We start from the raw sequence: 144179 nt of genomic DNA, 5'->3' as shown, positions 1-144179 counted from the left end.
TGACCATAGAAGTTAAGTCCCATATTGCTCAGAGCCATTTGAACCATTTTTTTTGTAATTATCATTATTGAACCGTGAATTTACTTTCAAAACTTTTCTTAAGAATTTACTTTATTTACTAGGGATTCATCAAGAACATTAACACATTTAATCACGCTATGTGAGCGTGGAAGTAGTTGCCAGGGAGTAGCTGATGAAATCAAAATGAAATTGCTTTTAACAAATGGGAATTTTATTCCTAAAAGCTTTTTTTTAAACAGATTTAAAATTATAAGCAGAAAGCACCCTCTAAATATCAAGTTACAATTTTATTCAGAGGCAGAAAGAAATAACACAATACTAACACCACACGGACCCGACTGTTGCTGGCTGCCAACTCTTCCCAACTGATACTTGTGTCAGTGCTCAGCAGACCACATGTCACCATCCGACGACCAGCCGACCGATCGACCAATGGCGTTCCGTCTGCGTCGACCACGGTCCCGGCGCGTACTTGCACCGTGCGGACCTGCCTGCTGCTGACTGCCAACTCGTCCAACAGCGGGGTAACGACGAACCCGACTCAGCCCACAACCCAATAGCGACTGAGACTTAGAGCCGACTGATTAACATGCGAGTGTCTGCATTCCAACTGACTCTGTCGACTCACTGCACCGACTGCCAGACTGACTCCGACTGACCGACTGACGAGCTCATAGCGCCCCTTAAATGCACGTGAACAGGCAACCTTTCCCCTTTTCCACCAGAGAGAGACACCAAAGCTGCGGCTGCCACAGCGGCGCCACCGCCAGAAACGGAGGGCGACTGCTTCACAGTGCGCGCTGCGGCGCGCTCTTCAAAACAGCAATTGTTACCACGGCTCAATTATGTCCAATAAAGAATTGTTGATGAAAAAATGCGGTGCATTACTTTCTCGACAGCCTTCGTATTTTGTTTAATTATGCTATACTTGACGATTTAGGCCTAAGATACTAAATTTGGAAATCATTTGTATGTACACCGAGGTGACAAAAGTCATGGGATACCTCCTAATATCGTGTCAGACGTCCTTTTCCCAGGTTTAGTGCAGCAACTCAACGTGGCATGGACTCAACATGTCGTTGGAAGACCCCTGAAGGAGTATTGATGTATTCGATGGGACTGATGTCGGGAAATCTGAGTGGCCAAATCATTCACTCGAATTGTCCAGAATGTTCTTAAAACCAATCGTGGACTGTTCTGACCCGGTGACATGGCGCATTGTCATCCTTAAAAATTCCAGCGTTGTCTTGGAATATGAAATCCTTGTATGGTTACAATGGAGTCACCGCCGGCCGCGGTGGTCTAGCGGTTCAGGCGCTCAGTCCGGAACCGCGCGACTGCTACGGTCGCAGGTTCGAATCCTGCCTCGGGCATGGATGTGTGTGATGTCTTTAGGTTAGTTAGGTTTAAGTAGTTCTAAGTTCTAGGGGACTGATGACCACAGATGTTAAGTCCCATAGTGCTCAGAGCCATTTGAACCAATGGAGTCACCATCGGCTTGCACAGTGCCACAGTGCCCTTTTGACAACTTGGACCCATACGTTCGTGGGGTCTGCCCCCTACTCGAACCTTGCCACCAGCTCTTACCAACTGAAATCGTGACTCATCTGACCGGGCCACGGTTTTCCAGTCGTCTAACGTCCGACCGATACGCTCACGAGCCCAGGAGAGGAGCTGCAGCCGATGTCGTGCTGTTAGCAACGGCAGTCGCGTCGCTCGTCTGCTGCCGTAGCCGATTAACGCCAAATTTCGCCGCACTTTCCTAACGGATACGTTCGTCTTACGCCCCACATTGATTTGTGCGGTTATTTTACACGGTGCTGATTGTCTGTTTGCAATGACAACTCTACGCAAACGCCGCTGCTCTTGGTCATTAAATGAAAGCCGTCGGCCACTACGTTGTCCGTGGTGAGAGGTAGTGGCTAAAATCGGGTATTCTCGTATTCTCGAAACACTATTCACACTGTGATCTCGGAATACTGAGTTTCTTCACGATTTCGGAAATGGAATGTCTCCTGGTTCTAGGTCCAACAACCATTCCGCGTTCAATGTAAGTTAATCCCGTTGTCCGGCTATAATCACGTTGAACGCATTTTCACATGAATCACCTTAATACAAATGACAGCTTCCCCAGCGCACTGACCTTTTATACCTTCTGTACGCTATACTACAGTCATCTGTAAGTGTGCACATCGCTGTCCCATGACTTTCGTCACCTCCGTATATATTACTTCACATCACATTCACTAAGGCCGCGCGGAGTGGCCGCGCGGTTTGAGGCGCTGTGTCACGGATTGTGCGCCCCTTCCCACTGGAGGTTCGAGCCCTCCCTCGGGCATGGGTGTGTGTGCTGTTCTTAGCATAAGTTAATTTAAGTTAGTTTAACTAGTGTGTAAGTCTAGGGATCGATGGCCTCAGCAGTTTGGTCCCTTAGAAATTCACACACATTTTTTTGAATATTTGCTAAGTAGTTGTGTACGCTGGTAGCTTTATGTCTACCACACATTCTACCGTTTGTCATGTGCAAACAGAAAACCGTTTTTTGCTCAGTTCAGACTAAGAGTCGCTGTATATCATGCTATTGTACATCATGGTCTTGCTTCCTTTGTTTCTAACGTGGAAAGGACTATTTATTTTGCAGTTGTTGTCATTTGTTGCTGTTGCATACGCATTTTATATAATTTATCAGCAAAACATAAGGTTTTTGTCGCTATTTGATGCGTTATTATAGCTTTGTGATGTTCATTGATTTCGTTTCGCCTTTCTCTGGGGATTGGCTCAATTGCAAAGTATTGTTGTCGTTTGAGATGGTTTGTTTGTGTGTGTGTGTGTGTGTGTGTGTGTGTGTGTGTGTGTGTGTAACAGTGAAACAGAAGAAGCACGAGATACAAATATGACATAATTGAATGCAAAAATTGTGACTGTGCATCAAATATCAAACAGACTTGTGAACACCAATAGGTGATTTTAAGATAATAAATAAAGTTCACTTGAGATGCAGAAACTTCTGCGAAACATGTATGGGATAGTAAAACAAACGAAATTGTGTTTTCTCAAGGCGGAACTACATATTTTTGAGACACATTAGAAAGCAAACCCAACCAAGGAAAGAGCTTCGATCACAAACTGTTTAGACAAAGAAAGTTCGTTTACTGATTTGTGAAACGTCCCCTTTGAACAATTTATACACGACTGACCTTAACCTGACATACAATATTTTTAGCGCAACGCAATCTGACTTTCAAAATTCCCTACAAAAGAATGGCCCTGACTAACATTAAACTATACCTTTCACAAATCACTTACCTCACAAAAATCTTCGCTGCTCAAGCTACTGCAATACAGCGAGCGCCACTACTGCCAGCTAAATAAAAGATTCAAACTATGGAAGGCACTAACTACCGATAGGGATAGTTAGCAAATGAAAGATATTAATAGAGAACGAACAATGTATTTACCTTGATATCATCACAAGTCATAATATATATATCAGTTCATGACAAATTACAAACCTCCGCCATCTCTCTCCCCACATCCACCACTGCTGGCGGCTCACCTCCAACTGCGCAACGCTACGCGCTGTTCACAGCCAGCTGCCGCTGCCCAACACTACAATGGCAGACAACAATGCAAACTAGCCACAGACTGCACACAGCACAGCCAGTGATTTTCATATTGAGCGCTACGTAACGTTGCCAATAAGAAAACATAAACAGCCTACTTACATAGAGAAAACATAAACAGCCTACTTACATAGCCCCCATGCTCCCCACAAAAATTTTTACAAATTGGTTTGGGCAGTGCCCAATACAGATTTGAAAAAAATTTTTCATAATTACAATAACAAAGATATCAAATGCACACACTTATTGATACAACGTTGGTCAAAAGCTAAAATTTTGTCACAGTCCATAAAGACAGTCCTGATTCATCACAGTAAAATAGCAGTGTTTTTCTCAAAGTCTAAGCAGTAAAAGAAAATGCACACAGAAGTAGTGGATTTCCATGCAGTCTTGAAGAAGTAGTGTTGTCCTTCCAACGGAAAGACAGTGCTGGCTCTTGACATGCTGACAGGTAATGGGCCACAATGGAGCAAACCCACAGCAGAGTCATTCGAAGTTTTGAAGAGTATTGGTAGGTAAGTCATCACAGAGCGGACCCACTGTAGTCCTGGTAGGGAGTATGGTATTGGTGGGCCACCAGAGGTGCAGACCCACTGCAGTCCTTGTAGAAATAATGGTATTGATGGATCATCAAAGATGTAGACCCACTGTAGTCCTTGAAGAGATGGCCAGCAGCCATCTGTTGTGACTGTGCAGGTGCACAATTACCATTGAAGAGTCTTGCGGATAATATAGCAAGTCCATAAACCACCACTTGTGCACTCACAAAGTTTTTGAAATTGTCCTTAGAACCAGCAATGCTGTTATCCAGTCCCTTGCTGAGTTATTAACACATGTGCAAACACTAACAGTCCCTACTTCTCATATATTGTCCACATACTATGACCAACAGAAACGTGTGCAGTGAAATGTAACTAACAAGTTAATAATGTCATGAACTGGTGACAATTACAATTTTATAACATAAGAATACAATTACAAAGGTACAAAATACATCATTAAAAACATAATAATACAGATAACATTTGTAGTACAGGCTTTACAAAAGAATAGAAATAAACATATACATGAGTGTTACAAAAATAGTGACATAAGTACATACATAAAATAATGAGAATAGTTTTCGAAACATTAATTTCACACATGAACATTGAAACAGAACAGAATTGTAAACAACTTTACAAAGAAAATAACATATTATTAATGCAACTTATATTTGAGGATAACAGTATTCCTCCTCATAGTGAATATAGCTTAGTATTAGAAGAGAAAAAAATTCTATGAAACAGTACACAGAGACAGGAAGAAAACAAATACTCAAGGGTACACAAACACATAGTGGGATAACACCAATAGGAAAGGACAGGGTTCGTTTTCAGTGTAACATTTGGTACTGCAGTCCAACCCAAAACTTCATATATCTTTCCTCTTATTTCATCCTTTGTTTCCACCAAAAAAAATTCTATCTAAGCATGCTTTCTGTATTTATATGTTCACACATTTCTTACCTCAACATTTATTTCCAAGAAAATCCTACCTAAACCTGTTTTCTCAATGCATTTCTTCCAATTCATCGCAACTCATTCTCTTAGAGGCTACCCCCTCTTAAGCTAACTTAAATCTACTGAGCTCAGATGCTAAACTAAGGGACGAGGCAATGCAGCATCACATAACAATTAATATAAACAGCAATTACCAAAAAATTGGAAAATTGCAAAGCAAGCTACCGTAAATCTAAATTAACAGACAAAATGCAAAATTACAACTAATATGAGCCAATGTGCAGCAACATGAAAAATCAATGAGTAGTAAAATTGGCTTAGCAGAGTAACACAAATTAAAGTTCCGTAGCACTATGCCTGGCAAACAGCAGCTTATATCTAAACATGACATAGCTCAAGAAGAAAAAATATTACAGTAAAAACAACAATGCAGATAAGGGAAATGTATATTCACATCTTAATGTCTATGTAATTAAAGTGGTGCACCACAAGAAGTTATTCTACCAAAAAGTTACCAATTACTTGAAAAGAAAATTATGAATGCAGTTACTAGTTCCTTCTTATTGTTCTTTCCTTTCCAAGTGCTCCTTTTTTAAAGAATGTGGATCATAAAATAATTATTTAATAGATCTGTTGACAGAAAGTGTTCACATTAGCAAATGCATTTCATTTTATAAAAGCAATGCTGCAACACAGCTGGAAACCAGATATCAAGTGAAATAAGCAATTACGCAAACCAAAGCATAAAAACATCATTCAATAGTCATGTGGCATTTCGTAAGTCAGTAGCTCTCAACTCTCATAGAAAGACACTTGTCATTATCAGGTTTGCAGATGCACGAATATTTCCCATCAATTCATAAGCATTTCAGCAATTAGCACAAAGTGCGAGTAATCATATGTTTTCAAGTAACGAGGGTGTCGCATTAGCGATGAAAGGCACACCCTAATGGCTTGTTCTCCAGGTGTTTTCCTGTGCTCTGAAAGGCACGCGCTAATGGCTTTTTCTCCAGGCGTCTGACACAGCTGGGTGCCCATGACGCATTATGTGTAGGTGGTCCGTTAACTTTCTTACGGAAATATTTACGACAGCAGTTTCCGCTACAGAGACAGTCGCATATAAAGATATTTCACAGGTCAAGAGTTTGCGTTACAAATCTGTAGAAACAAAATGCTATTGATATAACAGTGTCCAAAAAAAATTTTCGTCTGCATTGTAATACATTCACGCATTTACGCACATTTCATAACTCTTAAAGTACGATTCTTGGTTTCCAACAACCTTTTCCACAAATCAGAGTCCCTAAACACTACTCATTATTCCTTACCTCATTATACATAAACATATTCGTCGACACTTCTTCAATATTTCATCATGAGAAATACGTAGCATAATAAACATTCCTCAACAACATAATACACATCGTCGTCGTAATAATAACATCATAACACCTCAGTCAAATCTCAAAATCGTCGTAACTTCCTCCAATAATTTCCAAGCCTAAAAAAATTCTCTGCTCATGTCAAAAGTGTCAGCTGCCTCAAACGTACTTTAAAAATCATGAATCCATACCAAATACATCATTCAAAGCTCTCATAGTATCACAATGGTTCCAAAAAAATATGAACAGTTTACAAAGTACAGACAAAATACAGTTTCATAAGTGTGAAGTTATCCAACTGTGTAATTACGTAAACATCTGTCACTGATATAGTAAAATAAATGTTTGTCTCTCTCAGTTAAATGATCAGATAGCTGTGTAATTTGTGTGTTAGAGAAATATGATACCGATGTGTAAAGTTGTATAAGCAAATACCATATTAGCTAGGGTTCCTTGTGGTTGCCACACACATGGTACACAAAGTAGGCATGTACCCCCCTGAGGATAAATGTAATTATACCCTCAGGTGTTACAAATTACAGCAATGGAATGAAATGTATCACGGAAAACTTTCTTTGTAATTAAAAAATCTTTGAAAATAAGTGTTTTAAGTATAAGATTAATCACTCAAATGCGTGTCCTGTAGCGCTAAATGCGCGTCTTGCTGTAAGATAATTCTGTGGAACTGTCGTAGTTATCGTCCTCTGTAAGCAAAGTTCTGCTAAAGTCAATGTACTTACCTCATGATACACAAAAGTGAAATGCTTTACGTATAGATATCTTAGGTATTACGCTTATTGCCGTGATGAGGAAAGTACTGTACAGTAACGTATTGTTATGCCACGAAAAAGGCTGTCTCATTGTTGCTATACCACAAAAGTTACTACTAAAACATGTTTTTCTTCCTAGAAGAATTCAGAAAACTGTGCAGATATAAAACAGATACACTGCAAAAGCAACATTGTAAATTGTCACTCATTAGTAGCGTCGTGATAAAAATCGTGTAGCTGTCACATAAACTAACCTCTGTGTCATCTGGTATCTCTCAGAAAGTACTTTAAATCCGGAATGTATTTTCAAGTAAATCAAAATGTTGCATTAAAATCTCATTAGAAGTACTGGTAAATGTTCTAATCGTACAACTAACAAGCAAGAATGTACACACACAATTACACTGTGTCGTCTGTTCGCAATAACAATGCATTCGTAATTTCTGTTTAAATAATTTCTCTTGGTTCTTGGCTGGATATTGAACTTCAAAGATTGTTGCATGGTAACAGTTTCTAAAGCATACTAGTAACGTGAAGTGAAACTTTTATGGCAAAGACAAAGTTAAAAGGCAGATTATCTGTCAATAAACGGTTTTACATGTGAAATGTGGTGTAAACCTTTACTCTTCCTAGTACGCAGAGTTTCAACTTCAACGCAATTATCATGTGGTATACGTCGGATTCTGTAAGGTCCATTGTAAACTAGAAAGAATTTGTGACTCAAGTGTTCCTTCTTATGTGACAATGAATGAGCTTTAATGAGAACTTTCTGACCAATATACAACTTCTTTGCATTTGCTTTACCGTGTAGTTTTCTCCTTTTGTCTGCTGCAGATTTTATATTTTTAAGAGCCAAATCAATTATGTCTTTGTGTCGAAGTTTACGTGTATTCGGGAAAGGTACAAGCTCTCTGATTCTGTTCGGTGGTTCTTCATTCTTCAGTACAAGAGTAGGTGGTAAAGCAGTGGAGTCGTGAGGCATTTCATTCAGCACGTTTTGAAATAAGTGTAAATATCTGTCCCAATGCTGATGCTTTCTGTGACAGTAAAGTCTACAAAGCTTATTGATTTCTTTCATAATCCGTTCGGAGGGTGTAACGAGAATTATACGTAGAAGAATTTTTTTTTATGAATTTAGATAAATTAATAATAGCAATGTGTTGAATTTCTTTTTCGATTCTTTTAGTGTCATGTTAAAGAAACTGTGAGCAACTTTTGAAACGAATATTATTATTTATGTTAGATTTCAAATAATGTGGTAATCAAAGGAAAGTGTATTTTATGTTAAAACTATTGTAAGATGTGAAAATTGTAATTTATACACTTGGTCCATACGTAGGTCAGGCATTAGGATATGTGCAGTAGAAAACCTGTGGTGAATACCCTACCTGTAGGGGAGCGGGAAAAGGTGGAGGCAGGCGAGGCGGGAAAACGCACACTAGCGCGGTTCTGCACAACGGGCTCAGTAACACAGTCGGAGGCGAGCAACAGTCGGAAGTACACGTACTGTACCGAGGAGGCTACCCAGGAAAAGTGGATTCCATTGAGCCTCGGATGGACCGATTCCGACGACTACTTGGCATGGCTATATTCTGAGGCACAAAATTGGAAAAATTACGACGCTAAGAAGATGGAAAGTGCCGATGTTGTGTGAGCTTTAGCCGTGCTTGCATGTGTGCCGTGCTGCCCGCTATCTCGCTGCCCGCCTTCCGCCGCACCGACTTGCACAGGTCAAACATTTATTTCATCTTTAGAAGTGTATCTGTGTGGACCAGTGTCGAGACTGTTTCTAATGGTTCAATAATAATGTGACTTTTACCAAAATTGCTTTAGCCATGACTTATCCTGATCACTGACCTAGACAGGATCCTTACCTCGTATTGTGCAATCCGAGTATCCTAAACTGAAACTTTAATGTTAAAGTTAATGAGAATTATCAGCAGATTAATCTATACCATAAAGGTATATAAAGTTCTGTGTGTTGTTGCAAATGTTGGTAAAGAACAAAAGAGTTATTTTTTTTAATTGAGTTAGCGATGTTATTTAATTAATTTGAGACAGAAATAATGACAGTTAAATTATTCAGAAGTAAGACAAAAGAGTAGTTATCCAGAGATTGATAAAATTTGTGTATTAATTTGCCTTCAGTACTTAACAGTTTCAGTATAACCACTATAACAGTTTCAGGGCCCCCCCCCCTCTTTCTCTTATCCATCCGTTCAAACCTTGATGTGTACTGCTCAGATTTGACCAGTAAAGCTAAATTCTATATTATACCTAAGTGTATTAGTTTTTTTTCATCTTTAATAGTAACATTGTATATGTGCTTTCAAAATTGCTAATTATAGGGTAATCTTTGCCCGATGTCAGTCTGCTCAACATACAAACATGTAGTTAGTAGTAATCATTACTGTGTGGTGTTGTGTAAATGTAGCTCGTCCAAATTAGTACCAAAAAAGAGAAAACTTTAGTTCAGTGGATTTTTCGGGTTCCAAACTTTGCCATATAACGCATCATTACTACGTGTTACTATGCTTGTACATGCACTCACTTGTACAAGGAAAAACTCACTAATTGCCTGAGTAGGCTGGCGACCGAATTGTTAGTTATAGGTAGCATCTACTGTGTGTACTTCTTGTCCATGCGAAAGAATAATTATACTGTACATTTGCTTGATGCATCACTGTAGTTATTGACTGAGTATAAGTCCGATCTTGCTTCTATTAGGTACACGCGGTCAACTTTTGTACTAAAATCCTTGTTCATAAGGTGAAGCCCGTGAACTTATTACAGTACAGGCTTTATATAGCTAACCTACGTCCGAGTAGGGCGGTAGTGTTACAAGGGGTTACAATGTGGTGAGTACAATGAAATAAAAACAGGTTTGATTTTATGGTTGCGAAGCATACGTGACCAAACAGCAGATCTGAATTGCGGTCCGTTATCTGAAATGACTTTGCTAACGTGTCCAACTTCACGTAAGAAATTTTTAACAAAGGCGTTGGATACAGACCGTCCAGTGGCTTTACGTAACGGTATGAAAGAAACAAATTTTGAAGTAAGTTCAACAGCGACTAGAACGTACGAAAATCCATTAGATGTTCTGACAAGCGGTCCCAAGAGATCAACAGCCGCAAATTCTTTTAATTTAGAAGGAATAATAGGAAACAACGGAGCACGATGTGAGACAGTAGATGGTTTCGCCTTTTGACAAAGTTTACAAATAGACAAGACTCTTCGAATTCTTTTTTCCATATTGTTAAAATAACAAGTCGTTCGAAGAATATGATAACATTTTCGTGGGCCAAAATGTGCGTAGCTGAAATGAATGTACCAAATGAGCTTATTAACAAAATCGTCTGGAATGCAAAGTACCCATAGCTTGTCATCAACAGTGTAGCGTTTGAAGAGTATGTTGTTTCTAACCAGGTAATAATGCCGAATCTATGTGTGTGTGTCTTTTCATGCCATTTGCTCTTGATGTCCTTCCAAATCGGATCTTTATCTTGTTCATGAGCAATGTCCTTTAAAGATGTGGTGATGAAGTTTTCAAAGGCGACTTTCTGAATGTAAAGAATACTGAAATTTTTCTGGAGGTTGCCTTCTGCGGTACTTTTCTCAAGCCCAGCCGGTGCGCGTGACAGTGCGTCCGCAACAATGTTCTCCTTGCCGGGAATGTAGACTATTGTGAAGCGGAATTCTTGCAGAAACAATGCCCAACGTTTTAACCTGTCATGATTTAATTTTGAAGACATAAGAAATTGTAATGCATGATGATCACTGTATACTTTTACGTGCTTACCAGAAAGAAAGAAACGGAATTTGTTAAATGCCCAAACGATAGCTAAAGCTTCTAATTCAGTAACGGAATAATTTTTTTCAGATTTTGTTAGCACTCGGCTAGCAAAAGCAATGGTTTTCTGAATGGTAGTGTCATTTTCTATGGCTTCTTGAAATAAATGGGCACCAAGACCGACTTTAGAAGAATCCGTGCTAAGGCAGAAATCTTGTGACAGATCTGGATGAGCTAAGATTGGCGCGTGAAGTAACGCTTCTTTCAAAGAATTGAATTCCAACTGTGCTTGTTCGTCCCAGTTCCAAATAGTATTTTTTCCAGTGAGAGAACAAAGTTTTGGTGTAGCTAGAATTTGCATATTCAGAAAACGACGGTAAAAATTTACGAGACCTAGAAAACTGCGGACTTGTCTTTTTGTGGATGGCACTGGAATGGCTCTGATTGCTTCTAACTTTTCAGGATCCGGCTGAATGCCTTCAGAAGAAATAATATGTCCCAAAAACCTCACCTTTGACCTACCGAATTCAGACTTTTCCAAGTTAACTGTAATTCCAGATTCTGCAAAAATATGTAACACGCTGTTGAGGATGCGATTGTGTTGTTCCCATGAGGCTTCTGCTATCAGAATATCGTCTACATATAAGGTGATGTGACGTTTTAAGAACTCAGGTAATATGGAATTTAGCCCGCGAATGAATGCTGCCGAAGAAATGTTCAAACCAAAGGGAAGTTTCCGAAACTGATAACAAACGCCGAAACAAAGGAAAGCTGTGTATTTTCTACATTCTGGATGAAGTTCGATCTGATAAAAGCTGGATCTGAGATCAATGGAAGACAACACTTTTACACCATTAAAATTTTGAAGAAGTTCTTCTAACGTTTGCGGCCTGTCTGTTTCAGGAATAATGATCGTATTGATTTGTCTCGAATCTAAGACAAGCCTGATCGATCCATTTTTCTTCTCAACAACATGTAATGGATTGTTGTATGAGCTTACTGCAGGCTCAATAATGCCCTCATTAAGCATAGATTGTATTTCTGTTCTAACACGGTCCCTATAATGCGCCGGAATTACGTATGGTCTAACACAAAATTTAGTATGCTCACGAACACGAAATTGGTATTGAAATCCCTTGATTGTTCCTGTTTTGTGAGTAAAAACTGTGGAATGTGCTTGTAAAATCTCAAAAAGGTCTTGCCTATCATTGTCATTACAATTCTCAATTGTTTGAATTTTATTCTGAATTAACTTATTAGTGTCAAATGCGCCGTCGATATCATCCCTGTCAGTACTTGCAGAGTGATTGTTAGTGTCTAGTTCCGTAGAAAAGTCCGAACTGTTGTCTAACAGAAGGTAAAGCCGATTAATTTCCTCGTCATGGTTTGAGAGCCAATCTTCAAATTTCAAAGCTATTGACTTACCTTCTTTTTCTAAACTTATTTCAGCATCGTGAAAGTTTAAGATTGCTTTGTATTCATTCAAAAAGTCTACTCCCAATATAATTTCCGTCGACAATAATGGAACAATGAGAAAGTTCATAGAGAAGCTGTGGCTTTGACAAAAGAATTCTAAATTGGTTTGTTGGCGTACATCTACACTTTTTCCAAAGATTGCACCTTGTAATTTAATCTTACGTAACGGAAGTGTGGGGCAATCGTTCGATTTGTTGCATTTGCTAAAGGCTGTTTCACTGATTACTGAAATGGGACTGCCAGAGTCAAGTACTGCCGTAAATTTTACGTCATTTACTGTAATGTGAATCACAGGATATGCAATGTTGTTATGTTTTACGTCGTGTTCTTGTAGTAAAATGTCCCTAATGTCTTCCATTTTTACGTAATTACTAGCTACGGCAGCTGCGTCGTTAGTTTCATACGTGCGTTTTGTGGCTGCCTGCGGTATGAGTCATTGCCTATTGTCTCTTTGTTGGCGCGCGTCGTTATTGGGATTTGGAGACCTAACTTCTACAAATTCACCGTGACGAGAGGGCCCTGCTCTGTTTGAATCCCGCCAGTTCTGATGCAATTCAGGTCTGTCGTTACGATCATATCGTCTGTCGTCATGTCGGTAGATTCCATAGTTTCTTTCTTGTCGGTCACATGGTGGAGAATTTCTCCCTGAATCGTAACTGCGCGCTGGTCCGTTGCGTCTAAAGTTATTCTGTCTCCCTTGATAGTATTTATTTTGGTTCCCGTATTGTCTGTTTATCTTATTGTCTCTGTGATAGTCATTACCACGGAGAGGTGATCTTTCCCTGTAGTTATTACTACTCTGCCAACGGTTGTCATACGGGTGGTGTCTGTTTTGGTCACGATTTGTGTTGTGAGAATAGCCTTGTCGTGTAAAGTTATTACTTCTTTCATCGCGGAATTGCGACGGATGTGACCTGTAATTGCTGTGTTCCTGGTTTCGCGTTCCGCGATTGTCAGCGTCAATTTCTAATTCTTGTAAGAGTCCCTGAAATGCTTCAATGTCGTCTTTGCAACGTCCTGCCAAAATAATATGTCGTAAATGTTCAGGCAGTTTGATTAAGCAAATGCGGATGAGTTCTGAGGGGCTGTATGGGTTTGAAAGATACTGATTCTTATGCAACATGTCTTCAAAATATTTCATAAAACTGGAAAATTCAGATTGTTCGAAACGTTTCATCATTATGATGCTATGTTTTACACGGTCTTGTGTGGCTTGAGACCAATATGCTGAGAGGAAGGCATGGTAAAACTCTCCTTCACTGTGGCAATCGTGAATTACCGATCGCATTCTTACAGCTGGTTCATTCTCTAAGTAGCCACACATAAATTCTAATCTGTGTTCCAACGACCAGTTGGGAGGAAAACAATGAGAGAATTGATGGAGCCATGCTTGTGGATGAATGTCGTTGGCAGAATTCTTAAACGTTTTGAATTTACGTGTAGTAATGAACAGCTTATAGTCAAAATCATCGTGTCGGCGAGTAGCATCTCTGTCATAGTTACGTCGTTTCGGCGGTTCCATCTCAAAATTCGGCGTACCTTGCCAACTTCTTTCACAATTTCCGAAGTGCCCTGTGTTGTTATTTTGTGTCTGTTCCGTATTTGTATGTCCCTCTTCCCGTATTGGGGCGCGAGTGTCCTCTGAAATACGTAATTCTTGTACTACTTGTGCCAACTGATCTTGCACTTCCCGGATTTCTCTTTTGTACTGTGTATTGATTTGATTTTGATTTTGTTTGAATTTTCTAATTTGTTCATACTCTTCTGTGTCAGTGAAGGCTACAGGTGTTGTGTCATTCAGATCATCATCTACCTTTGTAGATAAGTTAGTGAACTGATCTGAAAGTTCGGCTACTTTATCCGATAGTGAAATCATTTCCTCTGTATGTTTTTCTGAACCAAGTTTCAGAGTGTCCATTTGTGTTGCAATCGTGTCTACTGTGACCTTTAAGTTTTCCTGAGTTTTTGCAAGTTGCGTAACCGAATCGGTAGATGCAACTGAGTCAATTTTAGCTTGCAAGGTGTTGTGATTTTCATGAAAAATAGTTTGCAGTTCTTTTATGGCTGCTTCATGATTCTGTAATGCATTTTCATGCCGCGAAAAAATAGGTTGGAAATGCTCACAAATTTGTGATTTTACGTCATTACAGACTTTTTGACATTTCGATTCAATGTTATGTAACTCACTAGTTAAATCTTCACGTGTTTGTTCAAGTGTGGTGTCTAACTTTTGAAGATTTTGTTCCATTGTGTCTAACTTTTTGAGATTTTGTTCCACTGTGTCTAACTGTTGCTGTGTTTGTCTCTGATTTTGTTCCATTTGTTGCATTAATTGCAATAATAATGTATTAGTGTCTGGAATCTGTTTCTCTACGCTTTTCGGCAGTGCATTTGCACCGACAACATTCACATTTTGACAAGCAGAAAATGTGTCTTGACTTATTTGAGAAAACGGTGATGACCCAAAACCTGAATCTACAGTATTTGCGAAATTGTGTCCTGTCATTTCGGATTCCTGAGGCGAGCTGTTGCCGACCGATCGATCGATAATGCTTCCCTCTTCACTAATTGTTTCACTGTCCACGCCATTGTTTGCCGCCCGCTCCATTTCCCTATGCACAATTACCAAATTACTACTTTGAACATCAGTTAATTCATTACTCGGTGGCGCTAACACACTGCTCTCATTTTCACTGTCATTTCTCAGTTTACTTTGGAGCCTAGTATTACGTTTTTCACACGCCATTATTGTCACAATATTTCACACGACAACACAGAAAAACACAATTTGAAGAGCAAAAATAAGAGAACACATTAACATAACACTGAAAATAATATCTAGTTAATTACAGCTGCGAAATACTTGGTGCAAATCTATATGCATGCCACAACTGTTTTACTGTACAACAATGAAAGGCTACAACTACAAAGGAGATTCTCTCTACAATTACGCGCTAGCAATAAACAAAAGCTACACTAAATACACAAACTACAAGAAAAATCAGAAGATTCCAGTGAGGTATCCTAGGCTAAGGATCGACATATGAAACGTCCCCTTTGAACAATTTATACACGACTGATCTTAACCTGACATACAATATTTTTAGCGCAACGCAATCTGACTTTCAAAATTCCCTACAAAAGAATGGCCCTGACTAACATTAAACTATACCTTTCACAAATCACTTACCTCACAAAAATCTTCGCTGCTCAAGCTACTGCAATACAGCGAGCGCCACTACTGCCAGCTAAATAAAAGATTCAAACTATGGAAGGCACTAACTACCGATAGGGATAGTTAGCAAATGAAAGATATTAATAGAGAACGAACAATGTATTTACCTTGATATCATCACAAGTCATAATATATATATCAGTTCATGACAAATTACAAACCTCCGCCATCTCTCTCCCCACATCCACCACTGCTGGCGGCTCACCTCCAACTGCGCAACGCTACGCGCTGTTCACAGCCAGCTGCCGCTGCCCAACACTACAATGGCAGACAACAATGCAAACTAGCCACAGACTGCACACAGCACAGCCAGTGATTTTCATATTGAGCGCTACGTAACGTTGCCAATAAGAAAACATAAACAGCCTACTTACATAGAGAAAACATAAACAGCCTACTTACATTTGTTTCTCTCTAAAAACACCATGGCTTTGTGCCGTGAAATAGAAATTTCACAGCACTTTTGAATTTCCGCCTGCCGAGCTGGTAGCGGTACGCCGAACATGGCATTCCTGTGGGGTACGACATGTACACAAGAACATCCTGAAGCCAGCACTGAGTTCTGTGGGTAGTGGCACTGGATAAGTCATTGCGTGCTATGCTGGGCCATACAGAGAATGCCGACGCGTCCTGTTTACCTGCCAGCGTCGATGATTCTGACAGTTAGCCGCCGAGCAGTGGAGTCTCGGACGCCGGCTGGCTGCAGCGGTCAGCATAGGGTGTGGCCAGTTGCCAAGCAGATATAATTTGACTGAAGCAGCAGACACTATTCCCCCCTTACTGCCACAAGCTATGGGGGCTGGGATCCATAAACGAACTACAGACGTTAGTTTTTCGTTATGACGAATCTGAAGCAGAACATAAAAGTGACCTGTGAAACTGAGTGTGCCCACAACTGCATGCATTCTGGCCTTAGAATGTGACAAACAACACGGTGGGGCCGTGTTTTGCCAATATCGGTAGAACTATGCTTACGTAGTTGGTACGAGATTTGAAAAGGCATGGCAAGAGTGCTGTAGTAATGGGGCTTGACTGTCCTGGGACAGATAAACTATTCAAAATCCGACTGGGTTTCCGCCGCCCCTTTCCCAACTCATGATATCACACCATCCAGTCCCTCCAACTCTTCCCTACCCCTGTGACATCAACCCCCTCCCCCCCCTACAACACCACCTAGATCCTGGAAATGGCGGGAAACGGTCAATCTGTACTCAACTACTGGAGAGGACGGTTAAATTAGTGTACTTTATTTATTCTCTATGTACGCTACCGCCCCGCTCTTGCACTTTCCACCGCCTCCTGTTTCAGCTGATTGTTTGGAGGCACTGTCAGAGAGAAAAAAATTTCAGAGCCCCTCACTTTTCTTAAACGCTCAGGGGACTGATGTTATTTTCACTGCTGGATTCAGGGGTGTTAAGGTACTTATTTTTTATTTTCGTCACTTTTCGAAGCACAGTTCTACAAAGGGAATCCCACATTGCTGTCTAATCAAAGACGTAAAAATCAGAACAATTACAAATCTGAAAGGTCGTGACATATTTCGACTCGTGAGGTGTAGCGGTAATTTTGTTTATGGGCACAGCATACATTTGTAATTAAGAATCAGAGGACAACGTTCATTTGCCGACAGGACGGTCGCATCAGTCCATCGCGATTATCAGAATCCCTACAGTAGTTCCTGAGGGGAGCACACACATACGGACAGAAAAAGCGGAGGGGACTGTAATTTATCATATTTCAGCTAATATGCACCATTATTTATAAATTATTTACACGAACCTTCCTCGTGAATCAATGCATCTGTTAGTGAAAAACTTCATCAAGACCCATACAGTAGTTCCTGGGATTAGCCTTCATATATAGCCAGAAAAAGACGGCGGTGGACTTCATATGTATAGAAGGAGAATGTATGGATATATGTATATAATAATTTCGTATGGCTCAATATCCTGGTGCAGATCTTTCAATTGGGGTCTTGCGTGTCCCTAGCCAGTTATCCAACCAGGAAAAGGGGGCCCACAGTTTAACATGGAATCCGATACATGTTTCGTTTCTGGAGAATTTCTACATAACTGAGATATGACTGCTAGATTAAAAAACAGATATAAAGATTCGTGGCTCGATAGGGATCCGATCCCGCTAACTTTCGTTAACCAAACTCGTACTTTGTAAATTTTATTTAGTTTTTGTTTTAAATCAAGTTTGTTGCTTCAGAATTGTGTTACTTCAACATTACAGACGATAATCTCATAGTGAAATACATGTTATTAAAGTCTTATAAATAGTCATCAACTTAACCTCCATTTACTACCAAGCATAGAAATTGTTTACCGCTTCACCATTGAATGATTTGAAGGATTATATCATCAGTTAACAAAGTTTCTTCGAGTTTACTCTTGGAGCCATCAACACAGTAGAGAGTTGTTCTCTGTAACACATCATCGCCTTCGTCAGCATGGCTTCTATGCCAACGAATATGTTCCTGGTGTTGGTCACTTAGCCAGTTTGTAACCTCCCCCTCACTTATCGACCTTAATGACAGTGAAAAATTAAACTGCGTGTACCTAATGGAAATTTGGGAAAAGCAATTGTCACCGAAGTTAATCTGTTGGTAAAGAGGGAGGAAAGGGTTACATCGAAATGAAAGGAAAAATGCAAATGAAATTGGTGGAAATTAAATTTGAAAAAGGGTAAAGTTAATAAAGAAAGTAAATGTGCGGCCGTTACGTTAACAATTAACTAGCGGTAATTAGATATTTGAGATTTGGGGAAAATTACGGTCGCCAGTCCTATGGACAATTACTATAGTAACTTAAAAAGAAAGGTTATTGCACATATAATAAGCACTAGAAGCGTAACAACTGTAGGTTGACACGTGCAGTGTGAAAACTGAAAGTTTGTCAGAAGTAATAAACTTCGCTACACTCTGACTTAATTTAGCAAAAGAATTAATAAAACCGGAAAATTGAAAGTTAATTTAGTGACTGAAATTAATAGTGAGCTTTGTTTCTGAAGCACTACGAAATTCAAAAAAATAATCATTTCAAAAGCTACTTGAATCTATGCAATTTAGAAATAAGAGATTTAACTTTGAACTTGACTTAAATTATTCTGAACAATTAACAATAGTACAATTTAGTACATACCAAGCTGAGCTGCAGTCACAGGTAAGCTAAAATACGGTAACAAAACTCGCACTCTTAATTTGTGCTTGGGTAATCTAAATATTGTAGCCAGCTATCAATACCTTAACTGAACTTTGAAATTAAAGCAGTGAAATCGAATGATATTACTTTAATGCTGGCGTCTGAATTTCAACGACACTCGGGTTCATTTCGGAAAAGGAAGGAACCCTGCTTGGTAATGCAATTGGGACAATGAGCAACAAAGGTTCGTGCTACGTTGCTGTAATTTAAAGAGACAAATTCAACAGTTGAAAAGCTGAGGTCTGCCATACAGTTCTAAAACTTCACGTGCTTCCAGTCTTCCTTGTTGGTTGATTGAAGGTTTGAAGTCGTCGGTCGAGGAGGTGACGGCAGTCACTCATTGTCGGCCGTCGCTTTTGCAGAAGCTGGATGTTGGCGCGCCTTCTTCTCGACACGGTCACCAGGCGAAACGGGCTCTTGATGTGTGCCAGCTAACGCTTCCCGTCCGCGACACCGTGTCAGAAACTATCATAGCAAGTCGAGCGCAATTAGATGCTGCCAAACCGCGAAAGCGCGGCAACTCGCGGGAGCGTCACACAACACACCTGCTCCACTGCCCTCCTCCAGCCAGACTCTCTCTGCTCTGCCCGCGCTCCACGCGGCAGAGTTAACCCTACCAAAGATCCTAAACACTTTGGTTCTCCACACGACCTATCGATGTATTCGTTCGATAGCATAGTTTTCCCTAGACAAGACCCAGCGTAAAAATACAAATAATATTTACAAAACAAACCAATTATACATCGACATAAATGCATATATATACAAACAGTAAAACAATTACAATATATAAACAATTACAATATATAAAGAGACAGAAATGTCATATCTTCAGGTGACAAAATAAGGAAAAAAAATTACAGTACAATAGATGGAAATAGGAGGATATGCATTTCCGGCGTTACACGTGCCCCACATTGTCTGAGGATGTTCGTGTAACCTAAACAGACTCAGAAAATGTCCCAAAAAAGAAACAGTGGAAATGCATATGCTCAAAACATCAACAAAATTTAGCATTCGTCTAATTAACCATAAATCAATTTTTAGACCATAATAATTGAGTGGAGACACTCCTAATCTTATTCCACTCTGTCATCTTGCACAAAATAAAACAGGTTGACAACATGTTAAATTTCATAGAAAACATAGAAAATGGTTTAGCTATTCCAAAATCATTAAAATTCGTAACACTATCAAGAAATGGAATACTATTTACAAAATTATTCAGAGTACATGGTCATAAAAAAACAGATATATCAAAATATGCAAATTAATAATTAATTACATAGAATACCCATTTTATATAACCTTTTCATAATTAATATTCTCGTCATGAGAGTCCACTTAAAGCTAAACAAGAAAATAATATACAGCAGATCGACAAAAACATAAATATTGACAGCAGAATTCTTTCACATCAGCTGTCCGGAAGAAAAACAACTCCGCCTTCCGTACTCGCAAGTACAAAGAATACCGATAGCGGCACAAGAGCCGACAGCGGCTCCGCCTCGCCAGTATTGTTGCTCCCGCCTGTGCGGCACGCTTGATCTCACTCTCCTGTGTAACGGCATTTCCAGAACGTCCGTTTCACTGAATTCTTTCGGAAAAACTCACTCCGAGTAATCTCAAGGAGTCCATTAATACTATTACAGTGGATAACTCAACACTGTCCATCATCACACGCATGTACTAGCCTGAAACTTAAAACAGCGTCTAAGTACATCGGCAATGACTAGTAAATCACATATTTATGAAATCTTACAGCTAGTTACAAAATCATATTTACATTCCTTAATCTACTGTGACTCAGCTGAAAACTTAAACTAGCAGCTTGGATTTTTCAATTGATAAATAATCACTCTCTCTTAAATCATTTAGTAAAAATTAATTACTTATTAATTACAACTTCTTAATGTCCTCTTGGTCAGGCAAAAGCATGGCAATCTAGCAAATCGTTTAAATCTTACACTCTATATTTACATACTGTGCAAATTACCCATTCTGTGGTATTAATCAGTGCTAGGTTGGTACAATTTCAAGTCTACAATGTTCCGTATACCCAGTAGTTTTCCAGAGCTTGGATACTCTAAGTAATAAGCATTAGTGTGAGGTATACCAATGACTTTATATGGTCCATTATAAACAAACTTAAATTTAGAGATTTCATTGTCTATCTCACTCGATTTCTCATGATCTTTTACAAGTACTAAGTCTCCGATTGCAAACTTAGCAAAACGCGCTTTAGCGTCATGACGACGTATGCGAGCATCGGCTTCTAGCTTCATTATTTCTCGCAAATGATCTTTTTTCACACCTGTACTAATGTCAATCCGTGGAGGGAATTTGATTACCTTTTCCACTAAACTTTTACTTCCGTCATCTAACAGGATTTCCTCTGGAGAAAATCCCGTAGACTCATGTCTCAAGGTGTATCATAATTCTCTTAAATTGTACTACATAATTGCCCCATGCCCTATGGTTGTGATGCAATAGGTACGGGAAGGTCGGCCTCGTCTTTGTTCGAGTGTTACGTTTGACGCACCGTCTACAATACTTTCCAATTCACTTTCTACACTATTGTCAATGCCGAGATTCCTCACGTTACAGTAGTTCAAATTCATACCTACGTCAATGGCATCCGGCCAGTTAACAATGTGTATAGGCTGGTATTGCCTATGCACACCATCTCCTGCCTCGTCAAAACTAACTACTATTGTTTTATCTTGTGACGTACATGTCAAAGTTTTGCTTTCGCAATTAATCACTGCACGGTACTTTAATAGCCAATCTAACCCGATAATTACTTCCGTAGTTAAGTCTGGCACGACGACAAACTCTTGTTCAAATCGTGCCCCACATATCTCGAAGTTGACAAAAATCTGTTTTGTGACCGGTTTACTGGCCTTCCCAGTAGCACCGATAATTTTCACTCCTGTTACTGGCATAACTACGATACCAGGTCTGTCTTTCAGTAACTCAAATATTTTCCCAGATACAGCGCTCAATTCTGCACCGGTGTCAATCAACACTTCTAGTTGTAGGTCGTGCATGTTAACAGACACTACTATCTGTCTACCTTGTCCTCGACTGTTTCTTTATTTTCCCACAATAAATCCTCGTCTATATCCAGGTCATTCCAGAAAAAAACATCCGGCTTTGATCCTAAATCCGGCTTACCTGGTGGATTTTTCAGCCTCTGTCCCACATACAGTTTTAATTACAACACGTTTGTCCTGAGGCCTAGTCTGTAGCTTCGCCTCCAATACCGAAACCTTTTCCTGTAACTCGTCAACTAGTGAGTGTTGCTTTGCTATCACTTCACTAATTGTCACCTTCGTTGAATCCTCTTTGGTCAGATTGATCTCATCTGCCAATCTACCTGGAGGAATGTGCCCAGTAGTATCTGCAATTACTTCCTCTGGATCTGCGCAACCCACACTGCTACCGTCTGACCGTATAACGTCAGCTCTAACCTCATATACGCTCTAATCTACGTGCTTTTCTACCAATCGTGTCCGGCTATCACTAAAATTTTCGTAATCTTTCTCCTCAATACTTTCGCAATGTTTAAACTGGAGTTTTGCGTCGGATGGGTCGGCCACTTCAAACACTATAACTTTCGGTAAAGTCTGCCGGTCAGGGCCAGAAATTTTCGTTACTACTTCAACATCCAACTCTTGCGGTATGAAACACGACGAATCTTGCTCGTGCTCCCCATTAACATCAACTATTTCTGGTAAAGTCTGCCGGTTAGGGCCAGAACTTACTATTATTTCACAAACACTATCTTTCTGTGGGACGAGACACGGCAAATCCTGCTCGCGCTCCCCATAAACACTTCTCCCGTACAGGCCCCTATAATCTCTTAGTTCGCCGTATAAGCGACCGAACTGCCTTAACCAGACCTCATCCCACTCTGCATCCCCTCGCTCGATGACGGACTTGTTATCCGACATCTGATCTTCTCTCAACAGTTGCGAATCATTCTTAAACTCAATCTCCAGTTCCGCTGTGGGCATTACAGTTGCCACTTTATAATCGATTTCCGGAACACTACTTAAATTGTTCTCGGGGGGGGGGGGGGGGGTGTTATGGGCGCTCAACATCGAGGTCATCAGCGTTAAATTGTTCTCACTGACAGCTTTTGCAGAAGCTGGACGTTGGCGCGCCTTCTTCTAGACACGGTCACCAGGCGAAACGGGCTCTTGATGTGTGCCAGCTAACGCTTCCCGTCCACGACACCGTGTCAGAAACTATCATAGCAAGTCGAGCGCAATTAGATGCTGCCAAACCGCGAAAGCGCGGCAACTCGCGGGAGCGTCACACAACACACCTGCTCCACTGCCCTCCTCCAGCCAGACTCTCTCTGCTCTGCCCGCGCTCCACGCGGCAGAGTTAACCCTACCAAAGATCCTAAACACTTTGGTTCTCCACACGACCTATCGATGTATTCGTTCGATAGCATAGTTTTCCCTAGGCAAGACCCATCGTAAAAATACAAATAATATTTACAAAACAAACCAATTGTACATCGACATAAATGCATAACAATTACAATATATAAAGAGACAGAAATGTCGTATCTTCAGGTGACAAAATAAGGAAAGAAATTTACAGTACAATAGATGGAAATAGGAGGATATGCATTTCCGGCGTTACAAGTTAACTTCTTCTCGCCTTTACCGCTAGACCAAAAAACCCAACATGGATTTTGCTCTCGGAAAATGAACCTACATTTCAAACATGGAATCCGAACAACTTTTTGTTTCTTGCGGATATCCACATCATTGAGAGGTGAATGCTAGCTTAAAAGACAGTGAAAAATATGTGGTCCAACTGGGATTCGATTCCGTCACCTTTCGGTTTTTAGTCACGTGTTAGACCACTACGCTTGTATCGAATTATCCACAATATTTGCTACTGTCTGGAGTTTCGGCGATTGTTCCGCTAGATGGCAATGCCATTGTTTTCACGGTGTAGGTGGGCATGAACTCCTCATAGTTCAGGCAATTTCCACGAAATATTTATAAATATGAATCAGCCTGTTAGAACCGGATCAAAATCCCTAGAGTAGTACCAAAATAAGCCCATACATACAGACAGAAGCGAGGAGGGAACATCAGTTAACCTTTGTATATAGAGAAGAGATTATTAATGTTGAAAGAAAAGTGTAATATATCTCTCATTAGATTCAAATCCTGGGAATGCGACGCAAAAAAGGAAAATAGGAAAGATGAAACTACTATTCAGCTGTTTAAATCGCGAGGCGCCTGTGAGTCACCATTTTCACAGTGTGCCTACATCTTGAAGGTAACATCTTGTTGTGTCGGTAGCTGGGCCGACACCGTGAAGTTGAGATTGCTGAAAATGAACTCTAGACTAACGCTGTAGCCGATAGTGCATGCACGGCATAAAGCAGACGGGCGTGAAGTCTGGAACATGAGAACTTATAAATGAATAAGAAGAAAAGTATGTAGATGCTTATTACTTATCTTTTTATTAGTCCTTGGAATACATCTCTCTTGAATACTCGTAAGCTATAGGCACTGATACAAATGGCGCCTTGCTAGTTAGTAGCCATTTACTTAGCTGATGGCTATTCTGTCTCTTGGCTAATGAGAGAAAAGGCTTCGTACAACTGGGCGGTAGCTAGGTTCTCGTACAACTGGGCGGTAGCTAGGTTCTCGTACAACTGGGCGGTAGCTAGGTTCTCGTACAACTGGGGCGGTCCACTCTCGTATCACGAGACCTGCCTTGGTGGTGGCGCTAGGTCTGCGATCACAGTGGCGACACGCGGGTCCGACATGTACTAAATGGACCGCGGCCGATTTAAGCTACCACCTAGCAAGTGTGGTGTCTGGCGGTGACACCACATTCCTCCCCCGCAAATCGGCGAACGGTTGTGTGATAAGGCTTCCGCCCGCCGTGGGGAGGACCACATGTTGACGTATGCGATGAGGTGGGGAGCCTAACAACAGGCGAGGCTGTGCCACCCGCACCCGGCCATTCGGTCCGAGGGGAGCTAGGAAACGCCTGAAAAACTAGTCCAGGGTGCACGGCAACATGCGGTGTAGGCGCCCGTAAAGAGACAGGAGTGACCGAAGGATCAATCTCCATTGCGTCGGGGTAGCCGACGCGCGATGACGTCATGTGGTCCGGAGCGGGCGGGAGTTCCATGGCGGAGGACAGCTGGTCACGGGAAGCGATCGGCGGCGCGTGACCCTGGGAGGCGCTTGGCGGCTGCAACGAAGCGTCGAATGCGGGCGGCGCCGGCGGGAGAACACGCGGCGGCGGCGGCGGCTGCTGCTGCTGCAGCGGCGGCGGCGCGTCGCCATGGGGCAAAATGGAAGGCATCGTCGGTAACACCTGGGGATGAGGCGAGCCAGTAGATGGGTCCCCAGGGCACTGACCGGACGGCACCGTCGCTGAAAGCAGACGGGGAGCGGCAGAACCCGTGCGACGACAGAGGCGCAGCTGATTGAGATGCCGACGCACCTCACCAGAGGCCCCCAAAACCAAATACATCGCGCGGCCGAGGCAGCGAAGAATGCGCCCTGCGAGCCAACGCCGTGAACCTCGATAGTTGCGATAAAATACAACGTCGCCTGGAGCAAAAGCAGGAGTCTGCCGCTGCACAGGAACCTGATGCGGCGGATGCAGCAAAGACATCAAGGTGCGATGAGGACGACCGTGGAGCAACTCAGCCGGCGAGCGACCATCTCGGGGCTGAGAGCGATACGAAGACAAAAAGAGCAACAATGCGTCCTCCCGAGAATGCGACTCTTTCAATTTCAACATCTGTGACTTGAAAGTCCGGACCAATCGTTCAGCGGCACCGTTGGACTGAGGCGAAAACGGCGCGGATGTCAGATGTTGAATACCATTGGCCTGGCAGAATGACTGAAATTCTGCGGACATGAATTGTGGGCCATTGTCGGAAACAATAGTCTGCGGAAGACCTTCAATGCAAAAGATAGCAGACAACGCTTGGATGGTGGCGGAGGACGTCGTGGAAGACATCCGGACAACAAAAGGAAAATTACGGAAGGCGTCGACCAGAACCAACCATCGAGCATTCCAGAATGGACCAGCAAAATCAATGTGCAAGCGTTGCCAAGGGGAAGTGGCTTTTGGCCATGCAAAGACTTTCCGCGGCGGTGCGGATTGTTGTTCGGCACACGCCGGGCACGAAGAACACATATTCGTAATCGCAGCATCGATTCCGAACCAAGTACAGTGCTGACGAGCAAGTTGTTTCGTTCGCACTATACCCCAATGTCCTTGGTGAAGAAGCCGTAAAACAGAGGACTGTAACGAACGTGGGACCACGACTCTGGACTGATCATTATCAGAACGCAACAACAAAACACCACGTCGAACAAAAAGTCTCTCCTTGTGAGCAAAAAATCGGCGAACCAACGGATCCTCGATCCGAGACTTTGACAAAGGCCATTGCGTAGCAACAAAACGTAAAACAGTAGCAAGGACAGGGTCAGCAGCTGTGGCTGTAGCGACACGACGAAAATCAATCGGAAACGATTCGACCACTTCATCGGTTTCCGAATCAATGAACATGCAAGCAAGTTCGGAAGAATCGAATGCTTTATCCTCAGCAACAGGCAAACGGGACAACGCATCGGCGTTTCCGTGCTTAGCAGTGGACCGATACAAGATATCGTAGCGGTACTGCGAGAGGAAAATAGACCAGCGAATGAATTTCTGCGCTGTACGTGGAGGTACAGGCTTGGCCGGATGAAAAAGCGATGTCAAAGGTTTGTGGTCGGTGATGATGGTAAAGTGACGACCATACAAGAAATCATGGAACTTAGTAACACCAAACACGAGAGCCAACGCTTCTTTCTCTATCTGTGAATAATTTCTTTGCGCAGACGAGAGCAATTTGGACGCAAAGGCAATAGGGCGATCATGGGAGCCAACTTTGTGCGCAAGCACAGCACCGATCCCGAAATCCGATGCATCTACCATCAACAAAAGGGGTTTCTGGGGATCGAATGGCGTAAGGCAAGTATTAGAAAGCAACGCCGATTTCAACTGGCGAAAGGCGCGTTCACAGTCCGTCGTCCAGACGAACGGAACACCTTTACGGCGTAAGCGATGAAGCGGAGCTGAAATGGAAGAGGCATTGCGCACATATTTATTGTAATAATTAATTTTACCCAACACACTCTGTAGCTGTTTCACATTTTGAGGGGAAGGCAATTCTTGTATGGCACGAAGGTGCTCTGGACTCGGATGTATGCCTTGGGCATTAATGACATGTCCCAGGTATGGTAAGTCACGAGCAAAAAACACACATTTGTCCTTCCTCAAGCGAAGACCATTTTGCCGCAAGACCTGAAATAATGTTCGTAAATTCGCAAGATGATCTTCTTCTGTCCGTCCGGAGATCACTATATCGTCCAGATAGTTTGCTGCAGTAGGGACCGACGCACAAATAGTTTGTAAATATTGCTGAAACAAGGCAGGGGCGGATGCACACCCGAATGGCAGTCTTTTGAAGCGGTACAATCCAAGATGCGTGTTAACCACCAATACGCGCTGGGATTCGTCGTCCACCGGTATTTGCAAGTACGCATCGGCTAGGTCCAACTTTGAAAAATATTTTCCCGGGCACAGTTTAGCAAAAAGATCTTCCGGGCGGGGCAAAGGAAAAGTAGCAGTCACTAGCTGTGGATTCACTGTGGCCTTGAAGTCCACGCAAAGTCTCAATTTTCCGGAAGGTTTTGGCAGAATTACTAAGGGTGAGGCCCAGAGAGAAGCTTGCACACGTTCAATTACACCCTGTGATTCGAGATCGTGTAACGTTCTTGCGACCTCATCACGCAATGCGTGGGGAACATTGCGCGCCCTGAAAAATTTCGGTTGCGCGTTTACCTTCAGTTCTAAATGTGCTTCATAGTTTTTAGCGCAACCTAAGCCCGGTGCAAAAATGTCTGCAAATTCGTCACACAGCCGAGAAACACTGTCTGTAGGCACAGTCTGATTCACTGATAGGACCTGATTTACAATAGACATGTTAAACAACTGAAATAAATCTAGACCAAACAAGTTCACTGCAGAAGAAGAACGAAGAACGTAAAATGACACAAGTTTTGTTTGTCCCTTGTATGTTGCAAGAAGGCTGCACTGTCCTAACACAGGAATTTTCTGTCCGGAATATGTAGTTAGCTTAACATTTGCGGAACGCAACGGAGGTTTGCCCAGTTGTTTGTACGTGTCGTGATTGAGCAATGAAACTGCAGCTCCGGTATCGAGCTGGAATGGTATCACTTTGCCTTCAAAGTCTAAGTCCACAAAAAGTTTATTGTTCTGCTGACGACAAGAGCGACTGTTTTGTGCAATTGGAACAGACACTGGTACAGAATCACTTGCTAATTGACGTGATTTCCGGCGACGTCGACGCACAGTTTTTGTGGGACGATCACAGTTACTGTTAGAGAAAGTGGCACTGGACGAAGTGGAATTAACGACATGAATGTCCATAGGCGAAGGTCCACGAGCCTGAGTGTCCTTGGTTCGATTCCGGCGCGAAGCAAAGGGCCTGGAATGATTGTGATTGTCTGATCTGAGCTTTTTCTGGCAAACACTTTGAACATGTCCTTTCTTATTGCAGAAAAAGCAAATAGCTTGGCGTGACGGGCAATGTTCACGCGAATGTCTAGTAGCACACCGCGGGCACGATTTCACTACATGTGTGTGCTGGCGCGGCACACCTGGCTTAGCGCGCGGCGGCAGCTGTGCGGACGGCCGCGAGGGCAGTTGACCGGGCCGCGTTGCGCGAGCGCGCCCGGCGGGCCGGTTAATGTTACACACAGCTGGCGAAGTTGCAAAAGATTCCTGAGCACAGTCAAGTGTGTCCTGTCTATCCAATATGTCTATCACTTGTTGAAGGGAGGGATTAACTAGTTTCAAAATTTGCTCCCGTATGCGAACATCAGAAACGTTCTGTGCAATTGCATCACGCACCATTGTATCTGAATAAGAAAGACCACAGTCACATTCAAAGGCACAGTCCCTAGTAAGTCCTTGCAATGTTGCTACCCACTCCCTATTAGTTTGACCGGCCGTACGTTTTGTACGAAAGAACGTATACCGTTTTGCAACCACATTAACTGTTTCTTTGAAATAGGCATCTAATGCAGACAAAATTTCCTCGTAGGACAGAGTTGCTACGTCGCGTCGTGGAAACAATTTCACTATCACACGGTATGTGGACACACCGACACAAGAAAGCAAAAACGGCTGCCGCTCTTTACCTTGAATTCTGTAGGCCGCTAGATGAAAGTTGAACTGGCGAGACCACTCGTGCCAGGTCTCATCGGCTGCCACGTATGGTCGAAAGGGAGGTGCAACAGCGTTTAGTGGCAGCGGTAGCGAAGAAGCGGCGGCGGCCGCATCGGTGTGAATGGTACGTTGACCCTGGACGAGCTGTCCAAGGGCATCCAGTAACGCCTGCGTCTGCTGATTCTGCAAGCGATAAAATTCGGACAGTACATCTGGAGAATGTGGCGAAGCCATGACACAATTAAATGTAAGCAATCAGAAAGAACACTTTAAATCGTCGCCAATGTTGTAAACAAATTAATACAAACTCTTTTGCTCGTCGCCAATAAATGTTGTGTCGGTAGCTGGGCCGACACCGTGAAGTTGAGATTGCTGAAAATGAACTCTAGACTAACGCTGTAGCCGATAGTGCATGCACGGCATAAAGCAGACGGGCGTGAAGTCTGGAACATGAGAACTTATAAATGAATAAGAAGAAAAGTATGTAGATGCTTATTACTTATCTTTTTATTAGTCCTTGGAATACATCTCTCTTGAATACTCGTAAGCTATAGGCACTGATACAAATGGCGCCTTGCTAGTTAGTAGCCATTTACTTAGCTGATGGCTATTCTGTCTCTTGGCTAATGAGAGAAAAGGCTTCGTACAACTGGGCGGTAGCTAGGTTCTCGTACAACTGGGCGGTAGCTAGGTTCTCGTACAACTGGGCGGTAGCTAGGTTCTCGTACAACTGGGGCGGTCCACTCTCGTATCACGAGACCTGCCTTGGTGGTGGCGCTAGGTCTGCGATCACAGTGGCGACACGCGGGTCCGACATGTACTAAATGGACCGCGGCCGATTTAAGCTACCACCTAGCAAGTGTGGTGTCTGGCGGTGACACCACACATCTGCTGTTCGCTATCTTACTCTACCGCTATCTTTGAATATTCCTTCACGGAAAATTCAAGTCGGACCTTCTTCTCCATCTGAAAGTTGGAGCAGCCAAGAAAACAAGCGATCCGTCAGTGTCATGTCCAGTCGGGCTAGAATTTTCTTTTTGCTTTAAGGTCCTCACTGCCAAGGCTCCTAGGAGCAAATTAAGAAGTTGAGGCTTATGGGCTTAGAGTTGGAGATCCATCTCTCTCAAGGTATCTGTCTCTGGCCACATCTCAGTGGACAAAAGTCCCTAACTCAGCGAATAAGTCAAGGCATCGTAGTTTGTTATTTTTAAAGTCAGACACCGTAGCAGAGAAGCTGTGTTGACATTTGGTCCATATCAATCAATTTCATGTTATCAAGAACATAATTCTGAAAGTCTAAGTTGTCCCAAAATTGTCATACGAATCAAATAAAGTCAGGCAACTATATGTCACTGCCGAATTTCAAAACAGGAAGAATAAATCCAGACCTCTGTTGCTATACAGTATAAATTAGATTATAAGCTCATTTCAGATTGCTTGAAAGTTTTTACAAGTGAGGAAATCTTTCGCTTGGAGGTTTCATTAGAGTTACAAAAATCACATAAACTAGGAGCAGGTATGTATTTCCCAGCGGGGCATCCTAAAGGGAAGATTGATATCGAAGTTTTAATGAGTTCCGTAAGCGCCAAGAAAATAAGGCCATAAATCAGCAATATATTCGATAAACCTGTACATTGCCACAATATGGACTTAATTTATTTTGTTCGTATTACCGGTTTGGATACATGCAATCCCATTTTAAAATTTCACGTACTCCATTATGTCAAACAGCCACAAATTATACAATGTGTTTCTGTGATGCGGAATAAGTTTTTTTGTAAGTTCTCACCTTCAACATTGTTATAATGAACAGTGCCCAAACTTAAAGTGTACATGTGAAACACTCTAGTTGTTTAAACTAGAAAACAAACATTTAAACTTGTTGCAGCAGTACAAAGAATAGAAATTAGTTGGTGTTTCTGATTACAAAGAATCGTCGATATATATATATATATATATATATATATAAATCACAAACTATGTATGAGAACTGACCGCTTCTGAAGTGGTGGAATTTGTATGTGAATTACAGGAAGGGTTGTGACTAAAAATAGAAGTATTATGGTATTTGGAAAGTTAAGTGTTACGAAACAATGAATGCCGTTATAAAGCGCAATTAATTCCAACGAAGTTTATTTGATGTATATTCTCCTATTTATACAGCTGGTGTACTTTATTTTTATAATAACGATATACTGACGTTCATAACACCTCAGATGACCTCTTAGGTGTATACAATAATAAAGTTTAAATGTTCAAAAACATTCGAATCAATTCGTCACATGACATGGATTACTGAGCAAAATGTACCACTAAGACAGAAAGAAATGAAGAGAAGGAACTGTCCTTTTCCTGCCATTTGAATTTTCCGCTTTTCGCTCGTATATCTTTCCATTAAAAATAGTAATTTCTTTAACATTTGTATAAGAATAACTGGTAACGTTACCAACTATAGAGCAAATTACTCTCAGCGCAGTCGAAAAATCTGGTCTGTCCACGTTATTTAGGACACGCTGTAAACATACAGAGTGTAACATAATTAATAGCGAAAACTGACGTATGTGAAAGTATACGACAGTAGAAGCAGTAAATTTCACGTCAACATGGTCCGCAAATTATCGTTCGCGAACCTCCTCTGACTTCATTAAGAAATATTTACCTAGTAACTACAAATGTATCTGAAATGCACACATTTCGATTAAGTCCCCGTCTAATCAAGCTTCCCGGATTGCTTGAGGATGTTCCACTTGTGTAATACTGAATAATAAATTACACGTGTGATGGGTGAGATTATGCTGCTGGTCAACGTCTAACACACCAGTGTGATCTGGAAGGGTGTAAGTAGGCTGTTCATGTTTTCTTATTGGCAATGTTACATAGCGCTCTGTATGAAAATCACTGGCTGTGCTGTGTGCAGTCTGCGGCTAGTTTGCATTGTTGTCTGCCATTGTAGTGTTGGGCAGCGGCAGCTGGATGTGAACAGTGCGTAGCGTCGCGCAGTTGGAGGTGAGCCGCCAGCAGTGGTGGATGTTGGGAGAGAAATGGTGGAGATTTGGAATTTGTAAGACTAGATGGCATGAACTGCTATATATATTATGATTATTAAGGTAAATACATTGTTTGTTCTCTATTAAAATCTTTCATTTGCTAACTATGCCTATCAGTAGTTAGTGCCTTCCGTAGTTTGAATCTTTTATTTAGCTGGCAGTAGTGGCGCTCGCTGTATTGCAGTAGTTCGGGGAACGAAGATTTTTGGTGAGGTAAGTGATTTGTGAAAGGTATAGGTTAATGTTAGTCAGGGCCATTCTTTTGTAGGGATTTTTGAATGTCAGATTGCGTTGCGCTAAAAATATTGTGTGTCAGTATAAGCACAGTCATTTGTAATTTTTCTAAGGGGACGTTCCAAGGGATAGGACGAGCAGGGCTCTTTTCTAAGCCTCCAAGAGACAGCTGACCGCAACCCTTTAGATTTTTCTAACTGGGATTATCTCAAAAGTGAAATGTTCATCACTCCAGTTGATCATTCTTAAGAACTGGAAGAGCGAACTGTACTGTCTTGTCGAGATTTGCGAAAAGATCCAGAGTATTTAAAAGCATTCGTAATTCCCCTCAGAGAGGAGTGCAGTATTGCATCCAATTGACAAGGACGACTCGTGGAAAGCGTCCTTTGAAAGGCATGGGAGTACACTAAGTTGTAACGTGTGACCTGCTGCAGTAGCGTTGTATTTATCATTACGGTAGAACATGGGAGAAACTTCAGGTACCTTCGTTTGGAGACTGTTTTCCGCTGGAATGTTTTAGCTTCTCGAGGTAGCCGGATGTAAACGTAATTTCGGGAATACCTCAAGGAAATCTTATAGAGCTGTTACTGTTTGCAATTTTTGTTAGTGACTGAAACTCTCCTACACATATTTACGTCGTAATTAATTTAAAAACTGAATTTACACATTGCGTTACATTCAGTAATTGTAAGAATAAGAGAGAGGTTTCAAAATGGTTCAAATGGCTCTGAGCACTATGGGACTTAACATCTATGGTCATCAGTCCCCTAGAACTTAGAACTACTTAAACCTAACCAACCTAAGGACGTCACACAACACCCAGTCATCACGAGGCAGAGAAAATCCCTAACCCCGCCGGGAATCGAACCCGGGAACCCGGGCGCGGGAAGCGAGAACGCTACCGCACGACCACAAGCTGCGGACGGGGAGGTTTCCGGAGCACGAAACATTTCGTTCAAGAATTTATAATTTTCTCGAATTCAAGGTGTCCATAATTGTAGGTAAGAGTTAACATATAATTCTTGCTCACTTCATAAACACTAAGGCGTTTTTCTTTTTGGCTGTAGTTTATTCTTACGTAATTCTCATATTTTCAGTATCTTTTAATTTAGAGCATTTATTCATAAAAAAAACTGTGGCAAACAAATATTGCCCTAATACTGCCAACACTGAGGCAAGATTTAACCAGAGACTGAGTAACATTGACAAGAGTGAGAATTCAGTCGTAGTTGCGGTTTTCACATAAGTTTTTGGCAACCGAAATTCTGTTTACGTCTTTATTGTAAAGTACAGCATAATCAAAATTTTACTATCCAAATTAGTTCATTACAAGATTCACATTAAAATTTGCTTGATTATTTTGCATAATGTAATAATACTATTTTCATCAAAATTAATCATCTTTCGAGAAAATACAACTCTTCAGAATATGAAAATTACATGAATTATGTCACGATATCAATACAATGTTTTATATATTTTTATTACTGTGTTTTCGTAGGCTTTCCGCCCTTAAGTATTGATAGTCTCCTCCGGTTTGCTGCTGGATTCTGAAACCAACGTGACTGCGTGTTTCGGCGGTCCGTCTGTCCGCCGTGTTCAGGAGAACGCTACTGCTCCTGCTGCTGCTGAGTCCCGCTGAAAACTGATGCCAAGGCGGCACATCGTCGTCCTATGTACGCCTCCGAACCGTACGCAGCGCATTCGCCGACCACCACGGTTGCTGTCCTCCGAGTCTGGGCGGAAGGTGCCGCCCTTAGTGAAACATCGGTGGCAACGACATTCACACTCAAACACTTTTTTTTTCAAGCACTTGGGCTGGAGTTTTGATGAAGGGAAAGTGCAGGTTCGCGATTTTGCGAAGACGAAAACTCTTGTCTCTATTAATCACATAGTCTGCCAAGCTACACTACCGGCCAATAAAATTGCAACAACACGATGACGTGCTACAGACGCGAAATTTAACCGACAGGAAGAAGATGCTGTGATATCCAAATGATTAGCTTTTCTGAGCATTCACACAAGGTTGGCGCCGGTGGCAACACCTACAACGTGCTGACATGAGGAAAATTTCCAACCGATTTCTCATACACAAACAGCAGTTGACTGGAGTTGCCTGGTGAAACGTTGTTGTGATGCCTCGTGTAAGGAGGAGAAATGCGTACCATCACGTTTTCGACTTTGATAAAGGTCGGATTGTAGCCTATCTCGATTGCGGTTTATCGTATCGCGACATTGCTGCTCGCGTTGGTCGAGATCCAATGACTGTTAGCATAATATGGAATCAGTGGGTTCAGGATGGTAATACGGAAAGCCGAGCTGGATCTCAACGGCCTCGTATCACTAGCAGTCGAGATGACAGGCATCTTATCCGCATGGCTGTAATGGATAGTGCAGCCACGTCTCGATCCCTGAGTCAACAGATGGGGACGTTTGTAAGACAACAACCATCTGCACGAACAGTCCGACAACGTTTGCAGCAGCATGGACTATCAGCTCGCAGACTATGGCTGCGGTTACCCTTCACGCAGCGTCACATACAGGAGCGCTTGCGATGTTGTACTCAGCGACGAACCTGGGTTCACGAACGGCAAAACGTCATTTTTTCGGATGAATCCAGGTTCTGTTTACAGCATCATGATGGTAGAGGCAATTGAATTGGGATGGCAGACAATTTGATTAATAGAGACAAGAGTTTTCCTTTGAGCAGGACGTGGAACACTGTACTATCCCTCATCAAAAGACTACTTTCTTAGTTACGGCCTGCCAGAGTGTTTGAAAATAGTCTCTGAGTGCGCTGTAGCGTTGCCGCCGTTGTTCTACTAAAGTCGGTGCCTCCGGCCGAGTCTTAGGGGGCAGCAACTGTGGTGGGCGGTGCATGCGCCGTTCACGGTACGGAGACCTAATTACGACAACGATTTGCAATCTTGGTATCTGATTTCAGCGGGTCTCTGCAGCCGCAGCGTTCACGTGAAGGTGGTGGACAGATTGAGTGCCGAAATATCGAGTCATGTTGAGCTTAGAACCCAGCAGCAAACCCGAGGAGACTATATTATTATTTGAATTACTAAACTATTTCATTTATAGAAGAAAAAGCGTAAATAAAAGAAAAATTACGGAGAAACGAACGCAGTACTATTAAGCAATATAATAACTGAAATAATACTACGAAAAAGATGTATATCAATATATTGTGTGCTATTTTTGCTATGTGTATCGTATTATATGATACGTGAATTTCGGTTTTTTACTTGATATGATCTAATGGATGACACAGGAGGTTCCGTGTGACTATTCGCTGGCGAACCTGTTGTCTATACGAAGGTTACAACAGCAGTAGACTGTAGCTTCATGCAGGAAGACCTGAAAAGAATCAACGATAAAGGTAGCGTCCGGCTGTTGACGCTGAACGTAAACAACTGTCTATAAATGGGCGATGAGATCCGCTATTCTACGATAGATTACACACGTAACACCCCGATTACTCACTGAGATATGATGGAAAATTATTGCGTCGTGTTACCTTTCTTTTAATTATCTTTCAAATATTCTTTAACCTGCCTTGGAGAGATCGTAGGCACCATTACTTAGAACAGACGCATTCTTCTATGACCTGGTAGCTTCATGCAATTTCAGGAAAAAAAACAGGTACACGGTATAAATACAGAAATCTACAACCGATTGTATTTAATAGTTGTATCGAAAGTTACTGACTGACATTTTAAATACGCAACTGATAGCGCAGACGTATAGTGGGGTCGTCAGGGAAAGGGACGTGATAATCTAATTGAAATGATGCTTGGCATTTTGCCTTGGAGAGCACTCAGATAGTGCCCATGCTTATCTCTATTCTTTGGATTGTTTCAATGGTTATTCAAAGATTTTCTTTGAAGCATATTGCGGCTGGAACGACTACACAGGACAAGGGAATCTTATTTTAAATAACAACATAACTCGCTTAACTTGGAAATGAATAAGTAAAAGTTTCGGGTGGCTTACGGTAAGCACGCGTATTTTACCCTCGAGCAGGCGCGCTGTCGTAAAAAGTACAACAGCAGCAGTTTTTATGCCTGATCGATGTCTTAACCTTGAGCTATTACGCCACTGCTGCCATGTATTCCATCCATTGTCGACGTTTTCTCGACATTGTTAAAGTGGCTTCAATTCATTTGGTTAGCTTTCTCAGTTTGTTTTCCGAATTGTAAGCAACGACGTGTCGAATGTTGCAAAAAGTACAACGTGCGCTTGCTGGTGGGACAGTTGGAAGCTCTGTTCCAGCTGTCAATGTCTAGAGGAAAGTGTGCTGAAAAGTTAACTACACTTGCACGACGATTTTTTTAGTTTTTATAGATGCATGTTAAACGTTACTTTGGTTACACCGACATCTGAATGTATTTATTCATTTCAGTTTGATGTTTTGTTCCAATTCAAAGAGCGTATAGACGAAGAAACTCTCAAACTGCTCGAAGAAGGTGATGATAAAGTGTATCCAGACTTTTCAGACATGGACGAAAGTAAAGTAGATTTGGGTGATGAAAACACTGAATATGACCACGGCAGTGAATCTGAATTTGAAGGTGAGGATGGTGATGATCCCGAAGAGACAGCAGATGTACGAAGGTTCTTAATTGAAAAGACAAATTTTCACGTTGGTGTAAAAGCGAGTGTGCTAAAACACCAAAAACCAACAGAAAAAACATTATGCAAATTACACTAGATCCGAAGAGAAATGTGATGGGTATAACTGATGAAGCTAGTGCTTTTTTGAAAGTAAGTGACCTTGACTTTATTGATGAAATCGCAAACTATACAAATACCTATACAAATAAACAACAAGACACACATAAATTCTCGTGCAAAAGAGGTAATAAAGTGACGAAATAATGGCTGTGTTCGGGTTTTTTTGAAGAAGAAAATGCCATCATGCTAATGTACTGGAACTCTTGGCAGCAGACGGAACAGGAATGCTACTGCTTAGGACTGCAGTGAGTTACAATAGGTTCCTGTTTTTATAAGCTGTATGCGGTTTGTTGATATGGGAAAGAGGAATGACAGGGGAAAAACTGATAAGTTGCAATTCGTACAGTAGTGGATCTTTCTCCTGCTAAATGTCAATGTTCTTACAGCCTGGTGAATTCACCATGATAGAAGAAGTGCTTCACCCCTACGGAGACCGCTGTAGATGGATTCAGTACATACCCAGCCGACTGGCTAAATATGGGACAAAAATGTTTTTTCTGTGTGATGCAAAAACATTTTATTGCAGTAATCTGCAGGTTTATTGCGGCATGCAATCAAAGTGTTCCTGAGGTAATAGTGAAATGATATGTGGTGCCTATAGAAAATTCTAACAGGAACAGTTGGTACAATAGCTACCTCCTTTCTGAATATTTGCTGCAGAAGACTATCACTTGCATTGGTACAATGACGAAGAACAGACGTGAAATTCTTCCAGAATTTCTCCCAAACAAAACAAAAGAAACTGGAAGTGCAATGTTTGGATTCCAGTAGAATAAGACCTTAGTTTCATATGTTCCTTGTAAAAACTGTGCTGTCACACGTTTGTCTGCTGTGCATGACATGGCGACAGTGGATGAATAAACACACATACCTGAAAACATAATTGAGTACAATATGACAAAAGGTGGAGTTGACGCTGTAGCTAAAATGTGTGCCTGATACTCCATTTTAAGAATTACCAAGAGATGGCCACTGGCAACTTTTTCATTTTTCTGAATATTGCCATAATGTCTTCGCAAACAAATTGTCTGTGAACGGTGTTATGAAAGTGAACATATGTCAGAAAAACTGGCTAAATTATTATTTAAAGAACTAAAAGAGCAAAAGCTTTTGTAATAAATGTTGAAGATAGTGAATATGAAGTGCTTTCTTCAGTAAATATAATAGTTTGTTTAAGACAAGTTTGTTTTTACTGTCAAATGACCATGATGTAAATTTCACAACGCGCGCCTGCTCGTGTGACAACAGTAGGCGCGCCTGCCAGAGGTTTTATACTGTTACAATTCACGGTATTGAAACACCTTTTTTTTATGGTTTCCATTTTCGTGTTCTGTCACACACGAGGAAGTTAAAGCACTGCAAACTGTTAACAGTTGGAACTACTGAGAGATGATATACGTGTGTCTGAAGTCCAAGCTACATACGCACATCGACCGAAACGAAGATTCATGAAAATATTCAGTAAACACATTTCATGCCCATTAAATTGGTTAGACACTGCAAAAATTTAATAAAGGATATTGGCGGTAACCCTGTATTGAACTCAAAAGGAGAAGCATTGCCCGTTACGCGTCCGATTACCGCCGTGTGGACCGGATCCGGCACCAAATGTCACCCGCAATGAATGGCACCAAACTTTTGGACGGAGATTTACCGTGAGGCGGCTTAAATCAAGCTACCGAATTTATTGAGCATCTGCAGACTATGATCAAGTTGGATGCAAGTCCCAGAAGCGCAAGTACACTCACCATAACGTAAAAAACAGAGTCATGTTCTACATAAAGAAAATCTCATAAAATCTGCACAGATAGGTTTCGAAATTCGGCACACGATAACTACCATGAATTAAAAGCGATATAATGGAAGAAAGGCACAAAAAATGGCTCTGAGCACTATGGGACTTAACTGCTGTGGTCATCAGTCCCCTAGAACTTAGAACTACTTAAACCTAACTAACTTAAGGACATCACACACATCTATGCCCGAGGCAGGATTCGAACCTGCGACCGTAGCGGTCGCGCGGTTCCAGACTGTAGCGCCTAGAACCGCTCGGCCACCCCGGCTGGCAAGAAAGGCACAACCGGATCAATTTACAGAACAGAAACTACCACAAATGCACACCACACTGTCTCGCATAACGGAAGCCGCATTACTTCCGTTGAAAAATCCTTAATTCAAAAACCTGATAAATTTGTGAATCCTGTCCTACTTCATCAGTAAAAATAAATCTGCAAAGGGAAGAAATAATTAAACCTAGCCACTAAGTAAACTGTTCTAATACCTTTTCACCGATCATTCGACAAAGGCGTTCTGAGGGAACGTCCGGTCTCTTATCCGTCTTCAAGAATAAGTCCCAATATGGCATCCCAGAGCACCTATCCATGTCCAGCACGAGTGGTTGGGAAAACCGAATCAGTGCCCATAACCAACCTCTGCACACCAAACCGTCAGCTTTTAGCTCATCTTTGACTTGTCCGTGCTGTTACTGTTCTTAGCCTTGCCCAGACCGAAGTTAAGCTGGTACCAGACTGAAATTTCCTCTACACCTTTGGTATGTCTGCTACTACATTTAAAACCATTCGTGTTTGGTCACATGTAGGAAAAGGTAGGAGGAGGAAGAAAGGACACAGGACGTGCATAGCAGGAAATAAAAGAAAACTGTCGAAACATATTTTTTACACAGTCATGTTGCTGTACTTCCCATAGTGATCCGAAAGGGTTGAAATGCCAAAGCACAAGCAGGTCAACATCCACAAAAATTGAATTTAGTGCTGCAGCACAAGGAAATCTGTGTGTACAGTGTAAACAGGAACTAAAGTGCCGTTATCAGTTATGGAATCTCTCCGTTTGTGCCGTTCCGCACTACTGGCGAGGTGCCGGGGCTAGCAGTGTATTTAACACTAAATTCTTCTAGAATCTTCATATGGAAATGATGCTCTAAGCCCCCTCCCCTTTCTAACTCCGACTTTTGCTATTGCACATGGATTAAGAAGAAACGCGAACTGACTCTAAGCGACCCTGAAAGTGGAGTAGAAAAGAGTTTGGCCCATACAATAATTTAATTTGATACAAATTAATTTGATAAAAAGTTTCATTAACGTGGTGAGAAATGAAAGGGTCGCTCTACCGATCAACAGAATGAAAGTTGTGTCCAAAATAACAATTTGATTTATTATGGCTAAACTCAAAATAATAAACAAAACACATGAAACATTTACAATACGTCAAATTGGATACTCAAATAAATGCTGTGAAAGTGAAGTTGTCCACAAACTCGCTTGTGATATTTATGTCCAAGTGGTATGTGGAGCCAATTCCTTGCTTAAGAGAAACACACAGCAACCGAACATTAATTGCTGCTATAGTAGTGAGAACTCAAACAATGAACACCCAAGACAGAACCATGTTACAAAAGACGGGAACAGGCGTGCTCTGCTGAGCTCCGATTATCACATAGCAAAATTCCCTAATCTGCCGGTGCTGCGGACATACATTACCAAGCTGTCTTCTTAACTGCAAGGACACGATGTGGCGTACCGGAGGCGATGGCTGGTTGCTTCGACGTCCCATCGTGGTGATGATAATGTCGCAAGTATAGCCCGAAACAAATTATCCTGGTCTGGTTGTTCCAGATTCAAGACTTCCTAGTAATACAAATGCGCCTCTGAGGGAGATGTGGAAGGCTCGCCACACAATCACTGATGGTACTGTGATTGATTTTAACAAGTGAAGTCACATAGTAACTCTGATACAGTCAACTTTAGCCAAAACTGCTCAAGATAGACAACATAGGCCGCTTGTACGCAGAATGCTCAATTGCTAACTGTACTCGGAAAGTTACATTGAAGTCGAAACTTCAGCAACTTCGTCAAACAGTTACAATTTAATGAAATTATATTAGACAGCCAACGGAAGGCAGGCTGTCCAGAGCAGCGAGAGCTCAGTCTTGTAACCTACTCCGATCGAAAGGCGAGAGCCCACCCTACCAAGAGCACACGTACAAGCCGAACACAGGACATTACCGCCCCCACCACAGTGGCTGTGGTTAAACGAGTCAATCAGAAACTCGAAAACTGGTGGAAAATTTCACTCTATTGCTGAAGCACTACTATTCCACCAATGGAGATACTTGGCGTCAATTTCTGCGCCGATTTTGCTATGTCACGGAGCTATCCCCTGGGCAAGCCAATCACAGTTCTGATTTTGCAGAAAACGCGGGAATTTGCCCTCCAAGACTGCCTGGGAACACAAGTCATTCCCACGCCTCGCTGGTAGGCCGTGAGAAAGTGTTTTCACTAAGTTTCTGCGAGGTAACGGAATCTCTAACCCCAGCCGCTCCTTCAGGCCCCTGTGGGCGTGTCGCCCCCGCTCTTATGACAATGTCGGTGTCTGGACAGCATCCACTCGACTCCCTCATAACCCTGTCAAGATCAGCAGAACCTGCCTGTCACCGGACCACCCAGGTAACGAGAGACGCTGCGTGGGAAGTCCGCATGTGAAGGAATAGCAACTTTTCACCGCATGCAGTTAGAGAGGAAAATATTCATATCTTCTGAGTTCTCAATACTAGCCTCGTAATGACCATACTCGGCTATACTTCCCAAAATCGAATTACTCAGAGTAAGATATAAATATGAGAGGGGGCAGGTCACTGTGTGCATTGTGAAGGCATGCCACCTCTCACGTTAACTAGCATAAAATACGTAAGAGTAACCATGAGGCTCGACCTAAACTGGACTGGCGGCATAAAACTATCCTTAGGAATAGCAGATGCCAGGCAGAGATTCACTGGAAAAATATGAGGGAAATGAAACTGCTCCAGGAAATAAGTGGCTTAGAAAACATTTGTCGAGCGGATTTTTCAGTACGGCTCACCAGTCTGGAAACCTTACTATGTTGGTTTAATAGAGGAAATAGGGAAGATCCTGAAGAGCTGCCGTTTCGACGTAACTTCGCCTAGTCGGCGACGCTCAACGCCAGTAGGAGGGGCTACAAGAGAAATGTTGTGCGTCAAAAAGGTGCCTTAAATTGAATTCCGAGAGATTACGTTCATGGAAGTTGGGCAACATATTACTTTCTTCAACATCCGTCTCGTGCAGTGATCACAATGATAAAATCAGAGGTGGTATTCGGGAATTAAATAGCGAAGGGGGTAAAAGAAAGCTATACCAGAAGAGCCCTCCGTCAGAAACTGTAAGGTGGCTTGTGTAGTATAGCTATAGATCCTATACTCTCATTCTGCCAGGTTTCGATATTAATTATGATACACCTTGTATTTGGTACTGAGAGGAGGGTACATTTCCGAAAGGTGCCTGCTCTGATTAGCACATTTCATTTACATAGCAAATGAGCAACAAAGTCAAAAGATCTAAGAAAGTATCAACTGCGTCTTTACCGCAACTCTTCTACCCTTGTCAATACCAGCGCGACTTATTAGAGAGACGCGTTTCCCCACCGCCGAGTCCCTTCTTCCAGCACACTGGGTCAGCGGCCACGGTGAGGCGTCCAACTCGGCCCTCTGATCGGTCGGTCGCCTCTCCAGAGCGCCGCTCCAGCCTGGCCTGGAGAACCCTCCAGACGCCGCCCTCGGCGCCGCTGTTTTCATTCATTACTCTTCTGCGCCGCCAAAGGGGAACGCCTTTCCAAGGCGCGCCTCACTCTCCGCCTCTCCTCCCCTCCTTTCTCTCTCCCTCCATCTCTCTCTTCGTCCTACCCTCCCTCTTTTTTCCTCTCTCTACCAGCCTCGCCACATAGGCGCTTTGCGACAGCACGCCGCGCTGGCTCAAAGCTAAAGCTTTGGTGATGCGCAGTAGAAGCTGGCCGATTAGCGACAAGACTCTTCGTACCCTCACGCCAGGGATTACTTGCTCCCGTCTTTCTAGCGCATCTCAGAGCCGAAATTATCAAGGGCTAAATTATAGAGTGAATGCCAGATTTACAAGTGGTATTAAGAACTCGAGAGAGTGATTGCGAGTCTGAGTTTCAGTTATGCCTGCTTCTATCAAATATTCTCCGTATTCCTTAGAGCATGCGAGGTAGACACGCAGAAAAACGTGTCTGTGTGAAATTCCGGCACTTCACTCATTTTCGTGTAACTTACTACGTGATACAAATTCTAGCTTGCCGTCTTCAAATGGAAATTACCATAACATCATTAAAAATATTACGACCATATTTTCCTTCACGGCCACCAGGAGATACGGAAATTAAAGTTTATCAACTTGAATTACGATGGCATGAACTGTAGAGATTTATACAACTGCAACTTAAGGGCTTTTATTATTATTATTTTTTCACTTGTTGGTTTTCTGTACGTGCAAAGCAATGCCCCTTCTTAGAGAATCTCAGTTTAGATAAAATGCCGCGTGTGGAGGACTGATTGGTGTTACGTTTCATCTATTGCAATAGGAAAGAATCATTCACACTGCGAAATAAAAACGTCTTTTCGATACTGTTCACAACATTGAAATCTTTTGTTTGGGTAGTGCAGCTAATTATTTTCTTTCTGACACATTTTCATTTATTATTAAATCGGATGTAGTAATAAATCATGAGAAATGTCTACCATTCCATTACTGGTGTATTTACCGCTTTTCCATCTAACGCGAGTCGTTTCCATACATTCCGGATATATCACACTCAGTATAAAAAACAAAGAAGAGTAAAAAATCATTCAGTTTCAGCATAAATCATGACAGTTGGAATTTTAATTGTGTGTTAGACAGAAAATCGTTTAGTTTGAAAACAATAGTTAATGTTGTTACTTCATGGAACAATAGAGCTATGCAGTGGTATTCGTTTAGTTAGTTTCATGTTCCATGGATCATTTGCACGATAAAATTTAGTGATCTGGAACAAGTCATTTTAAATTCAAATAGCAAATTAATTTGTAAACGTCACTACATGCTGACAATGTTTTTTTATATAGAGATACTAGTTGATAATTCCTGCTCACAACGTTTTACAATTACAAAAATAGAAATTCCGCTAAGGAATAGGATTTATCAAGGAGAAACTTCTTCAGTTTCTTTTCAAATTTTACTTTGCTGTCCGTCAAACATTTTGCATCCACAAGTATATGATAAAATTTTTAGTTACAGCATTGTGCACCCACTTCTGTGATAAAGATAACCTTAATGTGGGATAATGAATGTCATTTTTGCTTCTGGTATTGTAAGTATGTAGGACTTTCTTCCTATTGAATTTCAGTGGATTAATTACAACAAATTTCTTGGGGGGAGGGGGAATAAATGTACTGTGAAACAGTAGTCAAAATGCCTAACTCATTAAAAAGGTATATGCAAGATGATAGTCGGCGTGCACTACATATTTTCATATAGCAAGTTTTTGAGCAACGTAGATTTTCTTTTAAAAGAGTAGCTATCCCAGAAAATTATTCCATATGACATTATTGAATTAAAATATGCAAAATATGTCAATTTAGTTTCTCTTTGCCCAAGATTTGTAACGATTCTGCATCTACATCTACATCTACATCTACATCTATACTCCGCGAGCCACCTTACGGTGTGTGGCGGAGGGTACTTATTGTACCACTATCTGATCCCCCCTTCCCTGTTCCATTCACGAATTGTGCGTGGGAAGAACGACTGCTTGTAAGTCTCCGTATTTGCTCTAATTTCTCGGATCTTTTCGTTGTGATCATTACGCGAGATATATGTGGGCGGTAGTAATATGTTGCCCATCTCTTCCCGGAATGTGCTCTCTCGTAATTTCGATAATAAACCTCTCCGTATTGTGTAACGCCTTTCTTGAAGTGTCCGCCACTGGAGCTTGTTCAGCATCTCCGTAACGCTCTCGCGCTGACCAAATGTCCCCATGACGAATCGCGCTGCTTTTCGCTGGATCATGTCTATCTCTTCTATTAATCCAACCTGGTAAGGGTCCCATACTGATGAGCAATACTCAAGAATCGGACGAACAAGCGTTTTGTAAGCTACTTCTTTCGTCGATGAGTCACATTTTCTTAGAATTCTTCCTATGAATCTCAACCTGGCGCCTGCTTTTCCCACTATTTGTTTTATGTGATCATTCCACTTCAGATCGCTCCGGATAGTAACTCCTAAGTATTTTACGGTCGTTACCGCTTCCAATGATTTACCACCTATGGCATAATCGTACTGGAATGGATTTCTGCCCCTATGTATGCGCATTATATTACATTTATCTACGTTTAGGGAAAGCTGCCAGCTGTCGCACCATGCATTAATCCTCTGCAGGTCCTCCTGGAGTACGTACGAGTCTTCTGATGTTGCTACTTTCTTGTAGACAACCGTGTCATCTGCAAATAGCCTCACGGAGCTACCGATGTTGTCAACTAAGTCATTTATGTATATTGTAAACAATAAAGGTCCTATCACGCTTCCCTGCGGTACTCCCGAAATTACCTCTACATCTGCAGATTTTGAACCGTTAAGAATGACATGTTGTGTTCTTTCTTCTAGGAAATCCTGAATCCAATCACAAACCTGGTCCGATATTCCGTAAGCTCGTATTTTTTTCACTAAACGTTAGTGCGGAACCGTATCAAATGCCTTCCTGAAGTCCAGGAATACGGCATCAATCTGCTCGCCAGTGTCTACGGCACTGTGAATTTCTTGGGCAAATAGGGCGAGCTGAGTTTCACATGATCTCTGTTTGCGGAATCCATGTTGGTTATGATGAAGGAGATTTGTATTATCTAAGAACGTCATAATACGAGAACACAAAACATGTTCCATTATTCTACAACAGATTGACGTAAGCGAAATAGGCCTATAATTATTCGCATCTGATTTATGACCCTTCTTGAAAATGGGAACGACCTGCGCTTTCTTCCAGTCGCTAGGTACTTTACGTTCTTCCAGCGATCTACGATAAATTGCTGATAGAAAGGGGGCAAGTTCTTTAGCATAATCACTGTAGAATCTTAAGGGTATCTCGTCTGGTCCGGATGCTTTTCCGCTACTAAGTGATAGCAGTTGTTTTTCAATTCCGATATCGTTTATTTCAATATTTTCCATTTTGGCGTCCGTGCGACGGCTGAAGTCAGGGACCGTGTTACGATTTTCCGCAGTGAAACAGTTTCGGAACACTGAATTCAGTATTTCTGCCTTTCTTCGGTCGTCCTCTGTTTCGGTGCCATCGTGGTCAACGAGTGACTGAATAGGGGATTTAGATCCGCTTACCGATTTTTACATATGACCAAAACTTTTTAGGGTTCTTGTTTAGATTGTTTGCCAATGTTTTATGTTCGAATTCGTTGAATGCTTCTCTCATTGCTCTCTTTACGCTCTTTTTCGCTTCGTTCAGCTTTTCCTTATCAGCTATGATTCGACTACTCTTAAACCTATGATGAGGCTTTCTTTGTTTCCGTAGTACCTTTCGTACATGATTGTTATACCACGGTGGATCTTTCCCCTCGCTTTGGACCTTAGTCGGTACGAACTTATCTAAGGCGTACTGGACGATGTTTCTGAATTTTTTCCATTTTTGTTCCACATCCTCTTCCTCAGAAATGAACGTTTGATGGTGGTCACTCAGATATTCTGCGATTTGTGCCCTATCACTCTTGTTAAGCAAATATATTTTCCTTCCTTTCTTGGCATTTCTTATTACACTTGTAGTCATTGATGCAACCACTGACTTATGATCACTGATACCCTCTTCTACATTCACGGAGTCGAAAAGTTCCGGTCTATTTGTTGCTATGAGGTCTAAAACGTTAGCTTCACGAGTTGGTTCTCTAACTATCTGCTCGAAGTAATTCTCGGACAAGGCAGTCAGGATAATGTCACAAGAGTCTCTGTCCCTGGCTCCAGTTCTGATTGTGTGACTATCCCATTCTATACCTGGTAGATTGAAGTCTCCCCCTATTACAATAGTATGATCACGAAACTTCTTCACGACGTTCTGCAGGTTCTCTCTGAGGCGCTCAACTACTACGATTGCTGATGCAGGTGGTCTATAGAAGCATCCGACTATCATATCTGACCCACCTTTGATACTTAACTTAACCCAGATTATTTCACATTCGCATTCGCTAATAACTTCACTGGATATTATTGAATTCTTTACTGCTACAAATACTCCTCCACCATTGGCGTTTATCCTATCCTTGCGGTATATATTCCATTCTGTGTCTAGGATTTCGTTACTGTTCACTTCCGGTTTTAACCAACTTTCCGTTCCTAATACTATATGCGCACTATTTCCTTCAATAAGAGATACTAATTCAGGAACCTTGCCCTGGATACTCCTGCAGTTTACCAATATTACGTTAACTTTTCCTGTTTTTGGTCTCTGAGGACGGACGTTCTTTATCAACGATGATAATGTCCTCTCTGGTAAGCCGTCAGGTATTTTATCGTTTCGCCCAAGGGGGGGGTCCCTCTAACCTAAAAAACCCCCGTGTGCACGCCACACGTACTCTGCTACCCTAGTAGCTGCTTCCGGTGTGTAGTGCACGCCTGACCTGTCTAGGGGGGCCCTACAGTTCTCCACCCAATAACGGAGGTCGATGAATTTGCAACCATTATTGTCGCAGAGTCGTCTGAGCCTCTGGTTTAGACCCTCCACACGGCTCCAAACCAGAGGACCGCGATCGACTCTGGGCACTATGCTGCAGATATTAAGCTCAGCTTGCACTCCGCGTGCGATGCTGGTTGTCTTCACCAAATCAGCCAGCCGCCGGAAGGAACCAAGGATGGCCTCAGAACCCAAGCGGCAGGCGTCATTCGTTCCGACATGTGCTACTATCTGCAGCCGGTCACACCCAGTGCGTTCAATAGCTGCCGGAAGGGCCTCCTCCACATTACGGACGAGACCCCCCGGAAAGCACACCGAGTGCACACTGGCATTCTTCCCCGACCTACCCGCTATTTTCCTGAGGGGCTCCATAACCCGCCTAACGTTGGAGCTCCCTATAACTAATAGGCCCGCCCTCTGTGACTGTCGGGACCTTGCCGGAGAATCGGCCACTGGCGCAACAGGCGAGGCATCCTGTGGTGGCTCGGAAACGATGTCATCACCACTAGGAAGCACCCCGTACCTGTTGGAAAGGGGTAAGGCAGCTGCCACGCGGCCAGATCCCACCTTCGCCTTTCGGCCAGGCACGCGCGAGCCCACCACTGTCCGCCATTCACCCTGGAGTGATGGCTGACCGGTAAGATGCTCACTGCCGGAAGACGCAGCGACATCAGGGGTTCCATGTGATTCCAAGGCCACCGAAGTAGGCATAGGTCTCACCACAGTTGCCCCAACGCCACTACGAGCCGACGCCTGCGCCTCGAGCTCGATGAGCCTAACAGACAAAGCCTCCACCTGCCCCCGAAGAGTGGCCAATTCTCCTTGCGTCCGCTCACAACAACCACAGTCCCTACACATGACTATGTTTACCCTACTCTATACGGTGACAAATTCCCAAGATAATCTTCTGATGAGCTACTCTGATAATCAAGAAACACTCACTGAAATACGAGACGCGAAAACTACGCTAGGTTTTCCCAGAAAAACTATTTAAAAGCTAAGCGCAGCAAATAAGTACAAAAACGCTTTATACAAACAGTACTCGCTGCTGCTGGTGCTCTCGCTCTGGCTGTCACAAGACAACTGCTGATTCAAGTGACTAGTGGCTAACGGCCGCGAAACAAACAAAAGACGGTTTTAGGGCGCTTTCTGTTCTAAACGATCAAGAAAACACTAAGAAATCTAACACGAAAACTACGTAAAGTTTTATCAAGAACTGTTAGTTACTATGCAGAGCAGATAAACACAAATAGAATCCCTTCCTTAGTGGAAGGTCGTAAACAAAATGCAAAATAAACGCTTTATACAAACAGTACTCGCTGCTGCTGGTGCTCTCGCTCTGGCTGTCACAAGACAACTGCTGATTCAAGTGACTAGTGGCTAACGGCCGCGAAACAAACAAAAGACGGTTTTAGGGCGCTTTCTGTTCTAAACGATCAAGAAAACACTAAGTGCAGATGAGGCTGTACTAAGTTGTTTTAGAAGTTTAAATTCACATCAGTATCGACACCTGAACATTTTGAAGTTTCCACCATAGTTATTATTTCTTCACCATGTGTTACAGTGATCATTGACGTAGTACCTCTGCATGTACACAACTGAATATATCATGTCTTTTTGAAATTGAGATTGAGACCATCCACAGAAAAACAGTGACTGATACTTTTAAGAACACTGTTTATATTTTCTTCTGTTGCTGTCTGTATGTCTGCAATCATTACAATAGTAATGTCATCTGAAAAGGGAACTACTTCTGCTTGTTGTATATTGGGCAGAAGATAGTTTAAATGTATGAGAAACAGCAGCAAACCTAAGGCTGCTTTCTCCCCAATTAAAAGACCCTACCCTGATTACATTGGTTGAGTTACTAAGTACAACATACTGCATTCTTTTGATTACACATGACATCCTTCACTGTTTGGCTGTACCATCAACTGCGTTTAAACTCAGTTATTGAGGACAATATTGTGATTCACACCGTCAAATGCTTGGAATGAAACTATTCGGATGAAACAAGAAGAAACGTCTAAACGTACAAGGTTATGCAATGAATGAGATACTATACAAGTCTTCGGGAGCAGCAGGATTCGTATCCACAAACTATCAGTCAGTTTGAGGTGCCTATGATGGTTTCCCTAAATCAGTTTAGGCTAACGTCGGTATCATTGCTTCAAGAGCCCCAGAGCCAATGTTCTGCCTATCTCGTCAATGTGACTTAGTACAGTACATTATCTTTACTAACATAGATTTTAATCTCTTCATCTACAGAGCTACAGAACCTGAAGTAAATTTAAATAACTATCCCTTTTGTATGATAATAGTACTAATAGGCCAGACAAATTAGGCCAAATTTGGTCGTTTAGGAGAAAGTGTTAGTAACAAGCTGGAGTTTTGCAGAGACCTCCCATATACCTTTCTAAACAACATACTAAAAGCTACCACTGATCGGGCTGGAGCTTCGTCTACCACACAGGAAAATTTGAATTTACGAGCAAAATACTTCAGCACAAAATTGAAGAACATAAAATTATTTACAGAAAAGGTCGTTATGTACTGTTTTCATAGGATTATCGCTTTGAGGAGAAATGCCTTGTACTTTACATCTTACTTTTAAGTTCACAAACCAGAATAACTCGAAAAAATAGGCTCCACACGAAAAACTGTGTAGAATCAAAAGTTCATTATTTTCGAGGGAGACATCTGCTGGTGCTAAAATTAGCCCGCCACCCCAGACCCCTGGGGTTGGGGCGGGAGGTAACTTTAAAATTTCAAATGGGAACCCCATTTTTTTATTGTAAAATCAGATTGTATATAAAAAAACTACGTACATTTTGTCTTAAGCATTTGTAGTTGGCGCTGTAATTCAAGAAAATCCATGTTATCATTTCTGCGTGGAAAGTGTTTACAGATAAATAAAAAAATACTTATTTACTCCGTAAATTTTGATTCTCTAAAACTAAAACTCTCCCTCCTCCCCGTAGGGTGGGGTTTGAGAGAGAGGAATTAGAGTTTAACAAATGTTGACCCAAATATTTCATCTTTAGTTACCGAGTGGGTTAGTCTTTTCTCAGTGAGCCTTTATTTTGTTTACTCTGTGAGTTAATGAGTTTACTCGTTAGTAAGTAGGATGTTTGGTTAGTTAATTAGCTAGTCAGATGACTTGGCCTCATGACCACGAATCAAACAAAACTTATCCGAATCTGCGGAAAAATTAATATTAGGGTTAACATTTGTAAAACCCTAATTCCCGTTTCTCAAACCCCGCCCTATGGGGAGAGAAGGAGAGCTTTAGTATTATCGAATCAAAATTTAAGATGTAAATAACTATTTTTATTTATCCGTAACCATTTTCCAAGCAAAAATGAGAACATGGATTTTCTTGACTTACAGCGCCAACAACCAAGAATCAAAACAAATGTTTAAGACAAAATTTAGGTGGTTTTTTGTGTAGAATCTGATTCTGCAATAAAAAATGGGTGTTCCCTTTTGAAATTTTAACGTTGCCTCCCGCCCCACCTCCAGGGGGATGCGGTGGCGGACTAATTTTATCACCAGACGATGTCCCCCTCGAAAATAATCGACTTTGCATTCTACAAATTTTTTCGCGTGAAGCTCATTTTTCGAGTTATTCTGGTTTGTCAAATTAAAATTTACACCCTGTATAATAACAGTTTTACAGTAAGAAAATAAAGTAACCCACTGAGGATAGGACACAAAGTACTGAAACATGTCTGGGTAAAACGAAACTGAAAATGTGTCTTGCATAAGGCGTAATTCCTCGTACAATTTTCATAGCAAACACGGACTTAAGAAGAACTGCAGCACCATAAGATGAATAGATCAAAACGGTGTCTGTTCCTTTGGACACGTCAGAAAGAACAGACACTACATACATAACTAGGGCAAAGACGACCAATTGATCACTTCAGTGTGGATGCACATCATGCATGAACTCTTGCAGGAATCGGCGAAACGCTGCGAGTAACGAGGACAACGCGCAAGGTGCACTACACCAGTAGTAAGCGGATATGTTAAGAATTTGGGTCGGGAGGTGTGCTATGGTAGTCCGTGCAGTTACTACGACCACTGTGTCCGGATGCCGCAGTGGTCAGCGCATCTGCCCTGTAAGCAGGAGACATGGCTTCAAATCCCGGTCCGGCACAAATTTTCAACTTCTCCCACTGATTTAAATCAATGCCCTCTGGCAGCTAATGTCGTAGATTCCTTTGTGTCTCTTTCCACTTCATGTTCAATCCACAGAGTGTGTACACCAAATTATTGATTCCACTCAACAGCTCTAGCCTCTATTCCTTACTTTCATTAAAGATAGTAGTGTTATTAGCGTATCTTATCACTGGTATTTTTACCCTGGATTTTAATTCTACTTCTATACCTACTGTTACATCCATCATCGCTTCTTCCATGTATAGACTGTACGGAAGGGATCAAAGATTACATTCCTGTCGTATTAAATGAAACCACAAGTTAACCGTTAGATATACGTTTATTTTTTGTCGAAAAAAATCTAAAACCATGTTCTGAAATAGTGTTTCGGTTTCTCCAGTACACAGTGTCACAAGTTCCTCCAAACAATCGTAACACACACACAAATGTCATAACAACAAATGTAAATCCACTTGATGATGGAGGTTTAAACCTTTGAAACGCGTTGTGGAGTTAAATAAACAGTGACTGCTAACAGTAAACTTCTTGTTTCATTTAATGTCAATAACAGGCACGGTAAAGCCTAACCCTAAATATTCGCATTTAAAGTTCCAGTCTTATAATCTTTCTAATCGGAGCACGTCGATCTTGTTCTTCCAGTCTTACTTTTCCATCTTAGTTCCGGCTCTTTCCCTACTGCTTCTATATACACATCAAAAAAGCTTTGCATCACCTCGTTTCCGAGAGTTCCGGAAACTGTACAGAAAATTGCAGTAGAGATCACCATAAATATCATTTCCGCTCTTTTTATTGCTCATGAAAACCACACATTGCATGTTGTACCACCATGCAGCGGGACCTTCACAGGTGGTGGTCCAGAATGCTGTACACACCGGTACCTCTAATACCCAGTAACAGGTCCTCTTGCATTGATGCATGCCTGTATTCGTCGTGGCATACTATCCACAAGCTCATCAAGACACTGTTGATCCATATTGTCGATGGGGGCGCGAATTGTCATCCATGAAGACGATTGCCTCGCCAATATGCTGCCGATATGGTTGCCCTATCGGTCGGAGGATGCCATTCACGTATCGTACAGCCGTTACGGCGCCTTCCATGACCACCAGCGGCGTACCTCGGCCACACTTAATGCCACCCCAAAACAGCAGGGAACCTCCGCCTTGCTGCACTCGCTGGACAGTGCGTCTCAGGTTCTCACCCTGACCGGGTTGCCTCCAAACACGACTCCGACGATTGTCTAGTTGAAGGCATATGCGACACTCATAGGGGAAGAGAACGTGATGCCAATCCTGAGCGGTCCATTCGGCATATTTTTGGGCCCATCTGTACCTCGGTGCATGGTATCGTGATACCAAAGATGGACCTTGCGATGGACGTCGGGAGTGAAGTTGCGCATCATGCAGCCTATTGCGCACAGTTTGAGTCGTAACACGACGTCCTGTGGCTGCAGAAAAGCATTATTCAATATGGTGGTGTTGCTGTCAGGGTTCTCCGAACCCTAATCCGAAGGTAGCGGTCATCCATTGCAGTAGTAGCCCTTTGACGGCCTGAGCGAGGCATGTCACTGGCAGTTCCTGTCACTCTGTTTCTCCTTCATGTCCGAACAACATAGCTTTGGATCACTCCGAGACTTCTGGACACTTCCCTTGTTGAGAGCCCTTCCTGGCGCAAAGTAACAATGCGGACGCGATCGGACCGCAGTATTGACCGTGTAGGCACTACAGACAACACGAGCTGTGTACCTCCTTCCTGGTGGAATCACTGGAACTGATCAGTTGTCTGACCCCTCCGTCTACTAGGCGCTATTCATGCATGGTTGTTTTCATCTTTGGGCGGGTTTAGTGACATCTCTGAACAGTCAAAGGGAATGTGTCTGTCATACAATATCCACAGTTAACGTCTACGTTCAGGAGGTCTGGGAAGCGGGGTGATGCAAAACTTTTTTTGATGTGTGTATTTCCCTGAGAATTTCAAACATCTTGTACAATTATATATTTTTGAGTGGTTTTGTGTAGTTTTACAGGGCCTATGGACGATTTTTGTTTTTTTTTTACATTATGCAGCACAACGTCAGATCTGCCTATTTGATGCCTTTACCTTTCCTAAAGTCAAAATGATCGCCACTTCATAGATTCTCAACTCTCTTTTCTTGTGTATGTTATTCTAATAGTGCAACATGTGTAGTGTTTTAATTAGGCTAGATGTCTAAGCCGCTGGACGGAACATTGTTGAAAGTGACGATGCGTCTTTGTCCGACTGTCGGGGTGAAGGTGATCCTGCATATTAGCTGTGTGTGGTCTCTTCTTTGTAAGTTCTCGTAATATCCTATTGGTCCAACATGACACAGATTTCGACGAAATACATCCTCACACGCAGAAAAATTTTCGGTTTTCCAGCATCTTACCCGTAAATTGAAGACTTTTATGTTTAACCTCTAGTTAAACGTACAAGGTCGCATTGTTATTAACAGGACTTGGTTATAATCATGTCACATATTTCGCCCAATGAAATGCACAACTTTACATTCCTTGGCATTAAGAACTAGTTGGCAGTCCTGGTACGAAACTAATATTTCGACAAGAGCTGACTGGCTAACGCTGTAGTTCCCGTCATATACACAAATGTATCAACCACGAAATGTATGAGACTGCAAATAATACTGTCCATTAAGTTACAAAGGTATAGCACGGAAAAACTTCTCTGGAGCAAAGACACGCAACTTGCATAGATACATGCTTTACTCTGTAAGTAAATTTTATAACGGTTTCCAACATTACACTAGTAGGTGTCAGTGAAGTGCTGAAAAAAAGGTATTTTCAAAATTCTGGAAACATTCAAAGCACCTGTTTACCTCCATCCACGGCTCTTAGTACAGGCTGTGTGATGAGCATGGGTTAGGGTTCACACGAACCGTATTATCTGAATCTATAGATATTAACACCGAGTTATTTTGTTCGAAACTGGTCCTTATGTTTCAACCCAGCATGTCACAGAATGCAGACAGAGGTAAACTACATAGAACGATAAGATTGTGCTCAGTTCTGATTACTTCAAATTTTTAGTTTGTGTGTGTGTTTCGTATAATTAGAAAAAGTTTCCTCCTGAGCGACTCCATTCTAAATTACAGTTAAAACTCAAACTACCTCGCTTGTAAATTCTGTAGACGATGGTGAACTGGTAAGTTTAAGAATAAAATATTTTGAAAATATGATCATTTATTTCTCAGCTCTTTTCGATGTATTTGCTATACCGACACATTTTCTTTATTTTTTATTTTGATTTCGAGCCCTAATTAAATTTCCCGGTTCTCGTTTGCAGCACGTAAAATGTGGTTGTTATGTGTTTGAACGTGTGACTAGGGCCTCCTGTCGGGTAGACCGTTCGCTTTGATCTGAAAAATTTGCTTTCTTACAAAACATTTACGAGTTTAGGAAGCAGAATCAAACAGATCAAAGCCAAGAAATGTAATGGTAGGAAATCATTTAGAAGACCAGTTCGAGAACTATCCTCGTGGGCAGTAGTGGCTTCTCTCTAAATTCTGACTGTAAATGTTCCAGCAAGTTTGCACAGTGAGAGGCAGTCTCTGTTTTACGTTATTTTAAATAGCCGATCATGATGATAACACGTGATCCAATAAAACAGTCACCATTTAATCTAAATATCTCACCATGAACAATGTCAGCGTATTTCTTCTACGCGCATTTTTACTTCATAATCGATTATGGCGCCTTTAGTTTTGTTTGCAAGGTCTAATTATAGATCAACATTTTGTCCAGAGTCGTGCAACGACGGCAGAAATTCTCCCTATTACACTTCAACTTCAACTTCAACATTGTTGGTATTGAACTAACTAATGCGACCGCTTTGTTCACTGAATCTATATGTAGCGAACTATAGTGAGGATGTTATCTACCACTTCATACGAGGTACTTACCATCTCGTGTCAGAAGTATTAATGATATGACATTCTGTCAAATTATCATGCGTTTTATCATCGTTCCTTCACTTCTGGTCGTCCAGAAGAGACAAATCTGCAATGCTTGTGCACTTTGTGCCGATAGAGAGATCCTAAATTTAGTTTTTATCTGGGTCATATTTTAAGTAACGGCATTTCGCCACTGCACAACAGTCGCTTTTTAATCTCTTTCTAAGAAAAGTGCAACACCAAATTCTAAAGGCAGCAGGCAATTAATATTCCTGCATAGTTTCTGTTTAAAACTGAACAAAAACATCAAAGCAATTAAGTTTGCTGACAGGCATTACGCCAAACAGAGCTTCGCTCTTTTTCTGAAAAGTTTACTTTACCTATCTTTCCACCATCGTAGAATGGCAAAATGAGGCCTTGAGGCTTCATTGAGGTTTAATGATTTCACGTATCTTTCTGTACCACAGCGACACTTCTTGATTTTCTTTTGTAAGGGTACAGTTGAAGAAATAACTTAACTATTGTTTTCATTTTGCTTTTGTCTATACCAGTGACTATTGCCTGGGTTATTATTGTTTGTGAAACACTGGCTTTGTCTATGACCAGCATTTATTTGAATATCAGATGTGTTTCTGCCACAGCATTTTGAAGCTGTAGTCATTGAAAGCGTCATATGCCGTCATTATAGTAGTCAATTGTGTTGAGATTACCACCTGCTGCCATGGTATAATGCTTGGGCATCAAAGATTTAAAATGCTGCTGTTGTATTATGCTTCCGCTTGTGGATTCCGTAACCTGTTGAATCCAGCAAACCGAGATCTGCCTTGTTCTGCTCTAACACAATAGGCCTCCCATTAATGTAGTGTGAGACCGACTCTCTTTGCCTGGAAGACTTAAATTTGGGAAGCAATTTAACTGCAGGAGAATGGTCCGTTGGGTCTGTTTGTGACGCTGTGTAGCACTGTTTGAGCTGCGGAAAGCTGTTTTGATCGTTGATTCCCACTCCATGGCGATTAAAAGTTTTGCGTGCTGCCGCCCCACCGGCTAAATCCGTCAGAGCGTATTCCACCGCTTATTCAACCACAAAGAGCTATTGTTTCGCTTGCAACAGTTGGCTAGCCTGCATGACCGACTTTCCGCTCTTGCATTTGCTCTTACGACATTTTTGAGCGTAATCACAGTACCTGACATTAAAGTTGTATCCTTAGGTATGCGCTCCAGTCTATTAAACCGACTCTCCGCAGTTACTTAGAAGAAGGAAAGGAACGGAACAACATAAGGAAGATAATAACGAAGATTGCTGGTGAAGCACTAGGTAAGAAGAAAAATCTGCGACGAGAAGGAGGTATCAGAATCTGGATATCAAAGCACAAACTTAAAGCTTATCGGGATTCTCTTAACTCCCGACCAGCAGAAAATTATTAGATTTACCAACAGAACAGGAACATTTCTATAAATGTGGTAAATTATGTTCACCAAGATGTTTGGGAACGGTTTGTATGTATACTCGAAGATTAGGTTCACGAAAAGCAAGAAATAACCTATAAGACAACAAAGTAGACAGAGAAACAAGGATATCGGGTCGAACGCTACAAATCCTGGCGTTGTGCAACGATGGACCCATGGTCGAGAGGTAGCGCCTTTGACTAATAATCAAAACACCCTGGATTCCAGCTTCGAACCTAGCCACTACTTAAATTATGAATAGAAATCATCAACAGTAGTGGCAGTAGACTTCCAGTATAAGAAGTCAGTCTCGTCCAGTATTGTCAAAGAGGGCAGAAGAGCAGTCAGGGGATCAGAGCACTTTTGTGACCTTGGTGTGTCAAACTGTCCCTAAGAGCCGGACGAATTAGCGATGATCAAAGGCTTAAAGGTGCAGAAGGCGATAGAAACCATTGCGTTAGAGACACATGTCGTGTATAGACAGGACATGTGGCCTGTAATTGAAAAAGTTTAATGATGATCTCTCCATTGGCAAAAGATTACGGAATAATCCCAAATTCGGATCTCTGGGAGAGGACTCCCGTCAGAATTTTGAACATGGTAGATAAGCTAGAAAGTCTGAAAAGGCAAATACAAAGGATCAGTGTAGATATAGCGGGGGGCATTGAAGTGAAACGTTAAGAACATAAGGATATGTGGTCAGACGAATATAGTGTCGTATCAGCAGCAGCAGAAAATTCTGTAACGGGAGTAAGATTAGTTATGAATACGAAGGTATGACAGAGAGTGACTTACTGTGAATGATACAGTGATAGGCTTGTTCTGATCAGAATTGACAGCAAACCAATGGCGATAATAGTAGTTCAGGTATACATGCCGATGTCGCAAGCCGAAGATGAAGCGATAGAGAAAGTTTATGAGGAGATTGAGCTGGAAGTTCAGGACGTAAAGGGAGATGAAAATCTAATAATCATTGGGGAATGGTATGTGGTTGTAGGGGGAAGACGTAGAAGAAAAGATTCTGGAAGCATATGGGCTTGTTAGTAGGAATGGGAGAGGAGAAACACTAACTGAGTGCTGCAAACAATTTCAGCTTGTAATAGCGAATACTCTGTTCAAGAATCAAAAGGGAAGAGGATTTACACGGAAACGTTCTGGAGACGCCGGAAGACTCCAGCTGGATCACACCATGGGCAGAAAGAATTCTGAGATGAGGTATTGGATTGTAAGGCCTACACAGAAGAAAATGCAGCGTCAGATAACGATTTAAAACGATGAACAGTAGACTGAAGTTCAAGAGAATCGTACTGAAGAGTCAGTTTAGGAGAAAGCGGGATACAAAAGTGCTGAGTAAGGAGGAGACGCGTTTGAAGTTCTCTAAGGATACGTAAATGCGATAAAGACTAATACAGCAGGCAATTGAGATGAAGAGGAATGTATATCTTTAAAAAGAATAATCACAGATGTCGGAAAAACAAATTTCGTTATTAGGAAGGTAATGACAAGGAATCATGGGTAACATACGAAATACTTCAATTGAGTAAAAAATGTTCAGAGAAAGACAGGAATAAATCAATATAAATCACTTAGGAATGAAAAATTACACTGAAGAGCCAAAGAAACTGGTACACCTGCCTAATAACCTGTAGGGCCCCTGCGAGCACGCAGAATTGCCGCAATACGACGTGCCGAAGACGCGACTAATATCTGAAGTAGTACTGGAGGGAACTGACACCATGAATCCTACAGGGCTCTCCGTAAATCCGAAAGAGTGCGAGGGGTGGAGATCTCTTCTGGACAGCACATTGCAAGGCTGCTCAATAATATTCATGTCTGCGGATTTTGGTGGCCAACGGAAGCGTTTAAACTCAGAAGAGTGTTCCTGGAGCCACTCTGTAGCAATTCTGGACGTGTGGGGTGTCGCATTGTTCTGCTGGAATTGCCCAAGTCCGAAAGAATGCACAAAGGACATGAATGGATGTAGGTGATCAGACACGATGCTTACGTACGTGTCACCTGTCAGAGTCGTATCTAGACGTATTAGGGATCCCACATCACTCCAACTGCACACGCCTCATACCATTACAGAGCCTCCAAAAACGGTTCAAATGGCTCTGAGCACTATGGAACTTATCAGCTGAGGTCATCAGTCCCCTAGAACTTAGAACTACTTAAACCTAACTAATCTAAGGACATCACACACATCCATGCCCGAGGCAAGATTCGAACCTGTGACCGTAGCGGTCCAGACTGAACCGCTCGGCCGCCCCGGCCGGCCCAGAGCCTCTACCAGCTAGAACATTCCACTGCTGACATCCAGGGTCCATGGATTTAAGAGGTTGTCTCCATGCCCGTACACGTCCACCCGCTCCATATAATATGAAAAGGGAGTCTTCTGACCAGGCAACATGTTTCCAGTCATCAATAGTCCAATGGCAATGTTGACGGGCCCAGGTGATGCGTAAAGCTTTGTGTCCTGCAGTTATCATGGGTACACGAGTGGGCCTTCGGCTCCGAAAGTCCATATCGACGATGTTGATGGCGCGGCATTGAAATCTGCAGCACTTTGCGGAAGAGTTGCACTTCCGCCACGTCGAACGATTCTTTTCAGTCGTCGTTGGTCCCTTTCTTGCAGGATCTTTTTCCGACCACAGCTATGCCGGAGGTTTGATGTTTTATCAGATTCCTGATATTCACGATACACTCGTGAAATGGTCGTACGGGAAAATCCCCACTTCATCGCTACCTCGGAGATGTTGTGTCCCATCGCTCGTGCGCCGACTATAAAACCACGTTCAAACAGACTTAATCTTGATAACCTGCCACTGTAGCATCAGTAACCGATCTAACAACTGCGCCAGACTCTTGTTGTCTTATATAGGCGTTGCCGACCGCAGCGCCGATTTCTGCCTGTGTACATATCTCTGTACTTGAATACTCGTGCGTATACTATTTTCTTTGGTGCTTCAGTGTAGGAAGGGCAGAGAACAGAGAAGCCAAGGTGAAATAGTTGCACCAAAAATTCGAATAAATAGAAAAAGAAATGCACTTTGGAAGGATTCACTCAAAATAAACTTCGACGGAATTAATAACGAGGCCGTCAGCTTTAAGACTGCAATGAGAATTGCACTGTTAAGCGCAGAGGAGAGAGGGTACAGTTGGAAAAAATACACTGGAGGCCTCTATTAGGGGGAGGACTTGTCTGATAACGTAAGAGAAGAAGAAAAACGTGTGGAGAAGAAAGAGATAGGGGATCCAGAATTAGAGTCAGAATTTAAAAGAGCTTTGGACGACCTAAGATCGAATACGGTAAAAGGGACAGATAGAACTCCATCGGAATTTCTGAAATCGTTGGGAGAAATGACAACAAAACAACAGTTCACGTTGTTGTGTAGAATGCATGAGTTTGACAATGTACTATCAGACTTCCGGAAAACATCATCCATTCGATTCCGAAGATAACAAGAGCCGAAAAGTGTGAGAACCATCTCCCAATCAGCTTACCAGTTCACGTATCCAAGTGGTGACAAGACTAACATACAAATGAATGGAAAACAAAATTGAGGATCAATTAGATGACGATTAGTTTAGCTTTATAGAAGCTAAAGGAATCAGAGAGACAGTTCTGACGTTGTGCTTGATAGTGGAAGAAAAATTGAACAAAAATCAAGATACGTTCGTATGATTTTTTTAACCTGGAATAATCATTTGATTTCATAAAATGGGGCAAAATGTTAGAAATACAGAGAAAAATAGGAGCAAGCTGTATGGAGAGATGGGTAATATACAAAAACCAAGAGGGAACAACGAGAATGGAAGACCAAGAACGAAGTACTCGGATTAATGTGTGCGTAAGACAGGAATGCAATCTTTCGCCTCTACTGTACATCGAAGAAGAATTGACAGAAATAAAGGAGAGGTTCATAAATTGGATTAAAATTCACTGTGAAATGATATCAGTGCTAAGATTAGCTGATGGCACTGCTATCCTCAGAGGAGGTGAAGAAGGATTACAGAACCTGTTGAATGGAATGATCAGTCTAATGAGTACAGAATATGAATTGAGAGTAAACAGAGGCAAGTAATGAAAAGTGGCAGAAACGAGAATAGCGAGACTCTCAACATAAAAATCGGTGATCAAAAAGTAGACGAAGTTAAGTAATGCTGCTACATTGGAAGCAAAATAACTCACGACAGACGCAGCAAGAAGGCCATAAAAAACAGACTAGCAGAAGCAAAGAGTATATTCCTGAACACAAGAACTCTACTAGTACCAAAAATTGGGCTAAATTTAAGGAAGAATGCACGTTTGGAGAACAGGAATGTATGGTAATGAATCATGGACTGTGGGAAAATAGGAACAGCAGAGAATCAAAGCATTTGAGATGTGGTGCTACGTAAGAATGTTGGAAACCAGGTAGACTGATAACGTAAGAAATATGGAGGTTCTTCACAGAATCGGTGAAGAAAGAAACGTATGGAAAAAATCAACAAGAAGAAGAAACAGGATGATAGGACATCTCTTAAGATATCAAGGAATAGCTTCCATGGTACCAGAGGGAACTTTAGAGGGTAGAAACTGTAGAAGAAGAGAGACACTGAAATATGTACAACAAATAATTGTGATATAGATTGTAAATGCTACTCTAAGATGGAGAATTTGGCGAAGGAAGGAATTCTTGGCGGGCCACATCAAACCTATCAGGAGACTGATGACACAGAGGGAAAATAAATAAAATGAAATGCGGCCAGGAAGACAGAAAATGGGGAAATGGAATATACACACAGGGTGATTCAAAAGTAACTGTACACAATTCACGGGTGTAATGTAAGCATCAAAATGAGAATGGAATGCTAACTAAAGTTTTTTTTGAAACTGATTTACACTTTGCATTAAACCTTGGTTGCTATTCTGTGTTTAGTCTCCCGCAGTTATCGCGATTATGCTGTTATCCTCTCTCTCCGCGACTGGCAGCAGCAGCGTGTATCGATATTCGCACTCTTGTACTATCTTTCACCTTTCGCTTATACTTTCCGGCTGTACCGTGTGCGGGCAGTTGGTCGGTTGGCGTAGAGCAGCGAGGAAGTCTCCGTGGCGCGTTGTTTGACCGGGCCCACTGGCGGCGTTTGGAGTGTGAGTTGGTGTTCCAATTGCTACGAGGTCCGTGGCTCACCAATCCCGGACACGAAAGTTGAGTCTTTACTTAATCTACCAGCCAGCCCCAACTGTTCAGATTGTGTCGTTTGAATTTCCTTTGTGGGCTGTTGGGACATTCCCGTGAGCAACAATGTGTGTTTTCAAGTTGGCGAAATTATAGCCACCCTCCTGTGAAGTTTAACTTAACTTGATTATTTTTGAATTGAAGTTCACCAGCGGAATCTTCTGCCTTGTGGCCGTTAACGTTCCGGTTACCTGCCCTGGCCGTTGACATACGTTCAGGAAGTGTATTTTCCTCGTCGAGTTGTGGCTGTCCAGCATGGCGTGCAGTTTGACAGCTGAATGTGTAATTCGTTGTGGGCGCCGATACCTTCTGCACGTTCCATTGAACTCCCTATTGTGTGCTGGTCGGGTGGAGTGGAAGTTATCCTGTCGCTTGGTCCGTTGACTGTCTGTCGGTTGGGTTGCCATCAGATTGAGAACTGTTGGGCTGACTGCCTGTCTCACGTAAGCGAGCGTTAGTGTTTGAATTCCAGGCCGATTCTTGGAAACTTCTGACAAGGGAACCTCCCCATCGCACCCCCCTCACATTTAGTTATAAGATGGCACAGTGGATAGGCCTTGAAGAACTGAACACAGATCAATCAAGAAAACAGGAAGAAGTTGTGTGGAACTATGAAAAAATAAGCAAAATATACAAACTGAATAGCCCATGCGCAAGATAGGCAACATCAAGGACAATGTAAACTCAGGAGCGCCGTGGTCCCGTGGGTAGCGTGAGCAGCTGCGAAACGAAAGGTCATGGGTTCAAGTCTACTCTCGAGTGAAAATTTTACTTTCTTTATTTTCGCAAAGTTATGATCTCTCCGTTCGTTCATTGACGTCTCTGTTCACTTTAATAAGTTTAGTGTCTGTGTTTTCCGACCGCACCGCAGCACTGTGCGATTAGTAGACGAAAGGACGTGCCTCTCCAATGGGAACCGAAAACATTTGATCCAGGAAAACACGTCTGATACATTCTATACGACACTGGTGACGGCATGTGCGTCACACGACAGGAATACGTTGTCGACCCACCTAACTTATACACTTCGCGAATGGGTAAAAAGATTCTTCTACCTTGCCGATTTAGGTTTTCTTGTGGATGTGATAGTCACTCCCAAAAAAGTGATAAAAACGTAAGAGTTTGTCATGTAAACCGAAAATAAAAAATTGAAATATGCAGTTGAGGGAAGGCTTGAACCAACGACCTTTCGTTCCGCAGCTGTTCACGCAAACCACGGGACCACGGCGCTCCTGTGGTCACATTTGCCTAGATATTGCCTATGTTGCGCATGGACTACTCGGTTTCTATATTTTGCTTATTTTTTCATAGTTCCACACAACTTCTTCCTGTTTTCTCGATCGATCTGTGTTCAGTTTTTCAAGGCCTATCCACTGTGCCAACTTATAACTAAATCTGAAGGGGGTGCGATGGGGAGGTTCCCTTGTGAGAGCCTTTTGATGTACTGCCTTTCTTACTTGTCCTTGTTGTTTATTTATGTATGGCTTCTAGCCGATTTTAAATTAAAGTTGTTTGCCCTTAGGGCATGTTATTGTTTGGGCCTTCAGCCTGATTTTAAGAAATGTTTTAAGATAAGGCCTTCTGCCTTTTAAATTCAAATTCTTTTTTTGGAGTCTTAAGTTACTGGCCTTCAGCCGATTTTAAATTAAAGTTGTTTTGCCGTTAAGGCGTGAGATTGTTTGGGCCTTCAGCTTGATTTAAAGAAATTTTTAGGATGAGGCCTTCTGCCTTTTAAAATTCAAATTCCTGCTTTGAGCCTTAAGTTATTGGCCTTCAGCCGATTTTAAGTTAAAGTTGTTTTGCCGTTAGGGTGTGAGATTGTTTGGGCCTTCAACCTGATTTTAAGAAATGTTTTAAGGTAAAGCCTTCTGCCTTTTAAATTCAAATTCCTGTTTTTGAGTCTTAAGTTATTGGCCTTCAGCTGATTTTAAATTAAAGTTGTTTTGCTCTTAAGGCGTGAAATTGCTTGGGCCTTCAGCCTAATTTAGAGAAATGTTTTAAGATAAGGCCTTCTGCCTTTTAAAATTCAAATCCTTGTTTTGGAGTCTTAAGTGATTGGCCTTCAACCGGCTTCAAATTAAAGTTGTTTTGCCCTTAATGTGTGAGACTGAATGGCGCATTTAGCAGGAATTGAGTTCTAAAAATTAATGTTTGCCTTGCTCTGTTTTTAATGTTTCCTTTACTCTTGTAATATTTGTCGAATGAATAAAGTAATATGTCCGAGTACAACTGACAACCGCTTATTTTGGCCCCTTTCCACAAATTGAACTATCTGTCCCGTCTTGCGGGTATAGCAAGGGAAGACCCCTTGTCTCTGTGCATTTACCCACGAATACGTTTAAAGTGTGTGTTGTCCCCCTTACCACACCTAATGTTCACTGCAAAACGATGTTGATATCCTCGTACTATAGTTACACGAAGATTCTCATATGCCCCCAGGTGTGTGTTATACGGGTTCACGACACCCTCACGGATAAAGAGGCTCTCATCCGTAAAGAGTGCCCAGCGACCGAACACTACATCAGCATGGCGCTCGAGTAACCGAAGACAAAAATTTTGACATCTAAGGTAGTCTACAGGCGTCAGATCCTGTATCTTCTGCTTGTGAAATGGTTGGAATTTCTTTCTCCGAAGCAGGTGCTGTACAGTTGACTGAGGTACCCCTACAGCGGCACTTATACGGCGCATACTAATGGTCGAATATTCATCTACCACTTCCGGGTTATTCTCAACATCTACTCCATACAGTTGACGCCGACCTAACTGTGGCGCACCACGAATGCCATATACCCTTAAATGCATGTCCAAAGCTATGGAAGTCTTAAGGTTTTGTACTCTTCTGTTATGGAAACATTTCCATATACTGTCTTCTTGCTGCTCGTCCATTTCGTTCCGCTGCACCGTAAAGGAAGCGCATATCAGGGTATTCAGCGTTTGAATACGCCATCTTATTGTACACAACAACTGCAGTCAATGAACTGCCGACAGAATAAATGTATTTAACACCGTTCGTCTAGTATCGCTACACTACAAGAGAGTCGTAGAGTACAACGGACCACCCAGAAGTCAAATAAAAAAATGCGTTCCGTGCCAGAATCAACCGAGTAGTATAGAGAGGTGAACAAACAATATCAGTCGATATGCAGGCGAACATGACAGGCTAAAAGCCTGTACTGACCCATTATGTTCTGCCTACCACAACTGATATTATACATCATAGCTTGGAAACATAGCAGTTTCAGATAAAACTTTAATTAGCATTTTACTCTTATTTTGATGCATTAATTACACCCACGAAGTGTCTACAGAGGCTGTGATGTCCTTAAAAAGCAGAAAAGCTTGAGGCAAGGAGAGCATCAATATCGAATTCTTAAAATGAGGTGGAACCTCTCTCCACCCGAGACTTTCAAGTTAACTGTACAGTATTAAAGTATCGACTGCGCACCGACCAACACGGCATCGCGAAACGATATCAAAAAGGCGCTGACCTGTGCGTCAGTGAAAGAGCGGGCAGCGCCACATCTCCAGAGAGACAGAGTCCAGAGCCCCTGTCAACGCTGACTTAACCAGCCGTGCATCGCTGGTCGGGCCCAGTTTGGTCGCAGACTTCGAAAGCATCGGTACTCAGTAATAGGGAGTCGATATTTGGCCTGCGTTCTGCCGGTAGTAATATTGTGCCATTGTAATCGCATGCAGGAGTCACAGTAAGCACCGGAAGCCACTTCATATTGAGAAGAGATTCTGGACGTATGTGAAGTACGTTAGCGGAAAGAAAAAATCAATGCCTTCTTTGCGCGATAGCAATGGAGATACCATTGAAGACAGTGCTGCCAAAGCAGACTTACTAAACACAGCCTTCCGAAATGCCTTCACAAAGAAGACGAAGTAAATGTTCCAGAATTCGAATCGAGAACAGCTGCCAACATGAGTAACGTAGAAATAAATATCCTCGGAGTAGCGAAGCAACATAAATCACTTTATAAAAGCAAGTCTTCTGGTCCAGACTGTATACCAATTAGGTTCCTTTCGGAGTATGCTGATGCATTAGCTCCATATTTAACAATCATATACAACCGTCCACTCGACGAAAGATCCGTACCCAAAGACTGGAAAGTTGCACAGGTCACACCAATATTCAAGAAAGGTAGTAGGAGAAATCAACTAAATTACAGGCCCATATCGTTAATGTCGATACGCAACAGGATTTTAGAACATATATTGTGTTCGAACATTATGAATTACCTCGAAGAAAACGGTCTATTGACACACAGTCAACATGGATTTAGAAAACATCGTTCCTGTGAAACACAACTAGCTCTTTATTCACTAGAAGCGTTGAGTGCCATTGACAAGGGATTTCAGATCTATTCCGTATTTCTGGATTTCAGCAAGGCTTTTGACATTGTACCACACAAGCGGCTCGTAGTGAAATTGCGTGCTTATGGACATCGTCTCAGTTATGTGACTGGATTTGTGATTTTCTGTCAGACAGATCAGAGTTCGTAGTAACTGACGGAAAGTCATCGAGTAAAACAGAAGTGATTTCTGGCGTTCCCCAAGGTAGTGTTATAGGCCCTTTGCTGTTCCTTATATATATAAACGATTTTGGAGACAATCTGAGCAGCCGTCTTCGGTTGTTTGCAGATGACGCTGTCGTTTATCGACTAATAAAGTCATCAGAAGATCAAAACAAACTGCAAAACGATTTAGAAAAGATATCCGAATGATGCGAAAAGTGGCGGTTGACCCTAAATAACGAAAAGTGTGAGGTCATCCACATGAGTGCTAAAAGGAACTCGGTAAACTTCGGTTACACGATAAATCAGTCTAATCTAAAAGCCGTAAATTCAACTAAATACCTAGGTATTACAATTACGAACAACTTAAATTGGAAGGAACACGTAGAACATATTGTGGGGAAGGCTAACCGAAGACTGCATTTTATTGGCAGGACACTTAGAAAATGTAACCGATCTACTAAGGAGACTGACTACACTAAGCTTGTCCGTCGTCTTTTAGAATACGGCTGCGCGGTGTGGTATCCTTACCAGATAGGACTGACCGAGTACATCGAAAAAGTTCAAAGAAAGGCAGCACGTTTTGTATTATCGGGAAATATGGGAGAGAGTGTCACAGAAATGATACTAGATTTTGGCTGGCAATCATTAAAAGAAAGGCGTTTTTCGTTGCGACGGAATCTTCTCACGAAATTCCAATCACCAACTTTCTCCTCCGAATGCGAAAATATTTTGTTGACGCCGACGTACATAGGGAGGAACGATCACCACGATAAAATAAGGGAAATCAGAGCTCGTACGGAAAGGTATAGGTGTTCATTCTTTCCGCGCGCTATACGAGATTGGAATAATAGATAACTGTGAAGGTTGTTCGATGAACTCGTTTCCAGGCACTTGAATGTGATTTGCGGAGTATCCATATAGATATGTAGATTAATGTTTCTTTCCTTTTCAGAAGTAAAATATTCTATTAATTTAAATGGTTTTGTATAGATCATTTTGGATTTCTGCCACCGGCCATTACAATTTCTCTCCATCCTTATTTGTGCCGGTGCTGACACCCACAATAGCCGACACAATATCTGGCGCCACGGACTCCAGAAACAACGCTGCCTGTGCTCTTCATATTTCTCTCTTTCCTTTCAGAGAAGCATTGCTACAAATCACATTCTTTCTTACCGACTAGCCTGAACACTTCCGTTATTTGTGTATTTGCATTACTTATACTTTGTTGCAGCGCTCCTCTCATTAGAATGGCCTCTAATCCGCCTCTTAGTTCTGCGCCTCTGGCTGCTGCTGGCTTTCATCTAATGCAGTTTATTCAGTTTCAGAACTCCCAAATGTCGCAGTTGATGGTGGCAGTAAAGCATCTTATTAATGCACAAGCTGCAGCTGCGTCGACTCTACAACAACAGCCAGTCAGAGCCACGGAACTGCCTCTGTGCATTGCACCATTCTGAACTTCCAGTAAACAACATGAGAATTGAAACGAGTGGTACGCTCAGTTCAACCTTTATTGTGCTACATATCAAGTGCAAAGTGCTGTGAAACTTTCTTATTTCTTGTCAATGGTTGACACAGGAGTTATTTCCCACTACTAGCCGGAGTTTCTACTTTTTGAAGATTTAGTTTCTGCCTTTACTAAGTATTACGAGGATCAGATACAGATTGCTGCAGCTTGTTACAAGTTCTTTCGATTGCGGATAAAGCCAGAACAGACGTAGCATCAGTGGGTCACTGTACTTCAGGCTTTGACACGACAATGTCATTTTCATTATAGCTATGGACAGTACTATAGTGACGCAATGATTCGTGATGTAATTACGTACAATGTGCCAGACAGCAGGATTCGTGAACAAATTCTCAAACATTTTGAGCCTACTTTGAAATGGCTCTGAGCACTATGGGACTTAACATCTGAGGTCATCAGTCCCCTAGATCTTAGAACTACTTAAACCTAACTAACCTAAGGACATGACACACATCCATGCCCGAGGCAGGATTCGAACCTGCGACCGTAGCAGTCGCGCGGTTCCGGACTGAAGCTCCTAAAACCACTCGGCAACCGCGGCAGGCGATCCTACTTTGAAAGAAGTGTTACAAATATTGAACATTAGGACTCGTATGATAGTGCCGTTTAAATTTTTGAGTTAGCTTCCATCCGCAGTGTAATGCAAAGTGACGAACAGGTATGGGCTTGCGACCAACCGCTGTGTGCAAACAGGCCACCATGCCTTGGTCAGAATGAACAAGTGTCATGGAGTGTGTCTGTTGTGGAATCACATCCGCACTGCTTTTCCACACGTAAGAGACAACATTGAACTTTGAGGAAAGTGTCTTGTTTTCCTTGTGGAAATCCTGGTCATGTACAATCTGTGAGCTTGGGACAGACAGAGAACTCTACCCACGTTTGCTCTCGTAAGTGCGGAGCACCTTCTCACTCAGTAAAAGTAGTTTTTTCTAAACCGGCTACCGACATTAGTAATGACCAAATTCAGGACTTGCCTTCACCCTACCCAAGTACTGTGCAACGACAGCATTTGCCGGATACTGTGTGCGACTTCAGTTACACATTGGTGCTGCCGTTACATTGCTTTGAACCGTTCTGCTCACCACAGTTGACGAAAGATTGCGTATAATGCTCAGGACATTCCGTTGCTTGGTACATTTAGTTCACCTGCCACATTCCAGTCGCGCACCTGAACAGTGACATTTACGATTCTACGTTCACAACGCTGTGAAATTATTTTTGGGTTAGACTCAATTGATTTGTTCGGTCTTTGTATTCAGGACAAGGTACTCTCCGTTTCTGCTTTCAACCCAAAAGACAGCGTTACGCAATTGATTGCAGAGATCCCTGATTTATATTATGAAAGATTTGGCAGAGCAAATAATTATGTGGCAATCTATGTTTTTTTCGGTTATGTCCCGTCCTTCATGCGCTCAGGAACAAAGCTGCATGTGAACTTAAAGAATAGGAGGAAAATGGTGGGTTATTGCTCCTACCAGACCTGTCAGTGGGCTTCTCCCTCAGTAATTTTATCAAAGCCTTCTGCAAGGCTTCGTCTTTGCGTTGACTTTAAATCCACCGTGAATCCACAAACAATAATTGATACTTATCCATTGCATCACCCTGACGAATTAATGGACGAGCGTGGTGCAGGCCGCTATTTTTCAAAAATTGACTTACGCAATGCGTATTTGCAAACTCCGCTAGATGAGGAGTCTTAGAATGTGTTTGTCGTCAACACACATTTAAGGTTGTTCAAATATTTGAGCTTGCCCTTTGGTAGCGCTTCCGTGTCTGCCATATTTAAACGCTACTTAGAACAGTTTAACGCAAAAGCAACTGCCGTCTGCTTCACGTCTGCTGTGCAGCGAGCTACGTTAGTTAACTGTATTTTTCTTACTTGTCACTTCTTCTTCCGTGTGTTTTTGCTTTAAGGAAGCTTTAATTGTCGAGTACTAGTAATAATGTCCCATAGATTTCGTGTATGTTTTGAATACAGTCAGAGAGAGTCCCATTAGTCAGCCATTGTGCCAGTAGTGTCAGTGTCGTCGTAACTGCCGTCTGCTTCACGTCTGCTGTGCAGCGAGCTACGTTAATTTTAGTATTAACTGTATTTTTCTTACTTGTCACTTCTTCTTCCGTGTGTTTTTGCTTTTAGGAAGCTTTAATTGTCGAGTGCTAGTAATAGTGTTCCATAGATTTCGTGTTTGTTTTGAATACAGTCAGAGAGAGTCCCTTTAGTCAACCATAGTGCCAGTAGTGCTAGTGTTTGTTTTCAATACGGTCCAGAGACCGGTAGTGCTATTTTCATTGTTTACTACAAGAAGTGTCTAGCAACCACAGTTTAGTCAACTATCAGCCGCCTTTAGTGAATTATCAGTCTAGTTAAAAGTTGATTAACTCTCTACAGTAAGTTGATTTCTTAGGATGGATAGGATGTGTGACTACTGTGTACGGACGCAGGAGGAGCTGGCCACTGTTCGCGAACAGCTGAACGTGTTGATGGCCGCGGTTAGCCGTCTTCAGGCTGCTGCCTCGGAGTGTAGCGGCAGTGGGGAGTCTGGTGCGTCGCATGGTACACCCCAGATGTTACATGCTTCACCTACTGTCCCTGCTGTCGAGACATCTTCGCGGGTACCGGGCGCGGTTGTGCCACCCTCTCCCCAAGGGCAGTGGCGGGTTCAGCGGCGTTCGCGGCGCACGAGGTGGAGGGTCAATGTGGAAGCTGGCCGTGTGGCATCACCCGCCCTGCCTGTGAGTGGACATGTGGCCGCTCCTTCAGCAAGGTCCGAGCAGGCACACGGGGAGAGGGGTTTATTAGTTATTGGGAGCTCCAAAGTTAGGCGGGTGATGGAGCCCCTTGGGGAAATGGCGGAAAGGTCGGGGAAGAAGGCTCTGAGCGCTATGGGACTTAACATCTATGGTCATCAGTCCCCTAGAACTTAGAACTACTTAAACCTAACTAACCTAAGGACATCACACAACACCCAGTCATCACGAGGCAGAGAAAATCCATGACCCCGCCGGGAATCGAACCCGGGAACCCGGGCGCGGGAAGCGAGAACGCTACCGCACGACCACAAGCTGCGGACCGGCGAAGAAGGCCAGTGTTCACTCTGCTTGCCAGGGGGTTTCATCCGAGATGAGGAGGAGGCAGCGATAGAGAGCACTGGGTGCACCCGACTGCAAATTGTTGCTCATGTCGGCACCAATGACTCCTGCCGTCTGGGTTCAGAGGTCATCCTCAGTTCGTACAGGCGGTTGGCGGAATTGGTGAAGGCGGAAAGCCTCGCTTGCGGGGTGGAATCAGAGCTAACTATTTGTAGTATCGTTCCCAGAACCGATCGCGGTCCTCTGGTTGGAGCCGAGTAGAAGGCTTAAACCAGAGGCTCAGACGATTCTGCGGAGATCTGGGGGTGCAAATTTCTCGACCTCCGCTATCGGGTGGAGAAATGTAGGGTCCCCCTGAATAGGTCAGGTGTGCACTACACGCCGGAAGCGGCTACAACGGTAGCGGAGTACGTGTGGAGTGCACATGTGGGTTTTTTAGGTTAGAGAATTCCCTCCCTAGGCCCGACAAGCGCCTCCTGAGACGCAACAAGGTAGGAGTAGGCAAAATGCAACAGGGAATAACAATATTAATGTGCTAATAGTAAACTGCAGGACAGGAGCGTCTATAGAAAGGTCCCAGAACTGATGTCATTAATAAGCGGTCACAACGCCCTTCTGGTGACAGAAAGTTGGCTGAAACCAGACGTAAACAGTAATGAAATCCTAAACTCAGATTGGAATGTATACCGCAGAGACAGGCTGGACAGTGAAGGGGGAGGCGAATTTATAGCGATAAGAAGTGCAATAGTATCGAAGGAAATTGACGGAGATCCGAAATGTGAAATAATTTGGGTGAAGGTCACGGTTAAAGCAGGCTCAGACATGGTAATTGGATGTCTCTATAGGCCCCCTGGCTCAGCAGCTGTTGTATCTGAGCACCTGAAGGATAATTTGGAAAATATTTCGAGTAGATTTCCCCACCATGTTATAGTTCTGGGTGGAGATTTTAATTTGCCGGATATAGACTGGGAGACTCAAACGTTCATAACGGGTGGCATGGACAAAGAATCTAGTGAAATTTTTTTAAATGCTTCACCTGAAAACTACCTTGAGCAGTTAAAAAGAGAACCGACTCGTGGCGATAACATATTAGACCTTCTGGTGACAAACAGACCAGAACTATTTGAAATAGTTGACGCAGAACAGGGAATCAGCGATCATAAAGCGGTTACCGCATCGATGATTTCAGCCGTAAATAGAAATATTAAAAAAGGTAGGAAGCTTTTTCTGTTTAGCAGAAGTGACAAAAAGCAGATTACAGATTACCTGACGGCTCAACACGAAAGTTTTGTCTCAAGTACAGATAGTGTTGAGGATCAGTGGACAAAGTTCAAAACCATCGTACAATATGCGTTTGATGAGTATGTGCCAAGCAAGATCGTAAACGATGGAAAAGAGCCACCGTGGCACAACAACCGAGGTGGAAAACTGCTGCGGAAGCAAAGGGAACCTCACAACAAACATAAACATATCCAAAGCCTTGCAGACAAACAAAAATTACGCGAAGCGAAATGTAGTGTGAGGAGGGCTATGCGAGAGGCGTTCAATGAATCCGAAAGTAAAGTTCTATGTACAGACTTGTCAGAAAATCCTAAGAAATTTTGGTCTTATGTCAAAGCGGTAGGTGGATCAAAACAAAATGTTCAGACACTCTGTGCCCAAAATGGCACTGAAACAGAGGATGACAGACTAAAGGCCGAAACACTAAATGTCTTTTTCCAAAGCTGTTCCACAGAGGAAGACTGCACTGTAGTTGAAACTTCCTGCCAGATTAAAACTGGGTGCCCGACCGAGACTCGAACTCGGGACCTTTGCCTTACGCGAGCAAGCGGTCTACCATCTGAGCTACCGAAGCACGACTCACGCCCGGTACTCACAGCTTTACTTCTGGCAGTATCTCGTCTCCTACCTTCCAAACTTTACAGAAGCTCTCCCACGAAACTTACAGAACTAGCACTCCTGGCAGAAGTAATAGCTGTGAGTACCGGGCGTGAGTCGTGCTTCGGTAGCTCAGATGGTAGAGCAATTGCCCGCGAAAGGCAAGGGTCCCGAGTTCGAGTCTCGGTCGGGCACACAGTTTTAATCTGCCAGGAAGTTTCATATCAGCGCACACTCCGCTGCAGAGTGAAAATCTCTTTCTGGAAACATCCCCCAGGCTGTGGCTAAGCCATTTCTCCGCTATATCCTTTCTTTCAGGAGTGCTAGTTCTGTAAGTTTCGCAGGAGAGCTTCTGTAAAGTTTGGAAGGTAGGAGACGAGATACTGCAGAAGTAAAGCTGTGAGTACCGGGCGTGAGTCGTGCTTCGGTAGCTCAGATGGTTGAGCACTTGCCCGCGAAAGGCAAAGGTCCCGAGTTCGAGTCTCGGTCGGGCACACAGTTTTAATCTGCCAGGAAGTTCCATATCAGCGCACACTCCGCTGCAGAGTGAAAATCTCATTCTGGAAACATCCACCCGGCTGTGGCTAAGCCATGTCTCCGCTATATCCTTTCTTTCAGGAGTGCTAGTTCTGCAAGTTTCGCAGGAGAGCTTCTGTAAAGTTTGGAAGGTAGGAGACGAGATACTGCAGAAGTAAAGCTGTGAGTACCGGGCGTGAGTCGTGCTTCGGTAGCTCAGATGGAAGTCCGCCTTTCGCCGCGGAGCAGCTCGGACTTGTTTACGTCTCAGCTGCGAACGGTCGCGGAAGAAGCGGTGTTTACACCGTCGTCACTCGCGTGTGTTACTGTTTGAGTAGAACGCAATGGCACACAATTTCCGAAAAAGCACGATACAGTTCACGTTCTGTAACGAGTATGCAAGACCGAAGGCTTTCGAAATCGAACGTTTCTTGAGGGACGAAGTGCATCTTAATTACTCGGAGATTATTGGAATTCATTTATCAATCGTGAGCAGCACTCTTTACGTAAAGATGATTGACGACGCAGCATGTGATAGGATCATTGAAGCCGCCAAACGAGGATTCCAGTTCCGACACTCCGATGGTCATATTGACGAAGTTTTAGTCGCTCATTCGGGCCTGGGCGTGCGTACGATTCGAATCTTCGAGCTGCCTTTCGAGGTACCCGAATCATTGGTCACTGAATCACTCCAGCCATATGGCAGAGTTATTAGTCATACGGCCGAACGCTGGACAAGTTTTAGCACGTATCCAGTGCTCAATGGAGTCCGACAGGTGCGAATTGCCCTTACGAAACATGTGCCATCGTACATAAACATCGGCGGCTGTAGAGCTATTGTCATCTATGATGGACAGCCCCGGACATGCTCCGGGTGTGGTGGTGAAGGACATCTTCGATCAGCGTGTATGCAGAGGAGACTCGTGCAACTCCCCAGCGGAGACTTCCAGAATCCGACTACACCAACGTCATTGCCGATGTCTTACGTGACGGCACTTCGCGGGGAGGTGACGCCGAGGTCGGAGCGCACCACCGAACCGACGCCGCAGTTGATTGAGGCGCCTTCGGACGCCACTGAAGAAGGAATGGCTCCGACCAACCTCCAATCTCAGACACTACAGGTGGCGCAGAAAGAGGATGAGAGCATCACAATAGGCATGGAAGCTGAAGTGGAACGGCCCCAGGGCATTGTGGCGGCGGCGGGAACACAGGAGATGCAAGATGCGCCAACACCACAGGCCGAGGTTAGGGCCCGCCAACAACGCTCGCCAAAGCGCCGCAAGAAGCGCCGACTAAACTCTGCGGAGACGCTCCCTTCTCTTCTAGGGAGCCCAGACGAGTCTAACACTATGGACCTGTCTGACATGGAACCACAAGTCTCGGATGTCGCAGATCATATGAATTCGGACAGTGAAATGATGTCATATCGTTCAGACGACGCCTCCGCTCAGGGGCCTGCTACCCCTTCGGCGGTGGAGTCTACAGCTGCGAAAGAACAACAGATGTCACACATCAATGCCGCACAGGAAAATTTGGAGCACACCAATAGTATCAGCTGGTATGAGCAGGACGACGACATCACCGATGCGGACCATTCTATTGGTGGGCCTTGCATCCGTCCGCATCTCAAGAAACCTAATGCAGCAGGGACACGTTCCTCGGGCGACCCTCGGCGGATGTGCAAAGGGACTATCGACACGGTGAAACTTCGTCATTTTAACATCATGTGGAGATGACAGCTACTCGACCCCAGGCATACAGAATAGGGACAGTGAATGTAAATACCATTAGATCGCCCGTGAAACAGCAGTTGTTTAGGGACATGATATACGCGTCGGATGTGGATATACTGATGGTGCAGGAAATTTACATTTCTGAGTTCCAGGAAGTACATGGATACATCTCCTACACCTCGCCGCACTCGAACAACGGCAGTGGAACGGCGATATTGGTCCGGAACGGGATTCCGGTCCGAGACCTGGCTTATCTACCTTCGGCACGAGGACTGGCGATAACTGTTAATGGAATTCGCATTCTCAATGTTTATGCCCCTTCCGGCACAGACAACAGACGGGCGCTTGCGAGATATTATTCGGAAGAGATTGTGCCCTTATTTACCGGCAGATTCGATCATTTCATTATAGGTGGTGACTTCAATTGTGTTTTAGCCCAAAAAGACCAGACACCACATTACAATACCTGTCGTGAATTGCATGTGCTATGCCGGGATCTGGAGTTAAGCGACACCTGGGACATGATTCATAGGAACCGTGAGGGATATACTTTTTTTACCAGTCACTCGGCGAGCAGACTCGATCGAATATATGTTTCGGTTGGCCTACAGGATAAGGTGGTCGACGCGGAACGATGGCCTGCGGCATTTACTGATCATCTGGCTTACATTTGTACCATGTCACTCCCTAGGCAAAGTGTATGGAGAAGCCGCGGGACATGGAAGCTCAATTCGTCCCTTTTGGCGGACCCCGAATGTCGTCAGAGAGTCGAGGAGGTATGGGCCACATGTCAACACCGTCTACCAACGTATACCTCCGTGCTTCAATGGTGGCTCTAATGTACCAAGCCGGCAATAAGAAGAACTCTCATACAGTATGGTCGGGATAAGACGAGATGGCAAAGAGACACTCTTGATTATTATTACACCATGCTTCGTGAGCTGTCCTTACAGGTGCCGTCTGCAGAACATCATGCGGAAGTTCATCGTGTCAAGGCACAAATCCTATCGATCACGCGACGACGACTAGGTGGCATCCCAATACGGGCAAGATGTCTTGACACCATCACTGGGGAACGTACCTCGATGCACCATGTGTCGCGGGAACATAAGCGTTACCGCCGGGCATTGGTAACATTGCTCCACGGTTTAGATGGCCGTCAACTGACAACACAACAGGACATTGCAAATGAATTTTTAGAGCATTTCCGCCATCTCTATGCCGGTACACCGACGGACCGTCTGGTGGGGGAAGAGATACTGCAACATCTGCAAACGACACTGACAGAGACGGATAAGGCAGCGCTTATGGAGCCACTCACAGAAGACGATATAAAGGTGGCACTCACAAAAGGAGCGGCCCATAAATCACCGGGGCCAGATGGGATTACGCTAGAGTTTTATCGAGAATTCGTGGACATGATGATGCCACAGTTGGTGTCGATGTACAATGAGGCGATGAGTCCGAACATGCGCCTACCGTCGGATTTTGTGACGGGCTTTCTTCTTCCCATCCCAAAGACGGCGGGGAGTCGCAGTGTTAATCAATATCGGCCTCTCACTATGCTTAACACCGATTATAAAATTTTTGCACGGCTACTAGCGTCTCGTCTCAAGCTGGCGATATCCAGGACAGTATCCCCTGATCAGGCTTGCCTAGGGGTGCGAAGCAACATCTCCTCGGCGTTAAGTGAATACCGTGACGTTATCGCCCTTGCGGAAACTTGTAAAATGCGAGCAGCGATGATATCTGTGGACTTCGATCGTGCGTTCGACAGGATAAACCATGACTTCTTGGCGTCAGTCATGACCCGAATGGAGATTCCACCTGTTTTCATCTCCATCATTATGAGGCTAATACGAGGGGCTACATCGAAGGTGATTGTAAACGGTCGGGAAGCGGGCTCGGTTCCTATTAACAGCTCCGTCCGACAAGGGTGCCCACTCTCCATGATGCTGTTTGCGATAGCGCTTGAGCCGCTGATGTGTGTTATGAGGCACTCACTTACTGGGATAGCGCTTAATGAGAACTCTTTCGTTTGTCGCGCATATGCGGACGACCTGATCCTTCTTGTCAGATCAGGTCATGAAGTGCATCAGGCTGTTGAATATCTAGACTCTTACGGGACGGCAGCAGGCAGTGTCATTAACATGACGAAATCCAAAATTATGCACATTGGACGGGGTCTGGAAGACATACCGGGACCGTTTCAGACGGTGGAATCGCTGAGATGTCTGGGGATCACATTTACCCGTTCACTACGGTGGTCAGCGGCGGCGAGTTCTCGGCGGCTTCTGCAAAATGTTCGTCTGGCGATACGGAACAACTCACTGAGAGCCTTTGACATGATCCAGCGTGTGGCATACACTAACGTTCACATAGCGTCACGACTGCCCCATTTAGCGCAGATCCTACCAATACCGAAGGGTTTTGCAGACCGCCTCATGGCTGCCTTTGGTTACTATGTTAGTACTGGGATGTTGTTTAAGATCACATACGACACGTTAACGCTACAATTCCAGAACGGTGGCCTCAACCTCACAAACGTGCGTAACAAAGCTCTGGCGCTTTACATGCGAGCAATGATACGGAATTGGCAACAACGAAAGCACACCATAACGTCAGCTCTGATAGAAGTACTTGTTCCGCCTTCGTACGAACCCCCTATTGCGGTGGGCAATATTTCGCCTTCTCTTGCACACATTGCCTCATTTCTTGTTGATTACAGTTATGTTCGTCTGAAAGTACCTTCGACGAGAATACCCACGACTCGGGAAATCTATAGGTGCTTGATGGATCACCATGCCCGCAACGTAATGGAATTCAAATACCCGTCGAGGAAGTGGAACCACATTTGGTGTGCAGTGCATACTCCATTACTGTCAACAGCAGCGAGATCGATGTGGTACATTCTTAGAAACCGTAAACTTGTCACCAGGAGTCGATTACATACAATTCATATGGTCGATTCTCCTCTTTGCACAAACTGTGGCCTGTTAGCAACGGAAGAACATGGTTTAGTGTGTGGCGCAGCGAGGGACGTCTGGATGCTGACGCGTCGAATATTGGCCTTCCTTCGGCGCACTAACTACACAGAAATCACATCGGATGTACTTTTTCTACCGGACAAGACCTTTTTTCCCAAACAAAAGACGTATGCAGTCAATTGGATCGCTGGACATGCGACGAAATATTTGTATTCGTACGATATTAAGTCCGTGATGGATTATTGGATGTATTTACAAGAACAACACGAGCTCATACGGAGTCATACGAAATACAGGACTTACTTTTCCAATTTTTAGGAAGTGTTTTTCACAATCCGCCCGACAGCTGGGGTGTCCCAGAACTGAGAAGACTCCTGCAGCAGAACGACTAGAGACAGTACTGCGCGGTTCAGTTATATTGGCATACAGCACACTGAGAAGAAAACTGGCCCCTACATGGTCGACGCAGGAGAAATACATAAATACATGCCGCCCACAAAGGCAGAAATGGTCAAGATTATATGGCTGTCTGCCAGATTTATGATGCGACACCGTGTGCTGCAGGGATTGTGATGCAGATGATAACTTCATTTTCACTCCCGCCCGTGACTAGGATTGTCATTTACTTTATTCATGTTACACAAAAAAGAGGGCGGCCTTTACGTTGATTTTCTGGTTTCCAAATTGTTTTTGCTTTGTTTTTGCTGCCTCGATCCTTTTCTTATCCCTAAGATAGTACAATTGTACGAATAAAGATTGTTTGTTTACCCTGCCTTCCTGCTCCCAACAAAAAGATAAAAAATCCGCTTGGAATACGAATTTTTATTTTTTATTTTCACTTTCATTTAACTTGTATGTAAATCTTATTTATGTATTTGTATAGATGTATGACATTTAAGTAAAAAAAAGGGGGTAGCGCCTAAAAAAAAAACTCCGCTGCAGAGTGAAAATCTCATTCTGGAAACATCCTCCAGGCTGTGGCTAAGCCATGTCTCCGCTATATCCTTTCTTTCAGGAGTGCTAGTTCGGTAAGTTTCGCAGGAGAGCTTCTGTAAAGTTTGGAAGGTAGGAGACGAGATACTGGCGGAAGTAAAGCTGTGAGTACCGGGTCTGAGTCGTGCTTCTGTAGCTCAGATGGTTGAGCACTTGCCCGCGAAAAGCAAAGGTCCCGAGTTCGAGTCTCGGTCGGGCACACAGTTTTAATCTGCCAGGAAGTTTCAAATCAGCGCACACTCCGCTGCAGAGTGAAAATCTCATTCTGGAAACATCCCCCAGGCTGTGGCTAAGCCATTTCTCCGCTATATCCTTTCTTTCAGGAGTGCTAGTTCTGTAAGTTTCGCAGGAGAGCTTCTATAAAGTTTGGAAGGTAGGAGACGAGATACTGCAGAAGTAAAGCTGTGAGTACCGGGCGTGAGTCGTACTTCGGTAGCTCAGATGGTAGAGCACTTGCCCGCGAAAGGCAAAGGTCCCGAGTCCGAGTCTCGGTCGGGCACACAGTTTTAATCTGCCAGGAAGTTTCATATCAGCGCACACTCCGCTGCAGTGTGAAAATCACATTCTGCACTGTAGTTCCTTCTCTAGATTGTCGCACGGATGACAAAATGGTAGATATCGAAATAGACGACAAAGGGATAGAGAAACAATTAAAATCTCTCAAAAGAGGAAAGGCCGCTGGACCTGATGGGATGCCAGTTCGATTTTACACAGAGTACGCGAAGGAACTTGCCCCCCTTCTTGCAGCGGTGTACCGTAGGTCTCTAGAGGAGCGTAGCGTTTCAAAGGATTGGAAAAGGGCATAGGTCATCCCCGTTTTCAAGAAGGGACGTCGAACAGATATGCAGAACTATAGACCTATATCTCTAACGTCGATCAGTTGTAGAATTTTGGAACACGTATTATGTTCGAGTATAATGACTTTTCTGGAGACTAGAAATCTACTCTGTGGGTATCAGCATGGGTTTCGAAAAAGACGGTCGTGTGAAACCCAACTTGCGCTATTCGTCCACGAGACTCAGAGGGCCATAGAGACGGGTTCACGGTAGATACCGTGTTTCTTGACTTCTGCAAGGCGTTCGATACAGTTCCCCACAGTCGTTTAATGAGCAAAGTAAGAGCATATGGACTATTAGACCAATTGTGTGATTGGATTGAAGAGTTCCTAGATAACAGGACGCAGCATGTCATTCTCAATGGAGACAAGTCTTCCGAAGTAAGAGTGATTTCAGGTGTGCCGCAGGGGAGTGTCACAGGACCGTTGCTATTCACAATATACATAAATGACCTTGTGGATGACATCGGAAGTTCACTGAGGCTTTTTGCGGATGATACTGTGGTATATCGAGAGGTTGTAACAATGGATAATTGTACTGAAATGCAGGAGGATCTGCAGCGAATTGACACATGGTGCAGGGAATGGCAATTGAACCTCAATGAAGACAAGTGTAATGTGCTGCGAGTACATAGAAACATAGATCCCTTATCATTTAGCTACAAAATAGCAGGTCAGCAACTGGAAGCAGTTAATTCCATAAATTATCTGGGAGTACGCATTAGGAGTGATTTAAAATGGAATGATCATATAAAGTTGATCGTTGGTAAAGCAGATGCCAGACTGAGATTCATTGGAAGAATCCTAAGGAAATGCAATCCGAAAACAAAGGAAGTAGGTTACAGTACGCTTGTTCGCCCACTGTTTGAATACTGCTCAGCAGTGTGGGATCCGTACCAGATGGGGTTGATAGATGAGATAGAGAAGATCAAACAGAGAGCAGCGCGCTTCGTTACAGGATCATTTAGTAATCGCGAAGGCGTTACTGAGATGATAGATAAACTCCAGTGGAAGACTCTGCAGGAGAGACGCTCAGTAGGTACGGGCTTTTGTTGAAGTTTCGAGAACATACCTTCACCGAAGAGTCAAGCAGTATATTGCTCCCTCCTATGTATATCTCGCGAAGAGACCATGAGGATAAAATCAGAGAGATTAGAGCCCACACAGAAGCATACCGACAATCCTTCTTTCCACGAACAATACGAGACTGGAATAGAGGGGAGAACCGATAGAAGTACTCAAGGTACCCTCCGCCACACACCGTCATGTGGCTTGCGGAGTATGGATGTAGATGTAGAAAAGTTCCATTCTGTTCAAATTACTTGGGCGATATTGTGGTGTCAGGACGTACACCAGAAGAACATATCAGTAAGCTTTGTATGCTTTTTCAAGTACTTTCAGCTGCATATTCGAAGTATCGTCTGGACACAAGTGCCTTTTTTCAGACTGAAATTCAATACTTCGGCCACGTTCTTAACAGCCAGGGTGTTCATCCCCTTCACTCTGATATTCTGGCCATCTGGGACTTCCCTGCCCCACGGAACGTGACTGAATTGCTGTCAGTTCTGGGAAAGATGACATGTTATATCTGGTTTATACCCAACGCAGCCCTGGTCGTGGTTCCGTTGCATCACTTGCGCTGGAAGAATGTGCCTTTTTTGGGACCAAACAGTGTGAGGATGCATTCCTGAAACTTAAAAGAAATGTCTTCTTGAGTGACAGGTGCCTTGTTCATTTCGATCCCGCTGAGCCTGTGGTTTTGGCAGTGGACACTTCTTCGTATGGTATCGTAGCTGTGCTCTCACACAGATTTGGTTCACAGGATAGGCCATTTGCTTTCGCTTCCAAGTTATTGACCAAGACTCAAGGCAACTATTCCCAAACCGAGAAGGAAGCGCTCGTTATCATCTATGGCGTTACAAAGTTTCACCGTTATCTGTTTGGTCGGAAGTTATAGCTAGCGACACACCACAAGTCACTCCAGTCTTTGTTTCATCCATCCAAACCCGTTCCATCAGGTAGAGCTCAGAAGCTGCAACTTTGGGGTTTGTTACTGTCACAGTATCAGTACGAAATATCGTACTGGCCCATGTCGAAGCATGCAAATGCTGACGCCCTTTCACGCCTTCTTGTAGGTCCTGATTCCGAATTCGATGGTATAGCCGCATCTTATTGTCAGATCGATGCGCAGGACTCTGTACTTTTATAAACTTTTCCACTGCACGATACGAAATTGCACAGGCCACAGAAGCAGATTCTGACTTGAACATTTTGTTGCACTACATCCGTTGTGCTGGCCTCGTTCAGTGAGAAACATTCAGAATTCTTTCGTACGCCGTTAATTCGCTCGTCGGCATAGCCTCTCCATCTAGCATGTGTTATTTAATTGCAAAATGACAGGACAGTCGCGTGTGCTTATTCCTAAAGTGTTGAAAAAAGATATGTTGCAATTGCTCCACCAAGAACATTGGGGAATTACACGCACAAAACAGTTAGCGTATCGGCACTGTACTTTTCCGGGCACGGACGCCCGTATTGAACAGATGACGTCACAGTGTCGTGCTTGTCCTGAAACTCTATCGGCCACGCCACAAACGTTTTCAACTTGGCCAAAGTCTCAGTCACCGTGGTAACGATTGGATACTGATTTTGCTGGTACATTTTGGAACAATCGTTGGCTTACTGTTGTGGACCCTTTTTAGCAAACACCTGTTTGCAGGGCCCATGAACTGCATTACGCCGCGTAGTACAATTGACGCTTTGTCATCTATTTTTTGCTTGGAACGTTGCCTGAAGTATTGGTTACAGACAACGGATCACAGTTTACGGCTCAGGACTTTGAACAGTTTCGTGCAGTCAATGGTATCACTCACCTCACTAGTGTTCCGTTTCATCCTGAGTCGAATGGAGAAGCTGAACGACTTGTGCATACGTTTATGCAACAGAAGAACAAACTACATATCACACACGGTAGCAAGAGCTGCTGCTCTTCCTCGCCGTGTATCACTCCCAGCCTCGCGCCAGTCCGTCGCCGGCGGAGCTTCTACACGACCAGCGCCACCGCACGCTGCTCCAGTTGCTGCACAGACCGCAGCACACGGCGCCTCCCAAGCTCCGCAAGCATGGCTTTGCGTCTAATGATTCCATTCTTTTCACAGTTTTCGGTCGCACCAGGCTCTGGGAGAGACGAAAGGTTCTTCGAAATTTGGGGCTTGCATGTGTTTAACTCAAGGTCCTGCTGGGTTGCTGCTCCGCCATCAGAACCAGATTCGTGCTCGTCGATTGCGAGATTCTTCCGCAGATTTTCTGTCCCGCCTATGGGACCGATGGAGCTGGACCCATCGCATTCGCCGCCGCAGCACCGCAGGAAGGACTTCGAGGCGCGGCCGGCGGCTCGGCAATGCTCCCAGTTGCAGCTCCTGGCTCCTCACGCCACCCAGCTACTTGTCTCTATTACCTCCCCCCCCCCCCAACCCTTCAGCGCTTTATCGTAAAACGCGAAAGAACGGTGCGGCGTTTTGAGGGGGAGGAATGTGCTATCATAAAGCATCGAGCATCGTCTTCATACATACCAGCACAGCGCCGTGAAATGGTATCAAGAAGGCGCTGACCTGTGCGTCAGTAAAAGAGCGGGCAGCGCCACATCTCCAGAAAGACAAGAGTTCAGAGCACCCTGACAACGCTGACTTAACCAGCCGCCCATTGCTGGCCGGGCCCAGTTCGGGTGCAGACTTTGAGGGCGTCAATACTGGGTAATAGGAAGACGATACTTAGCCTGCGTTTTATGAGTAGTGATGGTGTTGATGGTGTGGCAATGTAATCTGATGTAGGAGGCACAGAAAGCCACTTTTATAACGAGACGTTAAGGTGTGTTTCTTTCCTTTTTAGAAATAAAGTGTTCTATTAATTTAAAAGTGGTTTGTTCAGATCATTTTATATTCTTGCCACCAGCCACCGTAACTTCTCTCCAACCTTGTTTGTGTAGGTGCTGACCAAAACAGTGGCATACACAACAGTAACTGAGGACGTACACAGGACCATTCGTTTTTAAACATGCCCACCTGGTAATAGGAGAGGTCAGTCCGGCCTAGGGGCGAAGCTTGAGCGTGGCTACTGCCTCCCAGGCTAACGGCAAGGCACGAAGATACTGAAAACACGGTGGATATACCTGCTGCCAAAATAAGTCACATCCGCACGTAAGGACGGAAGAGGTGAGATGGCGAGAATATTTGAAACGCCTCTGGTTGTAGCCAGCTTGACGTATCATTCTTAATAAGCATACATATTAATTCGGTAAATAATACGCAGATTTTTTATGGTGTAATGTGTGCATAACGTGGGGCGTGATTCATATGGGGCAGAGATGATGATTGCTGCGGTTACGCATTCATGTTTTGTAATGTAGCTTTCGGCAGTGAAATAGTATGTATTTAGCCGGCATAAGAACCGAACTGAGGTCAAGGATGCACGAGGGGAGGGCGGGAGAGGGCTCTGGAAACAAGCAGGGCTTTTGTGCGGGGCCGTGGCGGAGTGCCGTTTCGTTCCGTTCATTTATGTGAGCAGTCGGCTTACATCGTTTCACGGGATTAACGTTTCCGCGAACTGAGGGCGCCTGGACGGCGTTGCCCCACTTGCAGCTTATTACACTGAAGTCACGGAAGTCATGAGATAGTTATAAGGACATGTACAGATGGTAGTAGTATCGCGTACGCAAGGTATAAAAGGGCAGTGCATTGATGGAGCTCTCATTTTGACTCAGATGATTCATTTGAAAAGGTTTCCGAAGTGATTATGGCCACACGACGAGGATTAACAGACTTGCGGGATAGTAGTCTTAGGTAGACGGACGCATGGGACATTCCATTGGGGGAATCGTTGGGAGATCTACAGTGTCAAGAGTATCCCGAGAATACCAAATTTCAGGCATTGCTTCACAGCATGGACAATGCAGTGGCTGACGGCGTTCACTTAACGACCAAGAGCAGCAACGTTTGCGTAGAGCTGTCAGTGCTAAACGTCGGTCGCGGTGGCCGAGCGGTTCTAGGCACTTCAGTCCGGAACCGCGCGACTGCTACGGTCGCAGGTTCGAATTCTGCCTCGGGCATGGATGTGTTTGATGTCCTTAGGTTAGTTAGGTTTAAGTAGTTCTAAATTCAAGGGGACCGATGACATCAGATGTTAAGTCCCATAGTGCACAGAGCCATTTGAAGCATCAGTATTAAACAGTTACTTGTTGAGTCCATGCCACATCGAGTTGCTGCATTGTGTTGGGCTAAAGGAGGCCCGACACGATATTAGGAGGTATCTCATGATTTTTGTCATCTCAGTGTAGTACATTCGCGAGCCAGTACCATTTATCTATAGCGCGTCTTCTGACTGGCGGTGACCACACGCAAAGTGGATAGGGGGCGGCTGGACACAGGCTCTAAACAGCGAGTGAATCTCGGTGACCCAGTGTGTTACGACCGGTTCATAACGTGGGAAGTGCATTACACCACCGTTAACCAACTTCGTAGTATGCTGTCGCTTTTCTGGCACCGCTATTAAAAGACAGTTCTCGCAGAATTTTAGGGAGAAGGGCTGGCTGAGTTCCGATTGGTCGGAGTTCGCTAACTATAGGAACAGTGTCTTACTATTTGTGGGAACTCACAAGTTTCCGAAAGCGATTGTGTGGTTCTGCATAACGAGCACTCCATTTTTGAGACAAAGCTTCGCATTGGCTGACCTAAAGACAACCTCTACAATCTTTCAAATTGGCATATACGTAATTTTGGGGGACTCGCAAATGCACAAGCGGCAGAGTGCAAATTTTAGAGTCATTTGATTCAGGATTCGTATTCGGGAGGAGGCTTCATTGCATTCAGAGTTCGTGGTCTGATTCTGATGCTACTTGCATTCGGAGTTTGGTTTCGTTTTGACTTTGATGGTTATTTTCTTCGGACTCTCACTCTGGGAGAGGTATTGGAGACGTCTGCAAGTTTAGATTCGGCTAGGGAGAGGCTATCGTTGGAGATTGGAGAGTTACGAGACGGTACTTGGTAGTCCATCAACTGCTACATCGCCAGCTCACAGCCCAGCTCTGCTTTCCAAGAGTAAGTTCATGCAGCAAAGAGGCGAGTCAGTAGTTCTCACGAGGGTACAGGGGCGTCGTGGTGTTTTAGTTAATTTTGATCAATCGTCACGTTTTGTACAGTGATCTCTTGCCCATTAGTTTCTTGAAGAGTTTTCACGCATGCTTATCCCCCTTACTGAATCGAAGCAGTCAACAGGACCGATGCGATTCCGGTTTCAATTTATTTAGCAGAGCAATCTTGATCCTTTTTGAGCTACCCATCCCGACCTAACAATATAAACGTTACTATTTCTTCAAATTCAACTTCCACCTAGCAGTCATCTCCAGTATGAAAGAGCACTTGATTAGCTTCTTCATGCCTTGTGTTGGTTTGCATTCAGTTCCCTTCGTCAATCAATCACACTGCTTATCAATTCCCGATTAATTTCAGTAGGCAACACTCCTCTCTGCTACATTCGTTATTATTAATTTTATACAAGACCCACAGCTACTGTTTTTTTTTTTATCAGGGCGACCGATTTATTCCGTTTCCTTGCACACATCTCATTTCCATGCATGTGAATCGTAGAGGGGCGATCTCATATCGAGAGAGGAAATCGATGCAGTTCAGTGGCTTGCTCCAAGAAGGCTTAGCCTTAACCACAGTTTGCGTCTTGGGTATTCACTAAAATTAAATACGCGCATCAAAAAATGTTTTGTATCACCCCGGTTCCCAGAACTCCTGAAGACAGACGTTGACTATGGATATTGTATCACAGACAAAGTCCCTTTGACTGTTCAGAGATGTCACTAAACCCGCCCAAAGATGTAAACAACCATGCATGAGCAGCGCCTATTAGACGGAGGGGGTCCGACATCCGATCAGTTCCAGTCGTTGTACCAGGAAGGAGGTACATGGCTTGTAGTGTCTGTAGTTAAACCATACCTAGATGGTCAATAGCGAGGTTCGATCGCGTCCGCATTGTTACTTTGTGCCAGGAAGAGCTCTCACCAAGGGAAGTGTCATGGCGTCTCGGAGTGAACCAAAGCTATGTTGTTCGGACATGTAGGAGAAACAGAGTGACAGGAACTGCCAATGACATACCTCGCTCAGGCCGCCCAAGGGCTACTACTGCAGTGGGTCACCGCTACCTACGGATTATGGCTCGGAGAAACTCTGAAAGCAGCGCCACCATGTTGAATAATGCTTTTCTGCAGCCACAGGACGTCTGTTACGACTCAAACTGCGTGCAATAGGCTGCATGATGCGCAACTTCACTCCCGACGTCCATGGCGTGGTCCATCTTTGCAACCACGACACCATGCGGGGCGGTACAGATAGGCCCAACAACATGCCGAATGGACCGTTCAGGATTGGCATCACGTTCCCTTCACCGATGAGTGTCGCATATGCCTTCAACCAGACAATCGTCGGAGACGTCCTTGGAGGCAACTTGGTCAGACCGAACGTCTTAGCCACACTGTCCAGCGAGTGCAGCAAGCTGGAGTTTCCATGCTGCTTTGGGATGGCATTATGCATGAAAGGCGCCGTAATGGCTTTACGATGCGTGAACGCCATCCTCCGACCGACAGTGGAACCATATCGGCAGCATATTGGCGAGGCATTTGTCTTCGGACGACAATTTTCGCGCCTCCATCGTGCACATCTTGTGAATGAATTCATTCAGGATAACGACATCGCTCGACTAGAGTAGCCAGCATGTTCTCCAGACATGAAGCCTATCGAACATGCCAGGGATAGACTAAATAGGGCTGTTTATGGACGACGTGACCCACCATCCACTCTGAGGGATCTACGCCGAATCGACGTTGAGGAGTGGGACAATCTGGACCAAAAGTGCCTTGATGAACTTGTGGATACTATGCCACGAAGAATACAGGCATGGATCAATGTAAGAGGACGTACTACTGCGTATTAGAGGTGTACAGCAATCTGGACCACCACCTCTGACGGTAAAACTGTATGGTGGTACAACATGCAATGTGTGGGTTTCATGAGCAATAAAACTGGCGGAAATGATGTTTATGTTGATCTCTATTCCAATTTTCTGTAGAGGTACCGTAACTCTCGGAACCGAGGTGATACAAAACTCTTTTTATGTGTGTATGTGTGTGCCCTACAAGTCTTGGATGTTTAATGTCACACGATCCAGTAACGCCACATCAATTCCAAAGCTACCAATCTGAGCACGCCAATAAGACTAGTATATCGCCACTTAGAATGCTTTTGTACACAAAAAACTATGACAGTAACACCAATACTAATAATTGTCATTTACGCAATCATTTTCTTAGCAAATTAATTATATGAGAATCGGAGGCGCTACGAACTCAAAATAGATGGCAAATGAAATATACCTATTTACATTACAACCTGGGACTGTCATGCTATGATACACGAACTAGTTTTATCGTTACAAGTAATAAACAATTTTACAGTATTCTACATTGTAGAACGTATTATGAAGTTGACACAGTGTAGGCACATCCATTACTTGTTCCTTGTCTTATTTATTTAACAGTATTCACTGTTTTTAGTAGCTCTATTAAATTTCATTTAAATCAGCTATTAATAAAGGCTATTGTCATGTGTGTATGGTGCTTGTAATTTTCGTTGTAAGGAACAGAGCTGAGCCCGTGACGTCAGAAACGCTGGGTAAGAGAGACGCGCCTGTGGTGGCTGCCGTCGGAGTGATCAGTTCGGAGTAGGCAGTTCTGTGAGAGACTAAGTTTTACGCTGTTTGTTGAACCCCGAACTTAATTCATCATTTGAGGGTGATCGTTGTTGGCAGACTGTGAAATTAACTTTCGTTGCGGGTTAGACACTGAAGTGAACTGAAACATAACTTTCTGGAGTGTCGCAATGTGCTGCAGTGAACTGAACTCTGTTGGAATAAATTTTCTTGATAACTGGTAATGATAAAGAGAAACTAAATGGTTGTTCTTAGACAGCTGTATTATCGCTTTTCAGTCACTGCAATATTAAATAAAGATCTTTAATTTCCGATTTTCCTGAAATTAAGGCGTTTCCGACCTTTGAAACTAAGTGCCCACGTGTGACGTCTGTTTGGACTGGAGTTCACTTTGTTCAGGTTAACCGTAATACTGGTTTTACTGCACACATGTATGAACCTTCCTTAAAGTATTACTGTTAAAGTAAACGAAAACTGTCTCGTCTTAGAAGAAACAGGCATCTTAATGGTACATCTTAGTGTAGAAAACATATTTACGTAAACATTTTTATGGAATCACATTAGTGTTCAGTTTCTTTGTTATATATCAATTAAAAGTTGTATCAATCTGTTTAAATGCTGTTTAAATACGGAGAGAGAAATGACTGCCAGAATCATGGAGTGATTACCTATCTTGATGCAACGCACAAGGCTTACGTAAGGATACTCAACAGCAGATTAAAAGTAATATCCGAGTGGTTATTAAGTGAAGAACAAATGGGGTTCCATAGGGCAACATCGGCAACAGATTCGGTACTTACGGTGAAACAAATTATTGAAAAACACGCAGAATTTAGTCAAGTGACTTAATTAGTAGTTATTAATCTGGAAAAGGCGTTCGATAAAGTTAACAGAGAGAAACTGTGAAACATAATGAAGAAAAGAAGGTACCCACTTCACTTAATAAACACCTTACGAAGCCCATACGAAATGCGATATCACATTATATATATTTGGACGTTAGATATAAATGGTGAGCTGACAAGATCTTTTCACTAACCGCAAAAAAAGCTATGTCAGTAGGGTGGGGGAGTGCGGAGATTTTCAGATAAGTTTTTAGCATATTGCCTATGTTTTAATTATATATACATTATGTGATCAAAAGTATTCGGACACCTGGCTGAAAATGACTTACAATTTCTTGGCGCCCTTCATAGGTAATGCTGGAGTTCAGTTGGTTGTTGGCCCACCCTTAGCCTTGATGACAGCTTCCACTATCGCAGGCATACGTTCAATCAGATACGAGGAGGTTTCTTGGGGAATGGCAGCCCATTCTTCAATGGTTGCTGCACTGAGGAGAGGTATCGATGTCGGTCGGTGAGGCCTGGCACAAAGTCGGAGTTACAAAACATTTCAAAGGTGTTCTATAGGATTCAGGTCAGTACACTGTGCAGGCCAGTCCATTACAGGGATGTTATTGTCGTGTAACCACTCCACTACAGGCCATGCATTATGAACGGGTTCAAATGGTTCAAATGGCTCTGAGCACTATGGGACTTAACATCTGTGGTCATCAGTCCCCTAGAACTTAGAACTACTTAAACCTAACTAACCTAAGGACATCACACACATCCATGCCCGAGGCAGGATTCGAACCTGCGACCGTAGCAGTCGCGCGGTTTATGAACAGGTGCTCGATGGTGTTGAAAGATGGAATCGCCATCCCCGAATTGCTCTTCAACAGTGAGAAGCAAGAAGGTGCTTAAAACATTTATGTAGGTCTGTGCTGTGATAGTGCCACGCAAAACAACAAAGGGTGCAAGCCTCCTCCATGAAAAACACGACCACACCATAACACCACCGTCTCCGAATTTTACTATTGGCACTACACACGCTGGCAGATGACGTTCACCGAGCATTCGCCGTACCCACACCCTGACATCGGATCGTCACATTGTGTACCGTGGTTCGTCACCCCACAGAACATTTTTCTACTGATTCCAATGTTTACGCACCTTACATCAAGCGAGGCGTCGTTTGGCATTTATCGGCGGGATGTGTGGCTGATGACCAGCCGCTGGACCATGAAATCCAAGTTTTCTCACTTCCCGCCTAACTGTCATAGTACTTGTAGTGGATCCTGATGCAGTTTGGAATTACTGTGTGATGGTCTGGATAGATGTCCGCCTATTAGACATTACGACCCTCTTCAACTGTTGGCGGTCTCTGTCACTCAGAACATGAGGTCGGCATGCACGCTTTTGTGCAGTACGTGTCCCTTCACGTTTCCACTTCACTATCACATCGGAAACAATGGACCTAAGGATGTTTAGAAGTGTGGAAATCTCGCACAGACATATGACACAACTGATACCCAATCACCTGACCACGTTCCAAGTCCAGAGGTTCCGTGGACCGCCCCATTCTGCTCTCTCACGATGTCTACTAGCTACTGAGGTCCCTGATATGGAGTACCTAGAAGTAGGTGGCAGCACAATGCACCTAATATGAAAAACGTATATTTCTGGGGGGTGTCCGGATACTTTTGATCACATAGTGTATATAGTAAACCAAGCTCCATGTAGGTAGTAGAATAGGCAAAGAGAGTACTGTGAATTGTGTTTTGTACGCAGATAATGTCACAATTTTAACAGCAGAAGATAATGACATGCGAAATGTAATTTACATTCTATGTAAAATGGCAGAGTACTTCATATGACCGTCAAGTTGGGTGGCGCAGAGGTTATACCACTGGGCTTGCATACTAGATGACCTAAAACGGTCCAGTTAAATGCCGAGGTGGTTCTTTGTAAAGGGAACGGTTGATTTCCTTCCCCATCCTCGTGTAGTCTGAGCTTCTGATCCGCCTCTACTGAGCCCCCTGTTGACGGGACATTAAACTCGAATTTTCCATTCTTACTTCAGTGCGACTATAACTACAAACTTGAAACAAAAAATGGATACGTCGGAAACAAGACACAAAAAAGAGCACGAATGAAGTCTTATAATGTAATGGAAATGGCTCATGCGTCATTTACTAACGACAATAAATTAAGATCCAGGCAGCTGAAACGAGATTTCTTAGGGCTGTGAAAGACCATGCCAGGAAAAGCTGATTAAAAACAGCGACAATAGGAAAGAATTAAACAAATTTAATATGAAGAAACAAAATTCAAAACAATAGAAGAAAACAGAGCAAAAATCTTGACAGAATGAACATTGGCAGACTAGGTTGCAACGCCAGAAATTATAATCTGATAGGACGAATAAGTGTGGGAAAGTCGAGGCAGAGATGGACACTATAACAGGCAATACTGAAAGTGCAGAAGAAGAAGTATTGATCTGTAACAGTATTCTTATCGGGGTGCCTTGGCGTTTGCTAAGATGAGAGTTGAATTGCTATCTCTGATGGTGCAGTGGTCAGATTCAGAACGGACGTGAATATCGTTCTAATGCAGCTGAAATAGCGGATCAGCATGGCGTTAACGGAGTTCAATAAATATTTCAGAGGTCGCCTCCAGTCCCGACGAAGACGGGGAGATATAAGTGACGCAACGCTATAAAATGGAATTCGTAGGGAATAAAGAATACTGCTGCCTTTTAGTGAGGCGAAATCGACATCTCCGCACCGTCGAACTTTGATGCAAAGTTACTCATTCTGCATCATCGAAGGGGAAGGAGAAAAATTTTACGTCGTCTTTCTATTAAACATTTCTTTTCCCACCATTTGTTCTTCTAACTGACACACATGCAAAGTACATTTTAAACATACGACCTGACAATTTAGCTACTACAAATCTGGTTACATAAATTAGTTGTATTGTGAATTATCCACTTAGTGATTGTATACATCTCAAATACAACTGCGCCAGCGGGCAACACAATCCGGAATTAATGAACTATTGTAAGAACCTTATTACCTGTTACATTATAATCAGCCAACTTGATTAATCACTTCAATAAATTTAATCAGGCCGTATTTCCACTGATCTATCAAAACGTTTTGCCTAAATAGGCACTCATGGATTCTTATGTTCATATGGAAGTAGGATATTAATTACGGACTATGCAGAAGTTCTAATAACTGACTTAACTTTAACTTTATTCTCTCCATTCATTTACGAACATATCAATTTTATTTCGTTAAAAGTGCTCTGAGTCATTTTAGTATCCCCTCTAGTATCACAAACACTTTCAAAGCAAGTTACAAACGCTAAGGGCTAAGGAAATTAGTTACCGAGTACTCGAAGGAAGGTAAAATAAATCATGAGGAACGAGAGGGGGGGGGGGGGGGGGGGTCTAAAAGACATATTCCAGCTGGCACAAAGTTTATAAAAACCAGAAGATTAATGTGTAGTAAAATGAGTGGTCCACCTCATTCACTGAGTTTGCTCACTGCAAAGAGAGAATTAGAGTTCTTTGTTTACAGCACATGTGGTTTCTCATTCTACAAAGTCATTATATGAAGCCGAATTAAATACTAGGGATGATCAACAAAGACTGAGATTGATTTTTTTTCATGGATGTTCATTATCACATTTCAATATTTACATGGTCTTTTTCAAAGTACTCCCTTCCTGCTTGGATGCACATTTCTGACGTCTCTGACAGTCCTCGAACACATGGTGCAGGCCATTCTTTGTCGGATCCTTGAAATCGCCTCAGTTTCTTGAACACTGCTTCAGAGTTCTCCTATCCAGCACCTCAGAGCTTTGCGTGTAGTGACGGGAATAAAATATTCACACTGTGCAAAATCGGGGCTATAAGGTGGATGCGGTACACAGGAAATGTTTAACAGAGCAAGAAACTGCATGACTTGATTTGTGAGGTAAAGCCACGCACTGTCATGATGGAGTCGCCACCTTCTAGGCACTACAGTCTGGAACCGCGAGACCGCTACGGTCGCAGGTTCGAATCCTACCTCGGGCATGGATGTGTGTGATGTCCTTAGGTTAGTTAGGTTTAAGTAGTTCTAAGTTCTAGGGGACTGATGACCTCAGAAGTTGAGTCCCATAGTGCTCAGAGGCATTTTGGAGTCGCCACCCAGTCCGAGAAAGTTGTTCTTGTTGTTTCCTTGCAATGTGCTTCTTCAGTTTAGCCAATACTAAATTGTATTATGTTGCTGTAATAGTAGTGTGAGGAAGAATTGCATGCTGGTAAATCATTCCGTGACAGTCAAGAAACTTGATGGCGTTCACTTTTTCTGCAGATGGAACAACTTTCGCCTATTTTGACGTTGGAGAACATGGCGGTTTCCACACTGTGCTGGCTCGTTTTGGTTCAGGATCATAATGAGGCAGCCATGATTCATCAACAGGGATAATCGATTCCAGTAAAGCCTCCCCTCCATCAGCAAAGAGAATCAGCACCTCACAGCTTGTTTCTATTTGCACAGTCTTTTGCTCGGTCGTCTGCAGACGTTACACCCAACGGGAATGAACAAGGGTCATTTGGAGATGATCGTGCTTAACCGTAAAGACATATCCATATGAAATTCTAAACACTTCACCGGGAGCTGTGGCTGCATGGTTTAACCAAACACAGAAATTTTATTGCGTCGTACTGCTCTTCTCGCGCCATCTCTATTGTTTGGTACCCGAAATGGAAAGGGCGTCTGCAGAATGGAGCACTACTACCTACCAACCGATACGAGAGTTCTTCCGCCTATGGACATCGTACATAAAACCCGGCCTTTTAAAATATTTATGGTACAGATAGGAAACTATCTCGTACAATAAATTAATTCTCGTTGCCGACTAAAGAAAATGAACTGCAAGGTATGTGCAAACGAAAGCAGCAATTAACTGAGTGATGGAGCAATATTACGTAATTCAGCAGCGCTCCGGAAGACAAGTCTGGTCAGCTCTGCAGCATCGGGAAAAATGCCCCTCCACGTTGCCGTTCGGAAAACCACCCGTTTATTCCTATTCTTTCTAATAGTATCTTGTGCCGACCTCGAGGATGGATACCAACCACGAAAATTTCAGCCCGTAGGCTAGCTTGCTGAGGGTGGCAACGAAGGGTTGGTTATATCGTTGGCCCCACCTCACCGGAAGTGGGAAAATTGATTATGTCGCTGATACCACCTCACTAGCACCAACTTGGCGAAATATCGCCGTCTGACACGCGTATTTATAATACTGAATTGGCAGCGGCAAAAAATCTCAACAGATTCTGCTAAGACACGATCTCCTTTTGATGTATATTAAACCTTACTATGAGTTGAAGCAAGAGATAAATTCGTCGTTTAAACTATTTTTATTCCAGAGCATGATGTGTTACAATCTCATCCAGAGAAGTTCCACTATCTGACCAGTGGCTTATGGTGTAACACTTCACATTTGCATCAGTGTACTATCTAGAATTTTGACTTTGAAAAAATACTGATCGTACTACCTGATAAAGAGAGAAAACTGTCAGTGACAGCTTGCACAGATAGTAGGGGAAAGTGCCCGATTATCGGATAGTTCTCATTTATTGGTTAGTAAGGTTTCTAATCAGTTAACGAGTGCACTCTGTCGGAGGTGGCAGGAACTGTTAAGTATTGGTCTTCCGAGACGCTATTTTGAGTTTTGCCGGAGTACGAAGCGTGCTTTCTAGTGAAGTGGTTGCCTGAGTGAATTCGGAATTTGGAAATATTCTGCAGAGTTCACTGTACGACTTCGACTAAACGTGAGAGTATACGGTTTTATGTTGTACACAGCAGGAAAGCTTATAGTTTCAACTTCTGAACAATAGTTCGAAATAATGTGTTTATTAAATACTGCCACACTGTCTTTGTTATACGCTGGTCTCTCCTTTCAAGCTTGGTTTCCTTTTATCGGATAGTGGGAGGGTTCTAATTATCGGGTATCCGATAGTTGGCGTAGGTTTTCTTTTACTTACGTTATATTTGTTTTGTAGATGTCATTGTCGAAACCAATCAAGAAAGGGAAACAATGGGACCCGCAAGCAATGCTAGAAGCAGTAAATGCCGTTAGAGAGAAGAAAAGTGGGTATTTGAAAGATGCAAAAATCTACTACGTTCCCAAATCAATCATAGAGGACTATGTAAAGAACAAAATTGAAAATGTTGAAAGTTTGGTTGAAAAAAAACCAGGAAAATCTTTTGTGTTGGGAAATGACTTGGAAGATCCCGAACTTCTGGAGCCCAGCCAAAAGAAAAAAAAAATGTTTCACCTTTCCATGTGCGTCCACCTCCAACAGTCAGCCAAACAAATGCCACAACACGTCCCACTGGTAAAGCCGCTACAACCACTGCTCGCCTTTCAAGAAATCGCTTGAAGAACAGTCGCAATTACAAGGCCCAACAGATAAGTCTAGCTTAAACCAGGTCCATCAAACACAAAATCAGCCAGAGCCCTGTCAGAACGTTCATCTTCGGAAATGTCAACAGCTGCAACATCAAGAACGCCTCCAACAAGACAGAAAAAAGGAAACAAAAGACAGCGTTACTCATCTTTCTCCTCATCTGAGGATGATTGTGTCCCTCTCGTCTCCACTGAAGACGAATACAGTGGGGATGAGGAGTGCCTATATTCAATCACGCTTACAAATTAGACACAAGTGGCGAACAGTGGATCCGTTGCAAAAAATGTCTTCTTTGGGCGCATGAATTATGTCCTGGCATTGCCAAGAAGGGATGGAAAACATTTGTGTGTGATCATTGTAATAAATTAAGCAAGTAATGCATGTCAACAAATGAATAACGTCTTTATGTAGTGTAAGTAAGGTTTTTGTATGTTATCTATTAAAAGTACTTAAAAGATAAAGTATGTTCCTCCTTATGTCGAATTGTACTTAACTCTGACTATTATCACATAATAGGGACCTGAATTTAAAAACACCGAAATACTCATAAATCAGATACTGTACAATTTGTGACCGAAATAATATCAATAATGAAAACCTTGGCAAGTTATATTTTATTGGCATGCTTGTGGCATGTGAAATTGTATTTTATTTTAACATGGCGTGAAATAAATACATGAAATATAATACATGAAATATAATCATATCTGATAATCGGGCTCTCTCCCCTAATATGACGCAAGATGCTTTAGCGCGTTTGCTACATGTGATAAACTAGTAGTGGAATGAAATGATGAAAAAACATGCATGTTGGACACAATTACAACCACCTCACAATTCTGTAGAATATTTAACTGTGCACCTAAAAAGGAAGGTTCTTATGATATGTAAATGTATCAATATCTCTAATTTCAGAAAAACATGGAATTTTGTCCAATGAAAAACAGTAATCACGTTCTCTGTAAATTTACATATTTATTTTATACAAAATCAGAGTAACATCTGTATTAGAAAATGAAAGCAGTTTCTTCACTTTATAATTGTCACAAGCACGATAAATAATCACACAACTCTTCATACTGCGAGGTACTCCACTGAAAGCGATATATGGGACGTCTATATATGTGTATCATGAGGTTATACTACCACAACGCGAAAGAAACGTGATTGGCTACCCGAATAGTCACAAGCGCATATGTACTGCATCTATTTGCCGGCCGGAGTGGCCGAGCGGTTAAAGGCGCTACAGTCTGGAACCGCGCGACCGCTACGGTCGCAGGTTCGAATCCTGCCTCGGGCATGGATGTGTGTGATGTCCTTAGGTTAGTTAGGTTTAAGTAGTTCTAAGTTCTAGGGGACTTATGACCACAGCAGTTGAGTCCCATAGTGCTCAGAGCCATTTGAACCATTAGCCATCTATTTTGTCTCATCAGTTACTCGAAGACTACGACGTAGCAAGTTGCTATCAGGCAATTTCTTTGCTTACGAAAAATTTAACACCATGAAGGGCTTATGTAAACATATAAACCTTAACCCTCACATAACTAACAGTAGTCTGAAGAAACGGTAAAAATGATTAAGTTATCGATAAAGACAGGTATTTTATAGCTTTGTCCTGAGCAGGAATTACTCACATACTCAAAAAAATCTAATTATAGAGGAGATTGGTTTGTTTCTGACCTATTTGCATGGAAATGAGTATGGGTATTACACACATCAAAAAAAGTTTATCATCACCTCGGTTCCTAGAGTTCCGGAACCTGTACAGGAAATTGGAATAGATATCAACATAAACATTATGCCCAGCCGTTTAACTGGTCATGAAAAACACACATTACATGTTGTACCACCACAAAGCGAGACCTACAGAGGTGGCGGTCCAGACTGCTGCGCACACTGGTACCTCTAATACCCAGTAACACGCCCTCTTGCATTGATGCAGCATGCCTGTATTCGTCGTGGCGTACTATCCACATGTTCATCAAGGCACTATTGGTCCAGAATGTCCCGTTCCTCAACGGCGATTCGGTGTAGATTTCTCAGAGTGGTTGGTGGCTCACGTCGTCCGTAAACAGCCCTTTTGAATCTATCCAAGGCATGTTCGATAGGGTTCATGTCTGGAGAGCATGCTGGCCACTCTAGTCGAGCGAGGTCGTTATCCTGAAGGAAGTCATTCACACGATTTGCACTATGGGGATGCGAATAGTCGTCCATGAAGACGAATGCCTCGCCAATATGCTGCCGATATGGTTGCACTATCGGTCGGACGATGGCATTCACGTATCGTACAGTCGTTAAGGCGCCTTCCGCGACCACCAGCGGCTTACATCGGCCTCACATAATTCCACCCCAAAACAGCAGGGAGCCTCCACCTTGCTGCACTCGCTGGACAGTGTGTCTAAGGTGTTCAGCCTGACCTGCTTGCCTCCAAACACGTCTCCGACGAACGTAAGCGGTCCATTCCGCATGTTGTTGGTCCCATCTGTACCGCGCTCCATGGAGTCGTGGTTGTAAAGATGGACCTCGTCATGGGCGTTGGGAGTGAAGTTGCGCATCGTGCAGCCTATTGCGCACAGTTCGGTTCGTAACACGACGTCCTGTGGCTTCACGAAAAGCGTTAATCAACATGGAGGCGTTGCCCTAAACCTTAGGTAGCGGTCATCCACTGTAGTAGTAGCCCTTGGGTGACCTGAGCCAGGCATATTATCGACAGTTCCTGTCTGTCTGTATCTCCTCCATGTCCGAACAACATCGCTTTAATTCACTCCGAGACTCCAGGACACTTCGCTTGTTGACAGCCATTCCTGGCACAAAGATAATGTTGACGCGATCGAACCGCGGTATTGAGCGTCTAGACTTGGTTGAACTACAGACAACACGAGCCGTGTATCTCCTTAGTGGTGGAATGACTGGAATTGACCGGCTGTAGGACTCCCTTTGTCTAATAGGCGCTGCTCCTGCATGATTGTTTTCTTCTTTGGGCGGGTTTAGTGATATGTGTGAACAGTCAAAGGGACTGTGTCTGTGATACATTCCACGTCTATCTTCAGGAGTTTTGGGAACTGGGGTGATGCAAAACTTTTTTTGATATGTTTATTTTTAATTTCACCATTTTAATACCTCTTACTTTTGTTTTGGAATGTCTTGGGGTTCAATGCCCAAAACATCAACTCGAGTTCTCTATTCCCTCTTCCTCAAACCACTGTAGCACGAACCTGGCATTTGACACAGATATTTATCCTACTGGAACATGGCATCGCCATCGGGGAAGACATCACTCAAGAAGAGGTTGCAGATGATCCTCAATGATGCTGATGTAGCCCACAGCTGTCGTGATGCGTTCGATTACAACCACAGGCCCCATGGCGGCCAAGATGAATGTCCCCATCGCACAATATTCAGTCCACCGGTCTGCGACCATGGCACGGTGGTGCATCTCGTGAATGCAGCCAGAAATATGATTCATCCGACCAGGCGACAAGGTTCCATTGGTCAGTGGTCCAGTCTCGATGATCCCGTGCGCGCTGCAATCGTAACTGACGATTTTCCGTGTCAAAATGGGAACACGTGCGGGACGTCTGCTGTTGAGGTCCGTGTTAAACAATGTGCGCTGAACAGTGTGCTCCGACACACTTGCGCTCGCGACAGCGTTACAGTCCGTCGTCAGATCAGCCCCAGATCGCCGCCTCCGACGTCCTCGTTCTCTGACGAGGCGTGGACGTACAACACGTCTCCTACTCGTGTTCTCGCAGTGCATCAACCATTTTCCACAGGTGTTCACGAAAGTAGCTCGTGAACAGCCGACGAACATCGCCGATTTTGAAAATCTCTTATCCAGGCGCAGGGCCAATCAAGCTGCTCTCTGTCAAAGTCGCTTCTTTCAGTGGTTTTCGCCCTTTCGACTGCATCGTCACTGCATTCGTCACTCCATTCGTCTCTGCTCCGCTCATATACTTTCTTTACCGTGGCACGTGCCCTCAGTGGTACCGGGCGGTATAAAGTCTCGCCATAGGTAGTGAGTGATATTAAAGTTTTCGCTCATCAGTGCATAGCTCACACTCCAAACTCTTGTTAACAAGAACACTCTCGGTATGAGAAAAAAAGGATTACACGGAAAATTCAATTTTCAGTAACTGTAGTATAAATGGTTCAAATGGCTCTGACCACTATGGGACTTAACATATGAGGTCATCAGTCCCCTAGAACTTCGAACTACTTAAACCTAACTAACCTAAGGACATCACACACATCCATGCCCGAGGCAGGATTCGAAGCTGCGACCGTAGTAAAGATGAAAGTAAATAAAATTGTTGTCTTTTACAAACACGAGAAACAAAAAGAAGTGGAAAAGATTTTTCTTGGAATATCGGCTACATATTTACGCTGTACATTGCTTTAAAGCCATCGCCGCCGTATTAGTTAGGCATTAAACATTAGCAGACTACTGTTTACAGCTGCTTTTTGTTCTTAATTTCTGTCGTGTCCACGCAGCAGTTGTTTTAAATGATAAATATTACAGTGCTTTCGTGAATAACTCAGAGTCAGGAAGGCATTTTCAGACATTTTTTCTGGTCTTAAAGGCACATTTGATCCAGTTATACAATGCATTAGCCCTCGTTAATAGAGGTTCCTTTAACTTACATGTTTCGAATAATCAAGAAGAGAAGCAAGTGATGTCAAAAGGCTGCTTTTGGTAATCCAAGTTTTCCTTGATACTGGATGACGAAACTGGTGTTCCATGTCCTCTTCCCGAAAATGCTGAGAGCATTTTTTGCTACGTTTGGTACGTTTACAATCTTTCCTTGTGACAGCATTCACCCAAACAGCTTTTCGAGTTGGTCTGATAGGAAATATAAAGTCAAATGATAGAAATAAAATCACTACAGTAAAAGTAGAGAGCGCAAATGAAATCGTGTATATGAATGAAAATATCGCTTGAACCAGTCCGCTGACGAATGAAAAATGATTCCTCTACATTTTAGAATATAATCATCTCCTCACGGTAAATGATGACAGCCAAAACAGTTGCAGGATAAAGATTTATTAAAATTCTTTACTACGGTTTCGGTATATCTAAATATACCTTCATCAGAAGTAAAATACCTAAAATTACATCCTGCAATGGAGATTAATAAAACAATTGTGCCAAAGGCGTCGTCAGTAGTTAAAACATCATCTCCATTTATACAACATGATGTCCCATAATAAATCTTTATCCTGCAACTGTTTTGGCTGTCATCATTTACAGTGAAGAATTTCAACAGTTGCTGTTTCAGCCATGTTTAAAATCTTGATATAATCATTTCGATTAGTACAAGTTCGATCCTATGTAGCGAGTTCGGTTTCAGGTATGTGACCTCATGGCAAGTTCCCTTATTATAGCTCCATGATTCTTTTATTAATAATTTTGTGGAAATCTGATAATCTGATGCGTGTACACTGAAAAGACCCTCCGCGCTTTTGGCAATGAAGAACGCGGTGGACAAGTTTCAGTCTGGATGTGGCGCGGAAGAATTGTCTAAGAACAAGAAGTACGGCATAGCCTTCTTTTTGCCTCGGGAGTCAAGACAAGGACTGACCTTTATACGGCTGCACCACGCTAGGGCTATCAGATTTACTACTGATTAAAGCTATTAAAAGAATTAGGCGCATTGCCTGTGATTTTGCTAGGAGGATATATGACGTTTTTAAATGATGCTGTGCTTTTCATTTACATACGTTTTTAAATCACTGATTGATGGTTTATTTTACGGAGGGTATATGTACTCATTTTATTTTCAGTTCATTTCAGCGGTGTGCAGTTTTCAAATCGCAGGGTGATGTCACTGTGAACAATTATTCCACGAAATTGCCAGTTTTAATTCAATATTTCTGTTAGTGGCGCGAAGCGGCGGAACATTTTATTGCAGTGAGATGCTAAATTTAAGGGTCCAGCTACGATTTTTGTGGCGCTCACTTCATTTTGACTGGGAATTTTTAATTATGCTCGTTATTCTGCTGGTTCGTCGGAGCTGAATAACAAATTATTATTCATTTACGCTGAACGCAGGGCTCGTGGTTGGAGGTTAGCAAATAACTCTTAAATAAAGCTCTCCTCCTTTCTTTAGAAAGGAACCAACCACAAAAAGGAACAATGAATAATTTTGCCCTATTAGAGTTGTATGTTAAACATAAGTGCAGCCGAAATATACGAGTAAATTTGTCACACATTAAGACTGATTAACGACAGAAACGTCGCAAACCTATACTCAGGCGCCGATGAGTCTGCGGTAAGAAGAAAAGGTATTTGGTAAATTTTAAAGTACAAAGTAATTCATGTCTTTGATGAAGGTATTATTCTAGCATTCACACGGAGTTATTGGTAGGTAACCTAAATCACGCCGTTTCGCCTGGGGTTAAGGCGCCACTACTGCTGAACAACAGTACAGTCTCTCAACCACTGCACATTGTCACTGGTTTGTTGTAGGAGGCTCTAGCTATTGAAAGTCACGTTAAAAAATTCGTTTCCCTATTGTACCGGACAAAGATTGTCCACCCATCTACGGGACATTCTGGGTCACCATCAACTGTTTAGATTGCTGTGAAGTTTTGATACTGCTGACAGCAACCATTGTATCAAAGGGACTGTGAAATTGAAATCCTAGTTGCCATTACAGCGGACGGTCGTGACTGAATTCTAATAAGGTAACAGCAGCGAGGAGCGTTCTTGATGGTGTAGCAGCAAGAAAACGTTTTCCATTGGTGTCCCTGTTTGTTAGATACGCCACGGACTTGAAATGTGTTTCCGAGGGATCCCACACACGAGCGTCGGATCGCAGCATCCATCGCCAAGTCGTGCGATCTGTCTGCAGATAACACGTGTCTGGGTAAATCACTGATACTAGTGATCGATCGCTGATCACTTGGAAGGCCCATAGAGTTTGATGAAATGCGTGCGGCGTGCACAGTATGGCTGCCTGGTTATGACTTTTTTTCACTAGATATTAAGCATGGTTGTGTGGTTTTGTGTTACGAGGGCTATCTACAAAGTACATTACGTTTTCGTTTGTGTTCGTTAGGGGCGGGGCTAGCGCTCACTTCATTTTGACTGAGCATTCCGCCGCTCAGTCGGCATCCTGCCGTGCTAGTGAGAGGTTCGTACTGTACTCCGTTGAGTTACCGTGACAGCTTGAAATGTCAGCGTTAATTGAAAATGCCGCGAAGTATGAAGTGCGTGCTGTAATAAGGTTTTTGACTGCAAAAAACTGTACACCGATAGAAATCTATCGGCAGCTTTGTGAAGTGTATGGGGACAACATAATCACTGAAGATGGAGTGCGTCAATGGGTCATAAAATTTAAAAATGGCCAAACTAACGTTCACGACGAAGAGCGAAGTGGAAGACCCAGCATAGTGACTGCCGAACTTGTCGAAAAAGTCGATGCCGCGGTCCGTGAAAACCTTAATTTCATAATAACGGAACTGTCTATGAGTTTTCCACAAATTTCACGAAGTTTGTTGCACGAAATCATTACCGCAAAGCTTGGTTACCACAAGTTTTGTGCAAGATGGATACCAAAAATCTTGACAGACATTCACAAAAATCAGCGAATGGCTGCAGCGTTAACGTTTTTGGACGCTTACGAGAAAGATGGCGACTCATTACTCGATCGCATCGTTACTGGTGACGAAACATGGGTTAAGCATGTGAACTGCGAGACAAAATTGCAGTCAATGCAGTGGGGGCACACAAATTCCCCCCAAAAACCCAAGAATTGCATGCAGACAATGTCGGCAAGGAAGGTGATGGCGACTGTCTTTTGGGACAGAAAAGGTGTGATTTTTGTGGATTTCCTGGAAAGAGGCACTACAATAAACTCTCAAAGGTATTGCCAAACTCTGCAAAACCTCAGAAGAGCAATACAAAACAAGCGCAGGGGAAAGTTGGGTTCAAAGCTCTTGCTGATTCACGACAACGCCCGGGCCTACATGGCAAATGCCCCTCGTGAAGTTCTCGAATCTTTTAAGTGGGAGTTGTTTCCTCATCCGCCGTACAGTCCCGACCTGGCACCGAGTGACTTCCACTTATTCCCAGCAATGTAGAAGTGGTTGGCTATGCAGCGTTTTGATGACGACGCACAGCTTCAAGAAGAGGTAACCACGTGGTTGAAGGCGCAGGCGGCCGAATTTTACGACGAAGGAATTTCCAAGCTCGTCCATTGCTGCGATAAGTGCCTTAATTTAAATGGCAACGATGTAGAAAAGTAGTATTTAAGTGTGGCTTTCATCTGTATATAATAAAAAAAATTTCCAATACTTTATTTATTTTTAATTCCAAAACGTAATGTACTTTGTGGATAGCCCTCGTATTTCGTTAGACCCACGTAGAGTAAAAACTTAACGTTAGAATTTACAGTTTTTCAGGGAGCACAGACTAGTCTGAAAAACGACGTTGAAGCTGAAACTGCCACTCATATTAAGAAGGAATACAGATATAAAACATTAACATTCTCGGATTTTGCAGGGCTTATTATTTTGAAGCTTAACTGCAGAAGTATAAATTTATAGGCATATAAGAATACATTTATACACGGAAAATCGTCAGTTACGATTCCAGCGCGCACGGTATCATCGAGACTGAGGCATAGAGGTAGCACGATATTCAAGGTTTCGTCTGGTGATTTAAAGTTATTTATGAAACAACTAGATGCATTTTAGATGTGTTTAAACTACAAACACAATATTAAGAGGTAATTATTTATTTTAAATGTTTAGAGTATGTCTATTCTAGAGCTGTACTTAATCACCTGTCGTTTCATACATTTAGTAAATTACAGCTACCATTTTTTATAATGTTTTGCAGCTATTAGTGCACAAATGGTGATCAGTTACCACTGTGCTAAACATAAATTTTCCACAGCAGCTGACCTAAAGGAGAGACGTATTCGAAATACTGAGTGAAACTGGTTAGCAAACCGCTCGTGTGTGGCGGGGTCAAAGCGAGCGTCCGAATGCAGGTTATATCACCTGCGATCCGTCGCTCCTGTGTGGAACCCTATATGCTCGTGAATAATAATATCCGTCAAAACCGACTGACAGTCAGTACGCCCCTCCCTCTGTGTTTTTGTGTTGTACTAGTAAATCTGCATCTTTCGGTTCAACGACGCAAAAAATTTTGATGTTGTGGCTCACGATTGTTGTTTGTGTTGAAACAATAGATCCATGCACTCCTGGTGCATACTTTATTTTTATTTAATCAGTTTGTGATACCTCCGACATCGAGTGGGCTGTAAACAGCAATAAGCAGTTATTTTTCTTTCATGGCTCTAAGCACTATGGGACTTAACATCTGAGGTCATCAGCCCCCTAGACTTAGAACTACTTAAACCTAACCTAAGGATATCACACACTTCCATGCCCGAGGCAGGATTCGAACCTGCGACCGTAGCAGCAGCGCGGTTTCGGATTGAAGCGCCTAGAACCTCTCGGCCACAGAGCGGCCGGCTTTTCTTTCATCCTTACTCTTAGTTTTGTTTATTTTATTATGTTTTGAAAGATTCCCGTTTAACCTCCTTCCCTTGGGACGCCAGATGAAAGTTGATGTCGTCAAGCCCTGAATGAAAATTGCGCAACGGATAACTGGGGAGGGGAGCTTGAGAGCGCTACCTAGAGAGCGTGTCCTTTCTGTACGATACTAGGCAAGGGGCTGGAGGGCTCACACGCTGACGTGTGGGTCCCTGCATTCTATATCTTTTATTTTAAATGAATTCTTTTAACTTGACTTCTTTGTGATTTTTAAGGTATGTTAAAGATTGATGACAATTTATTACCTATTTATTTTAAACGTTATCACTCGATTTTACAGCGATTGCAGCGATTGTTCCAGTGTACAGATATTACAATTTTACAACTTATAGCTCGGGTATATTATATACTAATCTGCACGCATATTTGTACGGGCAAGACGGAATTGCGTTGGCCAAATGTATACCACCAAAGTCTTCCAATATTTTACATGGGACATCTACTATGTGAGGAGGATAACGGGCAAACTAGGGACCAGATACATTCACACAAGGGGTCAAATTTCCGAAATTAAACAAGAACATTCTTTTCCTTATACAATCCGAAGCAGGAAATAAAAGAATTAGTACAAATATTCAAATACCTGTCTTCCATGCGTGAACATTGAGACAGACGCACTGAGGGTACGTCTGCTCACTTACCCGTCTTCCTTAACACTCCCTGAATATGGCGAGCACCCGGAGGTCTTCCTGGGCCCCGGTGGAGGAGATGGTCGAACCACTTGGCCGTGAACAACCTCACCACCCCAAATCTTGTGACACTGGAACGTCTTTGACTTTTACCTGCCTGTGATGTCTCTCTGATCCCCTACCCAGGAGTTGAGGTTGGCACTACTATTCTACAGAATTACTTCCCAACTAAGATTTGGCCACGCTTTACGGAAAGGTGTGAGGAGGATTAGGAAAGTTCATGTGCAGATTCACATTCACGTACAAGAAATGCATAATACACGTCACATACAAATACGTATTATGAAGCCTGACACATTTCTTTCCAACCGCTCTCATGGGTTCTGTTGCACCCGCGGCCGCCTGCGTCGTGCAATAACATTGGCGGCAGAGCCGCCTCTGTATTTCTCCGTGCGAGCGAGCAGCGAAACCTGCTGCTTATAGAGCGGAAACTTCTGTACCGTTTCAGTTTTTGTCTAGTTCTATGTTTTCTCTGTGTATCTAAAAATGTCCAAGAAGCTGGAATTATCGATTAAATACAGTGTTGAACATTGAAATAGCAGCATCAGGAACGTTAGCAAACAACAGAATTACTTACGCTGTGAGATGCAATACAGGGTGTTACACAAATCTTGCGACCAACTTGAAGGCGTTGTAGAGAGTTTCTTGAGGAACAAATCTAAGACAGGAATCCGTGTCGGGAAACGTCATCCAACGCCATTACAGGACGTCGAAGTTACACGCGCCGGCGCTTGGCGCTGGGTAACCCCTTCGGCAGCAAACGTGACTTTATGCACTGACGGGTCGTAGGCGGAACATCACTTAATGTTGTTTGCTGTTCAGTGAGTGCCATTGGAGGAGACGGAGCTACCTGTTGCGTAGAAAGGCCTTGCCTTCTACGAGTGTGGTGCACTGTTGCCTTGGTAGGTGATGGTTTCGGACAAAGGTTTCCATCCACAGTTTGTTATTCTCCTGGAATCCTCTAAAATTTCCATTGTTTTTTTCGGTACACAGGAGAAAATAAGCTGCTGGTCGAAACCTGTGTCCGAAACCGTCATCCGCCAAGGAAACAGAATATTACGTTCACCGGAGACAAGGCCTGTCTACGCAGTAACCAGCTTTATCTTCTCCATTGGCGATTGAGGCAATCAGACGAGATCACTGAACAACAAAGAACATTGCGCGACGATCCACCACAAAGTCACGTTTTCTGCAGGAAGTGTGGCCTACGGGCACGTACCGGCGCTTATAACTTCGACGCTCTGTAATGTCGTTGGGTAATGTTTCCAGAGACGGATTTCTATCCTCGATTTATTCCTCAAGATACCCTCTACAACCCCTAGAAGTTTGTCGCAACGTTTCTGGAACATCCTGTATAGCAGGAATACATGACTCAAGTTTTACATGGTTTGGAGGTGTTTCAGGTGAGAAGTTGAATACAAAGAGCCGCTGCCTCTGGAAGCAACAATGTTATTAATCTATCTGGGCACAGAGTCCAACTCAACTTGCATGAGAGATAGGGAACGCCATTCCATGTTGCTTCACATCCGTACCAGAGTTTCATCAGTCACAGAGGTTGCTTAATGGTGGCATGTCAGTCTCTCGACAACCCATAACGAGATGTTCCCAGTGGATAAGAGTTCTGGAGAACTTACTAGCCAGAGGAGCCATAGGACACACTCTGTATCGAGGTAGGTCAAGACAGCAAACGCTGAAAGATAACGTAAGTATCTTGCTTAAAGATTATGTCAGAGAGCTGTGTGAGATAGAACCCAACCTTAACACGTGAGAAATGTTGCACCATCTGTACATATCACCGACCACGCAAACAGCAACTGAACGTGTTGCGCACGTTATGGCTCCCCGTACTATCAACCGTATGTAGATGTTGAGTTCCACAACTCACTTGCCACTGTAAGAGCCAACTAGCGGCAGTTTGAAAACTAGGCAGGTCAGACTGTCCGGTATAATCTGCTACCTTTCGGGAAACATTGTAACTGTGTGTGTGGAAGTGGACTTCCCAGGGCCTTTGTGCACACAGGTAAGCTGGTCGGCTATTGTAAGCGGCCAGCAGGCAGCCCGAAACTGCAGCGAGCAGACGTATGTCTCGTCCGGTCAAGGGCCGCAGCTCGTGGGCACCTTGTGCACTTTTTAGATATTGCTGAAAAGCACCTGTAAAGTAATACGGAATAAACTGTTTATACATCAGTAAGCTTGTCTTCGGTCTAATAAGAGTGGAAACAAGGGGACGACTGTGAGTCCTCTCGCACTACACGCTCAAAACTTAAATGTACTAACGCAGGACCAGGGGCCTGCAAGTGAACTGCGTACAGTAGATGATGAGAGAAATCAGGCAGTGTTAGGTGCCCTCAGAGTCTCCACATATGGATACATCCTTCGTAACGCTGCACTCAGAACGCTGTGGCGCCACTATTTTGTCTAGGATTGCTGTTGGATGTACGAGTACCACTGTCGGCGCCTTACTCTGCTTCCGCATCAAGGGTTTGAAGTTGACCTGACTCAGAAAACTAATTAAGAGCCAGACACGCATTTAAGATCCGCGCTACTAATTAGTATGTGCAGCTTTAACTGATGATGGAAATTATTAAAGACCCTAACAACAGGTCTTAAACTGGAGGTATGCACATATAAAGTATTTAATATGAATCGTAGATATTTAACAAAAACAATCTCTCGACTAACACAGTAATCCAGCCAACAAAAACATATTTATTCACAGAAATCACGAATGGATTGTGAAAATCAATACAAATTCCTTAGGCAAATTCTAACTGATGTATCTGTTGATTTGCAGCGCTACTTGAACAAAAAAGAAAATGCCCCTCTGACACTTACGACGGTCTGAAATTTACTTACAAGAACCAGTGTCTACTGACCAGGTAGTAATTGAAAAACTCATATTTTCACCACAGCAATGCTGGGCCTGATATGGTTAATTGTATCGATTTCGACATATGTAGAGCAAGAAATCGCCCATTACGCCAGTGCTTGTAATTATGCTCACCGTAATTATTTACTGACAGCCGTGCAAAATGCTGCCATCAAACGTATGGTTCTGCCGAAGAGGCTGAGGGTCACACCGCCATCACAACTCCGGATCCTGCTTGTTTGCTAAGATGCTTGCTGCTGCCCGTCTCTAGTGTATGAGGATGATATGATCGCGATGCACACAACTCCATTTCTCTGAACGAACTCTAAACATGTGCTCACTAGCGTGTTTGGCCACGAATTGCTTTCCATTCTCTTTCACATCTAGCCACCTACCTTCTTAATATATTTGGAGAATATTATGCCCTGTTATTTCTTACCGTCTATGGAAGAAAATACAAACATTGCCGCCCAATACTTGGGCTCCTTCAAGCATATAAAATCCTACGAAGATAGTGTTTTGCTATAGAACGCTAATCAGACTTCACAACACCTACATCTAAACTACATCTAATAAAAAATGCAGTTTCAGCTCCGTCTTTTTGATGTCACTGACAGATTTCCTAATGGTATGTTTCTGTGCCCAGCAAGTAGCCTCGTATCAGAGGTGCTTTGAAATTAGAAAGCTGCTAGGACATTATTTTCGGGAAATCGTGTTTCTTTTGAAAACTATAAGATGATTAAATTCAAAAGGCTCTCTCTGAAACATGAGAAACATCGCTCTCCTGCTGCTACAGTTGCTTCCTGACCTTAGTTCAGCTGCTGGCTAGGTCCCAATTGTAAAATGCACAGTGATCTGCCACCCCCTTTGGCTGGACCCAGTATCTTGATTTCTGTTGAAACAAACACCTTAGGCTCCACCCTGGCCAGATGGTACAAAGGCTACAGTTTTTACTGCAGTTATCATCCAGAAAACATGAGAGTTAAGGACTATGATCAATGGAAGAATATGAAACTACAAAGAGCTCACTATGAACAGTCACTGCGATACAGTGTACGTTAAATAGAACATTGCTATTGGATTCCACTCCGTTATCGGCCTCCATTATCCTCAAATTAAATGAAAGAGGCAAACAAAATCGCCCTACTGTGCTGCAAGGTAAGCAGCAACAGTGGTCACTGTCGTGTTAGTATGTTGTCTTCTTCATGTCGAACACTGTGTGGATACTCGTCTTGCTGGAAAGTCAAAGTAAGTGACGGGGCCTTACGATCTTGCATGGTCAATCTGTCTGTCGTCTCAGGTGTTGGTCACATGGGACCACTGAGATTCTGCACGGCGTTTAGCATGAAATTTATGGACACGGTGTCGAGTATGAGATTTATGGACAGAACCCATCGATTCCATATATACATGACAGTTGTGAGAACGCAGCCAGTGCGAGCAGCAGTGTCACGGAACAATAAACCACAATCTTGATAGCGCTCGGTCGTGGTGTTGTCGAATCTTGACCTGTCTTGGTGGACATTTCTCTTTCTTACATGAGGCATAATATGTTGTTCTTCCTAAGAACCAACATGCATTGAAGATTTCTTAATGAGAAACCTGCTGAGTAAATTTTTTATGTACAGAACGCAGATGTCCTTACTCCTACCAAGTTTTCCTGGCTACAGTTAATTGCAAATGTATGTATTTATTTTCTAAACCTGATCAGATTAAGGTCATTAGGCCCTCTCTCACATCGAACCAGGGTTTCACACATACAGTACCTTTGTTACACCATAGTTACCTAAAAAATGACAATTTTAACATGACAAATAGTATTAAAATGATTTGAGTATCTATGTGTGTAAGTAATACTGACTACGAACTAATAAAGTAAATACTGCCAGTACTTGCACCACTTCTTCGGCTATCACTAATGTGATAATAGCGATAATAATAGTAATGACAATAGTAACAATAATGATAGCGGCAGACATTTAAAGAATTTATTGTTGTACAAAATAGATGTGTCCTGATATAACGAGTTCTGGGGAAAGGAAATTTAAGGAGATCTACATCTACATCTACATGACTACTGTGCAGTTCACATTTAAGTGCTTGGCAGAGGGTTCATCGAACCACAATCATACTATCTCTCTACCATTCCACTCCCGAACAGCGCGCGGGAAAAACGAACACCTAAACCTTTCTGTTCGAGCTCTGATTTCTCTTATTTTATTTTGATGATCATTCCTACCTATGTAGGTTGGGCTCAACAAAATATTTTCGCATTCGGAAGAGAAAGTTGGTGACTGAAATTTCGTAAATAGATCTCGCCGCGACGAAGAACGTCTTTGCTTTAATGACTTCCATCCCAACTCGCGTATCATGTCTGCCACACTCTCTCCCCTATTACGTGATAATACAAAACGAGCTGCCCTTTTTTGCACCCTTTCGATATCCTCCGTCAATCCCACCTGGTAAGGATCCCACACCGCGCACCAATATTCTAACAGAGGACGAATGAGTGTAGTGTAAGCTGTCTCTTTAGTGGACTTGTTGCAACTTCTAAATGTCCTGCCAATGAAACGCAACCTTTGGCTCGCCTTCCCCACAATATTGTCTATGTGGTCTTTCCAACTGAAGTTGTTCGTAATTTTAACACCCAGGTACTTAGTTGAATTGACAGCCTTGAGAATTGTACTATTTATCAAGTAATCGAATTCCAGCGGATTTCTTTTGGAACTCATGTGGATCACCTCACTCTTTTCGTTATTTAGCGTCAACTGCCACCTGCCACACCAAACAGCAATCTTTTCTAAATCGCTTTGCAACTGATACTGGTCTTCGGATGACCTTACTAGACGGTAAATTACAGCATCATCTGCGAACAACCTAAGAGAACTGCTCAGATTGTCACCCAGGTCATTCATATACATCAGGAACAGCAGAGGTCCCAGGACGCTTCCCTGGGGAACACCTGATAACACTTCAGTTTTACTCGATGATTGCCGTCTATTACTACGAACTGCGACCTTCCTGACAGGAAATCACGAATCCAGTCTCACCACCAGCCAAGAACAGTGAGAAACGAGAAAGATCTGACTGGAAAGGAGGATGTAGAAAGGTAACGAGTACGTGCAAGGACAATGCTAATCATTGTTGTTACTTTAGTAGACATACCATTAATTGTCTGATGAAGGTGAAGATGTCATTCACTTCTCAAATACAATGCGAGAGATTATTCCAGAGTCGAGGTACTGCTAAGGAGTACTTTCAAGGACGGAGTAGGACGGAAAGGATTTTTCTCTCATGGCAACATGTGTTTCTGCCATGTTGTTCAGACAAGACTGTTAAGGTCGAGGAGAAGTATGGGGAACAGGGTACACCGATAAGATAATAGAGAAGACAGATGGTATGGAAATCTCGGCGCCCGTTCGCATGCACCGAGGATAGCTATGTATATGAAGGAGAAATATAATCAAACAGTCGAACATCGCAGATACAGGGTAACTCAAAAGAGTCAGACATTTTGGAACGTTTTGCAGCAACGGTGCGAGGTAGAGTTCGCCCAATGACATATAAATGCTGCTAACACTGTCTTGCCATGTTGTAAAAGATAAACATGAAGCAATAGAACGATGTGCCCTGTGCCTTTGCGGTCAAAGGCTATTACAAATAATGGAAGCATGGAGGCTGAATGTCGAAAATTTCCGCGTCAATTGAAAATCAGACTTGATGGTCGTGTTCCCTCAGAGCGTGAAATCAACTCGTGGCTCAGCAACTTTGAAGCAACGGGTTCAGCATTGAAAATCAGTGTGCAGGAGACGCGGAATTGCGCGTACAGGAGACAATGCCGAGGCTGCGAGGACCGCTTTCGTAAGAAGCCCACAGCCTGTCTTCGAAATGACGCAGAGTCTCAACAGTTGTATCGTTCGAGTGCTCAACGAATACGGAAAGTGGATTTAAAGTTCCATCTATATATGCTGCAGACCATTCAGCAACTTCAACATTACGATCTGATAATGTGCATATAATAGGCTGAATGTGTGTTACCAAATGTGTTCGACGACAACAGTTACAGTGACGACCTGCGGATATCGGACGAAGCTCATTTCCACCTCAGTGACTCTTCCAATAGACAGCATTTTCGTTATTGGTCTCAGCAAAATCCACACCAACTGCACGAGCGTCCATCGCACAGCAGCAAGGTTACTGTACGGGTGCCATGTCATCGAGTGCAGCTACAGGCATCTACTTTTATTATGATGATGATAGGGGTGCAACCACTGGGACGTCTGTTCGGTATGATGCCCTGATGAAAGTTTTCTTGTGCATGAGCTCTCCCATTTTCCTGCCAACAGTTGGTTTCAACATGCTGGAGCAACGGCAAATACGGCACGGATTTCGACGGGAGCTGTGCGGCGATTGTTTGGTAATCATGTCGTTTCAAAGCACGGTTACACTGAATGGTCCCCTAAATCGCTTAACCTGCCACCGCGTAGCAGCGAGGAGAGCTCCGCCTACCATCCTAAGGGAGTCAGGGTCTGATGATGGTTTTATAGAAAGAACCGAAACCGGTCACCTGTATCATTAAAACATACATGACGTGATCAAGACTGAACTTTAGTCAAAATATAACAATTAATTGATCACTGCTTTCCAAAAATGTTTACCAAAATTGTACTCAGATTCAACTGGAGGTCATTATCGTACATGTTATACACTACTGGCCATTAAAATTGCTACACCAAGAAGAAATGCAGATGATACACGGGTATTCATTGGACAAATATATTAGACAAATATATTAGAACTGACATGCGATTACATTTTCACGCAATTTGGATGCATAGATCCTGAGAAATAAGTACCCAGAACAACCACCTCTGGCCGTAATAACGGCCTTGATACGCCTGGGCATTGAGTCGAACAGAGCATGGATGGCGTGTACAGGTACACTGCCCATGCAGCTTCAACGCGATACCACAGTTCATCAAGAATAGTTACTGGCGTATTGTGACGAGCCAGTTGCTCGGCCACCATTGACCAGACGTTTTCAGTTGGTGAGAGATCTGGAGAATGTGCTGGCCAGGGCAGTAGTCGAACATTTTCTGTATCCAGAAAGGCCCGTACAGGACCTGCAACATGCGGTCATGCATAATCCTGCTGAATTGTGGGGTTTCGCAGTGATCGAATAAAGGGTAGAACCACAGGTCGTAACACATCTGAAATGTAACGTCCACTGTTGAAAGTGCCGTCAATACGAACAAGAGGTGACTGAGACGTATAACCAATGGCACCCCATACCATCATGCCGGGTGATACGCCAGTATGGCGATGACGAATACGCGCTTCCAGTGTGCGTTCACCGCGATGTCGCCAAACACGGATGCGACCATCATGATGCTGTAAACAGAACCTGGATTCATCCGAAAAAATGACGTTTTGCCATTCGTGCACCCAGGTTCGTCGTTGAGTACACCATCGGAGGCGCTCCTGTCTGTGATGCAGCGTCAAGGGTAACCGCAGCCATGGTCTCCGAGCTGATAGTCCATGCTGCTGCAAACGTCGTCGAACTGTTGTTGCAGATGGTTGTTGTCTTTCAAACGTTCCCATCTGTTGACTCAGGGATCGAGACGTGGCTGCACGATCCGTTACAGCCAGCCTGTCATCTCGACTGCTAGTGATATGAGGCCGTTGGGATCCGGCACGGCGTTCCGTATTACCCTCCTGAACCCACCGATTCCATATTCTGCTAACAGTCATTGGATCTCGACCAACGCGAGCAGCAATGTCGCGATACGATAAACCGCAATCGCGATAGACTACAATCCGACCGTTATCAACGTCGGAAACGTGATGGTACGCATTTCTCCTCCTTACACGAGGCATCACAACAACGTTTCACCAGGCAACGCCGGTCAAGTGCTGTTTGTGTATGAGAAACCGGTTGGAAACTTTCCTCATGTCAGCACGTTGTAGGTGTCGCCACCGGCGCCAACCTTGTGTGAATGCTCTTCAAAGCTAATCATTTTCATATCACAGCATCTTCTTCCTGTCGGTTAAATTTCGCGTCTGTAGCCTGTCATCTTCGTGGTGTAGCAATTTTAATGGCCGGTAGTGTATTCGCAGTAGTAGTGCCCTTCATGACAAACTGATGTTTGTTACATACAGCTACAAAGTGTTGCAGTTTTAGTCTCTGGCAGCGTATACACCATACTTATTTAAGTTGTATAAATAGTATGCTTGATGAAAAAGCGGTACTTAATTAGGAAGCGGGCACATGAAAGCAGCCGGCCTCTGGACTAAATGCACGAACATGGAACTAAATTTATAGTAGGAGTGAGAAGCTGGCGTCAGGTTTATTTACAGGAACTGGCTGTGGCATCAGACGTGCCGTGCTGCCTGTCGGTAATGAATAGCGCTCTCTGCTTGGGGACCGAGCCAGCAGTTGGGAGCTGTAATCAGGAAGCGACCCGGCGGGCCTCCCCCCGACGGCATTACAGGGCTCGCTGGTAGCGCGTGGCTTCTCCTCTCAAGTTAGACGCCACCTCCGCCGCCCCCACGCTCCAAGGCCAAGGCGAGCTCTAGGCTGGCGACAGATTCATAGGTCAGGTATAAGCACGAAATGTTTCTCTGGCTGCTAGCTACTCTCGTACGATAACTGCGCTCAAACAAAGAAACTGAGGAACGTCGCTGCCACACGGGCAAAAGGTCGGATATTTTAATATTTTGGCATTTCTTCGACGGTCGTTCAATAAGTAAATGCCGTACTTTTTTTCTCAGGAAATTTTTATTCTTAAGAGTCAGAATTTGGTGACAACATACATCAACATGTCGTGTCCATGTCCTGATTTTCTACGTAGTCTCCATCACATTCTATGGCCGTACGCCAAATTTGTGGAAGTGCATGTGTTCGCTGCTCGTAAAAGCTCTTGTCCTGTAGGCGTAGCCATGTTTTCACTGCATGACTGACACTCTCGTCATCTTCAAAGTTTGTTCCCTGTAGAGAATCTTTAAACGGCCCAAGGAGATGGAATTCCGAGGCTACCAGGTCTGGACTGAAGGTTGGATGAGGCAATGATGTCCAACCCAATTTGGCGATGTGTTCCCATGTTCTCAGACTTGTGTGTGGGCGTGCGTTATCATGTTTGAGCAAGGTTTATGCTGGATTCTTGTCCGATCAAACACGTTGGAAATGGTTCTTGAGTTTATTCAGTCTTCATGTATGCCCCTGAATTGATGATTGGTCCTCTTGGCATCACATCCACGAGAATGATGCCATCACATTCCCAGAAGACTGACACCATGATTTTTCCGGCAGAGGGGGTTGTTATGAATTTTTGTTTTTTGTTTTTTTTTTGTTTTGTGGTGAATGAGGATGATGGCACTCCGTGGGCTGCCTTTTTCTTTCCGGTGCAAAGTGGTACAAACAGCTTTAATTCCCCGTAACGATCGGTGACAGAAAGGCCTCTCTGTCGGTCTCAAAATGCTCCAACAATTCAGATGAAATGGCCTTTCTCTGAATCTTGTGGTCCGCTGTCAGCATTCGTGGAACCCATCGTGAGCACCTCTTTCAATATCCGAGAGTCTCGATCACTGAAGACGCACTTCCAATGCTGACCGACAATTGTAGGTCAATTGTCGACTTGTGATGCGCCGGTCGGCATGAATAATGGCATACGCACAATTCAACATGTCTGGACCAGTGGCTGTGACAGGACGTCCCGAGCGTGGCTGTTTCTGCATTTCATGAGGCTATGACTGTCTTTACCCGTCGCGCAACTGTACTCCTATCAACTGCAGCATCGTCGTACACCGCACACAAACGTTTATGGACGTTCACCACGGTTTCTTTTGCTGCACACATGAATTCAATAACAGCACGCTGCTTGTAACGTGAGTCGTATGTAGACACCATTTTGACGCTGTACTACGGCTCTGCCATCTGCCAGAACGCTTCGAAATTTCACCGGCGCACAGGACAAACATCAAATGTGAAGCACTAACAAAGAGGTTTGTCTATGTATATTAATGGCTTAAAAATATGGGGCAATACTTATTGGAAACCTCCGTATATTAATGGGTTGGTGCGTAAGTAACACAACAGATACAAATAACAGGATTTTTAGTCATCAATAATGTATTCTCCTCCACAGTTTACAACATTTTTCCAACGCTGGGGTAACTTTTCGATTCCACAACTGTAGAAACTACGTAGTTTTGAGCCAAAGAACTCGTCGAACCACGTTCGGAGTGTATTTTCATCCGGATAGGAAGTTCTTTGAATTTTGACCCATAGGGAGTGTAAAAGGTGAAAATCTGAGGACGCAGTATCAGATGAATAAGCTGGGTGAGGAATGACTTCCCAACCCAATCCCTGCATAGTGTTTTTTGTCAGTCTAGCAGAATGCGGAAGGGCTTTATCGTGGAGAAGCATCGCTTCATGCAGCTTCCTGGTCGTCGTTCTTGGATTGCGTCTGCAAGACGTCTCAGTTGCTGGCAATACAGGTCAGCAGTCAGGGAAGCAATTAGTAGTACACCAAACCATTGCTGTACCACCAGATGCATAACATTATCTCTTCGAAAGCGCTCAGTCTTTGTACGGGGACTTGCTGATTTCTTCGAACTCAACTATTCCCTTCTTTTCCTTATGTTAGCATAAAGATATCACTACTCGTCATCAGTAACGGTGCAGGATAGGATTGGTTGGTGTTGCTCACGAGCCAATTGATGACGAGCAAGCAGAGATGCACATACGGTCACCCTCTGATTTTTTGTGATTTTGACTCAGACCATGCGGTACACATCCACCCAGTTTTTGAACTTAACCCATTGCATGAAAATGTCATACGACGGTGGAATCACTACAGTTCATCACATCTGACAGTTCTTCTGTACAGTGACGTGGATCATTGTGCATTAATGCGTTTAAGCAATTTTCGTCAAAGCCCGAATGTGTTCCTAAAAGTGGAGAGCCAATAATGTCAAAACGATCCTCCTTAAATCGAGAAAACCATTTCCGTGCCGTGCTCTGTCCAGTGGCATTATCCACGTACACGGCGAAAATGTCTAAGGCTTCCGATGCTGCTGTCACGCCTCTACTGGATTCGAACAGAAGAATGTGTCGGAAACGTTCCAATTTCTCCACTTGGCACTCCATTTTCTAGCGCCCACAGCTCCACTCACTGTTTCCAAATGACAAAATGGCAATATGAAAACTCAAATGGCAACAGTGAACTACAAATAAAAATGACAATCGATAAATAAACTTACAGTAACTGGAATACCAACAAGAAGAACAGAAACGCTACGAACTTATGCTTCAACCTAACGTGTAATAAATGATGCGCAGTACACCCAGACGGACTTTAACGAGAAAATCACTATGTAGCAAATTATAATGACGATACGATGGCAGTCGGAAAATTAATGTAATAAGTCTAACATAATTTGAGAATTTTTCTTGTTTCCTCAGAAGTAGGCCCTTATACTTTCTCTAGGCTGCCTGCAAGACCTGTTTAACATTTATAGATCTCTGCTCCATTCGAACAGAGTTGGAAACGGTCATTTCGGTTCATAATCTCACCAACTTCAGAGTTCCAGCTGAGACGAAACGTGAAACAATTTTCAGGATTGCATAGTGACAGCCGATGAACTATACATTAACTTCCTCTGTTTCTGATAAATACAAGCCATCTCCGAATAATCTGAATCTTTAATAAACAACCACTTCCTGAAGGTATTTAGGCACAAAGACACACTATCAGCGTTGTCTTACTGCAACTACATCAGGCTATTTAAAACAAAAATGTCGTGTACTAAACGATAACGGTAACCTGTACAATGTGTGTTGCAGTCCTTGTGACAGTACTGATATTGCACAAGTAAGCCACTTCTTCCCAAAATGTGAATGGCTCTTACAGACGATGATGAACTTGAATAGGATCTGATTAGTGGTTGAGACAGCTGCGATCTGATTAGTGGTTGAGACAGCTGCTGAACATTTCTATTCCGTTGGAAGTACGATCAGCGGAGATGATTTTTGTGAGCAGAAGTTTTTTTTCTAAACATATGTGAATTGCCAATAATATGAAAATATACAGCATTAGAAATATCTTGCTTACCTCTCTCTCTTATTTTCCTGACAAATATTTTCATTATTTTGAGTATGAAATAGACAGAATTATAAAAATTTAGTGCTTTAGAAATATTTTCGGACTCTTGTGCCTTTATGTGCGGGATAATCCTTATGTATCTCCAATATATTTTCATGTTATATTTGATATTTGATAGATAGTGTACCACATGACGCTTCTTCTTATACAGCAATTACAAAACTGCGAGTAAATATTGAATGCTATATATCATATACTAAATACGAGGATTGTCCAGAAGGTAAGTTCCGATCGGTCGCGAAATGGAAATCAATGGGAAAATCCGGTAAAGCTTTGCACAGATGTGTTGGGCAGTGTCTCTAGTATGCCCGTCGATCGCGTGTCGCGTCGCTGTTTTCACTTTTGAGTGAACAGTGAGCACGTAAAGATGCGTAGGGAATATCATCTCCCGCCAAATATGAGGGCTTGGTTATAGATTTCGCCTGTGTCATGCAGCCCACATAACACAACTGTCGCACAGTTCCTTCTTGATGCGATTTTCTCGGCCGCACAGTGCAGGGGCAAAGAAGACGCTTCTGTAGCTTTTCCGATGAGAAGTGTTTGATCACCCACAATACAGTCCGTAATTGGCTCCCCCTGAGTCTCATCTCTGCTAACAAGAACCGCTGGCTATGAAGACAAAATTTTTCCTCAGACAACGAGCTGCAGACCAGTAGAGATAACTGGTCGAAAGCGCAGGCGGCTGCTTTCTATGACGACGATATTGGAAAGTTGATACACTACGACAAAAGTCGAAGTTGGAGCGGTGACTACGTAGAGAAGTAGGCGGAAGGTGTACCTAACTGTTGCAGATAAAACTTTTCTGGTTTTTACTGTGGTTTCCATTTAACGACCGATCGGAACTTACTTTCTGGACAACCCTCGTATATCAAATGTTAAATAAATGTAATATCATTTCACGGGCTAGACAATATGTCAAGTATTAAGTTCTTCTAAATAAAGTGTGTCTTTGTAATCATATTACGTCTTGACACTACAATTTTTTCTGCCTACATTTGCTTCAAGCGTCATTTTATATCACAGGCAATAAAAGTACACTCCTGGAAATGGAAAAAAGAACACATTGACACCGGTGTGTCAGACCCACCATACTTGCTCCGGACACTGCGAGAGGACTGTACAAGCAATGATCACACGCACGGCACAGCGGACACACCAGGAACCGCGGTGTTGGCCGTCGAATGGCGCTAGCTGCGCAGCATTTGTGCACCGCCGCCGTCAGTGTCAGCCAGTTTGCCGTGGCATACGGAGCTCCATCGCAGTCTTTAACACTGGTAGCATGCCGCGACAGCGTGGACGTGAACCGTATGTGCAGTTGACGGACTTTGAGCGAGGGCGTATAGTGGGTATGCGGGAGGCCGGGTGGACGTACCGCCGAATTGCTCAACACGTGGGGCGTGAGGTCTCCACAGTACATCGATGTTGTCGCCAGTGGTCGGCGGAAGGTGCACGTGCCCGTCGACCTGGGACCGGACCGCAGCGACGCACGGATGCACGCCAAGACCGTAGGATCCTACGCAGTGCCGTAGGGGACCGCACCGCCACTTCCCAGCAAATTAGGGACACTGTTGCTCCTGGGGTATCGGCGAGGACCATTCGCAACCGTCTCCATGAAGCTGGGCTACGGTCCCGCACACCGTTAGGCCGTCTTCCGCTCACGCCCCAACATCGTGCAGCCCGCCTCCAGTGGTGTCGCGACAGGCGTGAATGGAGGGACGAATGGAGACGTGTCGTCTTCAGCGATGAGAGTCGCTTCTGCCTTGGTGCCAATGGTGGTCGTATGCGTGTTTGGCGCCGTGCAGGTGAGCGCCACAATCAGGACTGCATACGACCGAGGCACACAGGGCCAACACCCGGCATCATGGTGTGGGGAGCGATCTCCTACACTGGCCGTACACCACTGGTGATCGTCGAGGGGACACTGAATAGTGCACGGTACATCCAAACCGTCATCGAACCCATCGTTCTACCATTCCTAGACCGGCAAGGGAACTTGCTGTTCCAACAGGACAATGCACGTCCGCATGTATCCCGTGCCACCCAACGTGCTCTAGAAGGTGTAAGTCAACTACCCTGGCCAGCAAGATCTCCGGATCTGTCCCCCATTGAGCATGTTTGGGACTGGATGAAGCGTCGTCTCACGCGGTCTGCACGTCCAGCACGAACGCTGGTCCAACTGAGGCGCCAGGTGGAAATGGCATGGCAAGTCGTTCCACAGGACTACATCCAGCATCTCTACGATCGTCTCCATGGGAGAATAGCAGCCTGCATTGCTGCGAAAGGTGGATATACACTGTACTAGTGTCGACATTGTGCATGCTCTGTTGCCTGTGTCTATGTGCCTGTGGTTCTGTCAGTGTGATCATGTGATGTATCTGACCCCAGGAATGGGTCAATAAAGTTTCCCCTTCCTGGGACAATGAATTCGCGGTGTTCTTATTTCAATTTCCAGGAGTGTAGAATAATGTTAGATTATCTACACATCGTGTATTTAAGTCGACACACCTTTTTTTCAAGAAGCTTTTCCACTGGATTACAATGCATGTGTAGTCCGCAGACACACAGCGAGGAAATCCGCCGTCATGTGGAACATGCCAATAATAATAATAATAATAATGGTAATACAGAATATTTTCTTTACAAAAAAATTCCTGAACATTGAAGTATTGTCCATTTCACATGTACACTACTGGTCATTAAAATTGCCACGACACGAAGATGACAGGCTACAGACGCGAAATTTAACTGACGGGAAGAAGATGCTGTAATATGCAAATGATTAGCTTTTCAGAGCATTCACACGTTGGCGCCGGTGGCGACACCTACAACGTGCTGACATGAGGAAAGTTTCCAAACGATTTCTCGTACACAAACAGCACTTGACCGGCGTTGCCTGGTGAAACGTTGTTGTGATGCCTCGTGTAAGGAGGAGAAATATGTACCATCACGTTTCCGCCTTTGATAAAGGTCGGATTGTAGTCTATCGCGATTGCGGTTTATCGTATCGCGACATTGCTGCTCGCGTTGGTCGAGATCTAATGACTGTTAGCAGAATATGGAATCAGTGGGTTCAGGAGGGTAATACGGAAAGCCGTGCTAGATCCCAGCGGCCTGGTATCACTAGCAGTCGAGATGACAGGCAACTTATCTGCATGGCTGTAACGGATCGTGCAGCAACGTCTCGATCCCTGAGTCAACAGATGGGGACGTTTGCAAGACAACAACCATCTGCAACAACAGTTCGACGACGTTTGCAGCAGCATGGACTATCAGCTCGGAGACCATGGCTGCGGTTACCCTTGACGCTGCATCAGAGACAGGAGCGCCTGCCATGGTGTACTCAACGACGAACCTGGGTGCACGAATGGCAAAACGTCCTTTTTTCGGATGAATCCAGGTTCTGTTTACAGCATCATGATGGTCGCATCCGTGTTTGGCGACATCGCGGTGAACGCACATTGGAAGCGTGTATTCTTTATCGCCATACTGGCGTATCACCTGGGGTGATGGTGTAGGGTGCCATTGGTTACACGTCTCGGTCACCTCTTGTTCGCATTGGCGGCACTTTGAACAGTGGACGTTACATTTTAGATGTGTTACGACCCGTGGCTCTACCCTTCTTTCGATCCCTGCGACACCCTACATTTCAGCAGGATAATGCACGACCGCATGTTGCAGGTCCTGTATGGGCCTTTCTGGATACAGAAAATGTTCGACTGCTGCCCTGGCCAGCACATTCTCCAGATCTCTCACCAACTGAAAACGTCTGGTCAATGGTGGCCGAGCAACTGGCTCGTCTCAATACGCCAGTCACTACTCTTGATGAACTGTGGTATCATGTTGAAGCTGCATGGGCAGCTGTACCTGTACACGCTATCCAAGCTCTGTTTGACTCAATGCCCAGGCGTATCAAGGCCGTTATTACGGCCAGAGGTGGTTGTTCTCGGTACTAATTTCTCAGGATCTATGCACCCAAATTGCGTGAAAATGTAATCACATGTCTGTTCTAGTATAATATATTTGTCCAATGAATACCCGTTTATCGTCTGCATTTCTTCTTGGTGTAGCAATTTTAATGCCCAGTAATGTAATAGTTCATTCATTTACACTGTATATTATGAAGTTTTGCAAAAAGTCTCGCAGTAATTGGGCTCAAATTTCACTCAAGATCTGTCTTAAAGAGAAATACGATACTGCTTCAAATCCTTACATGTTACAATTTACTGTACATTCGTACCTGTTAACCGAAATGTTCCATATGTCGTCTCTGAGCGGTGCGTGGCTCGTGTTCATGCTGTTTATTGCTCGAATCTTGTCATTGTGGTTTATGGCATCTCACTTCTTATTTGATTTACTGGCATCACTAACTTGCTGACTTGCCTGCCTGTGAGTGGCAGCAGCAGCGCTTATCGATACGAGTACTGTGGTACTACCTTCGGAGTGACCGCTAGTATTTCCGGGTCGCGTTGTGTGGGTGGGGAGTGGTGAACGGAGATCAGTTCTGTTGGGGCACAGCAGCGAGCAGGTCCGTGCACCGCGAGGGCAAGCTGGGGCCGATGGCGGCGTGCTGCCACTGCCGGAACAAGGTGGAGTAGCTGCGAGAGCGACGACTTTCATTGCACACCGAACCCTGGACGTTTAAGCTGAGTGAAGAGTTAACTGCTAACGCAACCTCGACTATTCTGAGATCTCGCATTTGGTCGGCGGGTTGTTGCTCCCAGGGCCACTGAGCCTGGCGGCAACGAGTGAAGTGTTTCGAGGCGGTGAAATATTGCACCCGTCTTTCTCTATTGGTTATTCATCATTGAATTTAGTATTATTCTTATCAGTGAAGTGCAACCGCTAACGTCCCAGTTACCTGCCCTGGAGGTTAGCGTACTAGCCAGTCGGGGTGGCCGAGCGGTTCTAGGCGCTACAGTCTGGAACCGCGCTACCGCTACGGTCGCAGGTTCGAATCCTGCCTCGGGCATGGATGTGTGTGATGTCCTTAGATGAGTTAGGTTTAAACAGTTCTAAGTTCTAGGGGACTGATGACCTCAGAAGTTAAGTCCCATAGTGCTCAGAGCCATTTGAACCATTTGTTAGCGTACTTTTCCGGCAGTGTACCTTTCCTCGTCGTGTTGATGCTGTCCGCACGGCGTGTAGTTCCACAGCCTCTTGTATTGTACTATGCATATTTTTTTGGGAGGTCTACTTTGGTTCTAATGTTTCCTTCGGCCTTGGGTGCTTTCTGAAGACTTAGTGCTGTCTGTCTCTCCGCCCTTGCCCAAAAATATTCTATCGTTGTACTGTTGATCGGACGTTAGGCGGATTGGTTACTCGGTCGGTCAGCGCTGAAGCTGCCCCTAGTTTGAGTTGCCATCCTATTACGTGAGTACAACTCTTGGCTGCCTGTCTCACATTACCTTATGTTTGAGTTACCTTCCCAGGCCGATACTTGGAACACTTGCTGATAACCACTTGTCCTGATTCTTTAGATTGTGATGTTTGCTTTAAGGATATTTGTAATTTTCTCATTATTGTTGGTGTGGCCTTCAGCCAAGCAATAATTTCACTTCTTTCGTGATAATGCCTTCAGCCGTGTTACAGTAAGTTTTTTTAAGCAAACTTGTTTTAAAAGCAAGGGATTTATTTTAAATGTGCTGTTTGGAATTGTTTTCGTGACTTCTAATTTAGGCCTTCAGCCGCTTGTTATTTGAAATTGTTTGTGGCCTTCAGCCGAATAATAATTTCACTTCTTTCACAATAAGGCCTTCAGCCACGTTACAGTTTGTTTTACAACGAAGTGTTTATCTTAATATGTGCTATTTGGAATTGTTCTTCCGACTTCTAATTCAGGGCTTCAGCCATTTGTTATCTGAAGTTGTGTGTGGCCTTCAACCGAGCAATAATTTCACTTCCTTCGTTGTAAGGCCTTCAGTCGTGTTACAGTAAGTTTTTATTAAGCAAACTTGTTTTAAGAGCAAGAAATATATTTTAAAAGTGCTATTTGGAATTGTTTTCGTGACTACTAATTCAGGCCTTCAGCCGTTTGTGACTTGAAGTTGTGTGTGACCTTCATCCGAGCAATAATTTCACGTCTTTCATAATAAGGCCATCAGCCGCGTTACAATAAGTTTTTTTTAAAGCAAACTCGTTTTAAAAGCAAAGTATTTGTTGAAATGTGTGCTATTTGGAATTGTTTTCCTGACCTTCAGCCGAGTAATGATTTCACTCCTTTTATAATAACGCCTTCAACCGTGTTACAGTTTGTTTTAAAACGAAGTATTTTTCTTAATAGGGGCTATTTGGAATTGTTCTTCTGATTTATGATTCAGGTCCTCAGCTGTTTGTTGTTTGAGGTTATTGTTGGTGGCCTTCGGCCCTGAAATTGTGGATTTTTTTCTATGATAAGGCCTTCAGTCGTCATACAGTCAATTGTGTTTCTTTAAGGATGTGGTGTCACCGCCAGACACCACACTTGCTAGGTGGTAGCTTAAATCGGCCGCGGTCCATTTAGTACATGTCGGACCCGCGTGTCGCCACTGTGTAATCGCAGACCTAGCGCCACCACCAAGGCAGGTCTCGTGATACGAGAGAGCACTCGCCCCAGTTGTACGAGAACCTAGCTACCGCCCAGTTGTACGAGAACCTAGCTACCGCCCAGATGTACGAAGCCTTTCTCTCTCATTAGCCGAGAGACAGAATAGCCATCAGCTAAGTTAATGGCTACGAACTAGCAAGGCGCCATTTGTATCAGTGCCTATAGCTTACGAGTATTCAAGAGAGATGTATTCCAAGGACTAATTAAAAGATAAGTAATAAGCATCTACATACTTTTCTTCTTATTCATTTATAAGTTCTCATGTTCCAGACTTCACGCCCGTCTGCTTTAGCCGTGCGTGCACTATCGGCTACAGCGTTAGTCTAGAGTTCATTTTCAGCAATCTCAACTTCACGGTGTCGGCCCAGCTACCGACACAACATTTATTGGCGACGAGCAAAAGAGTTTGTATTAATTCGTTTACAACATTGGCGACGATTTAAAGTGTTCTTTCTGATTGCTTACATTTAATTGTGTCATGGCTTCGCCACATTCTCCAGATGTACTGTCCGAATTTTATCGCTTGCAGAATCAGCAGACGCAGGCGTTACTGGATGCCCTTGGACAGCTCGTCCAGGGTCAACGTACCATTCAAACCGATGCGGCCGCCGCCGCTTCTTCGCTACCGCTGCCACTAAACGCTGTTGCACCTCCCTTTCGACCATACGTGGCAGCCGATGAGACCTGGCACGAGTGGTCTCGCCAGTTCAACTTTCATCTAGCAGCCTACAGAATTCAAGGTAAAGAGCGGCAGCCGTTTTTGCTTTCTTGTGTCGGTGTGTCCACATACCGTGTGATAGTGAAATTGTTTCCCAGACGCGACGTAGCAACTCTGTCCTACGAGGAAATTTTGTCTGCATTAGATGCCTATTTCAAAGAAACAGTTAATGTGGTTGCAAAACGGTATACGTTCTTTCGTACAAAACGTACGGCCGGTCAAACTAATAGGGAGTGGGTAGCAACATTGCAAGGACTTACTAGGGACTGTGCCTTTGAATGTGACTGTGGTCTTTCTTATTCAGATACAATGGTGCGTGATGCAATTGCACAGAACGTTTCTGATGTTCGCATACGGGAGCAAATTTTGAAACTAGTTAATCCCTCCCTTCAACAAGTGATAGACATCTTGGATAGACAGGACACACTTGACTGTGCTCAGGAATCTTTTGACACTTCGCCAGCCGTGTGTAACGTTAACCGGCCCGCTGGACGCGCTGCGCGGCCCGGTAACCGGGCCTCGCGCACGTCCGTACAGCTGCTGCCGCCGCGCGCTAAGCCACGTGTGCCGCGCCAGCCCACAAATGTAGTGAAATCGTGCCCGCGGTGTGCTACTAGACATTCGCGTGAACATTGCCCGTCACGCCGAGCTATTTGCTTTTTCTGGAATAAGAAAGGACATGTTCAAAGTGTTTGCCAGAAAAAGCTCAGATCAGACAATCACAATCATTCCAGGCCCTTTGCTTCGCGCCGGAATCGAACCAAGGACACTCCGGCTCGTGGACCTTCGCCTATGGACATTCATGTCGTTAATTCCACTTCGTCCAGTGACACTTTCTCTAACAGTAGCTGTGTTCGTCCCACAAAAACTGTGCGTCGACGTCGCCGGAAATCACGTCAATTAGCAAGTGATTCTGTACCAGTGTCTGTTCCAATTGCACCAAACAGTCGCTCTTGTCGTCAGCAGAACAATAAACTTTTTGTGGACTTAGACTTTGAAGGCAAAGTGATACCATTCCAGCTCGATACCGGAGCTGCAGTTTCATTGCTCAATCATGACACGTACAAACAACTGGGCAAACCTCCGTTGCGTTCCGCAAATGTTAAGCTAACTACATATTCCGGACAGACAATTCCTGTGTTAGGACAGTGCAGCCTTCTTGCAACATACAAGGGACAAACAAAACTTGTGTCATTTTACGTTCTTCGTTCTTCTTCTGCAGTGAACTTGTTTGGTCTAGATTTATTTCAGTTGTTTAACATGTCTATTGTAAATCAGGTCCTATCAGTGAATCAGACTGTGCCTGCAGACAGTGTTTCGCGGCTGTGTGACGAATTTGCAGACATTTTTGTACCGGGCTTAGGTTGCGCTAAAAACTATGAAGCACATTTAGAACTGAAGGTAAACGCGCAACCGAAATTTTTCAGGGCGCGCAATGTTCCCCACGCATTGCGTGATGAGGTCGCAAGAACGTTACACGATCTCGAATCACAGGGTGTAATTGAACGTGTGCAAGCTTCTCTCTGCGCCTCACCCTTAGTAATTTTGCCAAAACCTTCCGGAAAATTGAGACTTTGCGTGGACTTCAAGGCCACAGTGAATCCACAGCTAGTGACTGCTACTTTTCCTTTGCCCCGCCCGGAAGATCTTTTTGCTAAACTGTGCCCGGGAAAATATTTTTCAAAGTTGGACCTAGCCGATGCGTACTTGCAAATACCGGTGGACGACGAATCCCAGCGCGTATTGGTGGTTAACACGCATCTTGGATTGTACCGCTTCAAAAGACTGCCATTCGGGTGTGCATCCGCCCCTGCCTTGTTTCGGCAATATTTACAAACTATTTGTGCGTCGGTCCCTACTGCAGCAAACTATCTGGACGATATAGTGATCTCCGGACAGACAGAAGAAGATCATCTTGCGAATTTACGAACATTATTTCAGGTCTTGCGGCAAAATGGTCTTCGCTTGAGGAAGGACAAATGTGTGTTTTTTGCTCGTGACTTACCATACCTGGGACATGTCATTAATGCCCAAGGCATACATCCGAGTCCAGAGCACCTCCGTGCCATACAAGAATTGCCTTCCCCTCAAAATGTGAAACAGCTACAGAGTGTGTTGGGTAAAATTAATTATTACCATAAATATGTGCGCAATGCCTCTTCCATTTCAGCTCCGCTTCATCGCTTACGCCGTAAAGGTGTTCCGTTCGTCTGGACGCCGGAATGCGAACGCGCCTTTCGCCAGTTGAAATCGGCGTTGCTTTCTAATACTTGCCTTACGCCATTCGATCCTCAGAAACCCCTTTTGTTGATGGTAGATGCATCGGATTTCGGGATCGGTGCTGTGCTTGCGCACAAAGTTGGCTCGCATGATCGCCCTATTGCCTTTGCGTCCAAATTGCTCTCGTCTGCGCAAAGAAATTATTCACAAATAGAGAAAGAAGCTTTGGCTCTCGTGTTTGGTGTTACTAAGTTCCATGATTTCTTGTATGGTCGTCACTTTACCATCATCAGACCACAAACCTTTGACATCGCTTTTTCATCCGACCAAGCCTGTACCTCCACGTACAGCGCAGAAATTCATTCGCTGGTCTATTTTCCTCTCGCAGTACCGCTACGATATCTTGTATCGGTCCACTGCTAAGCACGGAAACGCCGATGCGTTGTCCCGTTTGCCTGTTGCTGAGGATAAAGCATTCGATTCTTCCGAACTTGCTTGCATGTTCATTGATTCGGAAACCGATGAAGTGGTCGAATCGTTTCCGATTGATTTTCGTCGTGTCGCTACAGCCACAGCTGCTGACCCTGTCCTTGCTACTGTTTTACGTTTTGTTGCTACGCAATGGCCTTTGTCAAAGTCTCGGATCGAGGATCCGTTGGTTCGCCGATTTTTTTGCTCACAAGGAGAGACTTTTTGTTCGACGTGGTGTTTTGTTGTTGCGTTCTGATAATGATCCGTCCAGAGTCGTGGTCCCACGTTCGTTACAGTCCTCTGTTTTACGGCTTCTTCACCACGGACATTGGGGTATAGTGCGAACGAAACAACTTGCTCGTCAGCACTGTACTTGGTTCGGAATCGATGCTGCGATTACGAATATGTGTTCTTCGTGCCCGGCGTGTGCCGAACAACAGTCCGCACCGCCGCGGAAAGTCTTTGCGTGGCCAAAAGCCACTTCCCCTTGGCAACGCTTGCACATTGATTTTGCTGGTCCATTCTGGAATGCTCGATGGTTGGTTCTGGTCGACGCCTTCAGTAATTTTCCTTTTGTTGTCCGGATGTCTTCCACGACGTCCTCCGCCACCATCCAAGCGTTGTCTGCTATCTTTTGCATTGAAGGTCTTCCGCAGACTATTGTTTCCGACAATGGCCCACAATTCATGTCCGCAGAATTTGTCATTCTGCCAGGCCAATGGTATTCAACATCTGACATCCGCGCCGTTTTCGCCTCAGTCCAACGGTGCCGCTGAACGATTGGTCCGGACTTTCAAGTCGCAGATGTTGAAATTGAAAGAGTCGCATTCTCGGGAGGACGCATTGTTGCTCTTTTTGTCTTCGTATCGCTCTCAGCCCCGAGATGGTCGCTCGCCGGCTGAGTTGCTCCACGGTCGTCCTCATCGCACCTTGATGTCTTTGCTGCATCCGCCGCATCAGGTTACTGTGCAGCGGCAGACTCCTGCTTTTGCTCCAGGCGACGTTGTATTTTATCGCCACTATCGAGGTTCACGGCGTTGGCTCGCAGGGCGCATTCTTCGCTGCCTCGGCCGCGCGATGTATTTGGTTTTGGGGGCCTCTGGTGAGGTGCGTCGGCATCTCAATCAGCTGCGCCTCTGTCGTCGCTCGGGTTCTGCCGCTCCCCGTCTGCTTTCAGCGACGGTGCCGTCCGGTCAGCGCCCTGGGGACCCATCTACTGGCTCGCCTCATCCCCAGGTGTTACCGACGATGCCTTCCATTTTGCCCCATGGCGACGCGCCGCCGCCGCCGCAGCAGCAGCCGCCGCCGCCGCCGCCGCCGCTTGTTCTCCCGCCGGCGCCGCCCGCATTCGACGCTTCGTTGCAGCCGCCCAGCGCCTCCCAGGGTCACGCGCCGCCGATCGCTTCCCGTGACCAGCTGTCCTCCGCCATGGAACTCCCGCCCGCTCCGGACCACATGACGTCATCGCGCGTCGGCTACCCCGACGCAATGGAGGTTTATCCTTCGGTCACTCCTGTCTCTTTACGGGCGCATAGACCGCATGTTGACGTGCACCCTGGACTAGTTTTTCAGGCGTTTCCTAGCTCCCCTCGGACCGAATGGCCGGGTGCGGGTGGCACAGCCTCGCCTGTTGTTAGGCTCCCCACCTCATCGCATACGTCAACATGTGGTCCTCCCCACGGCGGGCGGAAGCCTTATCACACGACCGTTCGCCGATTTGCGGGGGAGGAATGTGGTGTCACCGCCAGACACCACACTTGCTAGGTGGTAGCTTAAATCGGCCGCGGTCCATTTAGTACATGTCGGACCCGCGTGTCGCCACTGTGTAATCGCAGACCTAGCGCCACCACCAAGGCAGGTCTCGTGATACGAGAGAGCACTCGCCCCAGTTGTACGAGAACCTAGCTACCGCCCAGTTGTACGAGAACCTAGCTACCGCCCAGATGTACGAAGCCTTTCTCTCTCATTAGCCGAGAGACAGAATAGCCATCAGCTAAGTTAATGGCTACGAACTAGCAAGGCGCCATTTGTATCAGTGCCTATAGCTTACGAGTATTCAAGAGAGATGTATTCCAAGGACTAATTAAAAGATAAGTAATAAGCATCTACATACTTTTCTTCTTATTCATTTATAAGTTCTCATGTTCCAGACTTCACGCCCGTCTGCTTTAGCCGTGCGTGCACTATCGGCTACAGCGTTAGTCTAGAGTTCATTTTCAGCAATCTCAACTTCACGGTGTCGGCCCAGCTACCGACACAACATTTATTGGCGACGAGCAAAAGAGTTTGTATTAATTCGTTTACAACAAAGGAATTGTTTTAAAATTTTAATTTCTTTAGATAAGGTTTACGTATTTGTTGTGCAACCGAGAGTAACTGATTACGGCCCCGTACACAATCGTAACGTTATCCTGCCCCATCCTGAGAAACCAGCTCTCAGTCTCAACATTAGGTCACAATCCCTCTCGTATCTGCAGAGAATTATGACTCCTTTCAAACACACACAGACGATCTCGTAAACTACACGACTCTGAACCATTTGGTGCTCCAGTTCTTCAAACCAAAACGAGTGAGAGGTACATTCACAGTTGAGATGACTCCAGCTAGTGAGATCATATCAGAGGACTGAGATCAAGTGATGTTTGAAGTTACGGTACAGGCGCAGCAGGAGAATGTGCTGGGGCCCAAGCATTCTCGTAGCAAACCCCTCAACCTTGCACACTGGGAGCTTCCTCAAGCAATATCTGAATTACATTGTCGCTGAAACCGATCGTACCCCCGCACATAAATGTTTCTTGGAAGCACGTGAGGCCCAGTGAGACGACAACATAGTACCCTAAGCACTGGTTAAATGAGACTCGTTGCTAATATGGTGAACATAACTGGTGGGGGACTTAATCGAAATGTTTACATTCTAAATTCAGTTGTACTATCTAGGACAATATTTGATACTGAAGCCAGTTACAATTCTTAACCGCACATTGGCAGTTATCTGGCAAACAGATCGTTCACGGACAAATGTTTGCTGGAACGTTTTGCTTGTATTATCAAGTACTTTCCCCTGTGTTAGTTTCCAGAGTTCACGGACAAATGTCTGCTGGAGCGTTTTGCTTGTGTTATCAAGTACTTTCCCGTGTGTTAGTTGTGATACAACCTCTACAGAATGATGTAGTCCACTGGTTAATTCTTTCTACGATCTTCAACTACCTGAGTTATTTCTTCATCCTAATGACATCGAACTTTCTGAGCCTTGTAACCGTAACCAAAATATAGAAAAAAGGAAAGAGCCATAAAGACGCTGTATATATCAACGAAAGTGGTTTATCGTTTAAGACACAACTGAAACACTACACTGTGAAAGGAATTATGCCATAGACTACATAAGGGAATCGTGTTTTCAATTTGCAGTCATGTGCCTCTTATTGAAATGAAACAGAAATCTCGTTCATTAAATGGGACAGGAATTAGAAGTAAGGAAAATCAGCTTTTACTGGGCGCCGCCAACCTAAATGACAGTTACTGGTACGAGGTCGCTGTGGTAGTGTTTTCGCGGACGTTCAGTAGCTGCCAATTGCGCCCAGTGACCTGAATTTTCACTGGTGGGGCAGCGGCGTCCTTCAGTCGATTCGAAAGGGAGCCTCTGCTGATGAGGTCGCCAGACAACGCCCACCTATTCTGTGAAGCGACCGTACGGGTCGTTAGCCCAGCCAGCAGACCGTTTGCAGGCGCACATTTCCCACTGGGGCAGAGCTTGTCGTTCTGGCTGCAGTTGCAACGTCGTTATGCGTCGCAGCAGTGCCGAAATAGTCAGGCAGAGATTGTGCATGGCGGTTGCAGCTACTCTGGTGAACTAATCTGCAGAGGGATTTGGAATAGACAACGATGTCAGTGTAGAGTGAAATATTTCAATTCGTGTTTCATTTTGACGCGAAGTGCGGTCTCCTGTCATCTGATAAATAGAAAACAGAATGAGAGAGTCGTGGATAGCAGTAGTTTTTACCAGACAACGTCCCTTAAAAAACACCTGAATAGCCAACAAACGAAGCGCTTACTGCAACGAAAATTATTTGGACTGGTTGTGACTGAATCTTTGTTCGAAGATCTAAAGAATCCTCATTTATTAACTTGTAGAATTTCTGTTCCTTTTTGGAAATTTAGCGCATTTATAATTCTGAGTTTAAATAACAAAATTCTCGTTATAAACTTGGTCATATTGAGCACCATAGCCAACACAAATGTTAATGATTAATAAAAACTACTTCAGCTCTATATAGTAGGAAGTATAACACATCTAGATTTTAATTGTCAGTTCACGACTGAAACTATGCAGTTTAATTGTTGTAGCAGTCCACATGTTCAGTGACAACAAATTTTCTTGTAATCGCTTTTATTCATTACACATGATCACGTCGTGTAAGCACATTTTACTGTGTTTTGTTATGTTGTGTGCAGTTATTTCATCATTTGTGTAACTACTTACTGTTTTTTGCGTCTACAATAGTGCAACATTGTGTAAGGTTTGGTAGGTGTTCCTTTGTTGTAAAGACACGCTCGTCTTTAGTTTTTTATCCACTCACAAGAACGGCACAGTTCAATTATTTTCAGTGCTTTTACTGTTCATGGAAAAGACGATGTTTGTTATAACTGCTTCTGTTCTGTAATCACGATCACTGTGTATGATTACAATGACAGCTTCTGTTGTACGATATGTAACGACTTCAAAATCGATTGTCTAATGAGTCGTAGGCGTTATCAACCTAGTGATTGCAGAGCTTTGTGTAACCACTGTTGTATGTTGTAAATAATTTTAGCTAACTTAACAGGGCTCGCTTCTACTTTTAATAACAGCAAAGGTTAACCACCAGTTTGTTTGGTTTAACTCTTTTATACTTTCAAAGACAATGCATCTTTAGCAGCTGCGTTATTGAGACTTATGATCATCCTGTGAAATCTTAATTAGCTTTCCTGATACATTTTACGTAATTATTTTGGAACTGTAACTTACAATTCTTCACTTACTGTCATAGCCTTCAAATTACTATGTGGTTTGGTGCAAGCACTGTCGAATTTCCCCTTGTTATTGTGCATAATTGCGTTGTTAACTTTTCTTCAGTTCTACTCTTAAGCAGTTTAGATTAGTACTACACTTTTTAATATCAGTTTGTACTTATGGTTTTGTTATTGCCTCTAACTAGAGTTGTAAATCTGCCGTAAGCTACCATAGATTATCGTAAGTAAGTTTAGACCAGGCCTGGGCAACCTTTGGTGATCCGGGGACCTGATTCACGTACTTCCTTCAGCTTGTGGGCCACATCGTCATGACGTGACAGCAAAGCTCCTAGCGCGTAAGCCAAACCCATAGCGTCCGTGAATTTAATGTCTACATGGTAATGTACCATTATGAATAGCACCATTTTCCTTTGAGAAAAACGTTCGTTTTAGATCCATCCGGAATTTTTTCCACAGGCCGGATTGAATCCAATCGCGGGCCGCATGCGGCCAGCAGGCCGCCCGTTGCCCACCCATGGTTTAGATTACGGTTCCTTCTCCTAATTTTTTGGTCAGTTAAGATCATACCCGCATTACCGCTTTACCTGTACGTTAAATGTGTTGCGTAACTATCGGGTATTACCTCCTGTAGGTCACTTTGGTTCTGCATGCAATCGGAGTCTTAGTAGATTTCTCCAGAAACTGGAATTGGTGAACTGTTTGGAAAATGAGTGTGGATATATAAAGGGTCACATAACCTATGCAAAATTTTTGTCCTACATATTTATCCTCTAGTCAGTTACTTAAAAACAAACAGTATTCATAGCAAAATTGAAATTGTCATTATTCAATTGAGGTTTTATTCGAAAATTGTTGATTTGTAACGTGAAATAGAGGAATGTTGTACTAAAAATAAATAAAAAAACAATACACATTTATCACATAGCGCTAGAAAAAGTTGTTTCCTCAAATAATGTAAAATAAGAAAAAGCGTAACAAAAACGTATCAAACATTGTTTCAGTACTTTGTCGAGCTTATTAAAACATGTTGCTCTTATTGCTGAACCACTTTTGAACTTATTAACCATAAAAGGAAACTCTTGCCTTTGATCGTGATGAAGAATGTTCTGTTGAGTATAAAACAGAAAAAATAATTGTACTAGCTTTTTTGTGTTTGTGCATGTAAGCTGTACTTCCATCAAAAGTGTTTGTTTTGGTTTCATAAAACAGCAGAGTTACGCGAGCTATTTTTTACTTATAAAATGCAATTTATTTTTTGTAAGGATATAAAATATACAGTGGAATAACACTGGACGATGTGCTGTTCTAATTATGTGCAGAACAAAAACAGAAAAAAACTCCTCTCTCATACATTCATTTATGTTTCTTTCGCCGGCCGGGGTGGCCGAGCGGTTATAGGCGCTACAGTATGGAACCGCGCGACCACTACGGTCGCAGGTTCGAATCCTGCCTCGGGCATGGATGTGTGTGATGTCCTTAGGTTAGTTAGGTATAAGTAGTTCTAAGTTCTAGGGGACTGATGACCTCAGAAGTTAAGTCCCATAGTGCTCAGAGCCATTCGAACTATTTGATCAGGTCCCATACTCCGAGGAGCGTAGGGAACGATGCGGGAGACCCGCACCGCCGACTAGGCAAGGTCGTAGTGGAGGTGGGTTGCCATTGTCTTCCTGCGATAATTCACAATAAATGAATCACATCTATTTACATGTTAATCTCTTGTGCCAGCAGCAAGGAACATTCATAAAAGCATATAAGAAATAAAACTAAGATATATAAGCAAGTTTCAAGTAATACATTTAAAAAAAAAAGAACATGCCACGTAGTCCTAAAACATAATGGACTAATTTTCATGTTTTGCGAGAAATCCTATACAATCAAAATAGTCTCTATTTTTCAATGCAAGCTGGTCATTCAAGAAGTATTTTTTATTTTCGTGGGAATGTTTATATATTTGAAATTCTTATAAAAGGGTAATTTTGTAGCCCTTGTGAACTATATGCAAAATTTCCATGTTAAGCGAGGATGGAGGAGAAAAAGTGTATTTCTCGATTTTGAGACGTTCTGCAAAAGCTGCCTTATATGAATTCCCACAGTGTTTGCTGAGCAATTGCTAACGAAAGCGGGTCTTAAATGCGCTTCCATTCTGTCCTGTATAAAAACTCAGGCATATATTATATTGTATTTTTTATATCCCAGATTTGAGAAATTTGTCAGTTGAAAGTTCCTCATTATGTATAAAGAGTGACTTAGTGACATGTTTAGTAGTAAAGGACACAGTGATATCATATTTTTTAAACAAATTAGCTATATGATATGAAATATCACCTACAAATGGTATTTTAGTGTATTTCTTAACAGTAAGGTAATTTTTATTGTGCTAGAGGAATATGTATCCTTGAAACTTCCTGGCAGATTAAAACGGTGTGCCCGACCGAGACTCGAACTGTAGAGTGAAAATTTTATTTTAGAAATATGTATTTTTGTTGATTTTATTTTTATGGAATTTTTGCACAAGACGTGCTTGATATCCGTCTTTGACCGCTGTACAGTTTAAGTGATTTTCAGTAGCGACAGCAGAAGGTATTAGGGGTAACTCAATAATGCAGCAAATTATAGTGTGAAAGAATGTCAACTTGTGCTTAAAGGGATGATAACAACAGGCATTGAATGATGTTATCTGTTGTGGTGGGTTTACCACAAATGTGGAAGTTAATTTTACCATCTTTTGAACGCAGTTTCAGGCCCATGAAACTAAGGTCATTTTGGTGATTTTCTATGTAATAGCTAAATTTAATTTTAAAGTGGATGTCTTTCAGTGACTCACTAAGTGATATGATGTCATTCTCGTCTCCTTTTAATTCAATGATGGTATCACTAACATATCATTTGTATAAAGAAATGGTGTGGGCTAGAGTGAGGTGGAAATTAAAAAGAAATGTATTTCAAAATTGTTAATGAAGAGGTAAGTTAGAAATTCAATGAGGCACTTCTCCATAGCAAAGCCTTCATCTCGTTGTCGTAGCTGAGCATTCAAAGTGAAGTAGTTGTAGTTTAGAATGACTCTGAAAAGCCTCAGCATAGCAACCACACAGCCAACCGGTTGCAAATAACTGTTTGGTACATTGACCCAGGTTTCGACACTTCTAAGGATGATTTCCCAGAATTTCTCACAATGTAACGTCACAGCTTTTTAAAATTTCGTTCTGACGAAAGTATCAAATGGTTCAAATGGCTCTGAGCACTATGGGACTTAGCTTCTGAAGTCATCAGTCCCTTAGAACTTAGAAATACTTAAACCTAACTAACCTAAGAACATCACACACATCCATGCCCGAGGCAGGATTCGAACCTGCGACCGTAGCGTTCGCGCGGTTCCAGATTGTAGCGCCTAGAACCGCTCGGCCACTTCGGCCGGCCGAAAGTATCATTAGAGGTGACGAAACCTAGGTGAGTGTACCAAATTGCAACCGGTTGATTGTGTGATTCCTGTGCTGAGACTTATATACAGTATCTGAGAAAGAACCACGTTTAAAATTGTCTAAAAAATGAAACTTCCGGGCAGATCAAAACTGTGTGCTGGACCGAGACACGAACCTGGAACTTTTGCCTTTCGCTGGCAAGTGCTCTACCATCACAGCTACCCAAGAACGACTCAGGACCCGACCTCACAACTTTAAATTCTACTAGTACCTCGTCTTCTATCTTCCAAACTTCACAGAAGCTCTCCTGCGAACGTTGCAGAACTGGCACTCCTGGGAGAAAGGATATTGCAGACACATGGCTCAGCCACATCCTGGGAGATGTTTCCAGACTGAAACTTTCACTCTGCAGCGGAGTGTGCTCTGATATGAAACTTCCTGGCAGATTAAAACTGTCTGCAGAACCGAGACGCGAACTCGTGACCTTTGCCTTTGGCGGGAAAGTGCTCTCATTCTGGAAACATCCCCAGGCTATGGCTGAGTCATGTGTGCGCAATGTCCTTTCTTCCAGGAGTCTAGTTGTGCAAGTTTCCCAGGAGAGCTTCTGTGAAGTTTGGAAGATAGGAGACGAGGCACCGGCAGAATTGAAGCTGTGAGGAGGGTTCCTGAGTCGTGCTTGGGTAGCTTAGATAGTAGAGTACTTACCCGCGAAAGGCAAAGGTCTCGAGTTCGAGTTTCGGTCCGGCATACTGTTTTAATCTGCCAGGAAGTTTCATATCAGCGCACACTCCGCTGAAGAGTGAAAATTTCATTCTGTCTTAAAAATCTAATACATTCTTTAATTTCATTTGGATTTAGTACCTTGCACTCAGTGAAATGGGCTTCAATATTACGGATCGTTTCGTCTAAAGGATCTTTAGTATAGAGATCTGTAATACCAAAAGATGTGAGTTCAAGGCCAGGAGGAAAAGTGACGCATTTTAAAGAGTTAATAATCTCTTTCCTATTTTTCACAGAGAGTGGTGTTGTGTATGTATAGTATTTCTTGAGAAGAACCCGTAATTTCTTGGACAGGAAATATCTAGGGCTACCAATCCTAAAAACAGTAGAACAAAAAGGCAAATTATTTTTATAAATCTTAACTTGATAACGTAAAGTTGGTATTTTAGGATTCACGCTTAGTAATCTAGGACTGTCTTTGCGAGGAAAGGTTTTTATTAATCATTAAAATTCTCATTCATGATAAATTTAGATACAGAAAGGAATTTCGGTATTTAAGTGCTTCTAAGAGAATGCTTTATTAAAAAAGTGAACACAAGGAGATATGTGTCTCATAACAGAAGGAAAATGATGCTTTAATTATAAATATTTTGGAACAATAAGAATAAAATGGGAAGAGTATGGGCAAAAAAACCAAAAACTACACATCTGTTTTCATAGGAATGGAAAGACAGTTTCACGTTAGAGAAAATGTGAGCAAATTTATACTGAGGGGAGCATAAGGAATTATTATCACTCACGTGCAGAAAACCAAAGGAAAAGAGCATTTTGTAAATAATGGTATTATGTACCAAGGTAACGAAACTATATTGGAGTGTCTCAGGATATTGACTATATTATTAACAACGACGTCAAATTTGAACAGTATGCTACGGACGCAGGGGTAACGTCATGAAAAAATATTAACGAAAATTTTAGCAGTAGATGGAGCTGTAAGTGTCGTAACATAGATGGGGTCGGCTAGAAATGACAGGTGATTGGCAATACGATTGCTATTGTTTGAGTTGCACATTACAGCATTCTTACTGTTCTGTTTTCATGACTGCACAAGTTCGGCATTCAACAGTTGTGGAACTGTTAGTTACGTAAGACCATCCACCACGGCAGGGTCGTACCACATCGGATGGGGAAAATAGGCTTTTAATTGTACTGGGGCCAAAAACCACATAAAAAGGAGAATGACATCGGTTTTTAATTGGCCTGGGGCCAAAAACCGCACAAAAAGCAAAATGAGATTGGTTTTTGATTGTCGTGAGACTGTCGAAAGACATGTTCAGTATGCTGTCCACCGTTTTCTGCTAAAAGTTGAAATCGAGAAGGAGCATTTTTCACCGCAGCCAGGGGTGTCTCGGGGGTCATGTTCAGAATATGCTGTTCAGTACGTGCCTCCGATTAAGCTGTATTCGTAACTGGAGCACTGAACCCAACATCTTTCAGATAACCCCACAGTCAGAAATCAAGTGGATCAAAATGAGGTGACCTCACCAGCCAGGCTGTTGGGAAAAGACTACTGATAATTTTAGCATTTCCGAAATGTCTATGCAGCAGCCTCTTCTCTGGATGTGCGATGGATTATCCTACCCATACATCCACGCTGTTGAAGGCTGTTGGAATGACGTTAGTGACGGAAAAGGGAACATGATCAGCAGGACTTCTTTCCTCCAAAAAATACAGCCCTGCTTTAAACGCTGCCGTCGACCTGTACCACACAGTCACCTTTTCATAGTGAAGTGGTACCGGGTGATGTGCTTGCGGATTTTCCGTTGCCCTTATTCTGCAGTGCTGCCTATTGACATGTCTGTAGAGATGTAAATGAGCTGTCCATAGAATGTTCGATTGCCATTGATTGTCCGGTGCGAGCAAGAAATTCGAGAGTGATCGTTTGTGTTGCTGGCAAATCAGCAGGAAGCAAGCCCTGAACGTGGGTCTTTTTGTATGGATAGCAACGCAGGATGTTTCGTAGGATTTAAGCGCAGTGCTTGCAGACATATCCAGCGTTTGGGCGATTCCCCGTGCACTGGATGTTGTCACACCACCTCTCGTCCCCTCCTGCCATACTGCGGCCATATTTTGCAGAGGTTGGATAACTGCTTTCCACCCTCTGCCACATTGTACTTCAACAGACTCATTTTTTCGATACTCTTAGCATTGTCTTTTTTTCATACCTTTGAATGTCCGGAGCTTCTGCAAGGCTACTGGCACACTGTCACCGTTCTTGTAAAATTGCATTACAAACAGCGCGAGATCCTGCATGGAAACAGTCATGTTTAGCGTCTCGGACGCAAAATGAGGTACAGCCATGTGCCACGCCCCTTTTGGTGAGCATATTCTGACGGCTACAGCGCCAGCTGTTAATAAAATTATGTTGATATCTTTGCTCGAAAACGTTTCCCCTACGTCAGTAACATGTTGTTCAAATTTGACGTTATTCTGTGCAGTAGTTCTCTTTCTACAGAGTTTTGAAACTGAAACTTTAATTATGGATACCCTGTATTTCAACACGTTTGTATGTACTTCATCTACTTAAAATTTTTATTTCTTCTTCCTATCTTTTAAACTCTCTTTGCTGATGAATGGAGTTCTGTTCCGCTACCCGCCCACTATGCCGTGCTGAGATGTGGGACTAAAATAGCAATGAAGAAGAAAAAATGAAAAGGTACAGGCAGTTCGCGGTTGAATCAGAATCATCCGTAACGTCAGTTAGAGTGCTACTAGCAACCTAGAGTGTTGTGCCGACGTACAAATGTTGAACTTTGGATTGGACTGTTTACCTGCTTGCTGTTGGACAACGTGGCATTTTATTACGGATCTGACTGAAAACCATTCATACCATATTTTATGCCAGCCTGCGCTTTCCAGGCCGCTCTGCTGACAATGGACATGTTTATTTGAAATGTTCTCGCTCCGTGTCAATAAAAGCTGCCATCGCCGTGCCCAGCAAGAAAGTTTATGAATTTATCACTAAGTTCTTAGCATTTTGGCGTAAATTTCTCCAAACACAGCTTGGAAGTACCGAGCAAGGAGGACCAACGCTGAGACATAGGACTCACATTCGGGAGGATGTCCGCCCCTGGTAGCTGAGTGGTCAGCGCGACGGAATGTCATACCTAACGGCCCGGGTTCGATTCCCGGCTGGGTCGGAGATTTTCTCTTCACACGACACGCAAGTCGCCGAAGTGGCGTCAACTCGAAAGACTTGCACCAGACTAACGGTCTACCCGACGGGACGCCCTAGCCACACGGCATTTCCATTCGGGAGAACTGTGGCTCATATACCCATCCGGCCAACCAGGTATAGCTTTTTCACTGTTTTCTTCACTCGCTTGAGGCATGTAATGGTTGGTTCCTTCATAAAAGACCCCAAACGGTTTCCCACGCTATCGTTACTGAGGAGGATCGTGTGCTCCACCTATAATGACATCATCGTCGATGCGATGGAACCTTGCATTCCAATCTCTGTCCTTCCTCCTTTCAAAATTAAAAGCAGCACAAGGATGTTTTCCATCGTCAGAAACCGCAGACCCATCGGGTCGACAAATTATCATGCCGTTCACGTCGACGCACCTTTGGCCTGTACTACCTCAGGCGCTTTTGCTCACTATCAGTGAGAACCACACTGCGGACTTGGTTAATAATTTCTTGGTAATATTTATCAAAAATGGGCGTTCGACCGTATTTAACTACGTTGAAACGATATCTAACTTTTGCCACTTACATGAAGCTTCACCATCAGAGTGCTTTCCTCTTTTCCCTTCGGTCTCGTTACACGTTTTCCTACTCAACAGAAAGGAGTGAATCACCCAACAACACTTCACTTTTTCCTTCCCAGATGTAAGTGGAAGAAAAAATACTACACGACAAAAAGAGAAACAACCCAAGACAAGAGTACCCTTCTTGTTTAATACTTTCTCTATAGAGTAAACTAAACAATTGAAAGAAATATCCGAATAGCAATAATAATGTAAGAAAAATAGATTCTAACAGGAAGACTTTCACATGTCATTGTCTTCCTGGCTTAAACGAAAGAAGTTCCACAAACATAATTCCGTGGAATGGACAGTCTAATTTGTTTTAAAAATAGATAAAAAGACAAACATAAGAAGGGACTCCCACAAAGCCCGGAAACTAGTTATGGTTCAGTAGAAGAACTGAAAGAATATTGTACTTAAAATAAAATTACCACAGATGTTCGAAGCTAGGAAGGCATAAAGAGCGTGCTGACTTTCAGACTGGAAAAGCAAGAAAGGTCTGTTAGCATTTTAACTGCGGAGCTACAGAAGGTCCGTAATCTGTGCGTTTGCAATTAAGCAGACGCTTCTTTGCATTTATGGTGTTAGTATGAAGTGCATGGTTGAGGGTACTTACCATTGAACTACTTATTAGAGCTTCTTCCCATTCCATTCCCGTATAGAGAGCAGGAAAAATGCTCCATTGCCTCAGTGAGCACTGAAACTAGTTCAGTCTTGGCTTGCTGGTCTCTAAGTGAAACGCGGGGGTTTGTAATATATTGCTAGATCCCCCACGTAACGCTTGTCCTTGAAGCTAATTAGTCTTCTACATCTACATCTACATTTATACTCCTCAAGCCACCCAACGGTGTGTGGTGGAGGGCATTTTACGTGCCACTGTCATTACCTCCCTTTTCTGTTCCAGTCGCGTAAGGTTCGCGGGAAGAACGACTGCCGGAAAGCCTCCGTGCGCGCTCGAATCTCTCTAATTTTACATTCGTGATCTCCTCGGGAGGTATAAGTATGGGGAAGCAATACAAAGCAATATATTCGATACCTCATCCAGAAACGCACCCTCTCGAAACCTGGACAGCAAGCTACACCGCGATGCAGAGCGCCTCTCTTGCAAAGTCTGCCACTTGAGTTTGCTAAATATCTCCGTAACGCTATCACCCTGTGACGAAACG

The sequence above is a fragment of the Schistocerca piceifrons genome, chromosome 1, assembly GCF_021461385.2.
Source record: "Schistocerca piceifrons isolate TAMUIC-IGC-003096 chromosome 1, iqSchPice1.1, whole genome shotgun sequence".
Lineage (NCBI taxonomy): Eukaryota > Metazoa > Arthropoda > Insecta > Orthoptera > Acrididae > Schistocerca > Schistocerca piceifrons.
The sequence above is the reverse complement of the archived record's forward strand: the minus strand, read 5'-3'. Positions refer to the sequence as shown.